At 38.3% G+C, this 144,179-nt stretch overlaps 2 protein-coding genes and 1 long non-coding RNA gene across 6 annotated transcripts in view; 1 reads left to right on the top strand and 2 right to left on the bottom strand.

Moving 5' to 3' along the window:
- The window catches only part of LOC114466762 (piezo-type mechanosensitive ion channel component 2), a 216,453-nt gene extending 214,761 nt beyond the window's left edge, over positions 1 to 1,692 (bottom strand). Inside the window, 2 exon segments of the mRNA XM_028452478.1 lie at positions 850 to 945; positions 1,456 to 1,692. Of these exon segments, the coding sequence (XP_028308279.1) occupies positions 850 to 945; positions 1,456 to 1,519 (160 nt within the window). The 5' untranslated portion in view covers positions 1,520 to 1,692.
- Positions 1,693 to 25,322: 23,630 nt separating this feature from the next.
- On the bottom strand, positions 25,323 to 40,814 carry LOC114466772 (uncharacterized). Of its 3 annotated transcripts, none has more exons than XR_003674470.1 (4): positions 40,556 to 40,814; positions 27,705 to 28,603; positions 27,521 to 27,619; positions 25,323 to 27,381 (listed from the first exon to the last, which is right to left on the bottom strand). It is a non-coding gene; the product is annotated as an uncharacterized LOC114466772 (long non-coding RNA). The 3 variants fall into 3 exon arrangements; XR_003674469.1 differs by having other exon boundaries at positions 27,521 to 27,846; positions 28,509 to 28,603; XR_003674468.1 differs by having other exon boundaries at positions 27,521 to 28,603.
- A 1,314-nt stretch (positions 40,815 to 42,128) lies between these two features.
- Positions 42,129 to 132,804, top strand: LOC114466766 (guanine nucleotide-binding protein G(s) subunit alpha). 2 transcript variants are annotated; one of them, XM_028452483.1, is made up of 12 exons: positions 42,129 to 42,367; positions 56,556 to 56,628; positions 96,261 to 96,315; positions 96,427 to 96,546; positions 104,426 to 104,523; positions 121,955 to 122,009; positions 124,124 to 124,197; positions 124,514 to 124,572; positions 124,692 to 124,812; positions 127,017 to 127,147; positions 130,081 to 130,148; positions 130,313 to 132,804. In XM_028452483.1, exons 1-12 carry the CDS (start codon positions 42,229 to 42,231, stop codon positions 130,457 to 130,459), a joined length of 1,140 nt encoding a protein of 379 aa, XP_028308284.1. In that variant the 5' UTR covers positions 42,129 to 42,228; the 3' UTR covers positions 130,460 to 132,804. The 2 variants fall into 2 exon arrangements, with proteins under 2 accessions (XP_028308284.1, XP_028308285.1); XM_028452484.1 differs by lacking the exons at positions 42,129 to 42,367; positions 56,556 to 56,628; positions 96,261 to 96,315; ... (1 more) ...; positions 104,426 to 104,523; positions 121,955 to 122,009 and adding an exon at positions 122,682 to 122,870.
- Positions 132,805 to 144,179: the final 11,375 nt, after the last annotated feature.

Here is a 144,179-nt window from a genome sequence, read left to right as displayed (position 1 = left end):
GAAACATTGGGACAACATGTTTTGTATTGAATGCATTGTATGTTAATGAACTTTAACCACATATTGCTGATGGACTTAAAGATTCATTCATGTAAGGCCACACATTTTTCAGAACAGGTTGGATGATTTTTTCTCTTAAGTTATCTTTAAAGAAATTAAAGGTACAAAAGCCCATGACAAATTAGGGCAGTGGTTCCCCTACTTTTTCTGTTGCGCCCAATGTCAACAAAATGTGTAAAAAAAATGACTTTTTATTAAAAAACTTAAAAATTGAAATCCTCCTTCTTCTTCAAAACTCATGAAATAACAAAATGTAGAAATACAATTTTTAGAACAGTAATAGTAAAGTTATTTGAGTGCAAAGAAAAAATTTTGTTCTGTTTTTCATGCTCAAAGTTCAGCAAGCACCCACCCCCTGTCATGACACTCCCCTTTAGTTTGGGAATCCTTGAATTATGGAATTATTACGTTATCAGTATTAATAAAGGTCTTTTTGAATTGATATTTCTTATACTGTGTATTTTAACTGTTAACTGTTACAACATTACGCCAACATGTCATTTCATAATAAGAATGTCCCACTTAAAAAGACCACAAAAAGCCCTACATATAAATTGATGATACAAATCATGGTTTAGCTTTTCATACTGAACAAACATAGTAAATTAAAATTGATGTGTGTGCTGTGCAAGAAGAAAGTGTTACATAGTGGAATCAATAATGTGTAAATGAAGCTATTCACAGCAATTCAATTCCATCACCATGTATATGCAAAGTATTTAATTGGAATTTTATTTACTGTTCTGAATTTAAATTTGCAATAAAGCTCATCTCTGGAGTTCCTCTCACCTTTCATAGTAACGTGACTTGGGTTCGGTAGCAGCGGCAAGGTGAGTAGAAAAAGGAAGTAAACCACTGAGAGCCCATTGTAGCGGAAGGCAGAAGCTTAGAAAAAAACAGATTGGATGGATCTTATTAATATTACCATTTGCTGTTTATTTCTGTAACCCCATCATTTGGCACATAATTATTAAATAATGCCCCTTTAAAGGCTTAAAGATGTGATTATATATATATATATATATATATATATATATATATATATATATATATATATATATATATATATATATATATATAGTATAAGGGGCACACAGATATGCAGGATCATACAATCAATCATTCAATTAATTAATTAATCTGCACCTGCTACAACAGTGCAACACAATAAATATATATAAACATATTGTGTGTTTGAGCATTATATTAAAAAAGAAAGAAAGAAATCCAAATCCAAACCCAGCCTTGATCACAGAAATTACCTCTTACAACGTAAAATGTTATATAGTTTATTAAAATATGTGTTTTTCAATAACAATTTAAATTATGTTTTTTTTTAATTCCTGGTATTCGACACCTATTTTAATAAAAAAAAAAGATTAGTTTTCCACTTACCAGCCAACAGGAGTAATGGTAGTAGTAGGTTATAGAGCATCCCAACAGCGAGATCCCCCGCCATGTCCCCTTCTGTGTGTCACAGACACCCACGCAGCTCCTTCAGATAATATCATCCACCAAGAGTGCACAAAAATGTGGAAGTGTCTCCAAAACAAGCAGGATAAGTCCGAGCCGCTCACAAATGTCTCAGGAGAAAATCTCTGCAGTCCCAGTCAAAGCATCTCTCAGCTAGAAAGCATCTGAGGGTCTGGACAGAGAACAGCAGCAGTGTGACGTAAAACTGGAGTGTGAAATACAGCAACTCCATGTGTTGTCACACCCTTACCTCCCTCCGTCAAATCCACAGCTTACCATCACCACACACACAATCAGAAAAATAAACTGTTTTGTGAGAGTAATTATGTTTTTAAAGAAATTTTTCATGTTTGCCTCTTTTCTGCTTTTGCCTTCACTCGGGCTTAATTACAACAAAAATGTTCTGTTTGCTAATATCTACACTCATAAAGCACTCTTACTTCTGCATTTCCTTAGAGCCTTGTCAGGCTGCCTCATCATACTTACACTGGGAAGTGTATGTAATATTCATGGCTCCATTAAAGAGCTGGTGTGACTACAAATGGGTGATCATTGCAATTGCATTTCCCCTGCTCTAATTCCAACGCTGGAAACTCCCCAGCCTCTGTGTGAGAATCATGTTTTATATATTTCACTATTATCCATTCATTTTCTTTGGTGTAACATTAAGTGAGGGCATTAGACTTCTATATAAAGGGTGGCCAAAGGGTGTACATGACTAAGTGCTTTAACTGAAACTTATTTTAAGCTGTGGAAGATGCTGTTCTTTATTCAAAGTCCCTAAACACACCTACTAACTATTAAGTGTGCTCACATAACCCAATTTAAGGTAGGTTAGGCGATTTTCAAAAGCTTGCATGATTTTGAATGTAGCTTCCCCGACGGCTACGTCTTTACCCCCCTCCCTGCTCCCCTCTGTGCTTCGTCTCACTCACATGCATGTGCACAGCTGTTGCGGAAGAGGAGCTCAGCTCATCGCTTGTATTGTATAGATACTTCTTTGTCTCATGTCTCATTCAGTAGTAAGTAGACAATAAACTTTACCATTATATATTTTTAAAAAATGTGACCAAAAACTCTGTTTTAACTCTGTCAGAGGTGACACGCGAAAGTGAGAACGAGCAGGGAGATGTTTGTTTTTTTCTATTGGTCAAAGTTATTACAGATTTTCAGCTACTACAGATGACAGATTTTCTTCGTTCCTTTTTCAGAGCACATAAGATCTTAATTTCTGTCAGGACATGAAGACAATTTCAACCAAAAAACTTAAAAAGTGTATCTGGAGAAAATCGCCTACCCTAGCTTTAATGTAGAGCTAGCTTAAGGCTTAAAGGGGACATATCATGCTAAATCCACTTTTTTAGCTCTTAAATGCATTTTGTTGTATATTTAGAATGTTTAGAAGTACAGAAAAGTTCAAATTAGTCTCTTCAGGTGCTCCGTTGATATCTTTATATTCTGTTTTGGTCATATTTTTCAATCTGTTTTGATTTTTCAATTCTCTATTACCTTTTTTTAAACAATAACGTCACAGTATTTGCAGCGGAACTGCCAAATTAGGAAATCGGCTCCAGGCCCAACACTTCGAGCAGTCCGCCTTTTTTATTTCTCGCTTTTATTTGGTAGTCCAAGCTCAAGGATGCTGAAGTTACGAGAGGCTAAATCAAAATGTTCGGTTGTTGGATGTAGTAACCCACACGCTTCATTACACCGTCTCCCAGCATCAGAACCTCTTCGAAGTGCCTGGTTGAATTTTATTTTTTGCGGAAATGTACCCACATCTGTGGGTAAGTTAACTTTTGTGTGCGAAGCACTTCAAGGATGACTGCTTCACCAGTATAAAGAAGGATTTGCTGAAAGACTTTGTCTGATTGAGGGTTCAATTCCTTCTATCTTTGGAGACGACGAACAGAGCACTTCGATAAGCTGTAAATAATGCTAAAAAGTGTGATGATAAGACGTCCCTGTCATTGTTTTGTTAGCATTAGCAGTTGCACCGTCTTCATATGTTAGCGCTGTGTGCTCATTTTAGATCCTTGATGATATGGCCTACATGATTTAATTTAAGTCTAAAGTTTTCATTAGTCATTTCATTTTGCCGTTTTTGTCTCCGAAAAGACTGTATTAAAATGCATTTCGTTACGTTAGCTTGGCGCTAGCGTTAGCTCGGTGCTTGTGTTAGCTCACTTGTTAGGGTTCTGCAGGTTCATCATCTTCATTTTCATCTCGCTCCGCCGGGTCAGACTCTGGCTCGAACATGTAAGGCTGGATGGACAAGTCTTCCGTTGTTGACATTTTGTAAATAACGTGTGAATAAAAAGTTATAGACAATTGTATCTCTTCTATCAAACTACAAAAATGGCCAAACAAGGTGGAGTTGAACCTAGTGTCACCTCTGCAACCTGGAGAGGGGGCGGGGTATGAAGTGTCTCATTTGCATTTAAAGAGACCGCACCAAAACGAGTTGCTCTCAGAAGCACATCAGAAAAGGGGTAGAAAAGCCTGTGGAGCTATAATAATGAGGAATTCAGACCCAAGCATTGCAGTTCCGCTTTATATAGACCACAACTGTATGATTTATATGTAAAAAGGAAGGATTTAAAAGCATCATACTGTATGTCTCCTTTAAGGCTTGTTTGCTTAGTCAAACCATAGCATTTGGAATAATGTAGGGTGACCATATGTCTGAATTTACCCTAACATGTCATCTTTTCACCTCTTGTCTAGGATGTCCGCGTTTCCCAGGGACCTTGAAACCAGTGTTACCAACTTGGCGAATTTCTCGCTATATCTGGTGACTTTCCACCTCCTCTTAGCAATTAATTTTCTACAAACCTACTAGTGAAAAATCTAGCGACTTTTTCTTGTATTATCGGAGAGTTTTCTGAGGTTTTAGTGACTCAGACTTGAAAGCACTCACAGGCGACCAGACAGATTCAGTAGTCAGCTGGCAGCAGCGCTCCCAGCTGTGTTTCAGAGAAGAGAGGAGACACACACTACTCCATGTCCAGACTGCATATTGAATATTTGCACATGAGGGAGAGATATTATTTGCACACTCACAAACACATGCATACACTTAGGATTACATATGGCTTTAAAACACTGCGTCTGTAAAGGTTGCACAAAATATAAAATATGCTGAACAAAAATATAAACGCAACACTTTTTTTTTCCTCCCATTTTTTATGAGCTGAAATCAAAGATCAAAAACTTTTTCTATATACACAAAACACCTATTTCTCTCAAATATTGTTCACAAATCTGTCTAAATGTGTGTTAGTGAGCACTTCTCCTTTGCGAGATAATCCATCCCACCTCACGTGTGCATATCAAAATTCTGATTAGACAGCATGATTATTGCACAGGTGTGGCATGGGCTGGCCACAAGATTTTGTTAAGCACAGGCTGATTTTCAACTTTTTCTTGATTTTTGTTTGCTTTCCGGCTACTTCTTCAGTTCTTCTTTTAGCTGCCGAGTTTCTTGTTTCTTGGGGATGAATTAGCCACAAAGGCTAAATCTGCACATTTTATTGTAAAAGAGGACAGTCCACAAAATAATAAACTAATGAAAGCGCTCGTGCAGTGCAGACTTTCGAAAACGGCCAAATTTTGTTCTTAGCTGTTTCCATCACTGACAAATTTTGTCATGGTCAACGACAGCGTATGCGTGACTTGGCCGCCAGGTTTTGCGGAGCCCATGGAAGTACATCACAAAGGATGACAGGCTTGGGGCGAGCGTGAACACATAGATATAAAGTTTATGAAGATTTGATTTAAAATGTGAAAGTTACAGGCCAAAATGCATTTGCACCTATTATAATGTCACCTACAGTAGTGGTGCACTTTTTGGTATGGGTAGTCTGTGTGCTCTATTATATATACCCTGTAAATTTCACAGCCCTCAACATAATATTTGAGCTAAAATAAATGTTTGTTGTTTATGTTGTAATGAGCTACGCCCACTTTGACCAATCGTGATTAACTTTGACATATGGCCTCAGGAGCAACCCAGGGTCATACCCACCAAATTTGGTAAAAATCTGTCTTGCCATTTAAGATAATTTTTCAGAATTGCAGTGCCCTTTAGAGATCTACATTATTTAATTTTGGCTCATACCCCGACAGTCACATGCCAACCAAGGATCTCAGGATTGGTGTTGTTAGCATTTATCTTGACCGAGATATGCATTTACGTTTATAGCTTACTAGAAAACTTTTATTGGTAATAATTTGCTCATATTTTGACGGAACAATTTAGGAAGATACAGGATGATGGTCTACCTGCTGGGCATTGCATTGCTTCCCGTGCATCTGTGTTAATCTGAACACCTCAGTACATTGCCTGGTGGCAGAGCGATGGCAAGGATCTCTCACTGCCACAGTCTGCTGATGCCTTAGGTGTTATCTGCCCCCCAACTCTTATGCTTCCTCCTCAGCCATAACCAAAATCTGCCCCTTTCCACATATTGCGCAGTAGGCGAACCATTGAGGACCCAATGAAGCCCCTGCCCCTGATGCAGCCTCTTGCCTGTAACCCAGGCCAATGGATCGCAATAACTAGATATATACTATAATAACTAGAACTGCAAGCAGTTATGAAAGGCAAGGCAAGGCAAATTTATTTATATAGCGCATTTCATACTCAAGGCAACTCAATGTGCTTTACATGATAAAACATTCAATTGTTTAAAATCAATAAGAACATTTAAATCAATAAGAACATTTAAAATCATCAGTAAAATCAATTAAAATCATCAGTAAAATCATCATTACATCAACAACATGACCAAAAATCTCTCTCTCAATCATATGCAGTAGAGAAAAAAAGTGCCTTTAACTTTGATTTAAAAATGTTCACATTGGATGCTGACTTCAGCTCCGCTGGCAGTTTGTTCCACTTCTTTGCAGCATAACAACTAAAAGCAGCATCACCATGTTTACTGTGAACTCTGGGCTCCACTATCTGATCTGTGTCCATAGATCTGAGAGACCTGCTGGGTTCATACCTGACTAACATGTCACTGATGTATTCTGGACCAAACCCATTCACAGATTTATACACCAGCAGCAGAACTTTAAAGTCTATTCTGAGGCTGACTGGGAGCCAGTGTAAAGACTTTAAAACTGGAGTAATGTGCTCTGACCTCTTTGTTCTGGTTAAGACCCGAGCTGCAGCGTTCTGAACCAGCTGTAGCTGTTTGATGCTCTTTTGGGGGATTCCTGTCAGAAGACCATTACAATAGTCCAGTCTGCTGGAGATAAAAGCATGGACCAGTTTCTCCTGATCTTTCTGAGCCATTAAACCTCTCACTCTGGAGATGTTCTTTAGGTGGTAGAAGGCTGTTTTTGTGATAGATTTGATCTGACTGCTGAATGTAAGATCTGAGTCAATCAGAACACCAAGGTTTTTGACTTGGTCTTTAGCTTTTAAAGATCGAGACTCAAGATAATTGCTGACAGCAGTCCTCTTTTCCTTGTTACCAAAGACAATCACCTCCGTCTTGTCATGGTTTAGTTGAAGGAAGTTTTCACTCATCCAGCAGTTTACTTTTTCTAAACAGTCACACAACACCTCAATGGGACCATGGTCATCTGGGTTCAGTGATAGATATAGTTGTGTGTCATCTGCATAGCTCTGATAATCAACCTTACAGTTCTGTAAAATTTGTCCTAAAGGAAGCATGTAAAGGTTAAACAGAAGGGGTCCAAGAACAGATCCCTGAGGAACCCCACAGGACATTGGTAATCTGTCAGATTCAAAGTTTCCAATGCTTACAAAATAGCTTCGCTCCTCCAAGTATGACTTAAACCAAGGCCAAGCCTTCCCGTGCGACTCGACCCCCAGGTTCCGCGGAGCCCATGGAAGTACGTCACAAAGGATGAGGCATAGACTTCATGATATCTCTAGAGCAGAAGTACCGCAACATAGACGGAACAATCCAACGATGAGTGGTGAGTCTGAGGCTTTTGTATTGCAGTGATGAGTAATTGGAGCCAGGTGTGCCTGCTCGGAGTCCACGCCCCACCAGGACCAAGCCTAAAAGAAAAACAAAGAGCCACAAAAGGGAGACAAAAACAGGCACATATGGCCAAAAACATAACATTACAACTAAATAGCTAAACATACACAGCTTTAGCCTACATTGAAACATGTTGGAAACGTTTATGTACTGTACATTGAACATCTCATTGCAATGTGGTGTTTACGAAACATGCAGTTAATTACTTTGTCATTTTGGTCAAGAAGTGTCTGCTAAATGCAATGTAATTACAACACACTAAAACACATATGTGAAGAAACTTACTTTTGCCAGAACAACGCTGTTTTCACCAGCTGGAGGCTTGTAGATGACCAAGTCCTGGACCAATCCGCAGCAGAAAGTCTCGTAACTTTCCAGAGACTTGTGGCTTTTGAACTCCTGCATTGTGTAGTAACTTACACCAAAAACTACGTAATTTACGATATCCATGTATGTGCACGGAGGTAAAAGGTCCAGGTCTCTGTGCCATTCCTCTGCAGATAGCTCGTACGTGTCGATGTTGTGAATGTCCACTAGCTTCTCCATATACCTCTTTTTTGCGCTTGGTATCAGTTTGTCCCTGTAAGGTCCCTTTTCTTTCGCCTTCTCTTTTTGCATTGCTTTTCTTCTTTTTCCTTGTCGTATTCCTCTATGCAAAAAGTAAAGCTCTGGCGAATGCGGGAAATTCTGGGGGCGTCTACCACCATCATGGCTGACGGGCTCAGACCCCCCCAAAACAACCCAACTCACCACGTGACTCCTCACTCTCAATTTAGATTTTGACCCCAGAGTGTGAGGGGACGCTAGCGCACCATTTGTTGAGAGACGACTTCCGGCATCCATTTTGATGACAGTTCAGATGACTTCCGGTATCCATTTTGACGGTGAAACAGATGAGCTGTGATCAACTGCTATTCATATATCTATTCATCTATCTGCATCGACGTTAATCAAACGGCAGTGAATATTGTACGTTTGTTATTGTCACTTTATGTCTATATATAATAACATATCATTCACTATTTATTAGTATTGTTAGAAGATGAACCAGCTCCACGTAACCAGCAATTGTATTGTGTCGGGAGCGGGACAAAGGATTTCTCAAAAAGTACACAGTAAAAGTACTTAATATTATTCATGCAAGTAGTCTATGAAGTACTAAGTTAATCAAAATATGAATCATAGACTACTTATGGAAAAAGTTATATATTTTACATTAAAGTTGGGTGAAATATTCTTAAATGTTTTTTTTTTTCTCTTCCAGCAGCTCCTCAGAGTGGTCTCAAGTGTTAGTTTATTCGCGCACAAGAAAACAACGTGCGGCTGGCTTGACCGCAGTGAAATGCCCGCAAAGACGTTTAAACATGCACATAGTTTATTGCAGCACAGGGAGAATCTCCGGAAATGCCTGCAAAGACCTTTCTTGAATTATGTCAGCATCGGCAGTTAAGAAAGCTAAGCCCAGGGAGAGAGATGAATGATGTGCTTACATATTAGTCTTTCTTATTATTGTTTTACTGTTACTGGTATTCTCATTGTGTTATTGCTATTACCTCATTATTTTATATTGGTTATTTTTATTATTGTATTATAGTTACTGGATTCTCACTATAGTATTTTGTTAGTGCTATTATTATTTTATAATTGTACTACAACTGTATTATTGTTATTGCTATTGTTATATTCTTAATTCATATTTTATCCTATAGTTACTGGTATTATCATGTAATATTCATTTATTAAGAAATTATGTGTAACAGGGAATTGTACAGTAATCACCACTTGGATAATTTATGTACACAAGGCTAACCTAATGTTAAATAACATAATAATAATACATTCTCATCAGTTGTATTTGTCTGTTTTAATGTGGTTGTGCTGACATTTGGTGTATTTTTGTACTCTCTACCTTTAGATGCCTCGTCGTAAGAGCTATCGACGCTCCCAGGCTGGCAAGAAGAGGATGGCTTCTCAAACTGTGGATGTGGAGCAGGTTTGTTATATTTTTTTTTATAATGACATCATTAATATTTAAGCAATTTCTTTCAGTGGAAGCATCCAGTATGTAACCTGTATGTTGCCCACACAGGTCACATATTTTTTTTTTTACAGTTTGAACTTTCACTTAAGAGTCTATAACAGACTATTGGGTTTGTATAACAGTAAACCTGACACATTTAAAATTTTTACATTGTTAATGTGTGTATCTATTGTTGTGGTGGGTTGTTTTGAATGTTGTACAGTTACTTTAATTGATGCTTAATTGTTTTTATGATTTATTCATCAGCAGGTGATGGCAGTGATCCCTGCACGGGCGACCGTGGCTCAGGTGGTAGTGGGTCGTCTTCTGATCGAGAGGTTGGGGGTTTGATCCCAGTACCTGACAATGTGTCGAAGTGTCCTTGGGCAAGACACTGAACCCTAAGTTGCTCCCAGTGGTCGACTAGCGCCTTGCATGGCAGTTCTGTCCCACTGGTGTGTGAATGTGAGAGTGATTGGGTGAATGCGCTGATATGTAAAGCGCTTTGAGACTGCTTCAGTGTGGGGATAAAGCGCTATATAAAATCAAGTCCATTTTTTTTTGTACCCAACGATGGTGCTGCTGCTTCGTCTACTGCTGCCAATGATGTCCAGGATCACGTGAGTCATGACCAAGTCATGTCTTTTATTCGTGGGTCCTTTAATCAGGGGGACGGTCGTTTTGGTATTAACAGACAAAAGCAGTGTGCAACAAACAGTATCACTGCAGTTATGACCAATGTGTTAAAGAGTGCTTGGACATGGATTACGACTGACCTGGACAATGTTTTGGTGAATGGTAACAATTTGTACACTTACATGATGAAAAACTACAGAATCAGTGACATACGTGGTAGTGGTTACATTTTTGTAAATGAGTTGCCTATGGATCATGTTTTGTTGAACAAAAAATTTAGTTTGAATTACATGGAGACACTCACAGGAGACATTGATGTAGAGGAATATGACCCTGCTATTCTAGATGTTGCCATGCCTCTAGATGTTGCTCTACAGAGGGCCATGTTTGAGGCAGATGCTTGTTTGTTGACCATTAAGAAGAACATGTGTGTGGTTTTTAAGCAAGGGTCCAGGTTTGCCGTGTTTGATTCACATGGTTTAGCTCCACGTGGATCCACGTGGTTTAGCTCTGAAACTCGCACACTCAAACAAACAACCCGTAAATTAGAGAGAATGTGGCGCTCCAATAAAACAGAGGAGTCACGAATAATCTGGCAAGAAAGACATAGTCGATCTACATACTACTCCTCACTAATTGAAGAAAATAAAAATAATCCGAGTTACCTTTTCAGCACTGTCGCCAGGCTAACACAAAGTCAGAGCTCTATTGAGCCCATGATTCCTCTAGCCCTCAGCTGTGAGGACTTTATGACATTTTTTAACGATAAAATTCACAAGATTAGAGATAAAATTAGCCACTCCCTGCCTTCACCTGGGCCTGCTGTACCATTAAATGTAAATAGGCCTAACCTAAACTGTTTCACACATATAGGACTTCAGGAACTTAACTCTATTATTTCATCCTCCAAACCATCGACCTGCCTTTCAGATCCGATCCCAACTAAGCTGTTCAAAGAAGTTGTTCCCCTGGTCTGCCCATCTTTGTTGGAGACAATAAATATATCCCTATCAATAGGCTACGTGCTACAGTCCTTTGAAGTAGCTGTAATCAAACCCCTTCTCAAAAAACCTACTCTTGATTCCAGCACTTTAGCAAACTACAGGCCTATATCTAATCTTCCTTTTATTTCAAAGATTCTTGAGAAAGTTGTGGCGGCTCAGCTCTGTGACTTCCTTCAAAACAACAGCCTGTTCGAGGACTTCCAGTCAGGTTTTAGAGCTCAACACAGCACAGAGACTGCTTTAGTTAAAGTAACTAATGATCTACTCTGGGCTTCAGATGAAGGACGACTCTCAGTGCTGGTTTTATTAGATCTTAGTGCAGCTTTTGACACTATAGATCACTATATTCTACTAGAGAGATTAGAGGAATTACTTGGAATCACAGGGACTGCCCTAAACTGGTTTAAGTCCTACCTATCTGATAGGTACCAGTTTGTACACGTGAATAATAGGTCTTCTGTGTACACTAAAGTAAGCTAAGGGGTTCCTCAGGGCTCTGTGCTAGGTCCAATCCTCTTCTGTATCTATATGCTCCCCCTTGGTAATGTTATGAGAAAATACTCTGTTAACTTTCACTGCTATGCTGATGATACCCAACTGTATGTATCAATGAAGCCAGGTGAGACAAATCAGCTATCTAAACTTGAGGCCTGTCTAAAGGACATTAGGGCCTGGATGGACCAAAATTTTCTTCTTCTTAACTCAGACAAGACTGAGGTCATTGTACTGGGCCCCCGACACCTTAGAGAAACCTATGCTAGCCTAACTGCCCTAGATGGCATTACTCTGGCACGAAGCACAACTGTTAGAAACCTTGGGGTTCTATTTGATCAGGACTTATCCTTCAACTCTCACATAAAACAAACTTCAAGAACTGCCTTCTTTCATCTCCGTAACATTGCTAAAATCAGATCTATCCTGCCTCAGAGCGACGCCAAAAAGCTAGTCCATGCTTTTGTTACTTCTCGACTGGATTATTGTAATTCTCTTTTAGCAGGCTGCCCAAGCAAGTCGCTTAAGACACTTCAGCTGGTTCAAAATGCTGCAGCACGTGTACTGACTAAAACTAGGAGAAGAGATCACATAACTGCTGTATTAGCCTCTCTGCATTGGCTTCCCATAAAATATAGAATAGAATTCAAGATTTTTCTTCTCACTTATAAAGCCCTAAATGGACAGGCACCAGTCTACCTCAAGGAGCTTGTAGTGCCATACAATCCCCCCAGAACACTACGCTCTCAAAATGCTGGACTACTCATTGTTCCATTTGTCTCTAAAAGTAGTATAGGAGGAAGAGCTTTCAGTAATCAGGCCCCACTTCTCTGGAACCATCTACCAACCACGGTTCGGGGGGCAGACACCCTCTCTACCTTTAAGGTTAGGCTCAAATCATTCCTCTTTGGTAAAGCTTTTAGTTAGGAACCAGCTCATAGCTCATCGTTAAGATGCAATAGGCATAGACTACCCGGGGGGTCTGGCATGCTCGGTTGGAGAGAGGTTGGAGAGGGCGTTAAGAGAGAGGTCATTTAGGTTAGAGAGGGACCGGAGAGGGTCCCATTCCTCTCTCTAACACTCCCTCTATGTCTGCTTTTTCCCTTGTGTGTTTGCTCCTGTACTCCTTCTGGCTTTTGTCTTGCAGGTCCGTGGGATCCTCAGTGTGGAGTTACAGAGTCTCAACAACTCTGTCTCCACCCTTTCCTCTGCACACACCCAACACAGCATAACGTGGATGGCTGTTCATCATAGGAATGGGATCCACACAAGGTTCCTGCTGCTTAACAGAAGGTTTTCCTTGCCGCCATGATGAATTCATGTTGAGTGTTGGATACATATGAATGTTTATATACGTATATATGCATATGTGTGTATCCATAAAGTGAAGAGTCCGTCCTTAAGACTGCTCTACTGTAAAGTGTCTTGAGATACCATTGGCTATGATTTGGCGTTATACAAATAAAAGATTGATTGATTGATTGATTGATTGATAACCCTCACACGACACATAATCCAAGGGTGTGCATCCATTATTTTTGACTCTTTTAGTGATCGTTTCAAAACGTATTATTTAGATTTCATTTTTAAATCAACACAGTTAGACCGAATGGGACATGAAATGGGGAAGGGGCGTCTGAGCTGCACGCACACTGATACTACGTACTATTACTACTACTAAGAACTAACCCACTAACAACTAATACGTCTAGACACGAGGAGCCCTAAAGGACTAAATGAAAAATAAAGGCGGTTGAAATCCACCTTCAAAACCCAAATAACAAAAACATGGATTAAAACAAAAAATAAAGGTGTATGAAAAGATATAGGCGATGCCCACACAGGCACAGGACTGGGAAGAACGAAGTCTGTTCAACCAACTCTACACCCTTCTCTGGAAAGTCGAGTCTCTTTTTTTTTTTTTTTGGTACAGCAAGTCTCTGAGTGCGTTAACAACTACACTAGAGCCCTATAAAATTCACGTTAATGGGATCACGAAAATAGAATAATGACAATGGAATCTGCTGTTGAACGCGGAAATGGACGGAATAGGGTTTATCGTTTTTTTATGCGGAAATGTCCTTCCCACTCCCATCTTGGCCGCTTCAAACACCATCTAAACTGGCAAAAAACTACCCAAATCATTACTGACTCTTAAATCAGAGCAGACTAATGCCCGCATAACTTTAACTTCTCTGTGAAGCTCTGTCCATTTCTCATGTAGTGCTGCATCGCGCCGTGAGAGCAGCTGCAGCTTTAATTTGTTTTACCTGCTCAGAGCGTTTAAACATCACATCAGAGCTACAGAAAATCTGTGGATAAAGTTGTTCTGTTGTTGTGGACTAGACCATCAATACCAGGGATTCTAGAGTCTGAAACATTGTAGATTATTGATAACTTCTGATACTTTAAAATATTCTAGCCCCTAGTGGTGAAAAAACACTTCTTAAACGTGATGTGTTGCACATTTATTTTTGTTTAATCATTACGGTCTGGAATTATGTCATCAGGATCATTTAAATTAGGTTATTTTAAATTAAGTTAATCAAAACTTAAGCAATAAACCTGATCAAATTCAGTAAACCAATGATTCCTGAGAGGAAATTGAGTGACATTAATGCTGCTCTCATACATCTTTGTATGACAAAAATAATTAAAAAGGAGCACTCAGAATAATCCATGTCAGTACAACTTATATCTTCCTTTTAATTGTATCTTACTTTATCTTTGACAATATGGGTTTTTTATCTAACTTTATCAATTTGTCATGCCCATGTCTCATAGAAATAAACCAGGGAAATCACACACGCTATTTTACTTTGCACCCGCAAATAAACCCCTTTATAACAGTACAGAGTACAGAAAATGTACACCTCTTTGTACATCCAACCTTTCAAACTCATACTTATTTTTCCGTAATTGACAACTCTACTGAAGCTCCCACATGAATTCATGCTTCCGACAGACACTGTACGAGTACAAATAATCCCTGATTTCTGTGGCTTTTGAATTTTTTTACATTTTTTATTTTATTTTAAATCCTTGCATTGTCATAATGCTTTGTTTAAATTGATGCTCTTTTATCGTTGCATATTTTTTGTAAACTATTATTGGTAGATTTAGCATTAGGATGTAACTTAATGCACATGTTTACAAGGAATAATTTTGTAATGCAAGGTGTTATTATAATTGGTCATTGTACCATACATATGACGTTTTTAAACTGCATGTTGGTACGAGTGGTGACAGACGTGTCCCTGACTGTTCCACAGTTAAGGATCTGTATGAGAATGTGTTTTCTGAGTTGTTTATGTGCAGGAATAGAACAAGCAGTTGGAGCACAGATGAGGATGCACACCAGCCTGGGGCGAAAAAAGGCCAAAGAAGAGTCAGAGTCAGTGAGAATAAAGCTGATGAGATGCAGAGGAAGTGACAATTGGTTCCCTGCCTTTAAAGGTTGGTAAAAGAATGTGACAAAACATCTGTGTGTGAAAGATCGAATGTAATCACTATCAGCCACTGAAAACTGCTTTATCCTAACAGGGCCAAAGACAGTGAGGTGAGGCACAATGGAGCAGACTAAGGAAGCTGAACTGAAAAATGATCCCCCGGGAGGAACAGCAAATATGTCACCCATACAGGAGCAGAAGGAACAAGTAGACTTTAAAGACTTAGCCTACCCTGATCAAGAACATTGATCACAAACTCACCATTTACAAAGGTTTGATGTAATGCTGGAGACATTTGACTCCTGTGAATGACTGATTGTACAGAAGATATGTTTTAATTAATTGATTGATTTGGTGGATTTGAACCTTTTCTTTTTATTCTTATAATGACCTTTTAAGCTTTTCCATGTGACGACATTCCTCATGCACTAAGTCAAGAAAATCCATTGTTGATCTCTCTCCTGACAATTTTGTCCCATTACAATAATATTCCTTTTTTTGTGTGTGTAATATGTATTTAGGTAAATCTTATAAGAGGTTATTTTCTAAGATGTCCAAGTGTTGTGGATGTAACATCCAAAAAACATATCAAAAATATCCTTCTGTTGTTCAGTTGTAAAAAAAAAAATTGTATGTTTTAAATGTACATATTAATTCTGCAATTGAAAAATAACTTCAACCATGACATTGTCTACATATGTCGCATAAAACTATCAACATCCTTTAAGCTCTTCATCCTTCATTTTTTAGATACTTTGTTTTTACAATGGATTTAATGCTGCAGTATTACAGAAGTGCTAGATTTGGAAAAAAAAAAGGCCACTCTAATGTAATTGAATGCTTGCATTTCTTTTGTATGTATTATTGGAAAAGGTAACATGCACATATATAAGCATTTTTGCTTCTGCCTGTTTCAGACTTGTTATATATATTTTTGAATTGTGATTTATTTTTTAATATTTTGTTAGACTGAAACAAAAAAAAACAGAAAACTGATAATGGCAAAGGATGGAACCTCAAATCGATAAACTTAATCATAAAATCTAATCTGTTAAAGACTAATTTTAAACATTTCAGATAAAAGAAATCTGTTAATTGAGTTGTTCTGATGCTGCTGCCCGCCTCAGCTGCAGCTGAGCTAAGCTGGTGAAAGTTAAATGTAGCTGAAGAAGGTTTGTCTCTCCGTTTATCATAATCCTGTGTAATATGGGTGGGGTTTACTGATGTAGGCTGTACAGTAGACTAGTGTCATAGGCATGTGTGTGGAAATGTGGGTGGAGTTTACTGGTGATGACTGCCAAAGTTAATGTACCATCTGTTATTGAGCCAATGTAAAATTTTAAGATAAGGTCATATTTGGCTATATTTTCAAGAAACTTTTTGTTTTACTAATTCCTACTGGATATTCAGTCACTTGGTCTATTGTTGAATTACTTTATTCTAACACTTATTTTCTGTGACTCATTTAGACCTACTTGGCCTGGCCTTTTAATTGGCCTAATTATGCATTGGCATGATTTCATATGCAAGCCTTCACTAAATATGTAATTTACAGTTTACACTTGTATTATTTAGAGGAACTGTTTTTGCATTTCTAATTTATAAATGTAGGCTACTTGCATGGATGAAACAATGTTATGTTTTTAGAGGGTAACTTTCTTTAGGGTGGTATGTAATTGTAGGCCTCATTGTGAGGTTATTGTGGTGCCAATGCAATTTCTTTTTAATGTGTAAGCCTTTATGAATAATTTCAAGTAGCATATTCATGTGTTGAGTCAGTGACTGGTCTTTCAGGCCGAAAGTGTAATTCAGCCCCGAGTTCTCACTTGAAAAATTTTTGGCCCCTGACCAATTTCACCCTGGCATCCCTTCACGAGGAGGAGTTCAAAAAAGTAGGTTTTTGATGTGTAGTGACATACAAAAAGAAATAGGGAGTGGGCGTGGCCTATGTCAAAAGATGCGACTATTTAGGGAATACATTGATAGAAATTTTATGAGATGTGATTTAAAATGTGAAAGTTACAGGCCAAAATGCTCCAAATTTCATGCAAATCTGTTCAACTTTCATGTTGCCTGATATTTCTGTTTATAGCGCCCCCTATTGGCCAATTAACGCCAAAGTTTGCACAGAGCTTTGACCTCTGACACAAGTGAATTGAGTTTGATGTTGATAGCTTTTACTTTCCTACTACAAAATAGAGCAACAATGTGTTTTTTAGCTAGCTAGAAAACACATTTGAAAGAACAAAAACATTTTCTCAACTTCTTATCAGGCAAGTCTGGATATTATATGTGCAAAGTTTAGTGCACATAGTGCTTAAACACTAGAAGGAGTTTGAAAAAGTAAATTTTTGATGTATAGTGACCTGCAAAGAGAAATAAGCCATGGGAGTGAGCGTGACCTATGTTAGAAGATTTTTTACTAAGGGAATACGTGAATAAGGTTTATGAAGATGTTATTTAAAATGTAAAAGTTACATGCCAAAATGCGCCAAATTTTGTGCAAATCTGACCATCTATCATATTGCTAGATGTTTCTGTTTATAGCGTCCCTTATTGGCCAATTTGCACCAAATTTGGCACAGAGCCTCTAGTTGACCTCTGACACAAGTGAAATTAGTTTGATATTGAGAGCTTTTACTTTGACAAAAATATGCAACAGTATGTGTTTTTAAGCTAGCTAGAAAATTTTACTAGTTAATAATTTGCGCATATTTTTACCGAGCAAAATTATTCACTGGACTTTTTATCAGGCAAGTCTGGAGATTGTATGTGCAAAGTTTGGTGCAGATGAAGCTTAAACTCTAGGAGAAGTTTGAAAAAGTATGTTTTTGATGTGTAGTGACTTACAAAGTGGGAGTGGGCGTGGCCTATAACAGAAGATGCGACTACGCATTTTTATAGCGAGCTAGAAAAATTTACTGAGTAATTATTCGCGCATATTTTGAGCCAACAAAATTGTTTTATCAACTTTAGATCAGGTCCAACTGAAGACTCTACGTGACAAGTTTCTTGGCAATTAGACAAAACCCCAAGGAGTAATTCAAAAAAGTAGGTTTTTGATATGTAATGACTTACAAAAAGCAATATGCCGTGGGAATGGGCGTGGCCTATGTCAGAAGATGCGACTCTATATAGGGAACATGTGGATATGAAGTTTATGAAGATGTGAATTAAATTGTGAAAGTTAAAGGCAAAAATGTTTTTGCAATTATAGCGCCACCTAGTGGCGCAATATTTGGTACAGATGGTCTGTGTCAGGGGTCTGCAACCTTTACTCTCAAAGGAGCCATTTTGCCTCATCTCACCTGGATTAAAGTCCTCCTGGAGCCGAAATAAAAACCTTCTCAATGAAGACAATACAGTGAATGAAATTCTATACAGTTAAAATGACATAGAATAATGTTTGATTTCATGATTTGATTTATATTGATCATGTAAATGGCAACTTATAAACAGATTAAAATAAAATGAAATAGATTAACATCAAGAAATAACAACTAAACAGTATCTTGCATCTTCAAATTCTTACACATCTCAGTTTACATGAACACAATGTTATATAAAGATTATTTTTAGTTAATGTATTTAAAGGGCCACAAAAAGTAACTTGAAGTTTGATAACACATGATCATGTGATCAACACATGCTAATTTCTCATTTCTTGCCACACATAAAACATGCATATTTAACCTGCACATTGGTGGTTAAATTAATCTGTCCCCACACAATTAAAATCTCAATTTTCTTCCAGAATAGTGTTTTTGTTGGTTTAGTTATTTACCAGGGATTTAAAACTTAAGGTTAGCCACAGGTGCAGGGAAAGTTGATGGTCTGTAGATGTTGCAGGAAGTGAAGTAGGAAGGTGCTGAGTCATTGCACAATGTGATTTATTTTTAGGTTAACAAATTGTTATATCTTGATTTTATTTGTCATTAATCAATAATAGCCTCTGTTGGAAAATAACAACTCTTTATTTCAATAGGTTTTTTTTAAAGCTATAGGGAGCCATTGCAAAAAAGTCAAAGAGCCACATGAGGCTCCAGAGCCACAGGTTGCAGACCCCTGGTCTGTGTGGTCTTCTATATCTACCCTGTAAATTTCACTGCCCTCAACATAATAATTTGGCAGGAATAAATGTTTGTTTATTTATGTGTTATGATGCAATAAGCCACGCCACTTTGTTTTTTTTTTCCCCCAAAAAAATAAAGGAATATTTTTCAGTCATTTAAGTACAGTCCCATTTTGTAAAATGAATTGTGAGAGAATCGTATCGTGAACCCAGTATTGTGAATCGAATCGTATCGGGAGTTGAGTGAATTGTTACATCCCTACTTGATTCTGTAAAGCGCTTTGAGTGTCTATAATTAAAGCACTATATAAAATCCAATGCATTATTAGTACTATTATTAACAAAAGACAACAGAAGGCAACACACAAAAAAACCCGAAAGACAAAAAATAAATGTATTGAATCTTTGAATTTGCCTACCGTTACAAAGGAACAAAATAAAACATTAGCAGCAGAAATATCTGACAATGAGGTGAAGGCCGCAATATCGAGGGTAAAACCACATTGTTTGGATTTTTGGTTTCAGCCCTCTGAAAAGGCTAGGCCAGGAATCACACAAATTTCACAACTCATGTTTTACTTTGTTGGTTCTTACATGAACTTTATTGGCCATGGTAGACACAGTGGTAGACCACAGGTTATAAACCTGAAACAGGATAAATGCTTCATCACATAACACTCATTACACTTATTATTCATTTAACAGTTCCTACGTTACCAATGGATCGTGTGCTCCTGGCTGGATGGTCTTGTGTTGGCCTTCTTCGTCCAGTCATCACTGAGGTGACGTCACTGCCCTTGAGTTACCCGTCAACATCAGTTCTTCACATTTTCACTTATTTATTAATTATTAACTTTCTTGGGCCTGTTTATTCTGTGCTGGGACATCAAGTCGAACACATAAAAGTCCTGGTTTTTAAGGCTTTTAAGCAGAGTGGTATAAATGTTTTAGGAATCAGTTAATCCCAAAATTGTAATTGGGCACTTAAAAAGGGAGAGAGCTTTGTGAGCCACAATTAGAGCAAGATGGAAAGAAATTGAAGAGGTAGAAACCACAGGACCCCCCACTACAGGCTGTAATGGCTGATGGTTCATTATCTTTTATGATAAAGACAATCCTTGGATGAAAGTAACTCTGAAAAAATGGTGGAAATGATTTTCAAGCATAGCCTGCAAGATGCAGAGAAGTATTACAGTGGTGTGCATATATTACACAGATTTTATACCAAACAAAACAGATTCCTCTTTTAAAATATGGAGAAAGACAGGGGTAACAGTTTACTGTTGTTTAATGGAGAAGGGAGTTGTTAAGTTTCAATATGTGCAACAGAGAATATAAAGGGGAGAACAAAGATTTATTTAGATATTTACAGATAAAACATTGGTTGAATAAGATCATGGCAGGAGGATCAGGTAAATTAGACAGTGTTTTGTGACGGCCTATGTGTCTGGGAGTGGAGATGGAATAATATCCAGAATATAAAAAGCTTACAGAGCTCCACAAACCTAAATACTCTGCATATTAAAAATAAATGGGAAATGGAAGGAGGACTACTGATATCTGATGAAGAATGGAAGAATATTTTTAAATTGCAATAGAAAACTACTCATTCACACAGCTGGAGGGAATTTGGGTGGAAAAATATCAAGATGTTTTTTTTGTATTAAGAGTTCTTGAGAGATTTGGATTCCACAAAACATTTATTAATGTAATAAGTTCTCTGTATAGTAACCCCAATGCCAGGATTAAAATTAACTGACATCTATCACAAACCATCAAATTAGAACGGGGTACAAGACAAGGTTGTGGGTTGTCAACACTCCTTTTTGTGCTTTTTATTGAGCCTTTGGCCCAATGGATCAGGCAAAAATACAGCATTAAAGGAATAAGCATAAATAATGATACCCACAAGGTGGCACTGTACACAGATGTTTCAGTTTATTTAACCAAACCTTTTAAATCGCTTCCTGAATCTCTTCCTGAACTGTAACTAACAAATTGCAACAGTTTGGAAATTACTCTGTTATAAATTAAATGTTCAACTACACTCCATCAAAAAACCTTAAAGATAAATATAATTAAAAGTGGGACGATAAAGGGACAGTAAAATATCTTGGGATATTATTGCCAAAATAATTATCAACAATTAAAAATATGAACTTTGATCCTCTCTTAAAAGATCTAAAAACTGATATATCAAGGTTGAACTCTAATCCTTTTATAAGTTTTACTGAAAGAATAGAATCGATCAAAATGAATATTCGCTCTAGGATTCTGTTTTAGTTTTAGGCCCTTCAAGAGTCAAGATTAGAGCGAAGCAGTTTGATGAGTGGGGTAGGATTCTCTCTAGGTTTGTTTGGCAAGGGAAAAAACCGAGTGCGATATAAGACTGTCGCTCTCAAAGCTAAAAGATTATTATTATTCAACTCAAATTAGGTCCTTACTAATGGAAGGACATAGAAAACAATCTAGCAGCTGATCTTCCAATACAGGCATGTGTGGGAAATAAGGAGACAATCCAAATGACAAGCAAAGTGTCGAATCCATGGGTATATTTCAATTAAAAATTTGCAATTTCATTAAAATAGAGTATAAATTATGAGATACAGTTTGGATTGTCAGATGTGTTGCACACGATTCAGATTTCAGTGCCTCAGGTAAGTCACGCGAGATGTTCTGAGAGTCAAGTGACATTCTGTGAAAATTCAACAAAGGTGGCCTGCTGTCTTGACTAGTTAAGCAACTCTGTTTACTTGCACATATTAACGCTTCTTACTGTTAAATCCACGCCACCAACAAGAGCCGACCACGCACCTTCTGACCAGCCAGAGTGGAGGACCTCGAAGAGTTCACCGACCGATATTACTCCGAGTACGTGATAGAAACCGGACCTATAGCCAGCGTGAGCACATCAGGTAAGGCTGCGAAACACCGAAAAAACGTTTCCACACAGTACCACACAGAGATCCTAAAATCCATCAATAAGAGGCTGAATGTAGTCGATTTACTGCACCAAGACTTTCAGGAAATGAAGGCCAACCCAGAATTTGCCTACCAACAAATTTAGGACTAATAAAAAGACAATCATGATATCCATTCGGGCAGTGCCGGCCCTAGCCTTTTTGACGCCCTAGGCGAGATTTTCTTTTGACGAGCCCTTATACAGCATTTTTATAGGCCAAGTAAGTGATATTCAGAAGCAGAATCAACTTTATTGACCAAGTAATGTATTATACACACAAGGAATTTGACTTGGTGAACTGTGCTCTCTCTAATTGTGTAAACATTAAATAATAACGATCAACTAGAAAAAAAAAATATAAACATAAATATAAACAGTAGTTAGACTAATATGTGCAAAACTAAAAAAAATAACAAGATAACAATAACAAGATAATAATAATAATAAAATATACTAGAACTGCAAGCAGTTATGAAAGGGGGCCAAGCCTTCCCGCGCGACTCGGCCCCCGGGTTTCGCGGATCCCTTGGAAGTACGTCATGAAGGATGACGGGCTCGTGGCGAGCGTCAGGACACAGGCCAACTTGCCATTTGCTGTGAACAGGTGGATATGAAGTTTTGGAAGATGTGATTTAAAGTGTGAAAGTTACAGGCCAAAATGTCTGTGCAACCCATTATAGCGCCACCTAGTGGTACACTTTTTGGTATGGGTGATCTGTGTGCTCTCATATAGTTACCCTGTAAATTTCACAGCCCTCAACATAATACTTAAGCTGAAATATGGGTTTGTTTATTTATATGTTACGTAGTAATAAGCCACACCCACTTTGACCAATCGCTATAAACTTTGAGATACGGTCCCAGGAGCGAACCAAGGTCATACCCACCAAATTTGGTAAAAATCGGTTGTGCCATTTAGGAGATATAAATTTCTCATAATTGCAGTGCAATTATGAGAAATTGCGCTGCAACTAAATTTATGAGCCAAATTTAGTTTTTTTAAATTTGGCTCATAACCCCACAGTCTCATGGCAACCAAGGATCTAAGAATTGGTGGTGTTAGCAATTATTTTGACCAAGATATGCAACAGTTTGTGTTTTTATAACTAGCTAGAAAACTTTACTCATTAATATTTTGCTCATATTTTGCCCGAACAAATTTTTTTTGCTAAACTGTAGATCAGGTCCAAATGAAGACTCCACGTGCCAAGTTTCACGCCAATTGGACAAAACCCCAAGGAATAATTTGAAAAAGTAGGTTTTTGATATGTCATGACTTACAAAGAGCAATGTGCTGTGGGAGTGGGCGTGACCTATGTCAGAAAATGCGACTCTATGTAAGGAACATGTGGATATGAATTTCATGAAGATGTGAATTAAATTGTGAAAGTTAAAGGCCAAAATGTTTTTGCAATTATAGCGCCACCTAGTGGCGCAATTTTTGGTATGGGTGGTCTGTGTGGTCTTCTATATCTACCCTGTAAATTTCACTGCCCTCAACATAATAATTCAACAGAAATAAATGTTTGTTTATTTATGTGTTATGATGTCATTAGCCACGCCCACTTTGACCAATCGCAAATAACTTTGAGATATCACCTCAGGAGGGACCCAAGATCATACCCTCCAAATTTGGTAAAAATTGGTCGTGCCATTTAAGAGATATAAATATTCGTTATTTGTAGCGCCCCCTAGTGGTCTACATCATTCAAAATTGGCGCATTTCCTCAGTCACATGTCAACTGTGGATCTCAGATTTGGTGGTGTTAGCATTTAATTGACCGAGATATGCGCCAGTTTGCATATTTATTGCTCGCTAGAAAAATTTACTCGTTAATAATTTGCGCATAATTTACCCAAAAAACTCATTTAGTTAACTGTATATTACGTTCAACTGAAGATTCTACGTGCCAAGTTTCACGCTGATTGGACAAAACCCCAAGGAGGATTTTGAAAAAGAAGGTTTTTCAGTTTTTGCGATTTTGCTCCGAGAAAAGTTCAGGCGGAAATGGGCGAGGTCTCGCCCAGGTGATTCAGTGCTATTCAACGAATCTGTGGATGTGAAGGTTTTAAATTTGCAACAAACGGTGTGGGAGTTATTGGCCAAGACGCGTTGACCTTTGTTATAGCGCCACCTGCTGGCGGATATTAGTGAATTTTTGCGTCCAAGGTCCCCTGGGGGTTTTGGACCCAACCACCAAAGGGCATCGCCCTACCTTGCACGGTTTATTCTGCAGCACCACTGTTACCCAAGGAAAAATAAAATGTAACAATTATAATAATAATTGGAGCGATTACAATAGGGTTCCTAGCACCGCTGGTCCTAGGAACCGCGTATGCTTACATACGCGGTTCCCTGGCCCCGCGGGCTTGGCCCCCTAAATATAATAATAAGATAATAGTGCAGTAGTGCAGTGATGAGTAGTGCAGGTGAAAATTTAAATTAAATAGTATGTACATGAACATTCTCAGTGACAGGTTGATCCAGGGTTATTACATGTTTAGTTCCAGGGTTATTTCACAGAAACAGGTCTGACACTCTGACTGTTTAGTGTTGATCAGAATGACAGCCTGGGGGTAGAAACTGTTTTTATGGCGGGTTGTTTTGGCGTACAGTGATCTGTAGCGTCTGCTGGAGGGGAGGAGTTTAAACAGATTGTGTGCAGGGTGTGAGGGGTCTGCAGTGATGCTACCTGCCAGTTTCCTTGGAGTCTTGAATAGAGGGCAGATCGACACCAATGATCTTTCCTGCAGTCCTAATTATCCTTTGTAGCCTGTGTTTGTCTAGTTTGGTTTCAGATCCAAACCAGACAGTGATGGAGGTGCACTGAACAGACTGAATAATGGAGGTGTAGAACATCATTGTTATATTAATATTATCAGAATCATTTCTAACACTACAGTACATAGTGGTTTCTACCATATCCACTGACACTTTACATAATCAGAAAACATGAGCAAAATTACTTTGACATTTTATTTAATTTTGATAAAAGGGTTTCACAAACACATATAAAAGAACACAAACAAGTAAATAAAAGCCAATTTAAATATCTTAGTAACACATTCAAAATACAAATTGGGCATTGCACAAAAACAAAATACAGATAAAAAAAATAGATAGTGGTGGGTTGGCTCATCAAATATTCTTCTTAATTTAAATACTTAGGACTAAAATGTTTTACTATTGACATTCACATTTTATGAAAAGATGCAAAACTTCCTGATTTAACATAACAATACAATACTGGAATTGCAGTAATGAACACACATCAATTTAAACAATTGCAGTTCGCAGAGGTATTGCACAAAGAAACTATTTAGTAAAAATTGCATCATTTGCATCATTACCATTCATCCTTCAGTCCAGCCTTGCAAGTTAATTCTCCTGGTTTTTCTGCCAGCAAAATCATTGATGACATCATCACATTTCCTCAGTGAATCTGAAGGGGGGAAAAAATAATGTGATCCCACTGGCTCGCCTAGCATTTGCCTATGCTGCCTATGCCACGGGCTTGCCCTGCATTTCGCTTTATCTGCGGTGACCTCGGAAGTAAAATAGCTAAAACAAGCTTCTTAAAGAGACAGTCCTGGATATCCAATCTCACAGTATGCGAGACAACGAGATCTTCTCAGGTATTCCATAAACCCCCAACGATGACCCAGAGGCTCTGCTGAAAAACGTCATGTCGTCTGCGCTTAAAATTCCGGCAGAAACCGTGAAAAACATCACCTTTCAGTGTCCATCGTCTCGGACCACATAGAGGTAATCCGATGCAGTTTTATCTCTTCTCTGTTGGCTGTTGCTAAAAAATGTGGTTTTGACAAATCCAGAGAGTCTTCTTATACTCCTTCGTTAGGAACACTGACCTGTTTATTGTTGTGTTTATAACACATTTAACTGCGTTCTCGCACAATTATATAAATATTGTGAGAACTGCTCTGTCTCGTGACGTGATGGTTGTCCAACCGGAGTGCACCGTGGCACACTCAAAATGCAACCTGTGGGCATTCCAGGACGGTGCACAGCAGGGAAAAACCATATTGGTGCCATGGTGCAGTGGAGACATATCCAGTGGAAACCCCCAGTTAGAACTCTAAAAACAAAGTATTTGAGGTGTATTTTCTCAAAATCGCCTGTTTTAGCCCTCTGAAAAGTCACTTTCTGTGCAACTCTACACAGGCTAATTTGCGGGATACTTATGCATATTCATGAGTGGGCGTGTCTATAGACGGGACACTGACTTCCTCCTCACAGTACGGTGACGTAGGGTCCGCCCTCCTCCCACCCACTCCGTAGCCGAGCTCATGCTGCTTTATAAACACAAGACAGAGCATGGGCGCTAGGCGTTTGCCCGTACATACATAGACTGTAGAAAATACATACACTGTGCGAAGGATGCTGAGATGCTCATCTTCGTGGGCGTGTCTGTTTACATATCAATCACGGCAGAGAGCGTCCTGGATGCGCGGCTTCTCCAGCTCAGTGCCTCGTCAAATTCGTCATCAAAGTGAGAACACGTCATCAAATTTGAGCGAGGTGTTTGGGCTCGCCCTGCAGTGAGAAAGGAGCAAATCACCCTCTAACTAATGATTAAGGGAATCAATCAAAAAAACACTTTGGGCATGTGGGGAGGAGCAAGAAAAGCCTGGAGGCCCGCCAGGCCTATAAAGCACTGGGGAAAATCCTGCTCTAGCTACCGCCCTATCTCACTTATTAACTCATTCAGTGCCAGCCATTTTCAGAATTTCTACCCCCCTCAGTGCCAGCCAGTTTAAAGCATTTTAACTGGTTTTTAAAGGGGTAGCCATTGCTCAGGGGCATCGCTTGCGTCCTGTGTTGCTCCGCCGGCTCGTCTGGGCACTTGGCTTTGTCCCCTGGGTTGTACCTTCGCCGGGGATGTTGCTGGCGTGGTGGGCCGAGTCGGGAGGATTCGTGGACTGGTGTGTGGGGTACGCAGTGTCGGGGGGGCGGTGCTGTGGGGCCTCGCCGGTGCCGGAGCCTCCCCTAGGGTTACGCTCGGTGGGCCTGTGGGGTCGTGGCCTGTGGCCTCTGGTCTGGTTGATCCGCGTCGGGAGTGGCTGGCCTGCTGGCTGGGTGCGTTGGGCCCCGTGGACGCTGTGCTGTAGCTGGGGTGTTTTGCAGTTGGGTCCTCGGGTTGGGCTTCTTGGGGTGCGCTCCCCCGCTGTCTGCTCGGGGAAAGAAAAGTAACAAAACTGCTCAAAACAAAAAGTAAAGCTCAAAACTACATGAGTGAGTAAGTAAATGAAAGTATAATCTACAATTCGGCTGTCGTTTTTTTTTTTTTAAACAAAAATCATTGTTTACCTTAGAACCGAGTGGTCAGAGCTTAGTTTCCATGAGCAGCACCACAGGTTCTCTGCAGTTTTCCAGATGGAGTATTGAACGGGTTGAGTTCAATACAGACTGTAGTGAAACAGCGTGTTAGTGAGCAATTACATGGACAGTTATATGACTTAAACAATGGGAAACTTGTCGACAAAAGACTCACCAGCGGCTGACATTTCAAATGATCTATTCAGAGAGCTCCCGTGAAAGTTTTGTGATGCTGACGGTAGCATGGCACAGTCATGGAGATGGAGGAGGAAGTGGACTCCGTGACCCGTGAAAGGAAGTTTGGGATCATGGGGATACTTTTAAATAACCATGAAATATTAACTTAAATACCTTTTAGCAGTGCAAAAATGTTTTCAATATTCATTTTTAATATTGGCCTTCTTTTTTAAACCCAAACAAACTGCGACACAGTGACGTCATGAACCGATGAACTGTAACCAGAAATACCTCGCTCAATACTGAGAGGGAGCCGTAATCTTAAAATTAAAATGAACATTTTGCAACATCAAATTACTCCAAACTAATGGATGCACACACTTGGGGTATGTGGAAGCCGTTGACAAAGTTTCAGGTCGAACAGACACCGCGTCGGGGAAATATTTTCTCCACAAACACACACACGCATACAGAACTTTCTTGCTTTTATAGATAGATGTTTTCTGACTACTTAGGAATATGTGGTTTTATTTCTAAATCTGTGGAAGCAAAAGTAGACATACATAATTAAGGTCATTAGTACTTCATTATAGAACGTTTTGCTGTAACATTAAAAGGAGCATTATGAGATTGTCTTAATTAAGATTCCATGCACACACATGCACTTGAAGTTTTTGTCACGTGAGATGATAAATGTAAGAAAATAAGGGAAATCAAGGGAAAAAACATCACACAAAGATTTCCGATTTTTTAAAAGACAGTTATCATTGTGGCTGACCTAGAAACATTTAATCTGACTCACCACTGTACTCATGGCTTGGACCATCTGAGAATACCTTCTTCTCCAACACTGGCTGTGGGTGAGCTCTTCATTACTTGGAGCTCATTTTCAGCAGCCTATTTGACATAATTAAGCAATAACACATTGTAATAATAATGCATCAATTTTATATAGCGCTTTATCATAGACACTTAAAGACGCTTTACAGAATTAAGGCATTATCCTTTCACTCCACACTTAGTGGTGGCAAACTACTGTTGTAGCCACAGACTGACGGAAGCGAGGCTGCCATAGTGCGCCATCGGACCCTCCGACCACCACCAACACTCACTCACACACTACGTTCATACTAGGCAATGTAGGTGAAGTGCCTTGCCCAAGGACACAATGACAGATACCACTGCAGCGACTGCCACCCCACTGTGGCACCTGGAATTCTCAGTGGTCTCCCATCCAACTACTAACCAGGCCCAGACATGCTTAGCTTCCAAGATCTAACAGGATTGGGCAATGACAGGCTGGTATGGTATAATAATATACAATATATCTTTTTGTGGTTTATGTGTTGCAAAAATGTCATTTTTTTATATGAAAGCTGCACAAGTTATCTTACAGAGCACACAAAAAGTGTTCACAGTTGTCAAAACCTTCCTGTTTCTATTGATTAGGGAATGATACATTCCATGAGGCCACTTCTCCCTGCTTCCTGTAAACATGTCTTTAAATAATAAAAATATATATGAAATATTAGTTATCAGGTACAAGTCAAAATGTGTGCTATTAATACAGAACATTTGAAAAAATATAATATGAAAATGAATCCTGATGCCTTGCTTCAACTGTATGCCTTACAGTACAACTGTACCATAATGTACAGCAATGTTATAACGGGATATTCAGCTAGTTGTTCAAACCTGAGATTGTTAAAAAAAGACAGAGTCAGAGGTTTGCTTCTTGAACCAATCAATCGTTTAATAACAGACTTCAAACCACCAGAATAAGAATTATTTATTCAGGAAAAACAAGCACTCACCATTTCACAGCTGTGGTCTGGAGATGTCAAACACACAAGTCCATTGTTCACAAAACAGGACCCAGGGTCAGCCACCTCCAGCCCCGATAGTAGATATTCTCAATCTTTCATCCTGTATCTGTTATCTTCATCCCCCCTCCTTTGCCAAGAAGGAAGACATTTTCAAAGACATTTTGGACACTCTGGGACAATATAGGACAATTTAGGACACTCTAGGACAATTTGGAACACTCTGGGACAATTTGGTACACTCTGGGACAATATGGGACAATGTAGGGGAATTTGGGAAACTCTGGGACAATGTAGGACAATTTGAGACACCCTGGGACAATGTGGGACAATTTTGGAAATGCTGGGACAATGATGGATACTCTGGAACAATGTAGGTCAATTTGGGACACTCTGGGAATATGTAGGACAATATGGGACACTCTGGGACAATTTGAGACACTCTGGGACAATGTGAGACACTGGGACAATGTAGGACAATTTTGGACACTCTGGGACAATGTGGGACAATTTTAGAAACGCTGGGACAATGTTGGATACTCTGGAACAATGTAGGACAATTTGGGACACTCTGGAAATATGTAGGACAATATGGGACAATGTGAGACACTCTGAGACAATGTAGAACATTTGGGGACAATTTAGGACACTGTGACAATGTAGGACAATGTTGGACACTCTGAGACAATAAAGGGCAATTTTTGACACTCTGGAAATATGTAGGGCAATTTGGGACACTCTGGGACAATGTAGAACAATTTTGGACAATGTGGGACAATTACTGTAAGGACACTAGGATAATGTAGGACCATTTTGGATACTTTGTGACAATGTGGAACACTTTGGGACAATGTAGGACAATTTTGAACACTCTGGGACAATGTGGGACAATTTTGGAAATGCTGGGACAATGTTGGATACTCTCGAACAATGTAGTACAATTTGGGACACTGGGACAATGTGGGACCATTTTGGACATTCTGGGACAATGTTGGACAATATGATACAATGTAGGATAGATTAGGATACTCTGGGACAATGTGGGACATTCTGGGACAATGTAGGACAATTTGGGACACTGGTATAATGTAGGACAAGTTAAGACAATTTCAGGAATTGAGTCACTGGTTTTTGCACATGATGTAGTCCTGTTGGCACCATCAGACCATGACCTACAACTCTCACTGGATCAATTCGCACCCGAGTTTGAAGCGGCCGGGATGAGAGTCAACACCTCCAAATCCAAGTCCATGGTTCTCAATCAGAAAAGGTGGAGTGCCTTCTTTGGGTTGGGGATGTGGTCCTGCCTCAAGTGGAGGAGTTATTGTATGAATTTACTTCCAGACCATTAATCAGTTTTCTGGGTATTTTCTTAAAGTCCAAAAGCAGAGAGCTTGTCCACCATGTCCACTGTCTTTTGCTTTAAATAAGATGGAACACGTAGCTCTGATTGGGATAGATTGCTGGAATAAAATAGATAGCCAATGCCCTGTTATAGAGGTTAAATGTTTAAGTGGCAAAGCCAGCAGATATTGTCAAGGTTAAATTGTGCCTCATATCCAGCACACATAAAAATGAAATTAGGCTGCTGACTGGCTCAGAAAATAAAAGTGTTGGTGGTTTCCAAGCTTTTGTTGTCATGTCACACATACCCTATCATCATAACAGAAGTACTGACTGACATGCTATTTATGTGTTTTACTCTTCAACATTATTAACCAAGGAATAAGGCTTTTATTCAAGTATTCATATATTTTCAACGGACATTTGGGGTATCATTCCAGGTTTTTTTTTAATCTTGAGTAAAGCCCGGTTTAAGGTACAGCGTCAGGACCTATGTTGGGGTCATGCCGTCAACGTGACGCAGAGGTTGGCCCTTTTACTTCTACTATGCGATTGGCCGCCCTGCCGCTAGGGGGTTGTGGCTGTGTGTTGTTGTTACAAATGAGCATTAAAAAGCCCTTGTTTATCTTCTGGTCACAGAAAAATATGTTTTATGTTTTTTAAGCATCTTGCTTCAGCATCATGTAATTTATTTCTGGATTATTACTTACCTACTGTACCAAACCATGTGTGTGTTGTTGGACACAAACATTAAAACAACGGTTTCAAAACGTGCCCTTTATTATTCAATATAAACATGGACAAAGTATAAAAGTGTATCGAGCGGACTGTCGACTGCTCCAGTCAACAGTCACGCCGGGGGTGAGGAGATCCCGACTCTGCCATAGAGCGGAGAGTGAGCAGCGAGGTAACCTGGTCCACTGCCCCGGGAAGCACGGAAGAATACGCAGCTAACCCATCTGAACCTCCAAAATACAAAACTTAATCTGGATATCATCTTATCTAAAAAAAATTTATTTTATTTTGCAACAATTACGATACAAAAACTTTGACTACGATAATAAATCAGGCAAATACTTAGCAAATCAGCTTAAACACAACAAAGAAAATTCCTTTATAGTGGCAATTTCTGATAACTCAGGTCAAACTTTAAACTCATGATTATTATCAAAACCTATACTCATCAAACTTAAACCCTGACCCTGAAGATATTAAAACCTCCCTCAATAACAAACCTACCACAGCTTACCATAGATCATAAAACCACCTTAGACTCATCATTTACCTTACAAGAACTACAAAATGCTTTGGATAGCATGTCAACAGGCAAAGCACCCGGTCCAGATGGTTTCCCTGCCAAATTCTTAAAACATTTCTGGTCAATGCTGGCTCCACTTTTTTTCAGAGTAATAACAAAGATTAAATAAAGGTTACGGAGAAGGCCACAAGAATACAGCAAACATTAAATTACTACTTAAACCAGACAAAAACCCCATGTTACCCTCAAGCTACCGTCCCATCTCACTTATTAACACAGACTTAAAAATGATTTCCAAAGCACTCACTTCCAGGTTAGAGAAAGTAGTACAGTCAATTAAATACCAAGACCAGACAGGATTTATTAAAAATGGACACTCCACAGACAATGTGAGAAGACTGTTTAATTTGATCAACATGGCACAGAATTCTAGAAAGAAAACAATAATCTTGTCACTCGACGCAGACAAAGCATTCGATAGAGTCGACTGGTCATTCCTCCTTGCTGTCCTTGACAAATTTGGCTTTGAACAATCATTCATACAATGGATCTCCACCTTATACACTAAACCTAAGGCCTCAGTAACCACAAAAAAAATAACATCCCAAAGCTGCACACTGCAGAGGGGAACCAGACAAGGCTGCCCACTCTCACCTTTGCTCTTTGCGACATTCATTGAACCTCTCTCAGCCGCTGTTCGTCAGAATTCTGTTATTAAAGGAATCTACTCATCCATCTCAGAACACAAAATTAATCATTATGCGGATGATATTTTACTCTATTTGGAAGAACCCCAATCCTCATTAGAAGAAGTATTTAAATTAATAAACCGCTTCTCTAAATTATCAGACTATTCCATTAACTGGTCAAAATCACAGATCCTCCCTTTAACAAAAAAAATCATGGAATCCGGCAAACCGAGACCCACAATACCCCTCCCCCACAAATACAATTAAATATATAGGCTTAAGTATATCACCAAACTTAAATTTATTAATCAAAATAAACCTGGATCCGATGTTGGATAAAGTCACAGAAGATCTGAGGAGATGGAACAATCTCCCCATCTCACTCCTTGGCAGAATAGCTTCAGTTAAAATGAAAATCTTACCCAAAATAAACTATCTGTTCTCTATGATCCCACTGAAACCACCAACGCAATAGTTCCAAAGATTAGATTCTGCAATTAGAAAATTCTATGCCAGGAATGAAAAACTCAAAATAAGCCTTTCAACCCTTCAAAAAAAAAATAAAAGCGAGGGTGGTTTAGAATCCCCTAATTTCATGCATTATTACCAAATATTATTTTTAACAGAATGGCTAAAACCAAAAAAATACTACAACACCTGGCTAGAAATAGAACAACTAGACTGCATACAGTATATATTAAACTCGTTGATCTTAATTTAACACTGCGACCCTCAAAATCATAACTGCTTTAAAAACCCACTGATTGCCTCCACCCTGACTGCGTGGTGGAAAGCCCTGGACATTATGAATGTTCAATTAAAAACTAGCATTCTGTCTCCAATCTGGCACAACCCCGACTTTAGAAATAGGAAAACACTGCTCTACAGTATCTAAAAACATGGGAAGAGAGCAGAATTATTCATCTCCAAGACCTCTTTGAAAATGACAAGCTCAGGACATATAACAATCTAACCCAAACATTCAATATAAATAAAAGTAATTTTCTACAGTACTTACAAGTAACAGAGACAATCAAGAAAAATACTCCAGTAGATCCAATTACCTTACAACCTCCAGAGCTGGCTATATATGAAAAAAAATCCCAACAAAATAAAAAAAACTCTCAATACAGAGCACTCTCGAACACTAACTCTAATCACTTACCAATCGCGAGATGGGAAGCTGAACTCTCAATCACCACAAACACTGATCTCTGGACAGAAATTTGTTGTAATACTTTTAAGATGACTAAAAACACAAATCTTCAGCTAATTCAATACAAGGTCCTCCACAGATCCCACATTACCCAACAGAAAATGTATAAAATGGGCTTCTCCCCAACAGACATCTGCTCCCTGTGCACCCAGAGAACAGCTGATTCCTATTTACATGCCTTATGGGTTTGTTCCCCAGTTGAACAGTTTTGGTTTCTAATTACCGAAAAACTGTCCATTTTGGGACTGCAGGATTCCTTTATCTTCAAATCTATGTCTGATAGGAGACCTGACAATACCTGATCTTCCTGCAAACCAATCGCAATCCATCCTTGCTGCACTCGCCATTGCAAAGAAAAACAATATTAGTGAATTGGAAAGCTAAAAAATCCTCACACATAAACCAATGGCAAAATCTCCTCATAGAATTTATTTCCATGGAAATTATGTCTGATCTCAAAAAAAAATTAAATAACCTGCCAAATTTGAGGAGCGTTTGGACTCCTTTTTTAATTGCATTAAATCTCAATGCTGTCGGCATTGGTGTGGGGTGGCGGTGCTTGGGTTTGCCTCCGGCTGTGCTGCTCGGAGGTGCCGTGTGCCCATCTGCGCCATCTACCCTCTCCGGTGGCCCGCCATGCGGACAGGCCGGGCTCACACCAGACAGGCCCCCTACATGGACACTTCACTTCACTCCTAGCTGGTCTGGCTCACTCACTCACTTGGTGCACCACACACCCATACCCAACCCTTGGTGGCTGGATGATGGGGCTGGGGGTGGAGGGGGCCGCCGCCTGTGCTACTAAGTAGTGGCACGGGGGCAGCACTCCCACCTAAATTTGCCCTACCAATCCCTCCAATTTCAATCACACCTCAACATATCACCCCCCAGAGCAGAGGTGGGCAACTTCTATCACAACGGGGGCCACAATAATCTGTTTGTTTGATCGAAGGGCCACTTTATCAACCTTAATGTCAGCATTTAGAATAATGACCAATCTGAGCATTACCACAGGAAAGAACAGAGTTTTTATAGGAATTTTGTGTGTTTTTCTGTTATTCTGTGTATGTTTGTTGTTGTCTTGCTTGTTACGAGCCATTTTGTGCATTTCTGTTGTCCTTTTGTGCATTTTTCCTCTATAATGTATGTTTTTTGGAGTCATATTGTGCATTTCGGTTGTCATCTTACGTTTTTGGAGTGATTTTTGTGTATTTTTGTTGTTGTTTTGCTTGTTTGTTAGTACTGTGAGTTTGCGGAGTCATTTTTGTGTTTTTCTTGTTTTTCTGTGTCGCCGCATGTGGCCCCCGGGCCGTCAGTTGCCCATGTCTACCCCAGAGGGTACGACCACCACCTCCACCCTCCGGAGCTATTGAACCACATACACATACAGTATATACGCAAAAGTTAGATGGGGAGCACCGATCCCCTCCATCTCCTTTCTTTAAATTGCACCTCATACATTCACACAGGGGATAGGAAGTGCCTCTCCATTGGGGAATGGAGAGGCACCATAACAGGGTGGTGGGTAGGTGCACACATTTGGGCCTGTCAGGTAGGAGCCCGGCCCCTCTGTTGATGGCTGGGCCACCGTGTAGAGTACAACTACATCAGGATGGTCGGGCATGGCGGTGGGTCCTCAGCGCCTTGGGGCTTTTTCGGCTGCGTATATGAGGGGCGGTGGCTGCTTTTCGGCTTGGGATCTTGGGGGCGTCTGGGGGGTTGCTCGGCCGTGGGGTGGCGGCTCGGGGCTCCTTGGCCTCCGCTCTTTCTGCTGGCCTGGCTGCATCTTCAGTTATGGGGCAGCGCTTGGGTTTGCAGTAGCTGTTTTTGCACATACATTGGTCTACGACGCACTGGCATGCCTTGGGCTGTGGGATAAAACTTGTACTGGGCTTAATCTTAGAGACGTTGATCCCAAATACCTGTTTTAGGTATTGCCACTCACTCCTTCCCTCTGTCCACAGCCACCACCATTACACCTAAGCTTCACACTTGTCACCAGACTGGCTTGAGAACACAACACATTAAGCACAATATACACAACTACAACTTCACATCTCACTCTCACTTTAAAATAATCAACTCTTCCCCATCCTCTCCATTTCCCACCTCTAGCCTCTCCTCCCTGTTCCCTTCCCCCCCATTTTGTAAATGTATTTTCCCTTTTCTTCTTCACTTATTATTTTTCAATAATGATCACCATTGATTTCATAAATGTAATTATCCACTTTATCCTTCTACTATTAATAGCCAAGTTTTTTTTATTTTATTATTACTACTATTTTGTATGTTTTTCCTTTTCCCTTTATCTATTATTATTATTATCTATGTGGTAAATGGCAGCCATACCTGTCTGACCCATTGTTAATGAGTCTTTATATTTGTTTGGACAAATTGCCTGTATTGCCTATTGCCTGGTTGCTTCTTAGGATTTTTGTCACAGGTGTTTTTGGCCATCCAATTAGCCATGACCAGATTACCTGTTTATAAGGACTGTCAATATATTAAACAAAACACACACATGTTCATTGTGTTTCAATTTTTGTTCATTTTTTGAAATTTATTTATCACCAAATGTTTTTTAATGGTTTACAAAATAATTAATATTTACAACAATGACATCTACTTTATTATTTTCTTTAATTTTTACAGTGGAGCGCACATACGCCACACTGTTACACACAACAATGTCAGGAGGTTTGCTTTGTCCCAAAACGACGATTATGCGAAGTTCGTTCTCCAAGTTTGCTCACACAACTCCGAACCCAGGAGTTCACAAGTATGGAGTATGCATACTAAGAATTGAGAAATAGCCATGGAGACAGACATTAAAAAAAAAAAAAAAAAAAAAAAAAACAGAAGAAGAAGACCGATATAATAGATATTGCGCTGACATATCTGATAGATTGTACATATTTCACTTTTTACCAGGTAAAATATTTATTTTTTACATTCCCTGCCAATATACCCCCTTTTAAAGTGAGCACCACAGTGTCCCTTTTTTTTCAGCTCTTTTTCTATCATCACGAAAGTCCTCCACTTCACTGTAATACTGTATTAGAAAACATCACTGCATGGTTGACAGTAATACTGGTGGTAACATGTGAAAATGGTACATTCACTAACACTGGGACTCCTATATTAAAGGTATCAAATACTTGTATTTGTAATTAGTTTAAAAACAATGATGGTGGCTGATGCTGGTATGGGGGATGGTGGAAACTGGTGCAGGATGCTTCTTGTTACAGAGCTGCCAAGCCTCACGCTATGATTTAACCCATTCTCACACCACACGCCACACTTGACGTTTCTCACGCTTATGTTTCCCCATTCAGTAGAATGTTTATTTCTTTCATGATAATAAACTTTGGTCCTCATGGCTTACCGTAGCTTGAGTAACTCTGATTGACTGACCGAGATAACCAATCCCAGTCATAGCCATGTCTCCTTGTGTCTAAATCTAACCAACCACGGCAGGCATCACGCAACAATAAACCAATCAGAAGCAACGTAAGGTGAGTCTTGACAAGCTGTCTCTAACTTGTGTTTTTCTCACAACACGTGCCGAGTTGTTGACATTCTTTCTGAAACTAGAGGACAGACAACATCTGAGACGGTATGTAACTACCCAATTTTGTTCACTGTTTATATTGCTGTTACTCTGTGAGATTCCAAGTTAATATGTACCATTTTAAGGATGCTATAAATCTATCATAGTGTGTGCGTGTGTTATAGTGTTAGTTTACTCGTCTAAAAAACTAACATTGCATGTGTTTTCTTCTCTAACAAACTTTCTCTGTAGCAGAGCTGCTGCTGAGACATTCTTAAAGAGACAGTGTCCTGAATGTAATTTACTTTGAAAACTACTTTCAACAATTCAGAGCTTCCCTGAAAGAAGCAACACTATATAATCTAATCACATTTCAGCCTTAATGAAGGAAAAAGTGAAAAAGTGACATGTTATTATTGTGCTGCTTGTGATTAATAATAGGGTCTTTGTGGCTCCACTGAATTTGATCCATTATTGTTTGTCTTGTAAAACTATTGAAAAAAATAAATGGTTTATATCGCCTATTGCCATTTTGAGGAAAAATATAGAGATATGAGTATTGGTCCATATCATCCAGGCCTAATGTAACCAAAGCAGTAACATTGACCGTGGCTCAGGTGGTAGAGGGTCGTCTTCTGATCGAGAGGTTGGGGGTCGATCCCAGTACCTGACTATGTGTCGAAGTGTCCTTGGGCAAGACACTGAACCCTAAGTTGCTCCCAGTGGTCGACTAGCGCCTTGCATGGCAGTCCTGTCCCACAGGTGTGTGAATGTGAGAGTGATTGGGTGAATGAGCTGTTATGTAAAGCGCTTTGAGACTGCTTCAGTGTGGTGATAAAGCGCTATATAAAATCAAGTCCATTTACCAATTAATCTAATGTTCATTTGAACTGTTCTTATTTGATTATTTTTGTATGTAATAGTGTATTTCTATGGACCTTGAGTTTGCTGCTAAGACATTAATTCAATCAAAAATCACTTGATGTTTAAATGTTTTTTACATAATTTGCTTTTTAATGACCTCCTTTCTGTTGCAGACAAGGAGAGCTGAGGTAAAGGTAGCACTGCCTTGGGCCACAGTGTTTTAGAGCCCTCTGCCTCTGTCATCAAGACATCAAAATCTGTGACAAACACCTACAATATGAGACATGTCCCCAGCTAAATGATAAAGAGTTGGTTGAAATGAAATATTGACAAATAAATGTATTTAGTCAAAATCCTTGTTAGTTTTCAATTGTAATTTCTGGTTGATTAAAACTAGCATTAGGCCACAGTGCAGGGAGAGCTGCTGGCATGGAGGTGAGGACATCAGTCTTAAAGGGGACACATCATGCTAAATCCACTCTTTTAGCCCTTAAATGCATTTTGTTGTATATTTAGAGTGTTTAGAAGTACAGAAAAGTTCAAATTAGTCTCTTCAGGTGCTCCGTTGATATCTTTATATTCTGTTTTGGTCATATTTTTTCAATCTGTTTCGATTTTTCGATTCTCTATTACGTTTTTTGAACAATAACGTCACAGTATTTGCAGCGGAACTGCCAAATTAGGACATCGACTCCAGGCCCAACACTTCGAGCAATCCGCCATTTTTATTTCTCGCTTTTATTTGGTAGTCCAAGCTCAAGGATGCTGAAGTTACGAGAGGCTAAATCAAAATGTTCTGTTGTTGGATGTAGTAACCCACATGCTTCATTACACCATCTCCCAGCATCAGAACCTTTTCGAAGTGCCTGGTTGAATTTTATTTTTTACGGAAATGTACCCACATCTGTGGGTAAGGTCATTTTTGTGTGCGAAGCACTTCAAGGATGACTGCTTCACCAGTATAAAGAAGGATTTGCCGAAAGACTTTGTCTGATTGAGGGTTCAATTCCTTCTATCTTTGGAGACGACGAACAGAGCACTTCGGTAAGCTGTAAATAACGCTAAAAAGTGTGATGATAAGAAGTCCCTGTCATTGTTTTGTTAGCATTAGCAGTTGCACCGTCTTCATATGTTAGCGCTGTGTGCTCGTTTTAGATCCTTGATGATATGGCCTACGTGATTTAATTTAAATCTAAACTTTTCATTAGTCATTTCATTTTGCCGTTTTTGTCTCCGAAAAGACTGTATTAAAATGCATTTCGTTACGTTAGCTTGGAGCTAGCGTTAGCTCGGCGCTTGTGTTAGCTCACTTGTTAGGGTTCTGCAGGTTCATCATCTTCATTTTCATCTCGCTCCGCCGGGTCAGACTCTGGCTCAAACATGTAAGGCTGGATGGACAAGTCTTCTGTTGTTGACATTTTGTAAATAACGTGTGAATAAACATTTTCTGCGCCGCTAGACAATCGTATCTCTTCTATCAAACTACAAAAATGGCCGAACAGGGTGGAGTTGAACCGAGTGTCACCTTTGCAACCTGGAGAGGGGGCGGGGTATGAAGTGTCTCATTTGCATTTAAAGAGACTGCACCAAAACGAGTTGCTCTCAGAAGCACATCAGAAAAGGGGTAGAAAAGCCTGTGGAGCTATAATAATGAGGAATTCAGACCCAAGCATTGCAGTTCTGCTTTATATAGACCACAACTGTATGATTTATATGTAAAAAAGGAAGGATTTAAAAGCATGATATGTCTCCTTTAAGCTATAAATCAACATTAAAACAGGCCAAAGCCATATTAAAAAAGGACACTTGTTTTTCTGCTGGAACGCATCATGTCACTAAAGTCTCACACTTGTCATTTTCTTAAACTTGGTAGCCCTGTTGTTACACAAAGACAAGTGTTTAACAAAAAATTGTTTGCGTATCAAGGTTGACTGGCAATAAATGCAGTAATAATGATATCTCGATCTGCAATTTAATCCACACCTGTGAATCGAATTACCAAAAATGTTGGAATGATGCCCGCTATCAATTTATTAGTTTTACATTATGACAGAAATAAACCTTGTTCATAAGCTAATAAAACGATTCACACCGTCAGTACTCACCGTCATCGTCCTCCATCATGGTGGCCAATGGCAATGGAATCGTCTGTGCCACTGCATGTAAGCTTTTGGCTTTTGTGTTGACCTGTTGCAGTGAGTGGCGCTGTTCATGATAAGTGCTGTACACGTGCGGCCGTAGAAGAAGAGTGTAGCCCTGTAGCTGCAGCCCTGTACGTGCGGTCTCTGGCTCTGCAGACTATACCCTTCTCCTTTCCTCCGCACTGACCGGCTGCTGACGCCTGGCCCACGTGACGGGGCGAAGCGGCCTCTCCTCCGCTCTCGGTCCTTCCTTCCTTCCGAGGGTTCAATGAGCACCGTGTGGCCCCACCCAGTCTCTCCTCACTGCTGTCTGTCTGTTCGCCGTAGCTTTCTATTCTCGGTGAGTTAGAGAGCGGCGAAAGGAAGAAAATAATAACCTCCAAGAATCTGCAGATCCCGTCTTTCAGCTTCCTCTACCAGCGGCTGAGAGGGGAGCGGCCTCCTCAGTGAGAATGTGCTGCCACAGCCGCCCATCGTCCGGGATTTTGTCAATGTGGACGCACATGTAGTGTCAAGTCTGCAGCCTGTTTACCCAGCTTGGATTCAGGAGGACCATCCTTATATAAATTAGCCTGACAGCGTGTATATGTGTGTACACATTTACAGGCCGTAATGTAGGCTGACAGCGTGGGTTGGTAAGAAATCTGGATACATTTCTCGGATTTTCACATCTCACATTTTGGTGTGTTTTTACTGATTGTTCTTCGTTTTCTCTATGTAGGTTTTGGTAAACGGTGGATTACAAAGTGTCCTGGTGCGCAGTTCGTGCACCCTCGGTGGTGATGTGAGGGGCTGATAACACGTTTAAGCAACAAAGCGAGTGGCTGTCAAAGGGAGAAGGCCCCGTGGAGAAAACACAACCCGTGTTTAGGGGATCAGCACATAAAGACCACCGCAGCCACTTTGGGGCCGATTCGGTTTGATGCAGAGAGCAAGAAGAAGCCGGACGACGACCGAAGCACTGCGAGGATCACACATGTAGCTGTAGTGGTATTTTCCGTCCTGCTGCCCTGGCTGCACGAACAGAGAAGACACAGAAACACGAATTGAATTAGAGTTTGTGGACACGGTTGTCATGAAAGCAGAGGTGAAAACGAGCCTCGCCGCTGCCCGGCACAGCTTTGCGGACACGCCGAGCTCGGTTCCTTTTCACGGGCAGCAGTGAGACGCAAGACCCGGGCTTTTGGAGATGCACTTGGGTTGTTTGTTCTGCCTCTGTTTGAGGTGAAATCCTGCTTTTTGCTGTCATAGTGCAGAGTGTAGATTACTGTGCGCGACTGTGAGGCGGGGAATAGTTGGAAAAAGAAAAGAGAAAGTATTTGCATGGTGTGATTGAGGAAAAGGGCCTCCGTGTCGTCAGCAGCAGCAGTATCCTGCCCTTCTCTGTGACAGTATAAACCACCTTCACTGCGGGCTGTTCGGCGGAGCAGGCCGAGACCTTCGCAGTGTCAATGCGGTCTACATTGTTCCCAAAACCGCGGGTCAAAGTTGCGATTTAGACTGAGTGACTTCATTTAATTACCCTTCCACCGACCACCGTCACCCTCCTTCACCTCCACTACTGTTACTTCAACTACACCTTACCTTCCCCCACCTCCTCTTCTGGACCCTTTCATTTACCTGTTTTTTGAGGGAAGATGGGTTGTTTGGGCAACAGTAAGACAGAAGACCAGAGGAATGAGGAGAAGGCACAACGAGAAGCAAACAAGAAAATAGAAAAGCAGCTCCAGAAGGACAAACAGATATACAGAGCAACACACAGACTACTACTTCTAGGTGAGTAATGTAGCTCTTCTCTGCTGTCTGATGGCCTTCAATAGGTATCAAGCCTTGTCAGTACAGAGGCCACCAACATCCCAGATTGACCCGTTGTAGACAGATCATACCTATACTTATTGTTTTAAGCTAAACAGAACTTTTTTTTTAACCACATTTTCTACAACGTTTAATATTTTTGCATGTGGTCTTTGCAAAACACACAATCCCATATTTCTAAATTAATTAACCAAAACATACGATTTACCCAAGTTGTCAGGCTACAACTTCCTGATTATGGGCACAGCCTCCTGTGCGGTTAATAGGTTAAACACTTAAAAAATATAGGTTATTCAAGGTTGAACACATGCTATCTCTTTATTATCGTACACATAATTAAGTAAATAACATACAAAATATAAGCTTCAACTTAGAGTTTTTCACAACATGAGCAATATATTTAGTCTTTGTACTTGTAAACAACAGATAATCTCAATGTTTGGTTACCGTTTTACCACTGTAAAATAGTTCACATTCTTTGGTTTTTTCAAATGAACACAAAGTGTATGTGAGTGAGTGACATGGGGCTGGGTCACTCTCTCATTACATAAGAGTGTCTCACTTTCCCTGCTATGCCTTGTTCTGTAGCCTCTTTACTGGTCCCTTTGCAGAGATATTATAAATTGTGGTTTTGGTTCTTATCATATGTCATTAGTTTGATTTTTTTTTGCAAAACCTTTTTACAAAACATGTTATTTTTCACTTCTGCATTTTTCTGTAAATGAAACAAACCAAATGAGACTAAAGAAGTAATGCTGTTTTTTTCGGTTAAAAAAAAAAAAAAGTTTACATTACCTTCATACTGGGAGCTCAATATGACAACATTTAAATTTGTCCCATGTTGTACTTACCCCAATTTCCACTGATATGTTTCCATTCTAGTCAATATGTCACTTCCACCACCTGTGGATGCGCTGCGTCACGGCTCCGGAGCAAGTCCGGCGCCCTCCGAAACACATACGCCGAGGTTCTATTTTTGCTGTTGTCTGAGCATGGGGGATACATTCAGCAAAGATAAGCTTATGGGGCTCAGGAAGTCGTGCACTGACACAAAATCTGGTTTATTTTAAAAATTAAATACTCTTGGTTAGGAGCAGATCTTATTTCCATCCATTTTCTCACCCTTTTTGGGGTCCCAGGGGTTTGTTGGTTCCCTGCCCTTCATCACGACTGTACTTGATCCATGTTATAATGATCAGTACTTGAATGTGGTTGTAAGGTAATAAAGCAGCATGCACAAGAAATTATATACACTGCAATGGTTGTGCCACCGTGGCCCAGGTGGTAGTGGGTCGTCTTCTGATCGAGAGGTTGGGGGTTCGATCCCAGTACCTGACTATGTGTCGAAGTGTCCTTGGGCAAGACACTGAACCCTAAATTGCTCCTAGTGGTCGACTAGCGCCTTGCATGGCAGTCCTGTCCCACTGGTGTGTGAATGTGAGAGTGATTGGGTGAATGAGCTGATATGTAAAGTGCTTTGAGACTGCTTCAGTGTGGTGATAAAGCGCTATATAAAATCAAGTCCATTTACCATTTACCCCACTTGGAGACACGCAAACCGCAGGAGATCAGAGCACTAACGGAGAGAGACCGTCAGGAACAGATTTCACTGTAATAAAGCAGAGAAGCTGCTCTTCAACAACTTAAATGCACTTTTTGTTTTGATAAGATAAAATATTTAATTTCACTCAGCAGCCAAGTCAGTTGTAGGCCTGTAAGTTATTGTTTATTGTACACATCAATGAGGTCAAAATAAACATTTTTATTTTGTATTTTATTTTCATACATCCTAATCAGTCGCTTTTCAGCGAAATTTGTTGTTTTAAACTCAAAATAGGCTATTTACGTGAATTGTATAGATCCGATTATTTTTTCCAGAGAGGGGGGAGGGGCCGTTGTCGTCAAAGGCTGTTTCCAACTCCTTTCATGTTTGAAGCTAGAGCCATTTCACACAAATCCACCATCCACACACAGATGTAATTTCTACATACAGTGGGGCAAAAAGTATTTAGTCAGCCACCAATTGTGCAAGTACTCTCACTTAGAAGATGAGAGAGGCCTGTAATTTTCATCATAGGTGTACCTCAGCTATGACAGACAAAATGAGACCTGGAAGCCAGTACATGTACGGGCCCGTCTGAAGTTTGCTAGAGAATATTTGAGTGATCCCAGGGCTCTACACTAACTATTCCAGTGGTAGCACTGGTGCGACCAACTTTTTCAGTTGGTCGCACCAGCACAGAATTTGGTCGCACCCTTTTTTTTTTCCATCAGCATAGCCACGCATGCTGATGAATAGTTGACTTAACTGGCGTACCATAGTTTTGTGTGAAGTAAAGATTGACAATGACTTGACATATTTGCTAAATGTTTTAGTGTTATAATTAAGTTTTTCTGCAGCAAGCAGTGGCTGAAATAACTTTTATATAATTTTAAAAGAAGACGTAACATTTAAAAAAATAAAAATAACAGCAAAGCATAACAACAGGTTGCATGTATTCTTTTTTTATTTTGCAGAAAGGCTGTACTTGAATTAACTTAACAGTAGCATAACCAATTTACCATCTGCATTGCTTCACCCCATGGAATTAAATTCAGAGGGTCCAGCTCTTATAGTGGGGTCTCCTCACCCTCTTCCCCTGGTCAGGGGTCTGCAACCTTTACTTTCAAAGGAACCATTTTGCCTCATCTCACCTGGATTAAAGTCCTTCTGGAGCCGAAAAATAACTTCTCATTGAAGACAATACAGTGTATTAAATTCTATACAGTTAAAATTATATAGAATAATGTTTGATTTAATTGAATTTATATTGATTATGTACATGGGAACTTAAAAACAGTTTGAAATAAAAATTTAAAAAATTGACATCAATAAATAAAACAATATCTTTCATCTTCAAAATGTTTAACATCTCAGTTTACATGAACACAATGTTATATAAAGAAGATTTTTTTTTTTTTTTTAGTTAATGTATTTGAAAGGCTACAAAAGTAACTTGAATTTGATAATGCATGATCATGTGGTCAACACATGCTAATTGCTCATTTCTTGCCACACATAAAGGATGCATGTTTAACCGGCGCATTGGTGGTTAAATTAATCTGTTCCCACACAATTAAAATCTCTATTTTCTTCCAGAATAGTGTTTTTGTTGGTTTAGTTATCTTACCAGGGATTTGAACTTAAGGTTAGCCACAGGTGCAGGGAAAGTTGATGGTCTGCAGATGTTGCAGGAGGTGAAGTAGGAAGGTGCTGAGTCTTTGCAGAACGTGATTTATTTTAGGTTAACAGATTGTTAACACTGACACTGACTCTTAAATCAGAGCCACCAGTGCCCACTTAACTTTAACCTGTATATAAGGATGGGTGATATAGACTAATGAAATTATACTGATAATTTCTTGTATTTATCATGGTAACGATAAAAATCACAATGAATAAAAACTATAGATAAAAAAAACAATTCCCAACTTAAAGTATAAACAGGTCCCTTACACAAATACATTTGAATACATCAACATTAGACACATTAAAATGGGTACAATAGCTGCTGACTCATGGGCTAATATTTTATGGAATGTGTTTGTGCATGTGGATCACTATTAGTGTTGTTGTATATAATTTATTTGTTTCCTCACTTAAATTTAAATAATTTCTTTAAAAAAGCATAACAGGTCATTTCTTTCATAACAGGTTACATGTATTCTGTTTTATTTTTCAGAAATGCTGTACTTAAATTAACATAACAGTAGCATAACTTAGCCTCTGCATTGCTTCACCCCATGGAAAAAAAACCCTCTCAATGAAGACAATACAGTGTATTAAATTATATACAGTTAAAATTATATATAATTCAATTTGAGTTGATTCATATTGATCATGTAAATGGCAACTTAAAAACAGTTTAAAATAAAATAAAATAGTTACATCAAGAAATAAAACAGTATCTTTAATTTTCAAGTTCTCACGCTTCTCAGTTTACATGAACACAATGTTATATAAAGAAGATTTTTTTAGTTAATGTATTTGAAAGGCTACAAAAAGTAACTTGAATTAGATAACACATGATCATGTGGTCTACCCATGCTAATTGTCGGGATGCACCGAATATATTCGGCCAAATATTGCAAAAAAAAAAAGCCACATTCGACCATCGGTGGAGTGAGTTAAAAGCGAGACCGAACAGTAGCGTGTGACGCAATGTTGCAATCACACAACGTGCAGTGATTTTGAGTCGGAAAAGTGTGTGCGCGTTTCTGCAGAACCAGAGCAGCAGTAGCTCCTTTCCACACACAAGCACAGCCAGATTCTTTCCGTCATCCATCACCGCTTTAAAGCTGGAAGCCGTCCAATTCCACAATCGAGTTTGTTGTTAGCGCTGTGAGCCACAAATCCGTAAACATCCCCATTGTTTCCTCCTCAGTTCACAAACGATGGCGGGTCTTGCTGCATAGGCTGGTGTAGCATTAGCACAGAGTGCTAACAGCTGATGTGTGTGAACAATGGCTGTGGCTTCCAAGCAGTGACTCCCAACATGATCAGCAGCAGAAAAAATAGTGCAGTTTGGGCATCCAGTAGTGCAGTTTGGGCGTCCAGTAGTGCAGTTTGCATTTACATATATGGCCTTAAAGTATAACATATATTCTATAATAAACCGCAGTGTTTGTTTTAGCTGTTAGGTATTTGGAGAGGGAGGAGCTCATATTCTAGGAGGCGTGTTACGTAGGGCTGCCAACTTTGCTGTTGTGGTCGACCAAGATTTTCATTGGTCGACCAGCAACGGTATCGGATTCAATACCGTTAAAAAAAAAAATTCAATGCACTTATATAGGTGATAAGGAATAAATATCAATGTAATGTATTTAATGCCTAAACATGATTCTATGTCCAGCAACAGGTCTGTGTGAGTGCTGCGCTACAAAAAAAAAAAAAAAGTGTTGCGCTTCAGCTGACAGGCTTGAAACAAGCATCCACTGTTAAATCAATCCTGTTTCTGCACAAGAACATGAATTATCCTTATATTTGATATGTGGATTATGTAAATAGATCCACTGCTGTCTCTGGCACAGCGGGGCGCATTGTACACCTGTGTTTGACGTGCATTTGTTTCCCTGTGTGCTGATCTGATGTTGACATTAACAGTTTATTAATAAAATCAGGCTTACCACTAAAACAAACGTAAATATGTTATTTGTATGAGGAAGAAAATAGGTTTTAATTGTCGGTTTCAGGTCGGGCTCTGATATAAATACCTGTCAGACCTGGAGGTTTCACTTTTGCTTTGTCGAGTTCTGGTCAAAGCTTGAACAAGGTTCATGTCATAAATGGTCAATGTTTAAAAAGCAAATCAGCACCACAAAAAGCCAAGACAAAATATTTTTCTCTCTTTTTCTTTCTCCTCCTCTGCAGCTGCTCATTCATTCTGTTTTTTTTTTTTATTTTTTATTTTTTTGGTCGACTAATCGCTACATGTGCCATAGTCTTGATTGACCAAACATTTCCTTAGTTGACTACAGCCCTAGTGTTAGGTGACGTCACCTGCCAACGTGGGCAAAATTAGATCTGACTTTTTACAAAATGTTGAATAACAAGGAAGGGAGGAAACAGAACTTTTTCAACTTTGGCTCTCTGAATGAGGCTAAAGTGATGTATATCACTGTAGCAAAACCATTATAAAGTGATTTTTTTTCATCATACCTCCCCTTTAAAGGTGCACTCTGCAACTCTTATAAAAGTGCCTTTTTGTTATATTTTCTAAAGCTGTCACTAGGGATGTAACGATTAATCGTAAGGCAGTTAAAAATCGATTCATAGGTACCACGGTTCACATCGATGCTCTGAAAATTGAATCGCAGTACTTTTTTTAACCAGCAGAGGGCGCTATATATTAATCCTTCCAGAAGCGGACGTGACGGGCGGAATCTGCTACTATTTTCTTTCTGGCCGCCATTTACTGTTAAACATGCTCATAAATGATTCTTTACTCCTTTAGCACCGAAAGAATATCTGTAATATTACATGAATATCTGTAAAAGTCAGGTTTTTCTATTAACTCTGTCTGCTAGCATAGCTTCTCTTCTTCACTGGTGGAATAACTGCATGCCAACCGACCACTGGGTTACCAGCGCCCTCTGCTGGTCTAAACAAATATCTGACGTAAATACAGTAAAATGACTGGTTTTTTTTTTTTGTTTTTTTTTTTAAAAGTCCAATTGTTAAGGCACAAAATACATTTTCAGTTGCACTTTTAAAAAGAAAAAGAACTATTACGCAGTTTTGAATTGTTTATTATAGAACCAGAATTTAAATTAATAGGCTTCTTCATTTGTATTATTCCTTTATTTATTTCATTCAAGATTTATTTTTAGTTAAATTGCATCATTTTGAATAGTTTATCAAGGGATTATTTTGACAATGAAAAATAAAAGGAAAATAGTGCAGTATTTTCCCCAAAAAAATAAAGGAATATTTTTCAGTCATTTGTCAACATTCCCATTTTGTAAAATAAATCGTGAGAAAATCGTATCGTGAACCCAGTATCGTGAATCGAATCGTATCGGGAGTTGAGTAAATCGTTACATCCCTAGCTGTCACTACCGATATGGGTTTTTTAGGGCAGATGCTGATTTTTTTTTTTCTATCAGCCTAAGCCGATGACCGATAAGGACTGCCGATTTTCTTGAGCCGATATTTGGAGCCGATACTACTTTTGCTCCCTCAATTTACGTTATAAAAATGACACAAAGATGATAACAAATAGTACAAGTGTCAATTAAAAAAAAAGGAACATTTATTGAAATTAACAAAGATGAGATAGAACGACACAAAGTAAAAAATATTTAACAAATAATTAAAACAGGTGATGTAGAACAAGTAAAAATAGAGTGAGACATCTCATGAAATATTATGAAAGTATGAAAATAGCTTTGACAAATAAGTTGGCCTGACTGCAGATATATTTTATTAACAGGATTATTGAGTATAAAGATATATAATTATAGTAATAAACACAAAAAGAAGCCATGAATAATAGTCCATTCCAACACAACCCAGAACATAAATTAAGAGAGGAAAAAAAAAGTGACGTCAAGTTTCTGTTAAGTTGCATCAACATTAACAGGACTAAATAGTCAAACAAGTAGTAAACTGCTTCTCAAAGTTAAAAACTTCTCAGCGCTGAGCGAGAAACAGAGAGAGAGAGGAAAAGAAACACACGCCAAACCTCCAGCAGCTTCTCGTTAACTAGAAGTGCGACACAACGCGTGGACCCACGGAACCGCTAAGTTAAACAGTTGAAAAATGTTTTGAAAGTTTAAAATCTGCCTCAATTGAAGAGCTTGATTCATGCTCTGCTAGTGGGGGGAGGGGCTCTGCACTCTGTCTGCAGCAACATGGAGCCCTGTAGCAGCCGCTCTGTTTATAAAGTGGATCGGCGAACGCAGCAGCGCGCATCGGCCGATGCTGATACATGTAAAACATACAAAAATTGGCCAATTAAATCGGCCAATCACTAGTCACTATGTAAGGACAGCTTTACATCAAACTAGTAGTTTGTGCGAGTGAAAAAAAAAAAAAGGCTGATTGTGGGTCAGCTGCTGCTCCTGCAGCCAAAATGCACCGCGACCGAGCAAAAAAAAAAAAATCAGAACCAAGATTGTGTTTGATGGGCTGTCTGACAGCTTTTGCTCACAGGCCCTGCCCCTTTCCCGGGACTGTAGCGCCGTCTTTTTTACAGTGTATGGTCTGGAGGAGTAGAAGATGGAATTGGTGACTTTTCTGCTTGAAAGGTAATTACTGCTTATTGATTTACATTGTTTGATTTGTAATTGTTACACTTGAACTCTTTAGTACATGTGTTGTTTGTGTGTGCGCAGCAGCCTCCGTTTGAGCTGCTGTAAATGACACTGTGTTGTTGCTGCTGCTAGGTTGGTGTACTGTGTGCACAATGAGAGAGAGAAGTATTGCAGTAATATGCTTTTAACATTGCATGTTCTATTACTGTGAGGTTGCTGTCGGACTAACGTTAGCTTGTTCGCGCCCTTGAGGGAGGGACTTTGGAAAGTTTAGAGGCAGGGCAAGAGTCGTTTAAAAAGGCGTTTATATTTTGTCCAGCTTCGGCCACAAATTTTCATTTAGGTGCATCCCTAGCTAATTGCTAATTTCTTGCCACACATAAAGCATGCATATTTAACCATCACATTGGTGGTTAAATTAATCTGTCCCCACACAATTAAAATCTCTATTTTTTTTAAGTCTAGCGCCATAGACCACTCGGCTATCCTAACACGGTGTTAACACAGGCACAGTACACTTAAGTAGAAAAGTGACGGAACTGCGCATGTCCACAGGCAGTGCCGGAACAATAGACATTTCGTATAAATTATTAAAAAGGAGCAGACAGAATAATCTGTCGGTACAATTATAACATATGACATTTTAATTGTCGCTTGCACATTGTTTTAAATTACATTTTTTTATTTTGACCTACATTGTACATGTTTAATTATGGTTCTTTCACAGGAATATTTTCTGAAAAAAATGAATGGAACTTGGAAAAAATGCTGTTTCACCCTACAATAAAATGCTAAAGTCAGCCATCCACCAGCGCAGCTTAGAACAAAGCAAAAGCAGTGGAGAAAGATAGGGTGGCTGGTAGGGATCTAACAATATCTAAACCTCACAGTTCGGTATAAGCACGGTAGTAACCTCACGGTAAGACAATTATTGCACTATTTTAGGAAAGCTCATGGTTTTAGAGGAAGGCACACAGTTTGTAGCACTGCTAACAATAACAAGAATGATGGCCATTTAGAAATTGTCTGTTTAGCATTTTGACAGTATTTATTGTCATACTTTTAGATTAATGACGTTAGAAACTGAATACTGCCAACTAACAGAAAGAGATTCTTTAGCTCAAGTGCAAAAATTCAAATTGAGTCAGCAACACTCTTACTGATTTACTGTCATTCATATATATATATACTGTGTTCACTGAGAAAGTGTTCTCTCCATTTAACCCATCCCAGAAGAACAGTTGACTGCCACAGTGTAGCACCCAGGGAACTGTTTCACTTTTAGTAGCCGTTAAACCACTTCGTAACGCCTTTGACATGATCTGATGTGTTTGTGACCCAATGCGATGAAGGGGTTGGACAAACAAATGATTATCACCTTAGATGCACTATTCCTGTAGTTAGGAGAGGTGAGGAGGAAAAGAAAGTGGCCAAAATAAAAAACAATTTCAAGAAGTATAATAACCCTGACACACATTCACTCACTCTATTGTATATACCAGAGGGGTACTAGGAGTATACATTGGCACTTCAGGGGCTACTTGAGAGAGAGAGAAGAAGGAAAAATAACAAATGAAAGCGTTAAAAATATGGGATTTTATAATGTTTGTTCTTATTTCAAAATGATAATAATACTAAATATTACCAGCAATTGACAAAACGACAAAAACACCAAATAAAAGAAAAATATACTGAATAATAAAAAGAACAGACAACCAACATCAAAATACGCAAAATGACACCAAAAACACACTAAAGGAGAAAAATACTTAATATTACTGACAACACACAAAATTACACAAACATAACAAAGAAACAACCGAATGCCACCGAAAACACACTGAGAGAATAATTTGAATAATACCAACCACACACAAAAACAAAATACACAAAATGACACTAGAAACACACAAATTGACACAGAAAACACACAAAATGATGATGATAGAAATTATCTTGATTAGAACATGAACTGAAAAAACAAGGATCATTCTCCTGGTCCCACATCGGGAGGTTGATGACCATAAATGATAAAAACTATAGAAATAAATATATCCAGGAAGCACTAAATAATGTTTCTTTCTACTTATTTACAAAATGAGGTTCTTTAAAATGTGTTATTACTCATTCATTCCATCATTATGCTCTATAGTTGTTTTTCCACAGTATTTTGAGCAAACTGGTAGTTGGACATAAGGGGGTACTGGAGCCAAAACAGTCTGAGAACCACTGGTATATACTACATTTGTTCTTGCTTGTTCTGTGGCAATAAATGTGGTTAGTTTGAAAGCAGTTCTGTAACTGCAATTTTCCTTACTTATTTGTTCAAAGCTACACTAACCCTGTTTTTGGTGTACAGTATGTCTATTTTGGAGTTGTAGCCCCCTCTGGAGGAAAATGCACCACCAACTGCTTTTCAGAGGGCTAAAACTCCAGAAAGCAGGCAAGATTGGGAAAATAAACCTCAAATACTATTTTGTTGGGGTTCTTTGAACAAATAGAGATGGGCGCTAAAATAGTATAATACTGGACCTTTAAACAAACTGTGGAGCGTACACTCACTTGTTGCACGTCTGTCGCCACAAATTCAAACCAATTCCAGACAACTGATGATGAGAGAAGGATCGTCTGCATCAAAAATCTTTAATTAATCTAAAAAATTGATATATCTCCCAGGCTTACTGAAAATACTATTCCTTTTTTGAGGACAAATGTCTCGCTCTTGTTAGCACTAGCCATGTTGTTACGGTGTGTGCATTTCTTTGAGAGGAATAAGGGGGAAGGAGGAGTCACAAAAGTTTGTGGAGGTATAATTGTTACTGTTCTAAGACAATTTTTTATTATTTTTTTTAAATTTTTTACAGTAAGATTTTTAGTGACATTGTCTTTTGAGCCCTAACTGACGACCCAATAATAACACAATCTGGCTTTTCATAGTCATGATGAGACGGGTTCATTAAACCCTATGGTTTGTGGGCTATGGTGATACTGCTCAGTTTGGTGGGTGGGTTTATTACGATCAAAATGGTCTTCATCTATCTCGATAACTAAACTCAATCAGGACTTATTTAATCCAAATTATATTTTTTGGAGGTAGGGGAAAGTTAAGGTTAAAGGTTGGACATGAAACTAAATTGGGTAATCAAAATCGATTTTAATTTTGGTATATTCCTATTGAGTTGAAAAGGTCGTACCCAGAGTAAGGGTATGCGATCTGACAATATTAGATCTTGAAGGATTAAAACATGACGATCTGCCAAATCACGAAGATCGGAAAACCGTCTGTAGCACACATTTGATTGCTCGTGGTGCCTTGTCTGTGTCATATGTCTGTGGCCCATACATACAGTACATAGGACATCCAAAGATTTTTTTTTTCTGCCAAAGTACACTTGCTAGTCAGGCCCATTCCAGCAGTACAGACACACCGAAGAATTAATCAGAGCTCAATATGCGCAGAAGTATGCTCTGCAACCACTCCCTCTCTCCCCCTCCCTCCCAGTGTACGGACATATACAATTTGTTCTGTTTTCTCTGTGTTAGCGGCTGCCTGTCGGATTCTCAGAGTCCGTCTGTCCTCTGTAAAACTCCATCAGCTCTGAGCTCTGAATGTTGGAAGCACTGAGACGTTTGAGCAAACAACGCATGTATTTCTCTTTTTAACAATTTTAACTTGCTGCACGGCAGTTCAGCTGATTTTCTTGAAGGGACCACGTCCTGACTGTGGTTAAAATATACTTTCAGCAACTCCGAGCTGCCCTGAAAGAAGCATCAGCCTTAATTAGGGAAAAAGTCAAAAGTGGAAAAAATTTTGATATTGTGCTGCTAGTGATTAATAAAAAAAAAAAAGGACTTTGCGGTGTTTTATCCACTGACTTTGACCGATTATATTTATTCTTGTAAAGCTATATTGGAAAAAAATAAATAAATCGAGTTTAAATCGCCTATTGCCATGTTGAGGAAAACTATTGAGATATAAATATTGGTCCATATCACCCAGGCCTAATGTAACCGAAGCAGTAACATTTTATCTTGTCAAGGATATTATTGTCCAAACTGTGTGAAATGAGGGGTTCACAAGACTGCTTAAAGTAGGATTTTATTAACATTAGTTTAGTTTGTTACCTCAAAAATAAAAGGAAATCACTAAACTGATATGCTACCTTGTTACGTAGCAAGTGTTGTTAATGCTACACCACTTTAGTTAAACAAAGTAAAAAAGACTGTGACTAAAAGAAAGTTTTGCATGATAACCTTTTTGTTTTACGTTAATTGTACTTGGAACCTGTTTGATAAATTGCTTGTATACATTTTTTTTTAATTTTGAGAAGTACCCCGACTTAAATGATCTTTTTTCCCTTTTAGGAAGAAGGAATTGGTTTATTTACTGATGAATAACTTGAAAATAGTGTAAATCATCTGAATGAAAAAATCATGATTGTGATTTTACAAAGAAAAAATAGTGATAATTTTTTTTTCCATATCGCTCACCCTTAACCCAGAGTAAGTATGTATATCCAGAGTTAAAGTAAAATTAAAGCATTGTTGTTCTTCCAACTGCACTTAATTTAGTCTCTTTTCCTTTCCCAATAAGTTGTATAGTTATCGCAAGCTCACTAGTGTCCATCTAAGCATATCTTCCTACCCCTAAAAGTTAAACACCAAGTTTGGTTGTTCTTTTTTTACATAAAAGTTCTCCATCTATATTTTATCTTAGTTTAAGCAGGTTAGCCTCATCCTCTCCGTTTCCCCAGCATGTTATAGATCTGTATGCTCTAGCATATATTGCCGCTACAGAAAGTCGAGTAGTTTCACAGAGATTAGTGCTGCTGCTTGCGTTCTACTTATAAGTAACCACCCCTTTGTATTAACATCAGAATCTAATTGTGTTGTTTGTATAGCTTTCATCATCCAACATTTTCAAAGGGAATTGTTGCTGTATTTGCTTCCAGCTGTCTTTTGTTTTGCTTCAACAAACCACAGTGAGGTTATTGTCACAGACAATTAAATGGTCAATAGCTTAGTTGTGATTGAGGTCAGTTATCTTTTTTTAGTACTTTCCATGTGATAAGATATACTTTATTGGTCCCCAAGGGAGAAAATCAAAAGTTACAGGTTCAATGGTAATAAATAAATAAAAAAGATTTAGAAATATTAATACATCAATTAATGAAGGTTAAACTGTAGTAGATGAAGTGACCATGGTCTGAATAAATAAAATCAGTGCAATAGATATGTTTAACAGCAGTATGTAATTAACCAGCTTTCTCCTTTACTGTGTAACAACAAAAACAATGGATGTAGGCTATTTACCTTGTCATCATTACTAACGTGTTTATAACATACATATGCCTTTGCGCCTATGTTACGAAGCGAGATTACCTCTTATTGCGCTAACTTTCAGGATTTAATCAGACCACAAGCCTGGTCTGGTGCAGGTTTTGCTCTGGCTAGGATCTAAGCAAGTGCTAAAGTCCCACCTTCTGACCAATCAATTCTCTTAGAAAGCGAGCTGTCCAAGAAAAGGTGATGTGTGAACACGTCGCTGTGTGGATTTAATCTGACAGCTGACAGGAGAGAGAATATTTAGACATCAGTGCAATCCTTTCATTTACCGATGACATCATTTAGGAAAGGTATAGTTTTATAGTCAGCTGATGTGGCTTTGTATGCGCAGATGCGTGAAGTCATTAATTAATAAATTCCTTCATTTATACGCTATAGTGAGGCTGAGCGCATCAGCTGGAACATACTACAGACTGTGGATTAATATCATAAATAAACACCAGCTTCCTGCCTGGGTTTTTTCATTCCTGCCTTTTCTGTAACAACTGTGTTGTTTTTGGTCTGAATTATGGATTTTAATTATTCATAATTTTAAACTTAAGCAACACCTTACCTGGTCGGGACTAAGTTATGAAGTGGATCAGATCTGAGCGAGTATAAAAGCTCTGTCTCTTGGTGCACGCTGCACTAACACTGTTGCTCTTTGCTGTCATCATGGATTTAAATTCATTATATTTATTTAAGATCATAAGCTGTTCCTCCATTGTAAAGACGGTCGCTCTGCCAGGTTCTCCATTGATTGGTCAGACGCTGCAATCCTTTTATGTGAACACGCACTTATCGAGGCTGAAAACACTTGGCTTAAATTAGCGTGTTGTGATTGACCGTTGTAAGACAGCCTCACTCTGACAGGGAATGTTTGGTTAGTTGAAGCCCGCTAATGGAGATTAATCCAGGATATAATTATCTAGATTTGTAGTATAGGCCCTTTATGTCCCAGAAGTGTGTGTGTGTTTGTATGTGTGTATCTGAAAATTGCTCTTTTTTATTCTTTCCTTCTTCCTCTCAGGAGCTGGAGAGTCAGGAAAGAGCACCATCGTGAAACAGATGAGGATCCTCCACGTGAATGGCTTCAATGCAGAGTGAGTATGCAAGGATGTGGCTGAACATTTTGAAGTTGGTCCATGTTGCCCTCTGCTACATTATGCTGAGTTTTTAAGTCTCAGTGAGACTGACCAGTGGGAGAATCCCACTGATCAGTCTCCCTGAGAGTGACAGTGCTCACTTAGCTTTAAGCTGCCTGATAAGTTTGATTAATGTTAGACACAAGGGCAGGTTTTATTGCTCTTGAGTTGACAGCAAGATCAACAACATTCCAATCCAGCTTTTGCAAACAACCCTTGTTGTAAGACTGGTGTTTATGATTCTAGTTTCAAATCAAATCAATAACATGAACATGAACAACTGTAACTAAATATATTGGACATTTTATCAACAATATGGCTAAATATGACATTTGTCATGTTTTGTCATTCTCACACCAGACAGGCCTCCTACGTGGACCAGGTCTTAAACATTGTTAGGCAGGTGTACAAAGCTATAACGGTGCACTTGGGACCCCAATATATAAAGATGCCAACAACAGAGTGACATCCATTCACTTGTGGATAGCACATTTATGCGGTTTTGTGTGGATTAATTTTTTTTTAAAAAACAATGATGTGTAGACATAACTTTTTTTTAAATGGAGGAGGGTGGATATATGTTCATAAAAATACCTAGCTATGTGTGGAAAAGGCCCAAGACTGTAGCAAGAAGTTTCGCTTTGTACAGTAGTTCCTCACTATAACCTTTCGCGGCCTCGGTGTTTCACGGATTTTTTTTACAGTGCAACTTTGGATGCATTTATTTTTACAGTGTATGAACGCACATTGTGTTCTGCATCCTGATTCGCTAATGCTGCGTTCACCCACTAGCGATACATCCAACTCGGTGAGTTTCACTGCCTTTTCTCCTCTCACAAACATAAACCACCAGTGAAAAAAGCCGGTGTGATTAGCGGCTAATGCTAACCTAGCTCAGTGCTATAGACTTTATAGAACTTTTATTTGCTACTACCACCTCTTTGCTGATTCTCCTCCACACCAAATCTTTCCTCGTCCAGTCCCGGTTATAAAGGCCTTGTCATACAGCTCCAGGTGGTCACACACAGCTTCTACTCCATGGTTGAATGAGTGAACAGACGTCCTGACGTCATCGTCAACAAAGACTCTGAATGCATTAGGCATAAATGTCCGATTGCTAGCAGTGTGACTCTGAAGTGCTGTATGTTTGAAAACATGTTTATGTTTTAAAATCTACGAAGCTTTGAACTTTGAGAGTGTTTAAACAAGAGAGAAATGTTAATTCCTGTCTGAGAAAAGTGTGTGGTGAGGGGTTTTACAGCCTTAAAACATGTATAATAATATTAAAAAATAATGCTGACTACTTTGCGGATTTTGCCTGTTGCAGGTTATTTTTAGAACGTAACCCCCGTGATAAACGAGGGACTACTGTACCTCGAAAAACGTCTCGAAGTTCTAAGCGTTTTTTTTGTGGGTTTTTTTATGCTATCAAGTTTATTTGGGCCAACATTCAATTCTTGTATTTTGGTTTCTAGGTCACATCTCTAACTTTAACTTGTGCTTTGTAATGTGTGACGGTTAGTGGTTTTGTCCAATATTGGCGGAGAAGGAAACATCTTTGCAAGGTTGGATTAAAAAATCAGCACCTAAGGCAGACTAGAGCATCTGACCCAGCGCATGACTCCACAACACTAAGCTGTGTGTGTCTGGGCGTGCTTGTGACATTCTTCATTACTTGCACATTAATTCACTTACTTCACCATGAGTTATTATTATTAGTATGAAACAAGTATGTTAGCTTAATTTCATCATATGTATTTAACAACGTATTTGTGTGTAGCTTATGTTATTATTAATCATTCACACATTAAAAAAAAAGTAGTTTTTTAGTGTTTTGAAGCTATGTGTCGTGATGATGGGATCACATGGTAATTATTGAGTAGTTAAAAACAAAATTATACAAGAGTATGACTGAAATGATTCGGTAACCCTCCTGATAGAAAATGTGTGATAAAATGTAGTTGTTGTCTTGTGATCAGGAAACTGCTGTTCTTAGCTGCTGGACTGTTGAAAACAAAGAAATGAAAGACTGAACTCTCTTGTTTTTTCAACAGTCATTATGAACTGTTCTTGGACCATGCAGAAACTATCAAGCTATACCAATCAAGTGATAGTCGTCAAATTTGTCTGTTTTGTTCTGGTATTTTGTTGGGATGGTCTGATCTGTCTTAGAGCTGAATCTAAGCAGATTTTACCTAAAGAGTATACAGACTGCATGAGACCTTGGTGGATCAGTATTTTTTGTTGTTTCTTCTGCACTAACATTCAATTAAAAGAAGAATTGTAATATAATACTCAATGAAATATCCTGCCTGAAAAGGATTATAATTTAATATTAATTTAATTCAGATTAAAATATTGTTCTAACAAAAAAAATAATGGTGGTAATACGTTGTGTGTCGCATGAATGGTTACACAAACACAGGGTTCGACATCATTTCTTGCCACTGGTAAATAAGTGATACGTTATTGTTATCCTTAGTTTGGCCTACCTGGCAAGACCAAAGAAAATTATCTGATTTATTATGAAGTGCTTTCAGCCATGTTCTAGAGGTCTCCCATTTTTTTTTTCTTTTTTCTATCACTTTGTTTATTAGGCAATATAACAATATAACATTTTAATCAACAGTTTACCATGGTATTCTAGGGCCCTATAAAATCTGTTTTAGTTTTTTTCCAAATTCCGTATAATCTTTTCACAAATTCCGTTTTTTTCCACTTTAATTTTTTAAATTTTGTGTTTTTAGAAATATTTTTAATTTTTAAAGAAAATATTAGTATTTAACTCCTGTGAGGAAACAAAATCAATACTAATAAATAAAAAAAACTCTATAACTCTATAATTAAACAAATGTATGTCAAAAAGTAATATACAATTAAAAGGTAGATATACAGTAAGTTGTAGTGATGTGAATTATTCTGACTTCTCCTTTTTAATTATTTATGTCATATAAAGATGTATGATAACTCCATTAATGTCACCCAATTGCCTCTCAGGAATCAATGGTTTACTCAATCTGAGCAAGTTTTATTCAACTTAATTTAAATTAACCTAATTTAAATGATCCTATCATCTGTAGCTCTGATGCGATGTTAGAATGTAACATTCTAGGGATTGACCGATAAGGGTTTTTTAGGGCCCATACCGTTTTTTTTTTTTTTCCTATCAGCCTTAAACGATAAAAGTACTGCTGATTTTCATGAGCCGATATTTGGAGCCGATACTACTTTTGCTCCCTCAATTTACATCATAAAAATTACACAAAGAAGATAACAAATTAAAAAAGAAACATTTATTGAAATGAACAAAGGTGAGGTAGAACTACACCAAGTAGAAAATATTTAACAAATAATAAAAACAGGTAATGTAGAATAAGAACAAGTAGAAAATAGATTGAGACATTTCATGAAATATTATGAAAGAGAACTATGAAAGCTTTGACAAAAGTTGGCCTGACTGAAGATATTTTTTATTAACAGGATTATTGAGTATAAAGAGAGAGTTGCGACTTTGGTGTTGCAAAACTTTTCTTTTTCGTGATTTTTTTTTATCTCTCAACGATTTGTGACAGATTATGTGCATGCGCGTGTGTGAGATAACCCACAGAGAAGATGGAGGTACACACACACACACACACACACACACACACACACACACACACACACACAGACAGTATTTATATAAAAAAAATACTAAAAGAGTAAAATAAAACAGAAAACTAAACAATAATTATACAAAAAGTACACAAAACGACCACAGCAACACACAAAACGACTCCAAAAAACATACGCAACAGAATATACCAAACAACAAAAATATGAAAATGACTCAAAATACATAAAACTAAATATTTATACAAAAAATACACAAAATGACAACAGAAATGCACATAACTACACTAAAAAAGATACAAAAATACACACACTGACTTCAGAATCACACTACAATGGCAACAAAAAACAATAATTATACAAAAAATGCACAAAAACACAGCAGAAAGATACAAAAATACACATGACTCCAAAAAACATACATTACAGAAAAATACACCAAACGCAAAAAATATAAAAATGAGTACCAAAAACAAACACGTTTATCATACGCATGTCCCATAGAATTAAACAAGGGAAATCACACACACTATTTTACTTTACACCCACAAATATAGCACTTTATTAATTTATTTATTAGCACAACTCTACTTAAGCCCCCACTATATGAATACATACTTCCAACGGGCACTGTACTAGTTTCTAATTGAAGGAGTGCATCCAATTGTTTAGCCATTACAGGATCAACAGTAGGTGTGGCAAGATCTTTAAGAAAAGGTTAAATTCCAAGAGACCAGTTGTGGAGTCAGACTTGTGTAAAGATGAGTAATGATTTTTAAAAACATCATTAGCTACCCGTCAGAAACCAATTTGACTGTTTGTCAGTCTAGATGCTGCTTGACATTTTAGCTGGTGAGCAAGAAGCCTACCAGGCTTATCACTAGGCTTAACACCAATCTGATCGGCTATGTCAGATCGGCCGATATTTTTCAACGGATCAATTACATTATTGTCGTGATGAAACTTTCTGTAGATGCTCCCATTGCATTGTTTTATCCATATTACTTACACTGAAGAGTTGTTGCTTTACGTGACACGGCTTTATTTCACTCACATTTGTGCACAAAGATGAAAACCTATGTGGGAACGGCAAAAAGTAGGTAGTTAGGCTGCTCCAAAAGAGAAGTCACAATTATTGCAGTGTGAGGATCGGCCTAATTTTTCTACCTGAGCCACAGTTAAACATATCTCTCTTTTCCCCCCTCATACGAACGACAGATTGTTTGTGTGGAAAGCCTGATTTTATTAATTTCTTACATTTCTACATTCAGAAATGATCAACGCACATCAGTCATCATCATCTTCATAATTATCAATGTTACACAGCCCGTGACGCTGTTCCCACGACGCTCGCAGGTAAAGAAGTGGATGGCACATGTAAAATGTAACATATTTTGTCCGATCTAAAACTGGTAAATATTAGAAATGCTGATGGTCAATCTTTTGACGTGCATGTGGGTTGGATCCGTCTCATCTGAAAAAATGTACGTAGCCCCTTGACTGGCTTCATTACCTCGATAAGTTTATTCAACATCCCATCCAGGGTCTGTTGATCTGCTGCCGGGTGTCTTGCTTGTTCTAGCTTTATGTCCGGATCATTACGGACAAGATGAGCTGTAATGTTCGTTGTGTTACACCATTTGTTCGTAGAAGAGTTTGCACACAGCTTTGGTAATGTCTAAATCTGTTCGCCATTGAATCAGGTGCAGGTTTAATAATGGTTGTTGGTTTGTCCGCCAAAGGGAAATTCCACTTCCTCGAGTTTGCAATCACTTGTTGGTGCATTACTGCCACGCAGTGGTTGCCCACAATAATGTGAGAAATCCATTTATAAGTCAAGGAATGTCTGTCTGTGTGCGTGCATGTGTGTGTGTAGCGTATAGCTCCCTGACGCGGTGTCAGATCAAGCGGAAACTTTTAACTTTATTTTGGGGAGGGGCGTACTGTGAACACATGCCCACAAAGTTAGTGTAAACATGCACATTTATCCGTGAACACAGCATTATAAACGCTGATATTTTCACCACATGTTTATAACCTAATGCGCACCTTGGATGTACATGCCACACTCACACAGAGCCGTTGCGACAACGGAAGTTTGAAATACACTCAAATAGTTCCCAGAAGTTATTGGCGGGCAATGGCAGCGGCTGCGCCCAAAGCGAACAGCGAAACATGACATGGATGCACATGACATGTTTGTGTGTAATTAATTATCCCGCTGGTTTTTCGAGTTTTTCCTTGCTGAAGGAGGGTCAGAGGATGGGGAATGACATTTATTACCCATTTGCCTAAGTCCACCGAACATTGGTGCAAACTTTATTCATCAATTCATCATTTTCATGTCACATAGAATTACACCAGGGAAATCGCACACGCTATTTTACTTTGCACCCGCAAATATACCCCTTTATAACACTACACAGGGCTCGAGACTGCTACCAAATTGGTCGCATATGTGACTATTTTTTCAGTGTATGCGAGTGAAAATGTAATCTGGTTGCATTCGTGTGAGTGCATATGGGTAACCTTATTTTGGACGGAGCGGCTGAGCGCCACGTCCCACAGAGTGCACTTCTCTTGCTCTCTCTCGCTCCACGCTGCAGGTGAGGAGACGGTGCATGCACTTGGCCGCGGGTAATGCAACGGTGAATGCACCGAGTGTAAACGTCAATGCGCTCCTTTGGAGTGTGCGTGGTCTGCAAACAGAGCCAGGCATAACGAACCCTGAAGGGTTCATTTCGAAAAGTTTATTTTCATGTTTGTTTGACCTAGCGCTATTTAGACCTGACGGACCTCACCCGGAAGTTGTATAACGGACCACCATTTAGTCCGGTTACAGTCTGTGTCACGACACAGGTCCGTAGCATGGGAGTGCGCTCCCGTGGACTTCTCTTTTGAGGAAACATACTTTTTACTGTTCCTTATTTGGTGATAATGTTTCAAAACGTTTATTTACACGTTAGTTTTACCTTTCGCTATTTAGACCGGACAGAGCTCACCCGGAAGTTATTGACGGCAATGGCTGCTGTGTTGAAAGCTGCACATTTTTTCGCGGTGCGTGTGTGAGAACCAAGAGTCTCCGGTAGAGTCTCTCACACACATCGATCAGATGGGCTTCACTATCGATCACCGTCTACATGACATGCGTGCAGGTATGTGAGTGTTGAGTGAATAACGAACCACCATTTAGTCCGGTTACAGTCTGTGTCACGACACCCGTCCATATGGTGGTATTGACTGTAGTGTTACGCTCTGAGTCAGATCTAAGTGTTTACATGTTACATAGTGAAGGTCACCTGATGATTACTGCAGCTTCTCTTACGACACACCTGCCACTAGACCTAACTACTCACAATAGAGAAGTTTGGTGAAAGTTAGGCAGGTACACGTGGATGGACTGGTGCGCATGAATTTAGAATGGATTCTCCCCCCAAACACACACTAAACAACAAAAATATGAAAATGACTCAATATACACAAAACTAAATATTTATACAAAAAATACACTAAAATGACAACAGAAATGCACAAAACTACATTAAAAAAATACACAAAATGACTCCAGAATAACACTACAATGGCAACAACAAACAATAATTAAAAAAAATATAAAAATGAGTAAAAAAACCAACACATTCATCATGCGCATGTCTCATAGAATTAAACCAGGGAAATTGCACACGTTATTTTACTTTGCACCTGCAAATATACCCCTTAATAATGCTACAGAGTATGTTGTTATTATGTCTGTGATTGACAACTCTCCTTAAGCGCCCACTATATGAATGCATACTTCCGACAGGCACTGTACTAGTCTATACCATAATGACAGAAAGGTCTGTGTGTGTGTGGAGCAAATATTTCCCTGACGCGGTGTGAGTTCAACCTGAAACTTAGTCAACAGCTTTCAAATCCCCCAAGTGTGTGTATCTGTTATTTTGGAGTAATTTGGTGAAGCAAAACATTTAAAACGTTAATTTTGAGATTATGGCTCCCTCGATAAGAGCGCAGTATTGAGCGTGCTACTTCCGGTTCCGGGTTCATGACGTCACCGTGTTGCAGTTTGTTTGTGTTTTAAAAAAAAAAAAAAAGGTCAATATTAAAAATGTTTTTGTAAAAGTCATTTAAGTTAATATTTAATATTATTCCCGTGATTCCAAACTTCCTTTAAATCTCGGGTCACTGACTTAACTTCCTCCTTCGTCTCATGACTGTGGGCGGTGGCTGTGCTGACGGTCATTAGCCGATCATATCACAAACATTCTGCTTCTTCAGACAGAGGAATGTAACGTTTTTGTGAGCGGATGGGTCCACAATACGGCTCTACTATAATTATTGTTTGTGTTGCGCTTGTTTCTTCTTATATTATTCTATGTGCTAAGAAAGATGCTAGCAGCTACAATGTAAACACACACACACGGCTGATGCACGTAACGCACGGAGGAGATGAATACACACACACACTATAATAAAATATACTAAATGAGTTTATACAAAAAGTACACAAAATGACAACAGAAATTCATAAAATATACAAAACAGTGCCAAAAACACACAAAATTACTCCAAAAAACATACATTACAGAAAAATACACCAAACAACAACAAACATGAAAATGACACAAAATACACTAAATATTTCTACAAAAAGACTCCAGAATCGCACTACAATGGCAACAAAAACAATAATTATACAAAAAATTTACAAAAAGACAACAGAAAGATACAAAAATACACATACTGACTCCAAAAACATGCATTACAGAAAAACACATCAAACAAAAAAAATATATAAATGAGTATAAAAAAAACACACAAAAACACATTTATTATGCACATGTCCCATAAAATTAAACCAGGTAAATCGCACATGCTATTTTACTTTGCACCCGCAAATAAACCCCTTTAAAACACTACAGAGTACATAGTATGTACACTTTTTTGTACATCCAACCTTATAACATATTCTCATTTGGCCGTATTTGACAACTCTACTTATGCTCCCACATGAATGCATACTACCGACAGGCACTGCACTAGTCTATTTAATACAGGCAATTTGCTCCGATGCGCCTGTCTTTACCCAAGGACCCCTGCCGCCAGTGACGTGCAGTGAGGGTCATGGCTGGTGAGCCACTGCATTTTTCGGAGTCAAATTTACAAATATTTGAACCCATTTATAGAGTAGCTTAAATTCACCATTCAATTGGCAGCTTGCACATTGACAACTAGTTGTGTTTTATATCTCATATCAACATTATAACACACACAGAGACATATTTGGCCATGAAAGAATGTTATATTCACAGCGCCTCAGAGAAAGAACGCATTTGTGCTGCGCCCTCATTGTTTTCTTAATTTGCCATTGCAATTTCACAATTCATACTCAATAAAAATAAAACTGCGGTGTATTCTTGGTCTTACCTTTACTCAGACTTAGTGTCTTAAACACTGATAAAACTCAATTATGTTCTCAGTTTAGTCAAACTACAGCTTGCAGAATTAACCTTATTTTTTACCCCTCCAGCAAAGGTGATTCAACTCGTGTAACTGTTACAAAAGTTGGCAACACATTTAATTCTACAGTGGCACTTCCACTGATGAGATTGCTAAAAGCGGAAACCCTAACCTCAAATATGAATGAGTCCACAGACACAATCAGCACTACACTATTAGAGAGCAGAAACGAGCAATTTTGCTTAGATTTTACCTTGACTTGTAAATGAAGTCCATTCGCCTATCCGTCTGAACAAAAGTATTCGTGACTTTGGAGTAAAAGTCCCTCTCATCTTCTTTTAGTTTTAAAAGTCTCTCCGTTTCAATAGAGATTACCGCAAGGGGTGAAAGTCTGCCTTGGTCAGTCCGATTCCGACTGCATGTTTTGAGCCTTTTTAAAGCAGTGAATGACCTTTCCACGGATGCTGTTGTAGCTGGTATAGCGAGCACCAGTTGGAGTAACTTTGTCGCCTCAGGGACAGTCTGCATTAGATCCTTCCTGGCCAAAAAGCTCATTGATGTCTATGAAAAAGCTGACCATTTATGCCAAATCAACAAGAGAAAATATGTAATAAACATACGTGAAATACATTACCAAATCTATGGGAAGTGAAGATGTATAATAAGTGTCTACAAAAGGCATACGCTCAACCCATTTTGTTAGGGATTGCGCAATCTGAGATGAGTCTTAACCTCTTGCTGCCTCCCCTGACTGCACGTCTCTGCCTGCCACCACTTAGCTGCCCCACGATGTTGCCTGTCTGCATCCCACCCTTGGAAATTGTAGTTACCGTCCAATATAGACAGTGCTTCAACCTGCATGTAATGTTTATAACTTGGCGTACGCACGGATGTGAATACCGTCGGTTTGAAACATGTTCAAGCTTAACAAGACTTTGGCTTAATTTGGGTCGGCCACATTCGGGCCGTGTTCTCTCATGCTAAGGCTGGTAAGGCTGGAAAGCTCCATGCAACCCCCCTATGCTTTGAAAAATTCCTGATACAAGTTTAAAATCTTAACATAAGTAAATGGGTGGCCCTTTGTGGTTTGATTACGGTAATATGTATACTTTTTTACTTGGTCTCTTCTTTTTGTGAGATCTTTAGCGTTAGCTCTTTGCCCAGTCTTAGGTTTTGGTGGGTTTGCTCAGCATGCTTTAGTCAAGTTATCCGGTCATAATCATTGCTGGCAGCGTACATCTCTGTCAACGTGTTTGCGGGAACTTTGGGCTGGATCTGGCGGAGGAACTTAAACTGGTTTACTTTTTGGTGTGTGTCTGGTAGGGATGTAACGATTCACTCAACTCCCGATACGATTCACGATACTGGGTTCACGATACAAAATGGGACTGTAGACAATTTTTTTTTTGGGAAAAAAAACTAGAAAATACTTTATTATTTTCCTTTTATTTTTCATTGTCAAAAGAATTCTTTGATAAACTATTCAAAACAATGCAATTTAAAAATAAATCTTGAATGAAATAAATAAAGGAATAATACAAATGAAAATGAAGCCTATTAATTTAAATTCTGGTTCTATAATAAACAATGCAAAACTGCATAATAGTTCTTTTTCTTTTAAAAGTGCAGCTGAAAATGTATTTTGTGCCTTAACAATTGGACTTTAAAAAAAAAACCCTGATTACACTGATTTACGTCATATTTGTTTGGACCAGCAGAGGGCGCTGGTAACACAGTGGTCGGTTGGCATGCAGATATCTTGCAGTGAAGAAGAGAAGCTATGCTAGCAGACAGAGCTAATAGAAAAACGTGACTTTTACAGATATTCAGGTAATATTACAGATATTCTTTCGGTGCTGAAGGGGCAATGAATCATTTATTAACATATTTAAGAGTAGAAGGCGGCCAGAAAGAAAGTATTAGCAGACTCCGCCCGCCGCCTACACTTGTGGATAGCGCCCTCTGCTGGTTAAAAAAATACTGCGATTCAATTTTCAGAAAATCAATATCAACCGTGATACCTATGAATCGATTTTTAACTGCCTTACGATTAATCGTTACATCCCTAGTGTCTGGTCTTAACCAAGTAGAGGTCCATTAAGTATCGCAGCATTGCATCTTCAGGTAGGCTATGAATCCAGAGAGGGGAGGCTACCCAACAATGTGTTGGTGAAACTTGGGTTTTCAAAATTGGGAGCATACACATGAACTAATAACACAGGTTTATTACACATGGTACCAGCAACAATTAAATATGTCTTCTGTTTGTCAGATATTATCTTTGATGATTTGAACTGAACCCTCTTATTAAGTAGGATCATCACCCCTCTGGTTTTGGAATTGAATGGAGAGTGAAACCCATGGACTAGACACGTGAGCCTATATGATCCCTGTCCCGTAAATTAGTCTCCTGGAGAAAAATGACGTCACTCTTAAGGGGTTTCAAATGTAGAAATATTTTAGAATGTTTAATATGGCCATTTAATCCTTTTACATTCCAAGTCAAGAATCAAATTCCACCAATAGGTTCTGACTTGGAGAACTAGTTATTGGCATTGAACTTAACACATTCATTCACACACACATAATCAAATGAAAGCAAAACGACTGGCCAAAAATTATCACAAAGTTTTAGGAGACACGCCCTCCCCCCACCCTCCCTCACAGCAGACGTATCCATCTCCAAATGACAGAAACGGCAGTGCAAACTCCTAAATGGAGCCATCAAAAACAAAAAGGCTCCCGACTATAACACAAACTCTGATTGAACAAAGAAGAGCTTGCAGAATATGTTTGCTGAAAATGTTTGAAAAAAAAAATGGTCTCTTCACCAACAATAATTCAAGTGTCAATATGCTAATATCAGAATAGTGGTATTTAAAACACGTAAATAAAATAATTAAATTAAACAAATACATTTAAAATTAAAAAGTCAATAAATTAATCAAAAATTAGCAGAGAAGTCCAAAGACAGATGTGCATGGGCCACTAACATCTCATCAGAGCTACAGACGATAGGATCATTTAAATTAGGTTAATTTAAACTAAGTTGATCAAAACTTAATCAATAAACCTGATCAGATTCAGAAAACCATTGATCCCTGAGAGGAAATTGGGTGACATTAATGTTGTTCTCATACATCTTTATATGACATATAAATAAGTAAAAAGGAGCAGTCAGAATAATCCATGTCACTACAATTTATCTTTACCTTTTAATTGTATCTTACTATATTTTTGACATACATTTTTGTTTATGAGTTTATTTTTTTTTATTTTTTTTCGTATTTATTGTGTTTCCTCTCAGGAGTTAAAAACTAAAATTTTCTTTAAAAAAACGATAAATATTTTTTAAAAAAACGGAATTTAAAAAAATAAAGTAGAAAACACGGAATTTGAGAAAAAATATAAAGTAATTTGTAAAAAAATAAAATAAAACGGATTTTAGCACCAAACCCCCAACACTGCGCTCCCTTCATTGTAAAAGCAGCCCCACTCTGACTTCTCTCCATTAATGCATGTCCACAGGTTCTGTTTGTGCATGTGTGTGATTTGGGCCTATATGTGTGAGAAGCATGTCCCTAAAAATAACAGTGTAATGTAATTTCCCTTCAGGGAATAATAAAGTAATTCAAATAGTTCAAAAATAGGGCCCTAAGTTAAAGATACAAACTTCTTAGTAGTAAGCAGTGATGTTGCTAGGTACGATACATTGTAAACATCAACTTATGTTTAAAATCACAGTAACTAGCAAAAGAAACGTAGCCATCAGTGCACCCCTTTACACATTAACTCAGTGCAGACATGATCCCCTTGAGTACATGCTAGTTTAGCCGCTACAACAACTAGCCAGTTAACGAGCTGCTTATAATACACCACAAACATATCTGCATCATTTTATTTTTCTCAACAGACTTTGCACTTGTGTTAGTTAAGTTAAATTTTTGTGCTAAAAGTTTCATAGTGATTGACTCAGTTCGTTTGATTTAGTTGATGTTCAGACAAGAAGATTCTGGTCTTATTTTGGTGACAATTTCTTTTTTGACTCTGTCATGGTGATGAGAATGTTTTGTTTGTGTTAAAATCTGCGCTTTTATTGATATTTAATTTTTTTCAACAGACATTTTGTTTTCATTTGAATTTTAGTCATTTATTTTGTGCTCTTTTATGTTGCTACAAAAGTGCAATATAACCTGCCACTGTGCAATAAACTTTTCAGATTTAGAATTGTATTTGTTTAATTTCAGATACATTTTGAACATACATGAATATATCTGCTAATTATAGCCAAATCATACCACTATTAAGAGAGTTTGACACTACAATTTAAGAAATAAAAAGAAATAAAAATTTTTTTATTGGGGACCCATTGAATTTCCCAGAGACCCACTCAAATCACCACCTGTGGGTCCCGGGACTCACTACATTGAAAACCTATCAACATCACTGCCTTCTGTTCTGGTGATGTGGTGTCATGGGGGTGGTGAGGAGGTGGTGATGGAATGCTGTGCTACCATGCTGCTGCTGCTGCTGCTGCTGCTGCTGCTGCTGCTGCTGCATGAAGGTGTCATCATGTCCTACTCTTCTTCTTCAAGACCCCCCTCATGATCTGAGGTTGATATTGCTCGAAAGAAAATAGTATGAGAAGCAATTGTTTAAGACCAATATTAAATCAGATAGCTTCCATGATATATTTTAAACTTTAAAATTTATTTTAAAAGGTTAAACTAAATAAGCTCCTACTTTCATGTAGAGAGGTCTGCTGTTGCTGCTGCTGCTGATGTTGGTGTTGTGGTGGTGGTGGTCCAAATAACTTCAACAAAGCACTTTGAGGAAGAAAAAAGAAAAGAGCACAATGTATTTGGTTGGCTTGCATAAAGTAAAGTAAAGAAATGTGCATGCTACACAAACACACAATAATTAATGAACATTAATTTGCAGTAACAACTTTAATGCTTTATGTTAACATTTTATTTAATGTTACATTTAGGCTATAGCAGAACATTTATGGATGTATTGGTTTACCATTTGACAACAAACTGGGAGAAAATATTATTGGCAGCAAAGGACTAACTTATTGTGTGGCTATAAATGTACAGTATGTAAACAGCCATTAGCAACAAGACTCAGGTGTAAGCAAAGCTGGACTACTGCTTAACATAAAGCTGTTAAAATTGGTGTAAAGTAAGAATAAATATGTGCTCTAAGTTTGTCATACCACAGAAGTGTGTTGTTAACCACACTGTCAAATTTGAATGATTAATATATCTAACTAAAAAGCAAGGGACGTCTGTGTGGATGTGTGTGGAGCAAATATCTCCCTGACGCGGTGCGAGTTGGACCTGAAACTCGGTCGACGGGTTCCAAATACCCCGAGTGTGTGTATCTGTTATTTTGGAGTAATTTGGTCATTTCAAAATGTTTATTTTAATTTTATTTCACTTCTGTAAGGCCCTGAAATGAAACCTATTCAACTTTTGACCTCAGGGTGTGAGGGGGCGCTAGCGCACCATCTTCACTGCACAGTTCAGGAGTGTTTTTAAAAAAAAGACAGCCGAATTGTAGATAATACTTTAATTTACTTACTCACTCATGTAGTTTGGAGCTTTACGTTTTGTTTTGGGCAGTTTTGTTACTTTTCTGATTGGCTACATTGTCTATGGAGTTTGGTTATCAGCGTCTCAAACATTCACGGGAACACACAAGGTATTTATTTATTTAATGCGCGTTCACGGAGTCGGATGTAGACACACACATATGGCTGATGCGCGTCCACGGAGTAGATGGATCTAGACACACACGGAGGAGATGGACGTAGACACACACAGTATTTATAATAAAAATATACTAAATGAGTAAAATGAAACAAAAACTAAACAATATTTATACAAAAAATACACAAAATGATTCTAGAATCACTACAATGGCAACAAAAACAATAATTATACAAATAATGCACAAAAACACAACAGAAAGATACAAAAATACACATAACGACTACAAAAAACATACATTACAGAAAAATACACCAAACAAAAAAATATAAAAGTGAGTAAAAAAAAAAACCAACAACAAACACAAATATCATGCTCATATCCCATAGAATTAAACCAGGGAAATTGCACCCACATTTTGCACCTGCAAATATACCCCTTATGCTCCCACATAAATGCATACTTCCGACGGGCACTGTACTAGTACATATAAAGACACTATATGAATGTGTTTAGAAGTAAATTGGTAAATTCACTTTACACAGACTCAAATTTGCAATTAAGATTTCTGGTGCTGGGTGGATGACTGGGAGTTTGGGACAAAGTGCCTGGGACAAACTGGGACAAAGTTTTTTACAATTAACACACAGCTTACACATTCTCACTTACCATTATCATGTTTTTTCTTTTCATCCTCTTGTTTTTTTCTTCTTTTCATGAGCCCTGTGGAATATGTCTGCTTAATTTTTGTGTGTGTTTGATAACAACAACTGCACGTTGATGCACTGGTTGTCACTGATATCTGCCGGCTCTCAGGGTTCCCTACTAGCAACTAGCCAGTGACTACTCAGAAATGGCCCCGTTCGGGGGATTTTCAATACGCTGTCGCTGCAGCGTCTCAAACCAGTTACATTATTTTGTCATTGAAATTGACTGTCAGCCATCCGTCGGGGACCACCTTCAGCTCTGGGCCCTAGGAAATTGGCTGTGTTGCCTACCCTGTTGCAACGCCTCTGACAATAATACATACATAAACGACAGTTGATCTACTACTCTGCAGTGACATATTTTTGTAACACTGAATATTGAATATATTCTTCTTAAATGCATGAATGGACTTGGGAGTTTTAATTTTACAATTTATAGTGTTCCACAGACTGACTCCTTTGATTGAAATACGTCTTTCCTTTGCAACTGATTGAAATCTGGGTTTTGTAAAAACCTCAGTTCCTTTTAGTTCATATCTGCTTTTTTTTCTTGCTAAATCTGTTTTGCAAATTGTCCGGTAAACTTCCCAGATGAGCTTTATACATGGTTTTTAGAAGGTTGTATTCTAATAATTCATTACATTTAAGTGTTTTTAATTGTATAAATAAAGGGTTTGTGGGGTCTCTGTATCCAATTCCACTGACGACTCTGATCACTCTTTTCTGTAAAAGGAAAATTGAATCAATGTAGGTTTTGCAGGCACTTCCACACACTTCAATACAATAGGTCAGATATGGAACAACAGAAACAATGTGCTCTTATTTAGAGAATCTTTGACTTTATGCAACACAGCTATTTTTTGGGATACCTTTACTTTGACATTATCAATATGTGATTTCCATGTCAAGTGTTAGTCCATCATAATACCGAGGAACTTAAAGCTGATATCTGGAGTTTCTGAGAAATCTATGTTTATGTATGATTCTTTTGAAAAGTTAAAAAATACCTTACTAGTTTTTTACTATGGTCTACTGCTGGTGGTCATTCTTATGCATTAATGTATATAAGTCCCTCCTTCGTCCTGTAGACCCCTATACAAATGGAAAATAGCATCAAGTGCGCCCAGCCAATAGGCTTTGACTTCCAGATTTTGAGGCTGTCAATCAATGTGAATGTGGAACTGTGAATGAAAACAAGGCCGTGCAATCTTGTTATGCTCCTCGATGCGCGTGCAGAAAAGTAGAGGCCTGGGTTTCGGTATATCTCATGTGCCCTTTCAATCTCTGATCCATTAATAAATAATGACCCTTCAATGTATTTCTTTTTACAACAAAAACTCGTAAATTCAGTTTTACTGATATTTAAGGACAATCTATTGACATTAAACCACTCCATAATTTTCTGAAATTAATTCTCTACGATTTTTAGAACTTCTTTCATATTTTCTCCTGAATAAAATAAGGTGGTGTAATCCGCTAATAGTATGCACTGAGACACAGATGCTATATCATTTACGTAAAGAAGAAAGAGTATAGGTCCTAGGACTGATCCTTGAGATACCCGGCAAGCTGTATTATGATTTTTGGACTTTGTTATATTAATTTCAATGAACTGATTTCTGTCTTTTAAATAGCTGGGTACCCACTGGTGTGCCACACCTCTGATACCATATTTATAGGGATGTAACGTTTCACTCAACTCCCGATACGATTCGATTCACGATACTGTGTTCACAATGCAATTCTCTCACGATTTATTTTACAAAATGAAAATGAAAATACTGTATTTTCCTTTTATTTTTCATTGTCAAAAGAATCCCTTGATAAACTATTCAAAACAAAGCCTATTAATTTAAATTCTGGTTCTATAGTAAACAATGCAAAACTGCATAATAGTTTTTTTTTTCTTTTTAAAAGTGCAACTGAAAATGTATTTTGTGCCTTGACTGTCTTTTTTTTTTTTTTTTTTTTTTTTTTTTAGTCCGTCATTGCACTAATTTACGTCAAATATTTGTTTGGACCAGCAGAGGGCGCTGGTAACCCAGTGGTCTGTTGGTATGCAGATATTATTGCAGTGAAGAAGAGATGCTATGCTAGCAGACGGAGCTAATAGAAAAACTTGACTTTCACAGACATTCACGTAATATTACAGATATTCTTTCAGTGCTAAAGGGGTAATGAATCATCTATGAACATGTTTAAGAGTATAAGGCGGCCAGAAAGAAAGTAGTAGCAGATTCCGCCCACCGGGTACACTGCTGGACAAGAGAAGGGATAAATATATAAAGTACTGCGATTCAATTTTCAAAGTATCGATGTCAATCGTGATACCTATGAATCGATTTTTAACTGCCTTACGATTAATCGTTACATCACTACATATTTATATACAGTAATTTCCAAACTATAACCCTCTACTTTTTTCTCACGCTGTGAACCCTTCAGCTTAAACAATGGCGCGGCTAAATTGTGGTTTTTCCCCAGTTTTACAAGCTTCATGTCGCCACAAAATTGAGCTCCGTCCCATTGGACCAGGTGGAACAATGAAATTGTTAACATTTAATTGTTTTTGCTCGCACATAATCATTCTGATCACTCATTTTGTCATGATGCACACTGCCTCATCATAACAACGACGCAAAGAAATGTTGTCAGAGAGAGAGAGAGCCCACTGCAACAGTAGCAGCAGTGTGGATGCAGTAAAAGTCAGCCAGTTTGTAATTGAAAGGTCAACAGCATAAAGTTGTTAAATCACCGCGTTAGGTTTGTTCAGGATTGATCGGTGCTTTGGACTCTGAGGCTGATGGAGACGTTTCCGCAAGAAGGACGGACAGACGGAGCGGAGATCAGAACAGCTCTTCTGATCTCCGCTCCGTCTACAGTAAAAGTCAGCCAGTTTGTAACAGAAGGAAAAACAGCATAAAGTTGCCAACTCACCACGTTAGATTTGTTCGCATTCCTATCCTGACTCAGAGTCCAACTCGCTCCGCGGTAGTTCACGGTAAGAAGAGTGGACGATGCGGTGTATCAGTCTGGTTCCAGTAAAAAGTGACCATAAAAAGCTCTAAATGGACTGATATGTAGACGTGGGGCAGTGAGGAGGTGACTTCATGTAGTAAAGGAAACTTATCAGTTGAAACACGGACACTTCCGTGAAACCTAACTTGAGTATAGCAGCCCTCCTACCTGCCCGTTCTAATTGGCTGAGTAGTCTGAAGGACACCCTCATCAGCCAATAAGGTGCGGCCTATGTTAGGCTGCGGCATTCGTGTGGATTATTCTTAAAAATTTGCTAAATTATTGTTTTGCAGCCAGTAAAACAGTGTGCTTTATAGCCCGGGAATAACGGTGGTTTATTATTTAATATTTTGTGGTCCAGTGTATCGAACGCTTTTTGAAGGTCTTCTGGTATCATGACAAAATGAGTGATCAGAATGATTCAGTGCGAGCAAGAATGATTTAATGTTCACAATTTCATTGTTACACCTGGTCTAATTTGACAGAGCTCATTTTTGTTTGCGGCATGAAGCTTATAAAACCGGGAAAAATCCGCAATTTAGCCGTGCCATTGTTTAAGCTGCAGGGTTCAAAGCGTGAGTGATAGTCCGAAAATTACGGTAATCACAAATAATTTCTCCAGAATTTTAGAGAACTGTGGAAGTAATGATATTAGTTTATAATTAGAAAATTCATGTTTATTTCTTTTTAAAATAGTGGAATTATTTGTCTATTTTCATGCGGTCTGGAAGTATTCCTGAAGTAAATGTCAAATTACAGATATATGCAAAAGACTCAATAATTAAGTCCATGATCTGCTTTATCAATGCCATATTCATATGAGTATAATCATTTGATTTTGTTATTTACACACTTCTGGACAATTGTCAATATTTAATTTGCTTGTACGCTTTCAAGAAAAATACTGCTTACATTATCTGGTACTGTTCCTTCATTGATGTTCCCATCTTGAATTTGTTGTGACAAGGTAGAACCAATATTTACAAAATAATTATTTAATGCATTTACAATTTCAGTTTTATTGTGAATATCAACATTATTTTTTGTAAAATAATTTGGAAATTTAGATTTTACCTTGCCTTTTTGCATGACTGTATTTATAACACAAACTTATTTTTGTCTAACAATTTGGGGTAGTAATCACTTTTTGCCATCTTATGATTCCAACTAATTTGTTTTTATATTTTTTTATATCTAACTTCAGCATCTTCAGTTGTTGATTTGAGAAACAGTCTATACAATTCTTTTTTTTTTCTTGAGGCATTTATCAGTCCATTTGTCATCCATGGATTGTTAATAGTATTTTTCTTGATATGAGCGTTAATTCTGGTTACTTTACAATTTTAACATATAGATTAATTAGTGAAGTCATGAAAGCCTCGTAGGCAGTATTAACATTATCTGTGTATACTCAGATAGTGTCCCAGCTCTGTTCAAATCTTCTCTGAAGCCCTCTAAAGCCTTGCCAGATTTATCGCTAATAAATGTTGTAATTTCATCATGTACAATATAACATTTTTTCTCATAAATTATAAATATAGGGAGATGATCACTCAAATCTTTCATAAAGACACCACTGATTAATTTACAATGTATATTTGTAAATATATTGTCAATGATAGTTGCACTATGTGTAGTCACCCTTGTTGGTTTAGTTATCATAGGGTATAGATCTGTGCTTTTCATGTCATTTTAGAATTCACTTGATGCGGTAGGGTTTCCCAGATCTATATTGAAATCACCACACAAAATTAATGATTTGTTATTAATTTTGTCAAACATTTTTTGTAATTAATTCAACGACCCTGGTGCTCTATACACACAACTGACCAAAACATTTTTACCCATTTCATTAGTTATTTCTACAGTACGCATTTCCATCAAGTTTTTCACAGCAGTTGTTTTTTGTTCAACAACTTAACATTTTAAATGAGTATCTTTGTAGATGGCTACATCCCCTCCCTTTTTCCATAATCTGATGACATAAAACACGTTGTATCCTTCAATCTGGACATCATTAATATCAGAGTCTTTCAACCAGCTTTCAGTTATAGCAATCACTAACTAGCAAAGTAGATTTTTTTATTTTTACTAAATTACACTTCAAACTTTGACTATTAAAGTGTATGATGGTTAATGCTTCATCAAGTATCTTAACTATTTCAGCATAATACTATTTTATAGTATAATAATTGCGGTCAGTCCGTCCCAGCTTGCGACTTCATCACTCCTGCTGTTAATGTCCAGTCTTATACTTCTTAAGTTCCTTCATGTCCTTAATCACATTTGCTGAACCATCGTGATCCAAACGTTTCCATTTTGTGTCCATGTCCCAGGGGGCGCTAGCGCACCATCTTTATCTATTTCACTGCACAGCTCCTCACCCAAGCTAGAGTCACGTGTGCAGCCAGAGCCAATCGCTGAGCACACAGCCAAGCAGACACGGACTGTAAACACACGAGTGAGAGAGAGGAAGATAGTTTAGACCGGAGAGGGAGGAGGGGCGTCTGAGCAGCCGTGCTCACACTGATATACTAACAAGCTCTCAAGTCTCACTGATTGGGCCTGATGTGAGTTACCGATGTACGTTATGTGCATGGCTAAAACGCGTGCGTGTGTGAGCCACAGAGTAGTGAGTCACACACACACCAAATGACAACAAAAATATTAATATATTGTTTTATTGGACTAACTACCTTTAATCCACTATCTCCCACCATAAATGGTGTGCTTAACTGGTGAAAAGTGTGTCACTCAAGCTCAGACATTGGATTGCTGTCTTTTAACAATTATATTTCCATGCAACGCTAGCTATTATTAGCAAAGTAACCGTGTCGTTTGCCAGCCAGCCAACCGACACGACATAAAACAAACACACCCACAACATTAAGAACACGGACATAATATCGACTGTATAAACTGCACGCGTGAAAATTTAAGCTAGTTAACACAGGTTTAATATCTGCACATGAACTCACCAGCTCAGCTTCACCAGTCAAAACAGCGACATCCGTACAAATGAAATCCGGCAGGTAAACACATTCGTGGGTAACACATCATGCCCTATATTTTCATAGATTAATCTACCCCAAATAAAATACAGAAAAATGCAGTAATTCCTCAACATAAATACAGGGGGTTTGGTTGGCGATAAATCAAAACAAATTTAAATTATACACCAACATATAAAAAATAGGAGAACTCCACACAATTAAAATGACTCAAAATACACAAAACAAAATGTATTTATTTTTTTAAATTTATACAAAATGACAACAGAAATGCACAAAACTACACTAAAAAAGATACAAAAATACACATAATAATGTAAAACAAAAAACTTGTTACTTTTCTGATTGGCGCTACAATGGCTATGGAGTTTGGTTAGTATTGAACTCGTTCAAGACTCCATCTGGAAAACTGCAGATTGCCTGTGGTGCCATGCAAGAAAGCTAAACTCTGACCACTTGGTTCAAAGGTAAACAATGATGTTTAAATAAAGACAGTGAAATTGTAGATAATACTTTAATTTACTTACTCACTCATGTAGTTTGGATCTTTACATTTTGTTTTGCGCTGTTTTGTTGTTTTTCTGATTGGTGCTACAATGGCTATGGAGTTTGGTTATCAGCATCTCAAACATTTCACGGGAACACACACACACGCCCTCACCACACATACGGTATTTATAATGAAAATATGCTAAATCAGTAAAATAAAACAAAACTAAACAATATTTATACAAAAAGTACACAAAATGACAACAGAATAAAAATATGAAAATGAACACCAAAAAAGTGTGTTGGAAGAGGGAAACATCTAAAACATGCTGGATAGGGGCCCTTGAGGACCAGGATTGGACACCCCTGATTTAAGGTAAGTGAGGTGAAGGGGTTCAGATCATCTTGATAAATTATGGTTAGTTTGTAATCCCCAATCACTGCTTGTATTGGGATCCCCTTGCATTCACACTCCAGGTACTGTATTTAGGGGGCCAAGCCCGCGGGGCTAGGGAACCGCGTATGTAAGCATACGCGGCTCCTTGGACCAGCGGTGCTAGGAACCCTATTGTAATCGTAAGGATTTTTATTATTATTATTATTATTAGGGGGCCAAGCCCGCGGGGCCAGGCTTACATACTCGGTTCCTAGGACCAGCAGTGCTAGGAACCCTATTGTAATCGTTCCGATTAGGGGGCCAAGCCCGCGGGGCCAGGGAACGCGGTTCCTAGGACCAGCGGGTCTGGGAACCCTATTGTAATTGTAAGGATTTTTATTATTATTATATATATTATGTTTCTTTGGATAGAAGTGGTGCTGCAAAATAAACTGTGCAAGGTAGGGCGGTGCCCTTTGGTGGTTGGGTCCAAAACCCCCAGGGGACCTTGGAAGCAAAAATTCACATATGTCCGCCAACAGGTGGCGCTATAACAAAGGTCAACGCGTTTTGGTCAATAACTCCCTCACCGTTTGTTGCAAATTTAAAACCTTCATATCCACAGATTCCTTGAATAACACTGAATCACCTGGGCTAGGCCAAGCCCATTTCCGCCTGAACTTTTCTTGACGCAAAAACTGGAAAACATACTTTTTCGGACTCCTCCTTGGGGTTTTGTCCAATCAGCGTGAAACTTGGCACGTAGAGTCTTCAGTTGAATGTGATATACAGTTATCAAAATGAGTTTGTTCGGGTAAATTATGCGCAAATTATTAACGAGTAAAGTTTTCTAGCGAGCAATAAAAATGCGAACTGGCGCATATCTCAGTCAAAATAAATGCTAACAACACCAAATCTGAGATCCTTTGTTGGCATGTGACTGTGAGGGTATGCGCCAAATTTGAATGATGTAGACCACTAGGGGGCGCTACAAATAATGAATATTTATATCTCTTAATTGGCATGACCAATTGTTACCAAATTTGGAGGGTATGATCTTGGGTCCCTCCTGAGGCGATATCTCAAAGTTATTCATGATTGGTCAAAGTGGGCGTGGCATAATAACACATGAATAAAAAAACATTTATTTCTGCTGAATTATTATGTTGAGGGCAGTGAAATTTACAGGGTAGATATAGAAGACCACACAGACCACCCATACCAAAAATTGTGCCACTAGGTGGCGCTAAAATTGCAAAAACATTTTGGCCTTTAACTTTCACAATTTAATTCACATCTTTAAAAACTTCATATCCACATGTTCCCTACATAAAGTCGTATCTTCTGACATAGGCCACGCCCACTCCCACAGCACATTGCTCTTTGTAAGTCATGACATATCAAAAACCTACTTTTTCAAATTCCTCCTTGGGGTTTTGTCCAATCGGCATGAAACTTGGCACGTAGAGTCTTCATTTGGACCTGTTCTACAGTTCAGCAAAAAATTTTGTTCGGGCAAAATATGCGCAAAATATTAACGAGTAAAATTTTCTAGCGAGCTATAAAAACGCAAACTGTTGCATATCTCGGTCAAAATATTTGCTAACAACACCAAATCTGAGATCTTTGGTTTGCATGTGACTGTGGGGAGTATGAGCCAAATTTGAATAAATTAGGCCTCTAGGGGGCACTGCAATTATGAGAAATGTATATCTCCTAAATGGCACGACCGATTTCTACCAAATTTGGTGGGTATGACCTTGGGTCGCTCCTGGGACCGTATCTTGAAGTTAATCGCGATTGGTCAAAGTGGGCATGGTTTATTACTACATAACATATAAATAAACAAACCTTTATTTCAGCTGAAGTAATATGTTGAGGGCTGTGAAATTTACAGGGTAACTATAGAAAAGCACACAGATCACCCATGCCAAAAAGTGCACCACTAGGTGGCCCTATAATGGGTTCAAATGCATTTTAGTTGTAACTTTCACACTTTAAATCACATCTTTCAAATCTTCATATCCACCTGTTCACAGCAAATGGCACATTGGACTGTGTCCTGACGCTCGTCACGAGCCCGTCATCCTTCGTGACGTACTTCCAAGGGCTCCACGAAACGTGGGGGCAGAATTATTATTATTATATAATTGTACTCCTACTGTATTAATGTTATTGGCATTATTATAATGACATTAAATTTTTAAACTCCTTTTTAATTGTTAATATTTTATATTATAGTTACTGGTATTCTCATTGTATTATTAGCATAGCGATATCATTGTATTATTAGCATTGCTATAGTATCATATTTATTCTCATTGTATTATTAGCATTGCTATATATCATCATATTACCATATCATTATTTAATTGTATTTTAATAGTTTTTTTTATCATATTACTGTTACTATATTATTATTATATGACTTTGTTGTTATTGCTATTATTATTATTATTATTATAACATTACTATTATTACTATTACTATTTTACTATTATATTTGTATCATCTTTATTATTATCAGGGCTCTACACAAACTTATCCAGTAGTGGCACTGGACTTTCTCTATTGGTCAAAGGGTTGTACAGTATAGACATACATGCTGATGAATGGTTGACTTAACTGGCGTACTGTAGTTTTGTATGAAGTAAAGATTGACAGTGACTCAAGATATATTTGCGAAATGTTTCAGCATCAATGTTAACTTTTTCTGTAACAAGCAGTGGCTGAAGTAATTATAATAATAATAATAATAATGGGTCCACAACACGGCTCTACTATGATTGTTTGTTTTGCGCAAGGGTGAGTCGTTCTTCTATTATTCTATGTGCTAAGAAAGATGTTAGCAGCTACAATGTAAACACACACACACGGCTGATGCACGTTCGTACACTACACTGGTATGAAAATACTGAACTCACACAGAGCCATTTAGAGAGTTGCGACTTTGGTGTTGCAAAACGTTTATTTTTCGTGGTACTTCTGTGTCTCTCTTAACAACCTGCGACGGATTTATTTTCAAGACGCGCGCGAGAGGTAATGCACGGAGGAAATGGATGGAGACACACACACACACAGTCTTTATAATAAAAAATATACTAAATGAGTAAAATAAAACAAAAAATAAACTATTTATACAAAAAATGCACAAAAAGATTCCAGAATCACACTTAATCACAATTATACCCCTTATGCTCCCACATGCATACTTCCAACGGGCGCTGTACTAGTGTTTGAAATGCAGCATCAATCTCATCCGAGTTATTGTATGTGTCCTGTTTTGCTGTCTAGTATTTCATGTATTTTGGTCCTACCTCATGAGTTTTTTAAACTTGTATTTTTTTCTAGTTTCTCTTTATACATAACTAGGATTTGATTTCTGATTCATTTAATTTTGGTCATAACTTGGGTGTTTCTTGCTGTGTTTCGTTTCCAGGTCTTTTAAATTATTCTCAAGTTTTTTAAGTTTACTTTCTTTTACTCTTTTAATTGCTGTGCTAAGGGATATCAATTTATTTCTGATAACTGCTTTTAATGTGTCCCAGAGTATATTTGGGTTTACTTCTCTAGTATCATTTATCTCAAGGAGGGTCTTAGTTTCAGTTTTTATTTGTTGTATAACTGTTTTGTTGTTAAGTAAGCTTGTGTTGAGTCTCAAGATTGTTTTCTTCGGTCTGCTGTCTAAATGCAGAACCAGATGAATTGGTGAATGGTCAGAAATAGCCCTAGTTTCTATCTCACATTTTGTAATTTTATGTCTTTCATTCTGAAACATAAAAAAAAATCTATCATTGAGTATACTTCATGGGGAGCTGAGTAAAAAGTATACTGTTTGTCTGCTGGATGCATGTCTCTTCAGACATCCAGAAGAGTTGGGGGATGCGTTTTTGTTATTATTAGATGTGTCCCACTTGTTATTTATGATTGTATTAAAGTCCCCAGCACAAATCAGTATACCTTCTGATTCAGTGGTTATCAGCTCCAGAACTTTATAAATTATGTTTTGGTCACTTTGTGGGGGTAGGTATACACAAAGAAAAGTGATTGGTTTATTCTCTTTTTTTTCTCCTTGTACTAGAATATATCTGCCCTCATTATTCCATGTCTCCCTAATCAATTCATGGATGGAATCATGAATTAATATTGTCACTCCTCTTTTATGACCTCCTTTATGAGTGCTATAAAAAGTATTCTGAGAGATGTGTTTCTTGTAAAAAAAAATTATTTGCTTTTTTTCACTGAGTTATTTAGGCCATTCAGATTCTGAAATTGCTGTACCCCATCATAATAGTTGACTTTTCATTTGACCTGTTCCTGCATCATTACCATATCAACTGTGACAGTAACAAAAATATTAACAAGAACCTTACCATGAACAATAAAAAACAATAAAATGTTGATTTCCAACCTCATGGACTTACACTGCCCTCCCCTCTGCCAGTGGAGAATCAGTTTCTTTTTCCTTGAGCTGAACCATACCTGTCAAGTTTTGGATTTGAAAATAAGGGAAATTTTCTAGCGCCCACTACGATCCGTCCTACCCGCTCAACCAAGCTCCAGTATCACTTATATTTTAAGATAGGTGTAGAAGAAATCTAAAATAGCCACTTGTCAACCACTTACTAAATACAATTATGTGATTAGAATCTGGTAGGTCGACCTTTATTAACATTGAAATGCTGTGAACAATCCTACTAGGGCTGAGCAATATGGACCAAAACTCATATCATAATATATTTTTTGAAAATGGTGATATATGATATAAATCTAGATAATTTTATCAAATAAAGTTTGACCAGAAAAACAATTCTGGGTTAAATTTGCTGATGCAAAATGCCACACAGGGACATTTATTAACAAACAGCTGCATATATATATATATATACATATATATATATATATATATATGAAATATTATAGTTTTCTGTGTCGTAAAAATAAAAAAATAAAAAACTCGATTTATCTTGAATCTCGATATATCGCCCAGCTCTAATTCCTAAATTATAAAACAGCCTAAATAAAAACAAATGGGTTTATCCTTACAGTTTATATACAATTTAACACGCTGCATATTTACTGGTAATTTCACATTGCTTGTCTTTAAGTTAGACATTAACATTTTATTTTATTACATATTTTCTTATAATTTATCATGCTCACTCATGTGGTTCTCTGGAATTCACGAATGACTTATTAAACACATTTGTTGCTGACTTTACACTACTCTTCAACACTTTTTAAAGCAGTGTATATTTGTGGCGCTTGTGATTGGCTGATTTTTCATGGTGACTTACGTCCTTCCTTCCGCTGTGGGAGACGTTAAAATCTCAGTTATTAATCTTAGTCCCATCCTGCTGCTCTTTAGGAAGGTAAAGTCTCTGTCACATTTTACAACGTATTCACACGAGTTCTTTGTTTTTTTTTTTCTCGCCGGAACGTCTTCATTCATCATCTCCATTGAGTTGTTGCTGGGTTTGTTGCCGCTGCCAGCACTAATCTCGCGAGAACTGCCACACAGGCCATTTCAGGTGGAAGTTCTCGCAAGGCTCGTGACAGCGTTCAGTTTAGTAAGACATCTTTTAATTATTATTACATTAAAATACGGGATATTTATGGAAAAATACTAATACAGGAAGATGGTGGGAAAGAGGGGTAAAATACAGGAGTTTCTTGGCCAAAACGGGACACTTGACAGGTATGAGCTGAACAGTCACATTCTTTCTTCCTGGTCATATTTTGTTAGAGATGTCCTGAGCTCAATGAGGAAAAATAATAATAATAATTAATTAAGGGGGGGATTCTGTGTAGAATTCAAATTGTACCTTGTAACACTGTTAAATGTTCACATTTATTGTCTCTGAAAGTCTCTTCCGGACTCGTTCCGTGCAATCTCCATCTCTCTTGCTCCAGTGTGCACCGCAGGTGAGCCTCTGCTCCCAGCTGGCGTCTGTCGTCCACTGTTGATCCATCGGATATCCTCTTTTTATCATGTCCTCGGTCAAATCTGGGGCTGTTTTTCCAGTAGATCCTCATTTTGGCAGGGTATGGTGTCTGGAAACGTATTTGTTTGTTCTTGAGAATTGCTTTTATTTTTTGTATGCTCAGAGTTTGCTGTTCACCTTGGTGAGTAAGTCATGTGCAAACGACACCATTTTCCCCTCACGTCATCTTCTTTGCCCAGGCTGTTTTAAGTATTTTGTCTTTGATTACGTACCTTTGAGAGTTGACCAGAATGGATCTTGAGAGTGCTTCGTTTTGTGGTTTAGGGCCAATTGACCGGTGCGCTCGTTGGATTTGCAGATCCGTGTCCTTATCAAGTGTCCGCTCCGTCTTTAAAAAGTTGTCGATAAAGGTAAGCATTGAGGTCCCCTTCGAGGTCCGTAACTTTTGCTTGTAAGAGTCTCTGTTGTTTAAGAGGGTAAAGCAGAGCCTCTTTTAGCTCAGTGTTAGCCTTTCATTTTCATCCAAACACTACTCTGTTTCGATTAGCCTCGTACCGTGGTTACGGACATCTCCTGCGATACTCTGCAGCTTTTGATTGATCTCTGTCTTAAAACTGTTGAATTCCTGTTTAATATCTTTTCAGAAGTCGTTCTTGAAGTCGTTGTCATTGTCATCTGTTGTTTAAGTTCTGTTTTGAGTTCTTGTATGCTTTTGGCTAAGTTTTGGATTGCTTTACCAGTGGTAAAGTCCCGCTCCTCGTCGCCGGCCTCCGTTTCTTCCACGTTGGTTTTGTTAGCTTTCGCTGTTACATTTCCTTTCCTCTCATCGTGATTTTTGTTTTTCCCCAGAGCCTTCTTGCTTCGAACCCACTCATTTTAGGTCATGTTGGCTTTATGTAGAAGCAATTTTCAAGTTTTAGTGGGGGTTTTTTTCTTGAAATTGACCAAGAGAGTTTTCTAAGCTGCCATCTTCAATCGCTCACCAGAAGTCTCCCAAAACGTCTACTTTAATATTATTTCGCCCGGACGGCACATTCATGTTCACCCAAAAGTGAAACCTATTCAGCTTTTGACCTCAGTGTGTGAGGGGGTGCTAGTGCACCATCTACAGTATATCTATTTCACTGCACAGCTCCACTCCGGTGTGTGCCACAGCCAATCGCTTGCTGAAGACCTGGAGTAGCACCAGACCTTCACGCAGGCAAACGAACGAGAGAGAGGAAGATAGTCTAAGGCTCTTTCACAAGTTTTGAGCTCCTGTGGACTTCTCTTTAGAGGAAACATACTTTTTGACTGTTCCTTATTAGGTGATTATGTTTCATAACATTTATTTTCATGTTTGTATGACCGTTTGCTCTATTATAAGTTATGACGGGACCTGGAAGTTATTGACGGGCAACCGCCAAAGCTGTGTTGAAAGCGAAAAATTTAAATTTCTCTTCAATTACCGCATTATGAATGCTGATATTTTCACCACTTGCTATATAACCAAATGCACACCTTGGATGTACATGCTGAATGCATACTGAGCTGTTTAGAGAGAGAGTTGCGACTTATTTAGTGTTGCCAAATGTTTATTTTTTGTGGTACTTCCGGGTCCATTTTTTTCTTTCTCAACAACCTGTGATGGATTATGTGCATGCACACGGCTGATGCGCGTGCATGTGTGTGAGAGAACTCACTGAAGAGATGGAGAGAGTCCCACACGGTAACCAGTATGACAGTTAGCGAGTCTCACACACACACACATGCACCTCAAAACATGCCCTCACCACACATAAGGTATTTATAATAAAAATATACTAAATGAGTAAAATAACACAAAAAACTAAACATTTTTTATACACAAAGTACACAAAACGACAACAGAAATTCAGGAAAATATACAAAAAGGCTCCAAAAACACACAATGACTCCAAAAAACATACATTACGGAAAAATACACCAAACAACAAAAGTATGAAAATGACTCAAAATACACAAAACTAAATGTTTATACACTAAATGACAACAGAAATGCACACAGCTACACTAAAAAAGGTACAAAAATACACACAATGACTCCAGAATCACACTATAATGGCAACAAAAAACAATAATTATGCAAAAAATGCACAAAAAGACAACATAAAGATACAAAAATACACATAATGACTTCAAAAAACATACATTACAGAAAAATACACCAAACTAAAAAAATAAAAATGAATTTAAAAAAAAAGACATTTATCATGCGCATATCCCATAGAATTAAACCAAGGAAATTGCACGGGTGATATTATTTTGCACCTGCAAATATAGCACTTTATCACACTACAGAGTACTCAGTATGTACACCTCTTTGTACATCCAACCTTCAAACACATACTTATTTGGCCATACTTGACAACTCTACTTAAGCTCTCACTATATGAATGCATACTTACGACGGGCACTGTACTCGTAAAGTTTAATGATCAACACTGCCCAACTGTCAACCTCGCATCAACACCTCACTGAGCCTGAGGATGAATGTCTGAAGGTTCTCAGTCATGCAGGTCATATTCAACAAATGCATTATTAGGGTAGTGTGAAAGCACTATAAACATCTCATCAACTATGTTTGTTTTCTGGGTCGCATTTAAGCACATTTGTTAAGTTGTAAGGTGAAATGCAGGATATAGATGTTTGCGGAAAAGTCCAAAATAAATGCCAGTGAAACATTCCAGACAAAACATTCCCAAGACCTGACCAATGGTCGGTGTGGTGACACAGTCAACAACACTACTCATTTCAATAATGATGCAATGTCTGATTTTCACAGCTTTTTATATCGCCATGTAGAATATTCCACATTTTGACCCCAACAACAGAAATGCACATTTGCTTTAAGATTGTTTGTACATATTGATGTTTGAAATTAAATATTTGTTTCTGTTTTTAGTTCAGAGGGTGAGAAGCAAACAACTTTTGTAAATGTTCTTGTAATGCTCTATTTTTTAGCTCTGAGCATCACTGTGAGTGTCGTCAGCTCAATCAATTCTTTAAGTTTTCAGAATCCTGATTTAATAAACAGACTGCTTGTGTGCTCTGTGACCTGCCTTATGAATTCATTTTCACTGCTTTTTTCTGTTTTAAAAGTAATGGTTTTATATTGTTTTGCACATATTTCCCCAGATTTCCTCACAATTTTCCATCAACCTTTTATAACAAAATACTTTCTTGGCTTGTCTCATAATTACTGTCAGTTTATTTTTTGTAAACCTTGTATTTCTTATTTCTGATGTTTTTGTTCCAAATTTGATAAAATCCTATCCAACTTGTTTTTCTTCGAGCAAGATTTGCAAAACCTTTTTTAACCCAAGGTTTTTTTTTTGTTATATCTGTTATTTTGTTTATCAGTTGACAGTGTTTATTGTAGTGATAACTATTCAAAAATGAATCATTCATCTCTCCTACATAAACCCCTTTCTATTGCTCTTTAAGAAGATTCCTTTCAAAAGTTATCTGTTTGCTTCCGCAGTTGTTAATCTTGTAAGTCTGTACTCAATATTGTGCACCTTTTTCTTCATTTGGAAATCATATATTGAAAACACAGGTATGTTATCACTTATATCATTGATCAAAAGGCCACCTCTGATTGTATTCTGCATCACATTTACAAAAATATTATCGATTAATGTTGCACCTGCTGAAGTTATCCTACTTGGCTTAGTAAACAATGGGTATAACCTCTACTATATAATCCATCCAGAAAATCTGATGTGGCTTTATGTTTAGAAGTGTTAAGGAGATCAATATTAAAATCTCCTCTCATGAAAGAATGTTTTCTTTGCATTTAAACTACCCATCATCTCTTCAAACTCATCCTAAATATGTCTTTATGAGGAAGATGTTCTGTAAACACAGGTCACAACAATATTCTTTTCATTTTCCATTTTAATTCCACCGTTATACATTCCATTAAATCCTCTATGGCTGCCGTCATCAGTTTAACTGGTTTGGCATTTCCAGTCACTGTCTAAAAAGGGTGTGGCCCTCTTCCTTCTTATTACCTCTGTTCATATGATGCAACTCATAACTTTCAATATGCATCTCGGCACCTTTTTCATTATTTAACCATGTTTCGGACAAAGCTATTAACTTATATTTACTTTTAATGGAACTCGGAGACTCATTTATTTTATTGACATCTGCTTAAAGACTTCTACAATTCAAATAAATTAACAAAAATATATTGTTTAACTTAACTTTATCATTAAACTCAACAAAAAAAACATGTTGATTAAACATGTATGTTTCTTTTTATAGTCCACAGATTCCACTTTCCATTGTTTTAGTCATTTGTTCGTTTACGCTGTCTGCCAGCCTACTGCCCACAGCGTAGTCTCAAGGTCTGGCTCCATAGGAGGTGTATCCATAGTAATGTTATACTCACAGAGACCCTCCGCAGCTACTTTGGGATTGTCAAACACCTTAAACTTCCTGTCGCTGTGAAACATTTTCAGTTTTGCTGGCATGATTTGATTTTTCTTTCCTGTAGTTATTTCCTCACTTGTTTGTATTTGGATTGCTCCTCAAACACCCAAGCGGTGAAGTCTTCATCTACCTATGAAAGCAAGGGAAGTGTGTGCGTGTGTGCGTGTGGAGCAAATATCTCCCCGACGCCGTTCGAGTTCGACCTGAAACTCGGTCAACGGGTTCCAAATACCCCAAGTGTGTGTATCTGTTATTTTGGAGTAATAAAAGCAAGGGAGGTCTGGGTGTGTGTGTGCATGCGCGTGTGTGTGTGGAGCAAATATCTCACCGACGCGGTACGAGTTCAACCTGAAACTCGGTCAACGGGTTCCAAATACCCTGAGTTTGTGTATCTGTTATTTTGGAGTAATTTGGTCATTTCAAAATGTTTATTTTAATTTTATTTCACTTCTGGACGGCCCCGAAATGAAACCTATTCAGCTTTTGACCTCAGGGTGTGAGGGGGCGCTAGCGCACCATCTATATCTATTTCACTCGCACACAGCCAAGCAGACACAGACTGTGAACACAAGAGTGATAGAGAAGATAGTTTTATACCGGAGAGGGGAGAGGAGCGTCTAAGCAGCCGTCCTTGAACTGATTAGCTAGCAAAGCTCTTAAGTCTCACTCATTGGGCCTGATGTTAGTCTCTGATGTTTGTGTGTGTGCCGACTCCACTTCCTCCTGTGCCATGCTATCGTTAGCTTCTGAAACACGGAGCTCTCTGAATAGATGATTTGAAACCACCTGCCACTGGTGAGTCTTTTGCAGACACGTTTCCCATTGTTTAAACCATATAACTGTTGTTCAATAACGCGCTGTTTCACTAGAGTCGGTTTTGACCTCAACCTGTTCAATACTCCATCTGGAAAACTGCAGATTCTGTGTCATGCCGTGCATGGAAGCTAAGCTCTGGCCACTCAGTTCAAAGGTATAAAAATGATTTTTTTTTAAAAAAGACAGCTGAATTGTAGGTAATACTTTAATTTACTTACTCACTCATGTAGTTTGGAGCTTTACGTTTGTTTTGCGCAGTTTTGTTACTTTTCTGATTGGCGCTACAATCACTATGGAGTTTGGTTATCAGCGTCTCAAACATTTCACAGATGGTATTTATTTATTTATTTATTTATTTGAATATACTAAATGAGTAAAATAAAACACAAAAATGCACAAAAAGACAACTGAAAGAATAAAAAATACACATGACTCCAAAAAACATACATTACAGAAAAATACAACAAAAATATGAAAATGACTCAAATACTGAAAACTAAATATTTATACACAAAATGACAACAAAAAGATACACAAATACACATATTGACTCCAAAAAACATACATTACAGAAAAATACACCAAACAAAAAAATATAAAAGCGAGTTTAAAAAAAACCCAAAAAAAACCAACAAACACATTTATCATGTTCATGTCCCATAGAATTAAACCGGGGAAATCGCACACGCCGTTTTATTTTGCACCCGCAAATAAACCCCTTTATAACAGTACAGAGTACAGAGTATGTACAACTCTTTGTACATCCAACCTTCAAACACATACTCATTTGGCCATAATGAACTCTACTTAAGCTCCCACATGAATGCATACTTCAGACGGGCACTGTATCTATTTCACTGCACAGCTCTCTTCCGGTGCGTGTCAGCTGAGTTTGGCCCTAATCACGCTCCTGTGGACTTCTCTTTTGAGGAAAAATATTATTTTACTGTTCCTTATTTGGCGATGATGTCGTTTCAAAACGTTAGTTTGACTGTACGCTATTTAGACCGGACAGACCTCACCCGGAAGTGATGGCTGCTGTGTTGAAAGCAACAAATTTCTCTGCAGCGCGTGTGTGAGAGAGAAAAAACATATATTACAGAAAAATACACCAAACGACAGCAAAAATATGAAAATGACTCAAAATACACTAAACTTCTCTAGAATCACACTACAATGGCAACAAAAAACAATAATTATACAAAAAACTCACAAAAAGACAACAGAAAGATAAAAAAAATACACATAATCATGACTTAAAAAAACATACATTACAGAAAAATACAACAAAAATATGAAAATGACTCAAATACTGAAAACTAAATATTTATACACAAAATGACAACAAAAAGATACACAAATACACATATTGACTCCAAAAAACATACATTACAGAAAAATACACCAAACAAAAAAATATAAAAGCGAGTTTAAAAAAAACCCAAAAAAAACCAACAAACACATTTATCATGTTCATGTCCCATAGAATTAAACCGGGGAAATCGCACACGCCGTTTTATTTTGCACCCGCAAATAAACCCCTTTATAACAGTACAGAGTACAGAGTATGTACAACTCTTTGTACATCCAACCTTCAAACACATACTCATTTGGCCATAATGAACTCTACTTAAGCTCCCACATGAATGCATACTTCAGACGGGCACTGTATCTATTTCACTGCACAGCTCTCTTCCGGTGCGTGTCAGCTGAGTTTGGCCCTAATCACGCTCCTGTGGACTTCTCTTTTGAGGAAAAATATTATTTTACTGTTCCTTATTTGGCGATGATGTCGTTTCAAAACGTTAGTTTGACTGTACGCTATTTAGACCGGACAGACCTCACCCGGAAGTGATGGCTGCTGTGTTGAAAGCAACAAATTTCTCTGCAGCGCGTGTGTGAGAGAGAAAAAACATATATTACAGAAAAATACACCAAACGACAGCAAAAATATGAAAATGACTCAAAATACACTAAACTTCTCTAGAATCACACTACAATGGCAACAAAAAACAATAATTATACAAAAAACTCACAAAAAGACAACAGAAAGATAAAAAAAATACACATAATCATGACTTAAAAAAACATACATTACAGAAAAATATAACAAAAATATGAAAATTGCTCAAAATACACAAAAATAAATATTTATACAAAAAATACACAAAATGACTCCTGAATCATACACATGACCCCAAAAAACATACATTACAAAAAAATATTTAAATAAAAAAAACAGCAAACATTTATGCACAAAAAGACAACCGAAAGATACATAAATACACATGACTCCAAAAAACATATGTTACAAGAAAATACACCCAACAAAAAAATATAAAAGTGATGATGAAGTCATGCACATGTCCCATAGAATTAAACCAGGAAAATTGGACCCACAAATATACCCCTTATGCTCCCACATGAATGCATACTTCCGACGGGCACTGTACTAGTCAAAGTAAATCCTGCGTTCATTCACCCGTAGATCCTTTTTTACCCAGGAGACCCTGTAGTACTTTCTGTCTTTCACTGAAGTTTTGAAAGTGGACTATCATTGACTGGGGACGTTCATCATTCCTGGTGTATTGTCCAACTCGGTGCTCTCTTTCTATATTTATTTCATTGTTGATATCCAGTTTTCACAAATTCCACAGACTGTGGATAAGCACATGGGTCACCACAGTTCGCTGCTCCTCATTTTCTGCGATTCTTTCTTCGTTAGCACCCATTCCTAATTTCAGTTGTCCAGTGCGTTTCCTCAGTTCATTATTATTTTTTTTAGCGTATCAAAGTTCCTAGCAGTTTCCATATTTATTTTAGTTCATGAAGTATTTCTGAGATCCCAGAAACCCCATCTATGCCTGAAGCAAGTGGTGCGTAATCAGGTCGATTGACTGATAGCTCTGCTTGCCGTTGTCTTTCTTTCTGGCTCAGGTGCGTTGTCATCTTTATTCTATGCTTTCAGAAAGTTTTCTGAAACTGCTAAACAATAGCTCATCCAACTTCACTGAACAAGTCTATTGTTTTAACAATTCAAATGGAACAATGTCAGATTTCTCCCAAAAATCTGGATTGTTACTGGAGCATTAAATCTCAGCAGAAGCACTGGCAGCCATCTCAGTGTTAACTGTAATTAGTAACACTGTCAGGTTGTCAACATTAGGACTGTAAACACACTGATATATAAGAAGAACAAGCAAACTGTAAACAATGAACTGGTGCTCTGCATTTTCCCTCTGTCTTCTTAGTTAATAAATACATTGATTGGAACATTTTTAAAATTATTCTAATGAAGACATCAACTTGTGAATTTATGAGCCTGGTAAATCCTGCATGGCAGTATGAAGTGAAGCGTGATCCTGTGCAGTCGTGTTATATTAATGGTGGACGTGAGATTTAATAGCTGTGATGTGCCATGACTGGGGATGCTTTGTGTAATTCTTAGGCCCCGTTTACACAACAACGATTTGCTTCTTTTTCCGCTTTTGTTTCTAAAATGTTCCGCATTCACACGGCAAAATTTTCAAAACAATCTCTGTTTACATGAGACATTAGGAAGCACCAAAAATGATGTAGTGTACATGCCAGTCCAATAGATGTTTATTTTGCAATGAACCAAAATTTGCACGCGGACAACTTCCTCTGAATACAAGTAGGAGTTCTAACTCTCAAATCAAGGAAACCTAAAGAGAAAATCCTGCAGGGACTGTTACTGTCACTTAATGCTTGCATGTTGTAGGTCGAGCTGTAATCGGGCCTGCAAAATTATCCCTGACCCGAGGTCGACAGAATCTCTTAACTCAAATCTGTTACACATTTCTATAGTGTGTGTCCTGTCTAGAGCTGGGCGATATGGCTGGAAAACTAATCTTGATATACGTATTTAATATCAGTCGATATTGATAATTATTGATTAGTTAATTAAGCTATTCAAAATAAGATCAAAAAAGGGCTGAATTTCAATACATTAGTTTTAAATATAATTAATTAAAATATGCTTGATCACACAAAATGTGCAAAGTATTATGTACATATTAAATTAGTGCACATCTGAGGTCGAACTTACATCTCTGACACAAAGAGTAATATGTCTAGTGTTGTGTTCAAGACTACACTATTTGAGACCAAGACTTGCCCGAGACCAGAATGCGCCAAGGCAAGACCAAGACTTCCGGGAGCCGAGACCGAGTCAAGACCTAGACCATAAACATTTTTTTTTTTTAATTTCAAAAATATATATAAATAAATAAAATTATGACAAGGTTTGACGGTTAAAATAACATAGTCTCTTTAATTTTAGTTTCGTTTAAATAAATTTGACAGAGAAAAAAGGTGCCTGCAAAAAATTAACTAAAATATTAAAACTACTACTGCTACTGATAAATTCACAATTATTGTACACATTTGAAAACAAGATTTTTATGTCAGCTGAATGTACAGCAAGTGTTTAAAAGCATTTCTGCTAAGAAATAACATTGTGAAACTAAATAAAACAAACTCAAACCCTGGAGCAGTCATGTGACAAATCAATCAACAGCTCTTGTTGAGAGATTATTATTATTCTGGATACAGTGGAAACAGAAACTATAAAAAATAGTTATATTGTAGGGAAGATATTATATACATAAATGTAATTGGAGTCTAAAGCCACTAAAAACACCACTTTAAAAAGAAAATAGACTAATATAAGACCTCTTTACAGTTATTTGAGTCATTCTGCGCTTGAGCGACTTGCAGCAATGACGTGCTGGTGATGACATAATCCAAGATGGCGGCGGCCCAGACTACAACCGACACTATGTAATAAAAGCCTTAAAAGACATGTATATAATGAAAAGAGTGGATGAACGGAGGCATAAACATGCAGACTTTCACACGGACACTCACAGACTTATTAAACACACACGGACCTCGGCAAACGGAACAGACTTCTCTGAACGGCAGGCACTAGGACCCAGAGGCGGAGTAAATGCGTCCCCGTACTGCATTCACAGGCTGTAATATCACCAGTTTATCATTTTACCAGTTGTTAGAGCGACTATCTTTACCAGGGAGATAATATTTATTCATGGTGTTTTCTGGAGTTTCACTGGGCTTTATACCGGTGATTAGTTTTTATCTTCCTTCCGCTCCGTGGTCCAAACTGAAACCGTAGCCAGACACACACACGTCACTCAGTCACATTAAGGAAGGTCGCGGTCATTATACAGTGTGGATTAAAGAATGAATAAAGGATTGTTTTATCCCGTTGTTCTTCGTGTTATCACATTATAAAAAAGTTTAAAAATAGCAGGAATTTGTGCTGGTCTTGAACGGTCTTGAGAGAAAAATCCCGAGTCCGGGCAGCCGGAGTCCGAGACAAGACAGAGTCAAAATGCATCCGAGGCCGGTCTCAACTACTACAACACTAAATATGTCAAAATCAAACCAGCATAAAAGTGGAAAAGAAAAGAAAAAAAAAACAATTCAACATAGTTTCACTGCAAAGAAAACTGTTTCACCTATTTTACAATATACAAATGGACTTGAGGGCTGAACATCTGTGACTAAAAACTAAAAGCTGTTACCCAGTCCAGTGATATACATATATATCAAACCAGCCTATGTAAAAAATTACTCAAGCAAGCACTATTCACTCATGACTTTACTGCATGTTTTGAGTATGGAAAACAAGCTGGTTCACCATCTCAGGTTTTAAGGCTTCCCTTGTGAATGTAACAATATTGGCCGTGTACTAAAAATCATTTCAGGTGGAGCTTCCGACATCTCCTAGAATTTCTTGCGGTTGTAGGTCGGGTTTTTTTAATGGTTGTCAGTGAAATTATTTAGTATTTTATTGCACATATTTTTTATTGATATTGATAAAATGTCTATTGCAATATATATTGTTGTTTTAGTTCCCAGCGTTAGTCCTGTCCAATCTTATAAATCTTTTTTGTTACTGCAATAATGAGCCCTAACATAATTTGTTTCTATTTTAGAGAGAAAAAGCAAAAAATTCAGGACATTAAGAATAATATCAAAGAAGCTATTGAGGTAAGTATGTGTTTTAACCTCTGTGCTATACAGGTGGATTGATAATTTGTCCTTTTCAATGTTTAAAAATGATTTAACCGGCTGTGTTTGGATTTTTGTGTGTCACCACAGACCATAGTAAGTGCAATGAGCACCCTGACTCCACCAGTGCAGTTGGCGTGTCCAAAGAACCAGTTCCGGATCAAATACATCCTCAACCTGGTCAACCAGAAGGACTTTGAGTTTCCAACGGTGAGTAGAGCAGGGTTGCAGAAAATGCGCAAACCTGTTGTTTGGAATGTCATTTCACAGGACACTTCCTCAACAGATGGTCAACAAAATACTTCACATTTCCAAATACTGTGATTCCAAAATTTTTATCTAACTAATGTTTTCATTCACTTAATTATCGCTATGTCTGCAGTTTCCTTTTGGTGTGTAGCACTAGTCCGGTTGTATATAAGATTAGGATTAGAATTCATTTATTAATACCAGGGGGAAATTGCTTATGTTACAGCCCCAGAAAAAAATCACAAATAAAAGAATTAAATGTTTAACAATGACGAAAGAAAGAATAAAAGAAAAAGAAAAGGATAGATAATAATAATAATAATAATAATAATAATAATAATAATAATAATAATAATAGTAATTAGGGATGTAACGATTAATCGTAAGGCAGTTAAAAATCGATTCATAGGTATCACGATTGATAGCGATTTTCTGAAAATTGAATCGCAGTACTTTTTTTAAACAGCAGAGGGCACTATTCAGAAGTGTTGACGACGGGCGAAATCTGCGACTACTTTCTTTCTGGCCGCCTTCTACTCTTAAATATGTTCATAAATGATTCCTTACCCCTTTAGCACAGAAAGAATATCTGTAATATTACGTGAATATTTGTAAAAGTCACGTTTTTCTATTAGCTCTGTCTGCTAGCATAGCATCTCTTCTTCACTGCACAGAATGTCTGCATGGCAACCGACCACTGGGTTACCAGCGCCCTCTGCTGGTCCAAACAAATATCTGTCGTAAATACAGGGCAATGACTGTTTTTTTTTTTTTTTTTTTTTTTTTAAAAGTCCAATTGTTAAGGCACAAAATACATTTTCAGTTGCACTTTTAAAAAGAAAAAGAACTATTATGCAGTTTTGCATTGTTTACTATAGAACCAGTATTTAAATTAATAGGCTTCTTCATTTGTATTATTCCTTTATTTATTTCATTCAAGATTTATTTTTAGTTAAATTGCATTGTTTTGAATAGTTTATCAAGGGATTCTTTTGACAATGAAAAATAAAAGGAAAATAGTACAGTATTTTCTATTTTTTTTTTCCAAAAAAATATAGGAATATTTTTTAATCATTTGTCTAATCGTTACATCCCTAATAGTAATACAAATATATAAATTATATACAAATATGATACAGATATTTACAAAAATAATACAAATATGATTTAGTTACAACAATCAAGCTGTGAGGTTACATTGATGAATTATACAGTTTGATCGCCACAGGCAGGACTGATTTCCTGTCGCGTTCTGTGGAGCAGCCGTGGTTGGATCAGCCTGGTGCTGAAGGTGCTTCTGTGACTGACCAGCACATCATGGAGTGGGTGGTCGGGTTAATCTTTTAAGAGCCATCAAGCTCACCTTTAGGTAAAGTTATTTTTTTAATTCGTAATAAAATGATTGTTTATAAAGAGAGATTCACAGACATTAACATGTTTTCTTCTGGAGTCAATTTAGAAACTCCACTGAAATCATCATATATGTTTTAAACTGTGAGAGGTGATGGAAGACACTGGATGATGGGGAACATAAAAACACCACAGAGAAAGATTATATAGCAAGCCTAAAAAGTTCTCCATCGCTCTTCTCTGAGAACCTCCTCTATGACAGGCTTTTTAAATAAAGCCCCAGTAATAAGTGGTTTTGTCACATGAATATAAAGGCAAAAATGTAAACGTGGGAGTTCGTAGAATATTTCGGTGAAAATCTACAAGATTAATTCTCTATTCTAAACACATGGCAAACCGCATTAAAATTTGTCATCAAGGACTTGAACATGAATGGTTTATAGTTGAGATTTTATAAATTAAAGATAGAGTTTTTATTGTAAACACGATAGTGTTGCAAAATAAACACTGAGGGGGTCATTTTCTAAAGAAAGGACACATTTTTGCTTATCCATTTTGCATATTTTTTGTCTGTACAATAATGTTTAAAATATCCCAAATTGCGATAAGTGTCCCAATTTGGCAACCCATGACCCTGTATGCCTGTCGCAAGCCTAATATCAAAACATAGATTAATCCCTTTTTTTGAATCATTTCAAATTCTTGGTGCAAATAAACCCTCTAAACTTTCTACTCAGTTTCCGTTCAGTCAAAACATTCTGATCTATCAATCAGCAAGAATACGAAATTACTGCCAATGTGCAACTACTTCCACTTTGTCCCGATATAACGTTTAAAAATGACCCAAAGCAGGTTTATGGATAATTTCTTGGTAAGTTTTAGGTTTTAAAAAATGTATGCATAGATTTATCGGCAAGGGTTTTTCTGAGAGAAAAGGGAGTCCATATGCCATCACATTAGAGCTGAAAAGCTGGACGTGTAAAAACAAGAACCAGATAAAGTGCATACTAGTAGTCAGTGCTATACATTAACACCTGTCTGACTTCTGCCTGTCCTGGGAAATCTCATTTATGAGCTTCACTGACAGTGGGATAAAAGAATGCTTGTATTGATTGTGTTTACAGAGAGGAACTCTGTACCTCCTACCTGAGTTAAGTAAAACATAATCTGAGAGCAGTACATGAGAACCATCTGCTAAAACATTGTTTGCTAGTCTGAGGACTAATTGTTCAAACAACACTTGTGGGGTAACAGGTACTGCCCTGTCAATAATCTTGCCTGCAGTTTTATACAGGTTTAGTATTTGAGTTTTCAGTTTAACAATGAAGTTGCCAAACCAGCTGGTGATGCCATACCGTAGGACAGATTAAATGGCTGCCCTGTAGAAAATCATCATAATGTTCTGGCATACACCAAACATTCGGAGTCTGCGGAGAAGTGCATCACCTGGCGGATACGGGCACAAACGCTTTCTACTTGCGTGTGCCATCTTAAATTGCTGTCAATGTGAACCCCTAGATATTTGTAGGAGTTCACCTGTTCAGTGTTATAGCCATGTGTAGTTACTGGAAATTCTTAATTGCAAATGAAATTCTTAACTTTTATTTGGCGAACAAAGACATCTGGTGGAGCCGTGCCCCACTGGCCCGAATGTAGAAACGTCATTGTTTTTATTTCATTTTGACTATATTTTTTAATTCAGTTAGTTTTTATTCGTTTTTAGAGCAGACTTGCTTTTTTTTTTATTAGTTTTTTTATTTTTTGCAAATGCTTAGTTTTAGTTTAGTTTTTATTAGTTTTAGATTTAGTTTTTATTAGTTTTAGATTTAGTTTTAATTAGTTTTAGATTTAGTTTTTATTAGTTTTAGATTTAGTTTTTATTAGTTTTAGATTTAGTTTTTATTAGTTTTAGATTTAGTTTTTATTAGTTTTAGATTTAGTTTTTATTAGTTTTAGATTTAGTTTTTGTAAATCGCGGTATTAGTTAAATGCAATTCTCAAAATCGTCAGAACACATAGAAAAGAAAAGAACATTTTTAAAAACATATTCCCACAAATCAAATACAACAGTCCACAAGGTAGCAGCTTTATCATACAAAATGTGTGCGATACTGCACTGAGGTTAGTAAATTGTGCAGGTTAGAAATCACCTGCTTTCACAAGTCATGCACTATTCCATCCCTATATTTTCAGACCTGCTTGCTCCATTTCAGGGTGGCGTAGCTTACATGAGTTTGCACGGGCATTATGTCAACACTTGGCATCGCAGACAATGAGGTTCCATTCATCTGCCGCCTGCCGTAAAACCACAGCTGCTGAGCCTATAAAAATTGATCATCCTAACAAGCTTATGAATAAAATACACTAGTTTTGGTTTTTACTTTTGTTTTAGTTAACTATAATAACTCTGGTCAGAAATTGTGTCAAAAACACATCTAAGCATTAAGAGAAAATGCAAACTCGACTTTTCATGGTCCCAGGTTTCCAGCCTTGTAGTTGAGCCCAAGGATTTTTTGTCTAAGGACAGATGTGGTAACCGATATACTTTACTGAAAATGCTTAGTTGCCAAAAATGAGTCTGACTCGTAGAATTGTAGTCTCATTGAGGCACACCTTGGTAAATGTAGCTTTTCAATGTAACTGTTAAGATTGTAATGAAACTGACGTAGAATTCCTGGGAGTGACATGTACAGTCAGCCGGCAGGCAGTGAGTGAGCCTCTTACCAGTGGGTAATTTATGTATATACATCAGCTGTTACTGAAATCAGATGTGAAAAGTCACATCTGATTTGGCCTCTTCAGACACTAAATCAACCTGAAGCTCTATCAATTCCTGCCATGATTTATAACTATTTAAACGTTATATGTTAGAGGGCTTTTTTTGTTTGTGAAGCAATGCCAAGCTTGTCATTAGCAAATCAAACAAGTTTTAAAATTAGTAACTGTAACTTATGTCATATAACTTATTAATAAAACACACGTTTATAAGACACATTGTTTGCCAACCAAACCACCTCCAACAATGCAGAAGAAGAGGAAGAGGTAACTACCGCTAAAAAAAATCAGAAGAGGAACTGGGTAAATGGATACTCATGCACCAATACCCCTTTAGTTGTCTTAAAGGGACAGTATTATGAAAAATTAACTTCATAATGTTTTTGCTACAGTGTTATACATTCCTTTAACGTCATTTAGAGGGACAAAGTTGAAAAAGTTCTGTTTCCTCCCTCCCTTGCTATTCCACATTTTGTGAAAAGTTTGTCTCTCTTGTCTGTCATGGTGTTCCGGAGGTAAGTTTTCAAGTGACGCAAACAGCTGAATGAACGCTCGGCACTGGCAGCGGACACGAGCATTGTTATGAGAACCTTCACAACAGTATGCATATTGGGATAAAGGTCTGCGGTTCGTCTCAGAACTTGGAGAACGTCACTGATGACAGGTTTGTCATCCTTCAGCCTCTTGTGCTGCCTCGATAGATGGGCATCAATGCACTATACTCCTCCTCTATTTCCATACACGAATTGCCTGTCAAAAGTGGCAATTTGTCGGGGGGAGAACTGTGCTTTAAGATGTTGTAGTGCAAGGCACACTCTGTCTCTCACTTCTGAGTGCTGATGAGGCAGACGATGAACTCAAATATATCCATGGCCCTAGTGAGCAAGGATGCTGTGGAGCTGCACTTGGCATCAGAATCCATTTTCAGCTCAGCCAGCGTGGTTAACACATCCTCGTAGTTTTCTCTTTCTGTAGACGGGTACATAACTTGCTGAGACCAGCGTGTGTCTGAAAACTTCTGAAGCTGTTTTTTTACTGTTACTGTTGCTCAGAAAACAATGCAAGCACTTTAGGGAGGCTGTAATGAAGCTAACTAACCCCTGAGTTGTATTCAAAGTGTTGCGAATAACAGGGAATTTTGTAGAGTGCACAATGGCTAAGTTTAGCGCATGATTTCTGCAGTGCGCATACACTGCCGCGGGATATTGTTCTCTGATGTGCACCTGGGCACCTTGCACTTTTTTGCTGACATTCCCAGCCCCGTCATACTCCTCTTGTTCAACAATATGAACGGGGTCCAGGTCCAATTTTCTTAAATGGTCCAGCAGGAGTTGCGTTAAGGTCTTGCCTGTAGTGTCAGCAGTAGAAAAAAAATCCCCAAAAGTCCTTGTGCACAGAGTAGCTGCAGTGAACACAGTCCACATATCTCACTATAAGAGATACTTGCTCAACTTTACTTGTGTCAGAAGTCTCATCAGCCAAAAAAGAGAACCACTCCGCATCCCAGCATTTTGTCAGAATTTTGTCTTGAATTTTTTTCCCCACACAGCTCAATCAACTCGTTCTGGATCTGATGACCTAAGTATTTAACATTGCTTGGTGCATTTTTGAGATACTCTTTAAGGTTCTCATCTCCTATAGCACGGTAGTTCAGAAGCACCTGGAAATTACTGCGCTCATCAGTGTGGCTACGAATGGGTAGATTTTGGTGTCTACAAACAGCGATTAGATCAATGGCTGCTTTCAGCCCATGTTCAGGAAGGAATTAAAGGAAAGGCTTCTGGGGTGGGAGGTGTTCTCCATCAGGGATGATAGTTTTTCATCATCCTCCTGTCTCCCACCACCTCAACAGGGTCTAGGGGGCAGCCCAGGACAGAAGTGGCCTTCTTCACCAGTTTTAGTCTGTTCCTGTCTACAGTTGTGGTGCTGCTGCTGCTCCAGCAGACCACACCATAAAAGATAGCTGATGACACCACTGAGTCATAAAAGGTCCTCAGGAGTGCTCCCTGCACTCCGGAGGACCTGAGTCTCCTCAGCAGGTGAAGTCTGCTCTGGCCTTTCTTGTGGAGTGTGTGTTATCACTCCAGTCCAGCTTATTTTTCAGGTGAACACCCAGATGCTTATATTGATCTGTAGGCAGTTCTGCTAGCACCAGTCCACAAAGTTCAGCTTGAGTACTCTGTACTCCCCCTCGTCTCCATTGGTGTCGAGGCCGACAATGGCAGATTCATCAGAGACAGTTAGTTGTGTTGTGGGAGAAGTCTGCAGTGTACAGTGTGAAAAGGAAGGGAGCCAAGAAGGTCCCCTGTTTGGCCCCTGTACTATAGATAACCAGGTCAGAAACACAGTCATGTGTCCTCACAAACTGTGGCCTGTTGGTCAGGTAATCCAGAAGCCACGATGTGAGGTGCAGGTTAACTCCTTTGTGTTGCAGCTTGTCCCTCAGAAACATGAGATGTATGGTGTTGAAAGCAATGGAGAAATCATAGAACATGATCCTTACAGTGCTCCCAGCCCTCTCCACGTGAGAAAGAGATTACTGTGTGAGGTAGATGACAGCATCCTCCACCCTGATGCCTGACTGATAGGCAAACTGCAGCTGGTCAATTGATAAGATCACCATGGGGCGCAGATGGTGAAGGACCAACCTCTCCAGGGTCTTCATTAGGTGTAATGTCAGAGCCACCGGCCTGTAGTGGTGGAAGTCCTTGGGGGTGGAAGATCTTTGGCACCAGTAACACACAGGATGTCTTCCAGAGCTGTGGTACTCGCCCCAGTTCAAGGCTCAGGTTGAAAATGTGCTCCATAACCCCAGAGATCTGGTCTGCACAGGTTTTAAGGAGCCTAGAGCTGATGTCGTCCGGATCAACTGCCTTCCTGACCTTTAGCCTCCTCAGTTCTCTGTTTACCTGGGCTGCATTAGCAGAAGGGGGAACGTATGCAGTTATCACAATAAAGTGCGAGAATTTCCGTGGCAGATAGTATGGCCTCATGCTAACAGCTACTAGTTCAATGTCCTTACAGCAGAGTTGTTCTTTAATAGTGATGTGTCCTGGATTACACCATCTATCATTTACAAACACTGCCAGCCCTCCTCCTTTCCTCTTGCCACTCTCCTTTGTCCTGTCTGCCCGCATCAGTTGAAAGCCATCCAGCGTAACGTTTGAGTCCGGTGTTGGCTCCATTAGCCAGGTCTCCGTGAACAGCATCAGGCTACATTCCCGATATTCCCTCTGATGCCGGGTTAGCGCCGTGAGCTCATCCAACTTATTGGGAAGAGATATTACGTTCCCGTGACGACAGATGGTAGGTTTACACACATGGATTGAAACACACACGAATCAAGGTACAGATATACAGATTGGAGCATTCACGGACAAATGTATGTACAAATCCTAATTCTATGCACGCAGATCAAGGTACGCACACAGAAATAGTTTTGTTACAATAATGCTGCATAATGTTACAATACGTGGTGTCAACAAAAATACTGTGCACATAGGCCTCTATCTTTCCACTGTCTTCTTTGGTGTACATTGATTTGTCAGTATCTGTTTTGTTTGTCCAACCATTTGAATGCGCTTGAAATTTTATTTTCATCAGGTCAAAGTATTTCTAAATTTCTCTGTCAGTGTTGACTAATTTTATCATAGACAACTTTCCACTTTATGACGCTCCTTATTTAAAGTATGTTGGTGTCTTTGTGTCTCCGCAGGAGTTTTACGATCATGCAAAGACATTGTGGCAGGATGAGGGGGTCCGAGCGTGCTACGAGAGATCCAACGAGTATCAGCTAATCGACTGTGCACAATAGTAGGTTTTCCCTTGGGTAAATCATTCTTATGGTGACTCAGACTCTGATTAACATCGGATTTCTAACTAATTTTATAATTAAATGAAGTTAAACTCTGTAGAAGATGCTGTTGTTTTTGTCTATCCTATTACTTACTTCAAGGTTACCCACATTATTTGACTTGTAGCGATGGTGGCGTAACGGTTAGAGAGTAACTAAAGCCCTGTTTACTCCTGGCCTGCCACTAGAGAGGAAAAATCAAAAAATGCCTTGATTATTGGCATCACTCCTGGAGCAGTAAGACACCCCTAGCCAGGCAGTGAGTTCACAGCTGAGATGTGTCACCACAAGCACAGGCACAATCACAACGTGAAACTCACACACAGTCCTACAGACGATTGATCGGCACAGATTTCCCTTTTTGTGGGATAGGTGATGGGCCGATTCTTGAATATGAAACCGATCTTTTCCACCTATCTTTTCTACCTCCACAAAGGTTTTAAAGTCAGTCTTAAAGCCAGCCACTGTCCCCTTCTGCTGAGTGATGACTGATGGGTTCGCCAACTAGGTCATGTGTGCATGTGCGTGCATGTGTCTGCTACACAGGATAACAACAACACGCAGAGCACGGTTAGCCTTGCATTTCCACAGTTCAGCAGTATTACACAAAAAAGAGCAAAGTGACAATGAAGAAGTTCACTGCTTTGGATATTAGGAAAAACATGCAACTAATGTACAAGTGACTGTAATAAGTCTGTGAGAACAGCTTAAGTTTTGTTTGTTTGTCCTGTAGAATATCTTCCCCAAACCTGATTTTCTTTATATGTACAACCAAAATACGGCTGTGCACTTTATTTTTGGCAAAAAGCTCAAAACTGGTCTGCAGTGTAACTTGAGTTTTGTTGTTTTTTAAAATGTGAAAAATGAAAGACTAAAGGAACTGATATAATTTTGTATTTTGGACAGCAAGAACAAAAAAAAGTTTGTATTGTTTCATGGATATTGTTCAATGTTTTACAATAAAATAACAAAATCTGTGATCGGCCAGAAAATTGCAATCGGTGCACCCCTAATTTAAAATAATTTTGCAAGAAATTTTCAAGTTGGACTTGGGTCATTCAACAGCACTACTTAATACCCAAATACATATGTATTTTAGCGTTTAGTTACTTTTTAAGGACGCAGGTTTGTAATCAGAGGGTTACCGGTTTGAATCTAACCTGGGTCATTAATGTTGGATGTTGAGCAAGTCCCTTAACCCTAATTGCTTTTGTTGTTCGTGGATAAAAGCGTCCTCTAAATGAAACTGTAATTTACTACTTTTACAAATGCTCGGTCATTTGGATGCATCATTGCAGTATTGGTAAACAAAAATAGATGAACGGGATTGTTTATGTATCAATGAAAAATAAGTTAATTTCATAATTAATCCGTTTAACACTTCAATACATATTAGTGAAATATTAACGAAAACAGAAAAATAATACACAAACACCACAACATGACTTTTGTAATATTATATCACAGTTGGTAGATAACTGCAACTTGGCATTATGTCAAAACAGATGTCTCAGTCTGAATGTAAGATATAATTTTTTCTATTTTCATTATTACCTCCTGCCTTTATTATTTTCAATCAATCTAAACAATCCCTTTCTGTCATCTTTGACACAAAGTCATATCCTGGTTTGTAACTGACAGATCTTTAGCTCTCGTTTGTCATGTTTTGTTAGTGGAGCATGTAAACCTGTCTGTTATTCCTGTTCTGGGCTGCAGCCCAGTTTTTGGAAACCTGTAGGGTTTGATCAGAGCTCAGCAGCTGTTAACTCTTCCTGGTCTAACCGGTGGCTGCAGGGATGAGCTGAATATATTTGGGGTGACTCACTCTCCCTTCAGCAGTTTGTACTGGTAATTGTGATTCATTTTATAAATCTTGGTGAATCTGAGTCATCAAATTTATCTGGTTCATTTGAGCTGAACTTTTTCTATTGTCGTTTACACAGCTACGTGCCTCATACATAGAATATCAATTTCTAATTCTAGCTTTTTCACTAGTCTTTGATTTAGGCTACACACTCATAACTCTCATACCATCCTGTCATTACCAATTTCAGTAATTATTAAAATGACTATTTTTCAGGGCTAATAAGGATTTTTACATAAGGATATCACAAGAACACAATTATTGTTACTACTAAATCGTTAACTCAGTTTTGCTTTAAAAACCAGTGGCCTTTGTTTACAAAAAGTGAGACCAGAGGAAAACTTGAGGGTTCACGGTAACAAAAAGAATTAACAACCAAAGTTGTTACTGGTTAGCCACACTCAAACTTCTGCACACAAATTCCAACTTAGTTTAAAGTTTTATGTTAACTTCAGAGTTTTTTAGAAATTGTCTACTGTCTTGGTCTAGATGTCTAAGATTTCCTGTAATTTTTTCATGTAAGAACATGCAATATGATGATCTTAGACCTTGAAGGGTTAAGATGTGACTGTGATCTGCCAAAGCACAGAAAATGTAGAACCGGCTGTAGTGTGCATTTTAGCCCTCATTGCTGTGTCTGTGTCATGTGTCCCCCCATTCAAAGCCGCATCTAAAGTTTATTTTATCTGCCGAATCACACAATTTGCTTGTCCGCTTCAATTCGGCATTACGGACATAATGATGTTTCATACCAATCAGAGCGAGCTGTATGCAGTGTTTTAATTTGTTTGCACTCTCTCCCCTTTTGACCCTTAACTACAAACCTGCTAATGAAAGTCTACCTTGGTAATATGGTCGAATATGGATATCTGACAGGACCCGACGGTATCGAGGGGCTTGGGCAGATATTTTGCGATTATGTTCAGGCTCGGTCACATCGGGGCGACCGTGGCTCAGGTGGTAGTGGGTCGTCTTCTGATCGAGAGGTTGGGGGTTCGATCCCAGTACCTGACTATGTGTCGAAGTGTCCTTGGGCAAGACACTGAACCCTAAGTTGCTTCCAGTGGTCGACTAGCACCTTGCATGGCAGTCCTGTCCCACTGGTGTGTGAATGTGAGAGTGATTGGGTGAATGAGCTGATATGTAAAGCGCTTTGAGACTGCTTCAGTGTGGTGATAAAGCGCTATATAAAATCAAGTCCATTTACCATTTACCATCAACGCCAATGTTCAGGTGCCCAGTGTGCACTAATGTGCTCATCTGCAAACATCTTCGAATGCCTTCCAAGCAGGAAGGATTTCTGTGTCAGGCTTAGGTTACTGCTCTGGGCCACACCCTCATCCACACAGGCAGAACAAACAACTTTTACACAGACATCTGATAAGGGCATTCAGTTCGCATGATGAAAACAAGTAAGCGATGGAAAGATGTAACCAAAGCAGTACTGAAATATATTGCAAAGCATATAATCAAAATCCCACCTGTGGAAAACAAGGGATTCAAAAGACTGCTTACCATGAGTGTGTTACCTCAAAAACAAATTGAATTAACTCGAGTGATATGCTGCCTTGTCATGTAGCATGTGTGTACCTTACCTTAATGCATACCTGTCAAATTTTGGATTTGAAAATAAGGGAAATTTTCAGGTGCCCACCATGATCCGTCCCACCCGCTCAACCAAGCTCCAGTATCCCTTATATTTTAGGATAGATGTACAAGAAGTCTAAAATACCCACTTATCAACCACTTACTGAATACAATTATGTGATTAGAATCTGGTAGGTCGACCTTTAATAACAATCCTACTAGGACTGGGCAATATGGACCAAAACTTATATCTCAATATATAGTATTTTCTCAAAATGGTGATATATGATATAAATCTCAATAATTTTATCAAATAAAGTCTGACCAGAAAGACAATTCTGGGTTAAATTTGCTGATGCAAAATGCCACACAGGGACATTTATTATCAAACAGCTGCACAATATGTGCACTCAGAAATCATCTAACTGAGCTTTACATGTTCTGAGAAGTAAAAGCAGTGACTCCTAAAACTAGTATTTTGTTTTATATGATTAATGAATTATTATAGTTTTCTATATCGCCAAAATAGAAAACTCGATACATCTTGAATCTCGATACATCGCCCAGCCCTAATTTTTAAATTATAAAACAGCCTAAATAAAAATATAAATGTGTATATGAAGCACATGTGTTTATTGAATATACTTATAATTTATATACAAGTCAACACATTGCATATTTACTGTTAATTTCACATTGCTTGTCTTTAAGTTAGACATTAACATTTTATTTTCATTATATATTTTTCTTTTAATTTCTCATGTTCACTCATGTGGTTCTCTGGTATTCACTAATGACTTATTAAACACATTTATTGCAGACTTTACATCATTTAAACACTTTTTAAAGCAGTGTATATTTGTGGTGCTTGCGATTGGCTGATTTTTCATGGTGACTTACGTTGTTCCTTCCGCTGTGGGAGACGTTAAAATCTCAGTTATTAACTGTGTGTGTTATGTGTAACTGTGGCCCGTCCTGCTGGTCTTTATGAAGATAAACTTTCTGTCACATTTCACCAGTTCTTTGTTTTTTTTCGCCGGTACTTCTTCATCCATCTCTTTTCTCAGGCCATTTCAGGTGGTAGTTCTCGCGCGCCTAGCGAGAGCGTTCAGTTTAGTAAGGCATCTTTTAATAATTATTATATTAAAATACGGGATATTTACGGGACAATACTAATAAGGGTAAATGGCGGGAAAGAGGGGTTAAATACGGGAGTTTCTTCGCCAAAACGGGATACTTGACAGTTGTTTTTCATTTTGAGTTTAGCAAAATAAAAAGCCTGCGTGTGACAAAAACATCCTAAAGTTTTGAAGTTTTCATGGCAACATTTTTGCTTGATGTCAATTGTACTTGGAACAAGTTTGATAACTGCTTACCTAAGTTTTTTTAAACTTTAAAATTAGTTTGAAAAGTACCTTGTCTTAAATTACCTTTTATCATTTTTTTTCCTATTTAGGGCTATGATTTTAATCCGGTAAGTTGTTTTACTTTACAAATTAGAAAGAATATTATTGCATCGGGGGCAGTGCCTCTGGATTGGCAGACAGGTGTGGTGGTCCCCCTTTTTAAGAAGGGGGACCGGAGGGTGTGTTCCAATTATAGAGGGATCACACTTCTCAGCCTCCCCGGTAAGGTCTATTCAGGGGTACTGGAGAGGAGGGTCCGCCGGATAGTTGAACCTCGGATTCAGGAGGAGCAATGTGGTTTTCGTCCTGGCCGTGGAACTGTGGACCAGCTCTACACCCTCAGCAGGGTCCTTGAGGGGTCATGGGAATTCGCCCAACCAGTCCACATGTGTTTTGTGGACCTGGAAAAGGCATTTGACCGTGTCCCTCGGGGATTCCTGTGGGGGGTCCTCCGGGAGTATGGGGTATCGAACCTCCTGATAGGAGCTGTTCGTTCCCTGTATGACCGGAGTCAGAGTCTGGTCCGCATTGCCGGCAGTAAGTCGAAATTGTTTCCGGTGAGGGTTGGACTCCGCCAGGGCTGCCCTTTGTCACCGATTCTGTTCATAACTTTTATGGACAGAATTTCTAGGCGCAGTCAGGGCGTTGAGGGGGTCCGGTTCGGGGGCCTCAGTATTGCATCATTGCTTTTTGCAGATGATGTGGTCCTGTTGGCTCCAACATACCGTGACCTTCAACTCTCACTGGATCGGTTCGCAGCCGAGTGTGAAGCGGCCGGAATGAGAATCAGCACCTCCAAATCCGAGTCCATGGTTCTCGACCGGAAAAAGGTGGAGTGCCTTCTCCGGGTTGGAGATGAGGTTCTGCCCCAGGTGGAGGAGTTTAAGTACCTCGGGGTCTTGTTCACGAGTGAGGGAAGGATGGAGCGAGAGATCGACAGGCGGATTGGTGCGGCGTCTGCAGTGATGCGGAGTCTGCACTGGTCCGTCATTGTAAAGAGGGAGCTGAGCCAAAAAGCGAAGCTCTCTATTTACAGGTCGGTCTACGTTCCAACCCTCACCTATGGTCATGAACTTTGGGTCATGACCGAAAGAACAAGATCACGGGTACAAGCGGCCGAAATGAGTTTTCCTCCGTAGGGTGGCTGGGCTCTCCCTTAGAGATAGGGTGAGAAGCTCAGTCATTCGGGAGGGGCTCAAAGTAGAGTCTCTGCTCCTCCGCATCGAGAAGAGCCAGATGAGGTGGCTCGGGTACCTAATTAGGATGCCCCCTGAACGCCTCCCGAGTGAGGCGTTCAGGGCACGTCCCTCCGGAAGGAGGCCCCGGGGAAGACCCAGGACACGCTGGAGAGACTATGTCTCTCGGCTGGCCTGGGAACGTCTCGGGGTCCCCCCGGAAGAGCTGGAGGAAGTGGCAGGGGAGAGGGAAGTCTGGGCCTCCCTACTGAGGATGCTGCCCCCGCGACCCGGAAACGGCTAAGCGGGAGAAGATGGATGGATTATTGCATTATAGGTAAAATTTTTGAATAATCAAAAATCTGTGTTTTTGCAGTTGCAAATCTGTGGCACATATGGTTTATTTATTGTTTATTTTCCAAATTTTAAACTTTACATCCACCTTTAAGACAAGTAGCCTCGTTATGCAGCTGAGACCTGTACTTACTTTATTTACTGGACCATTGTGCAAAATTTGATGATTGATTGTGCATGGGAAGTAGGATTTCTTCAAAAGAAGAAAGAATGAAAAAAAGAACATGCAGGATAACAAAAGGTTTCCCCTAAAAATTGTGATAATGATTCTGCAAAAAATAAATTGACATGAATGTTATAACCCTTAGTTTTAGTATCTATGAGCCTGATTGGCTAGCATATTGGTAAACATGGTTCATTGTTAGAATAAGGTAAAATTACAATGATTTGACATTGATTCAAAAGTTAGCTGAATCTTATAGTGCAAAGATTCACAACAATTTACATTAGAAAAGAGCTTTAAAGTAATTAAATAAAACATGTGCAGTAGGTGGCGATATGCACCTATTCAAGTTGGTTACAACAGCCAATAACCAAGAAAGAATAAGAACAATTAACATTCAAGATGAGAGCCATCATCCGTGAGGAACCCAGTGAGTACGTGTTCAGATACTGCTTCTGACAGTTTAAAACTAAGATAGTGTAAGAGTAGAGTGAAGTTACTCTTGTGTTCAAAACTTGAGAAGGATTCAAAGAGACAGAGTCAGAAGTTTTGCTTTGTTGAATTAATCAGTCAATAGAAAAACAGGCGCTCATCTAATACACAGCTGTGGATTGGAATGTGTGGGGATAAAAAAAATAGGCTGTCTGGAAATGTAATTTGCTGTTCTTGTTTTGTATAGGCCTCTGACATCAAATTATGTATTTTTTGATCATCTTACTGATATCCCTAAAAAATGTGATGAAAAAGAAATACTTCTCATGGGTGATTTTAAAATAAATTGGTTCGATAAACATGGTAGGAAAAAACTAAAGGAGATTACTTAAAAATGTAATTTCACACAAATGATTGAAAAAGCAACTTAGATTACTAAGACCTCTCAAACGCTCATAGACTTAGTCTTTACAAACAAAGCTGACTGTGTCAGTAAAGTTTAGAATTTAATAACAGGCCTTTCTGATCATAATTTCAAATTAGTTGCAAGGAAACGTTCAAAAGCACACTACCAAAATTTAAATAAGGTTGATTCTAATGATTCTATATTCTATATCCCCTGGAAAGATATCGAGCTGTTTCATAATGAAATAAGAAAGGTAAATTGGTTTGAAATGGTGAATGATAAAGACAGCAATGCAGCTTCTAGTGACTTGATAAAGATGTTTCAACAGCTTTTTTTTAAAAAACATTCTAAAGTGAAAAAGGTAAAGCCTAAAGGCGAAATCCATCTACCTTGGTTAAGTGATAATATTTGGAAGTTGATGAGAACTCGAGATTCAGCATTAAAAAAGTCCCATAAAATGGGACCTACAACTGATCGCCATTGGACTTTGAAATAAAGTTGTTCAACAGCTTTATTCCTTATTCTGATCCGCATTAGCTTCCACAAGGTGGTTGCTAGTCTTCCTGGGATCTATAAAATCTTAAATTTACATTTCAGTACAATTCAAAAAAAAAAGTAAAAAATACAATTCATATGTCAAAAATATTTACATTTGTAATGAATTACCAGTTAGTCTAAATATATAATGCATACGGTAATATACACATTACAAGCAATACAAATATTAAATGTGCACTTTATCTTGATGAGAATTCACTTAAAGAAAAACTGTTTTGTTTTCTTCTTAAAAGACACTTTGTTTTTTGTTGTAATAATGGCAGTTGAACATGAATTCCAAGCAGCAGCTCCTCTATAAATAACAGTTCTTTTCATAGATTAACTTGGGACAACTAGCTTTCCTAATGTTACTTGACGAGTCTCATGCATGTGGCAAAACCCACTGTATAAAAGTTTATCATAAAAAAATTTTGATTCTTTTTCCATTATTATTTGATGCATAAACATAAAAAACTTGCTTGCAGTTTGTCCTCTACCATTAACCAAGACAGTTTAGAATGCATGTCTTTCACATGAGTTCAATAAGAAGAGTGCAACACCACTCAAGCCGCTCTGTTCTGAGCAATCTGTAGTTTGTTCAGATGTTTCTGAGCAGAGTTTGACCATACGACTGGACTGTAGTGTAGATAACTTTGGATAACTCTTTTCAATACAGCAGGAGGACAGTAATCAGAGCATTTGTTTGCCATAGCAATGCCTTTTCTCATCATACTGACAGTGTTTAATGGACTTGGTCCACTAGTGCTCCCTCTAGTGTCAGATGTAGTACAGTAATACCAGATAGAGCCTTTTTGTTGGTAAATGCAATGCATTTGGTTTTGTAAATGTTCAGCATCAATTTGTTCATTTTTACCCATTTCTCAGCCATGTGTTTAGTTCATTCTGTAGAGTGTTGTTTAGTTCAGATATTAACAGGGTGGAAAAATATAATGTGACATCATCAGCATGCATTACAGATTTGGAATTTCTAATAAATAGCAGGTAAACATTTATGAAAATAGAAAATAGGAGTGGGACCATACAGCTTCCTTGTGGCAGTCTGCATGATAATGTTGCTATATTGGATAAGCTTCCATTGAAGAAAACTTGCTGGTGAAGCATTTATAGTCTTAAGACATTAACTAACTACAAAAACACATGATCACCCTTTAATATATGCTGTCTTACAATGAAACTTTTGTTGAAGAAAAAATCAATTGAAGCACAGTGAGATCTTTTACAAACTTATAATTATGTTAATCTATATTAGTTGCTGTTAATTTATCAGTGATCAGGTTCCAAATTGGAATAAAAAGAGTTTTAATTGGCCTATTTTATTTCCTAACTGAGCAGGTGCTTTGTTTCAGATTATTTCAATTTATATTTAAATGGATTTATTTGGACCATTGCCCTCTTTCTTAACTTATTATATGTATAGAAATAAAAAATAAAGAAAGTCATATTTAAGTTAAACATATTGATCTCCTAAACTTAATCGAATACTTATCCAGTCTATTAACACAGACATAACAGAAATTCCAGAATGACAGAGACCAGTAGGAGAAAATAACAGAAAGAACTGGGAAATAAATCAAGTCATGAGTATAAACAGAATTGGAACAAATCAGTAATGTAACCAGATGTTTTGTTCATTTATGCCTTTACTAATACAGAGTTCCCCCCCAGAAAACTTGCTTAGCCTGGTGATAAAGATAACACAATGACTATTGTGTTATTATAAGCCATTTATTAATGATACTTAAACGCAGAGTATTACAAAAAGGCACATTCTTGAAATACGGTTTTAACAAACACAAGAAAAATACTATTAAAATAAATAATATCAGTTGTTTCTCCTGGTAAGAGAGGTGAGATCGTGGTCCCAGACCTATTAAGCACTGGGGGAAACCTTGCAATATTTATATAGATTATTATTATCTCTTTAAAAAGCCCTGGTGAAATCAATAGACCATGTATCATGTATACAGTTCAGCCCTCCCGCCTTTAATTAGATGATTTAGGAGGGAAGGTTGTTTATAAAACATCAGGAGCCTCATGTATGTACAAAAGGTACTTGCGTCATATTTTGCAATTATTATTATCCTTATCATTATTATTAGTAGTACATAGCATTTTCCGTCTGTTTAATCCGCTTCCCACTTCTTAACACACCCACAGTCAAGCATGCAGTGAACTGTGTGTGTATATTCATTAAAGTTGCTTCACTCTTGAATTATCGCCGTCATGCATGTTACTGTCGATCTAAAAAAAATCTTTTTTTTTTCCGTGGCATTGGTTTTAAGAGCGCAGCCTTTTCTGATGACACTGAGGGGAATCCCCGGCATACCTGTCAAGTTTCCCGTTTTGGTCAGGAAACTCCCCTATTTTACCCCTTTTTCCCGCCATTGTCCCGTATTAGTATTTTCCCGTAAATATCCCGTATTTTAATGTAATAATAATTAAAATATGCCTTACTAAACTGAACACAGTCAGAACTACCACCTGAAATGGCCTGGGTGGCAGTTCTCACGAGATTAGTGCTGACAGCTGCAACAAACCCAGAAACAACTCAGAAAAGAGATGATGAATGAAGACGTTCTGGCGAAAAAACGAAGAACTCGTGAAAATACCTTAGAAAATGGGACAGAAAATTTACCTTCCTAAACAGTTACACGTTTTGTTAGATTAGTAACAAAGATTTTAGCGTCTACCACAGCGGAAGGAACAACGTAAATCACCATGAAAAATCCACCAATCACAAGCGCCACAAATATACACTGCTTTCAAAAAGTGTTATAGCAATATTTTTACCGCACAATCAATATGCTCGTGCTAAGTATCGATTTTTTTTTTTTGTCCAAACCTTTTCTGCTTTTTCACTAAAATGTGTAGGTAGGTCTTCGCAGAAATTTTGTCACTGTTTGTTGAAGGAACAATATGTGGTTTACTGGAATATTGGAATATTGTTTACTGGACCCAATATATTGTTTACTGGAATATTGCACTATAATGGTGTCACTGGTAAGAAATACCCGATTTTTTGTTTACTTGTTCGTTTACATTAGTATGTTGACATTTATTTACAGAAATGTTGCACTAAAATAGTGTCACTGTTCATAGGACACTTTTTCAATTTGTCTTTCAGATATAAAAATAAAATAACTTTTTTCTTTTTTTACTTAATCTTTTTTTTCTTATGTCATAGATTATCATAGATTGATTTATGACCAATATATCGATAATTGCAGTATCGTCATATCGTGAGATAATCATTATTGTGAGCTTTGTATCGCGTATCGTGAGGTACCCAGAGGTTCCCACCCCTCGTCTATATGATTCCTTAACTGATGAATTTAATGTAACCTAAACCTATTAAGATAATTTGTTTTAAATTAAAAAAAACATTTCTTAGTGGCATCTTATTAAAGGCGACCGTAGCTCAGGTGGTAGAGGGTCGTCTTCTGATCGAGAGGTTGGGGGTTCGATCCCAGTACCTGACTATGTGTCGAAGTGTCCTTGGGCAAGACACTGAAACCTAAGTTGCTCCCAGTGGTCGACTAGCGCCTTGCATGGCAGTCCTGTCCCACTGGTGTGTGAATGTGAGAGTGATTGGGTGAATGAGCTGATATGTAAAGCGCTTTGAGACTGCTTCAGTGTGGTGATAAAGCGCTATATAAATCAATTTAGTCCATTCCATTTAAAGTATCAGGGAGCACTGTTAAGTTACTATAAATAAAGTCAATCCACTCTGCTCATCAGTACAACAAATCCTATAATCTATCAAAGAACATACATGACATACTGTATGTATGATATCCAAAAATTATTCTAATTGTAATTTCAAAAACATCAAGGTATGACCTACAAGAAAAAGTATTTAGTCTGTAATTACAGTTGAAGAAAAATCCAAACCTCTTAATTTAAAAATATTTTAAAGAATAAAACAAAATTGGTATGTGTGTAAGCATGTATGTATAGTATATGTATGTTATTTTGTATATTATCTTATGTTCTTTCTCACAGTTTACTACAGTACAACCACACACACAGACACTTTCTTAATCACTTATTTCATTCATGTCAAGTAATTAGTGTTAGTGGTTAGTGGTTTATTCTTTTTCGTATGTTGGTTTGGACATACTGTATCTCTTCCCTCTTTTTTCTGATGAAAGATCATAAAACATTTGTTTAATGGGTGTTTATGTGTGTGTGTGTATATATATATATATATATATATATATATATATATAGTATATGGTAAATGGACTTGATTTATATGGTGCTCTATCCCCACACTGAAGTAGTCTCAAAGCGCTTCACAATATTATCACAGTATTTCAATTTGAATTACAAACTTTTGTCACAATTACCTATGACTGAGCAGCACATGGGTCAAGGATTGTAAATGGTATATTGACTTAATTTGTATAGTGCTTTATAACCACCGAGGTAGTCCTTAAGCGCTTCACAACATCAGCTCATTCACACACAAATGACACCAACTGCCATGCTAGGTGCTAGTTGACCACTGGGAGCAACTTAGGGTTCAGTATCTTGCTGCCCAAGGACACTTTGATACATAGACAGGTGTAGACTGGGATCGAGCCCTCAACTTCTGGATCAGAAGACGACAACCTCTGCCACGGTCAACCACATATATGTGAATTACATTGAGGTTTTCATAGATACAAAGATACAAAGTCATAACTACATTTTATCTATCTAGAAGTATTAGGCATAAGCATCTAGTAAAATTACATTAAAGAGAAGTAGTGAGAGGTTAGCAAATTACACTTTTGTGATGATGTACATATCAATATCTTCTGTTTATTTTTAATTTTCCTTTTTTATAGTTTGTTTTTTGAAATAATCACATTATACAGTCAATCAAACAACATTGGTACATTTTTGAGTAAATAATTTGTTTACTTATAATCCCCTAGAAAATAATCCATTCTTTTTTTCAATTGAATAATAAATATTTTTATTTTTTTATTTAGGGATGCACCGAAATGAAAATTTGTGGCCGAAACCAAATAAAATATAAATGCTTGGCCGAATACCGAATATCGAATGCGGTTAAGTTTTTCACGATTTTTTTTAATAGTGCATAAATAGCCTAGAATACATTTTTAGACATGTTTTTTTTCAAAGGAAACCCTTCAAATAAAACAAAACATGCATTTAAAAAAAAAAAAAACTTAAGTGCATTAAAGGGGAAGTATGATGAAATAAATCACTTTCTAATGGTTTTGTACAGTGATAAACATCCCATTAGCCTGATTCAGAGGGTCAAAGTTGAAAAAGTTGTTTCCTCTCTTCCTTGTTATTCCACATTTTGTAAAAAGTCAGCTTTAAGCGGGCGAGTTGGAATTTGCCCACGTTGGCAGGTGACGTCACCTAACACACCTCCTAGAATGTGAGCTCCTCCCTCTCAAACTATTTACCAGCTGAAACAACACTGCGGTTTAATATAGAATATATTATACTATATTGCCATATATGTAAATGTAAACTGCACTACTTTTTCTGCTGCCGATCGTGTTGGGAGTCACTGCTTGGAGCCAGGGACCCATTGTTTACACACATCAGCTGTTAGCACTCCGTGCTAATGCTACACCAGTTTATGCAGCGAGACCCCAGTGTAGTGTAAGGGGATGTTTACGGATTTGTGGCTCACAGCGCTAACAAACAACTCGGTTGTGGAATTGGACAGCTTCCAACTTTTACGCAGTCACGGACGACAGAGAGCGTTAAGCGGAAAGGAGAGAGTGCCTGTGTTTGTGTGGAAAGGAGGAGCTGCTGCTGGTGGTTCTGCAGCAACGTGCACACACTTTTCCGACTTAAAATCACTGCACGTTGTTTGATTGCGACATTGTATCACACGCTACTATTCGGTCTTGCTTTTAACTCACAAAACCGAAGGCCGAATGTTGCTTTTTTTGCAATATTTGGCCAAATATATTCGGCCACGAATATTTGGTGCATCCCTATTTTTATTTGTCGTAATTTGCCCCAAGCCAAATTTAAAAGATTGTAGTTACATAGAGCAAATAATTGTACAATATGTCATCCAATTAGTCGCTGAATTGTTTCAATAATCGATGACTAGTCAACTATTAAATTAGTCGTTAGTTGCAGCCCGAGACTCTACACATCGCACTAGCATTGAGATGGCATCAAGCAAAAGTAACCAATAAATAATGTAAATACAGTGACTAAAATGAAATGTCTATTATGAAAATAACCAATATCTTTCACGTTTTTCATGTTGTATGCTTGTCAATCACTGAATCCTCTGAGTTCCCTGGTTTTATCCCTTGGCCATGTTATTTATGTTAATTTATTTTACTTCTAAATGTGACTTGTTTTAAGATACATCAGAATTTAACTTAAGTGAAAACAATTGATATTATTTATTTTAATTGTATTTTTTTTGTTTGTTAAAACCGTATTTCAAGATTGTGTCTTTTTGTAAGACTCTACGATTAAGTATCGTTAATAAATTGCTTATAATAACACAATTTCAAAATTCCTTTTAACTTTTTTTTTACAAAAACATGGTGGGCCACCGGTGTGCTTTGGTTCAACTGTATTTTAGTGATACTCTAACATCTAATTTGTCCCATTGCTTACATACAGCCTGTGTTGTTGTTAGATTTAGATTAAGTTAAAAGAAGTTTTGAAAATGTTCCAGAAAATTGGTCTCAAAAAAGTTGACCTGTCAGTTATTTTTGTTATGGGTAAATGAGGGCTGTTGGATACAAGGATATTTAGTATATGATATATAATTATTCACTTCAACAGGAGCTAAAGAACCACTTCTTTCTAAACTGTTTATTAGCAGCTCCTTTTAGTAACATCTAGTGGCAATCTTGTGCTGTGAAACTAGAAATATTTGAAAATATTGTAATTTTTTTAAAATGATATTGTACCATAGAATGTGTACCAGTAGAGACCACGTTTTTGTGTGTGTTTAGGTATTAACTCAAATCAGTTTGGTAATAACTAGCTGATTGGTAATTTCCTTTAATTATGACATTTGATGCGTATCTCAGTGTGTGGGGCTAAAACTAACACCTCAGTAAGTTACAGCAATCCTAAATCTTTGTTGTTTTTTTGCTCACAGGCTCTGTAGCAGTTTGCAGTATTTTGGAGCAAACATGGCCGAGGTTGAGTTATCTCTATAGATCAGAGGAGGTTTGGTTTGAAGGAAGGAGTGTTTCAGCTCTGCTCTGGTGTCAGCTTTAGAAAGCTAAAATCCCCACCCCTTTACCTTTGGTTCATTTAGTATTTTTTGTATTTGCACCAGTTTGATGCAACGATCGTTAAAAAAAGACACCCCTGCCTTCTCTATCTCGCGTAGCTCAAATAGTATGATCCATTCTGGAGGACCCTCCCTTTTTTTCAGCACGCATTCACAAACTCATCCTGCTTCCTTTCTCTTTTCTAACTGTGTCCATTTTTGTCTGTGTGTGGGGATGGGCACATCTGTCTGTTTGCGTGTCTGTCTGTGTGTCTACTCTCTGAAGCTACTCCAGCTGCACAAGATCAGGAGCTGATAGACTATTAATAGTGTCTGTGGTCGAGTTCCTATGGTAACCATGCTGCAGGCCAGGGAGCTGTCGGGCTATTTATGAAATGTTCTTTGTAATGATTCACACAAACACGGAGAAAAAATCTTTCTGAAATAAGTTTATATAATAGCCTACAATAATATATAATAAAGATTTTACATAAAATGTTGAAGAAATAAATGTATATGTAAAGTTCATCAACCATTGATCCCGCAGGTCGGTGTGTGTGGGTGGGTCGGTGTGTGTGTGTTGACTCGGTCCAAAATGGGGCGTAGGGCAAGTCATAATTTTATCACCTTAGTTTGAGTTCAGAGCTCAACTTCTGATCTGCTCCAAACAGCCTCTGGTGCAGTTGCATGATCAAACCACTTGCGGGTGCCCTTACTTGAGTAGAGACATCACTAGGCAGAAAAACAGAAACCCGAAGAAGAGGCTCTCAACAATGGCTCAAAGCGAGTGAGTGCGCAGAGACTTCTGGCTTCTCTGTTTGTTCTTTCACAACATTCAACAATGGAGCAGCAACAAGTTGATGTGCTCTTGGTGAAGCACTGTTTTTCTTTCCCATCATCCTTTGGGCTCTACGTCATTGCCAATACTTTCTGGTTTGATCCACTCTGTGGTTGTGTTCACTGCTCTCCTAATTGCTCTAGACTTCGATTTGAAACGCTCTGAGACGACAAAAACAATCGCTCTATAATTCGCCTGTTTGATCCGCTCTAGACTGTTCACCCTGCCCACAAAAGGCAGAGTATCCGAGCAAATGAATCCTGCATTTTAACTGCTCTAGGATTCATCGGTGTGAATGCACACTAAGTTCACAATACAGTAAAGCAGTGGTTCTCAAGCAGAGTTCGATCGAACCTCAGAGGTTCACTGCCAAAACCTCAGGGTTTTGGCAGGGACAGGTCCGGAGTTTCTAATTAGGACTGGGAAAATTCTTGGTGGGCCAGTCTGATGTTTGGAACGCGGGATTTACCGTAATTTCCGGGCTATAAAGCACACTGTTTTATCGGCCGTATTACAATAATTTTGCAATTTTTTAAGAAAAATCCACACAAATGCCGCAACCTAACATAGGTTGCCCTTCAGACAACTCGGCCAATCAGAATGGGCGGGTAGGTAGGCTGCTGTACTCAAGTTAGGTTTCACGGAAGCGTCCGTGTTTCAACTAAGTTTCCTTTACTACATGAAGTCACCTCCTCACTGCCCCACATCTACATATCAGTCCATTTACAGCTTTTTATGGTCACTTTTTACTGGAACCAGACTGATACACCGCATCGTCCACTCTTCTTACCGTGAACTACCGCGGAGCGATCACAGCAAGGTGGACTCTGAGTCAGGATACGGACGCAATCGCTTCTGAACAAATCCAACGTGGTGATTTGGCAACTTTATGCTGTTATGCTACTATTACAAACTGGCTGAATTTTACTGCATTCACACTGCTGCTGCTGCAACACCTAGTATGTGTTGCATTAGCTAGTTTAGATTTTTGCAGGTATTTTTAGGGCGACCGTGGCTCAGGTGGTAGTGGGTCGTCTTCTGATCGAGAGGTTGGGGGTTCGATCCCAGTACCTGACTATGTGTCAAAGTGTCCTTGGGCAAGACACTGAACCCTAAGTTGCTCCCAGTGGTCGACTAGCGCCTTGCATGGCAGTCCTGTCCCACTGGTGTGTGAATGTGAGAGTGATTGGGTGAATGAGCTGTTATGTAAAGTGCTTTGAGACTGTTTCAGTGTGGTGATAAAGCGCTATATAAAATCAAGTCCATTTACCATTTACCATTTTTGGTTCTCTGTTGCTCAAAGTTGTTATCTGAACACATAATCAAGAATGAAAGTGTATTCCTATTGGCATGTTATAAATGATCATTTTTTTCTCTCCACAGCTTTCTAGATAAGATCGACATTGTGAAACTGAATGATTACACGCCAACAGATCAGGTGGGTAAACCCCTACATAATACACTCAAAGTTCACTGTACTGGCACATTTGTGTGCTTGTCTTGTGTATATGCAGTTTTGTGTTGTGTGAACTACTGTACACTTTACACTTTAAAAGTATTTGAAGTGGTGATGTGGAATCCACAGAGCCATTCATAAACCTCAGATCAGAAAGGTTTTTATTTCGCCAAGTACATTTTAAAAACAATACAAGGAATTTTATTTGGTAATTAGTGCGAAGAACAGAAAAAAAACCTAAAACAACAATAATATTAACAATGATAAATATATACAAACACTTCATATAAGTGCTAGAGGTAATATTTTCTTTATGGAGGCAGTGATAGGAGGAAGGGAGGGGGGTGAGGGGTTGTTGTCAGTGGGCGACCAGGGCTGTGTTCATGAGGCTGGTGGCAGAAGGAAAGAAACAGTTTTTGTGTCTGGAAGTTCTGGTCCTGATGAACCTCCATCCAGAGGGGAGAGTTTCAAACGGTTTGTGTCTGGGGTGGGAGGGGGCGGCCACAATCTTCCCTGCATGCCTCAGAGTCCTAGAGGTGTACAGGTCATCAAGGAAGGGCAGATTGCAACCTTCTCTGCAGAGTGGATGACACGCTGCTGTCTGACCATGTCCTTGTCCGTAGCTGCAGTGTACCAGATGGTGATGGAGGAGCGGAGGATGGACTGGATGATGGAGCTGTAGAAGTTCACCATCATCTTTGTTGGCAGGAAGTACATCCTCTGCTGAGCCTTTTTGATGAGGGAGCTGATGTTCAGCTCCCACTTGAGGTCCTGGGTGATGATAGTCCCAGGAAGCAGAACGACTCCACAAAGCTCACTGTAGAGTCTCCCAGTGCAATAGGGGTGAGGGGGGCTGGGTTCTTCCTGAAGTCTGCTATCAAATCAGATAGGTTAGGTTTATCAGGAGTGATCACACACAGGACTCTGAGGCTGACAGCTGACGTGACACACACAGACGGCCAGGGAGAGAGAAAGAGAGCTGAAACACTGCAGATTAAGTAGAAATCAATAAACGGCACAAGGTTGCCAAATAACCATGTTATGTTTGTTTAGAAGCGAACGTGTCCAGACTCTGAGTGAATGTGATCGCTGCTGAGTCGATGGTGCACGGGAGCGGAGGGAGCAGTATATCAGTCTGGATCCAGTAAAAAGTGACCATAAAAAACTGTAAATGAACTGACATGTAGACGCTGGGCAGTGAGGAGCAGAACTTCATGTTGAGATGGAAACTTGTACGTTGAAACTAAAAATACTTCACGGAAACCTCCGCGGAAGTACAGCAACCCGCCTACCTGCCCTTTATGATTAACCGAGTCGTTTGAAGGGCACCCTCATCAGCCAGTTGGGTGCAGCCTATGTCACGGAGCTGCCTTTATACTAATTTTTCTTAGAAAATTGCTAAATTATTGGAATGCGGCCAATAGCGGTATGTTCAACAGCCTGGAAAATATAGTACTTTTGGGTCCTCCTGACCAACCAGTTGACAGCAATGCTCTAAACAGCTACTGAATGTTGAACATTTTTGAATGCTACAGATTTGAATCTATTTGTTAAGATTGCATTAAAAAAGGATCTATTTTTTTCATACATAGAAGTTCAAAAGATGTTGGGAATTCTTTAAACCAATTTTTTAGAAGGAGTGGGCATATTTAAATTGTCATCCATGGTGAAAGAGCTGAGAAACGCCTTGAGTAGAATGCAATCCAAGCAAATGATTTGTTAAAGACTTAAAAGATCAGGTGTCTCTGAAACCCAGTTTTAAAAAAGTGCTCATTATTCTTGCAGTCTTGAAAATAATTAACTTATTCAGCAGCTGACATTGAGTATTGTCAACTAACTACGTACTGTTTAAACATATAGAGAAATTGTGATGCATTCAATGCATTAGACAAACCTCAAGTAGAGAGTGAAATAAAAATTATACTGTATATTCTGTTGACCTACGGTGCCATAACTACCAAAAATGACTCTGTGATAAACCACCTCTGTGTGATCTACATATAAAGAGCTACAGAAATCGGGTTAAGATTGCTATCAATGTTTATATGCAAGTTGTTTGCAGAATGAAATGTGAACATGTTTATTTATATTACCAGGATTTGCTGCGTTGCAGAGTGTTGACTTCAGGGATCTTTGAGACAAGATTCCAAGTGGACAAAGTCAATTTCCAGTAAGTAAAAGCACAAAATATCTATTCACATTTAGGTCAGGTGGAAACAGAAGAGGATAGTGACATGACATGGCATTGGTTAAGGTATCATCAGCTGGCTGGTTCAGGAACCTCAGATCTGGCATTGTCAGCAAAGGCAGAGACATTATTATTATATAGCTTACAGCATGAATGCAAGGGGAGTAGCAATGGAAGAAAGAAGGAAATGGGAAGTGAAGTTATGATCAGATTTATGGATCCAGTCTCTGATTGCAATGTACCATTTCTCCACACAATAATAGTGGATCACTTTATTTTCACTCTGTCTCCTTTACAGCATGTTTGATGTTGGCGGTCAAAGGGACGAACGCCGGAAATGGATTCAGTGCTTTAATGGTAACCATGTTCATTTCCTGTCACTGTCCTTCCACTCAGTCCTAACTGTATCATTCATCACACCTTCTTTCTCTCTCTCTCTCTCTCTCTCTCTCTCTCTCTCTCTCTCTCTCTCACAGATGTAACTGCCATCATCTTTGTGGTGGCCAGTAGCAGTTACAACATGGTGATCCGAGAGGACAATCAGACCAACCGTTTACAAGAGGCCCTCAACCTATTCAAAAACATTTGGAACAACAGGTGACATGAGATTCTCGCAATCTATGTTTATGTAAATCAAACCAATGTCATGAAATCCCTGTTTAAAAAGAATTCTCAAAGTCTTTACACCAGGGGTGTCCAAACTAAGACCCACCATCTATTTTTAATTGGCCTATGGAGGAGATTACAATATATAACATTTATGGCCCCAAACATAAAACGTGTTGGTACGACATTTCCTGGTTCTAACACTAGACGAGCTGCTATGACCAAGGAAGGTTATCCAATTAAGAAAATTAAATAAAAAAATAAGCCTCTTATGTCCTTATAGGATAATGCCATGATTTGCACCCAATTTCATGGATCTCAGGATCAGGAAAAGTCAGCCAAACCATCTAATCCTTTTTGTATCATTTGTCAAACTGAACAGGTCTGAGACAAGCTGTAAGTGATATGGTACAGAACTCTCTCTCCTGGTCAGTTCTGTTCAGACTGCTCTAAGCAGGCTAGATACCACAGCACACTGATAGCACACACCAAAGTATCTGCCTGAGGAGACTCTTTAATGTTTTCAACCAATGGGAAGCAATGCGCGAAGCCAGTTAGATCTGGCCATTACGTGTGAGGTGCCCATGCATCAAGGTGTGCTTGGGAGATGTTTTTTTAGGCGCGGTTTCTATGAGGCTGAAACCTGGAGGAGGGGCAGTGAAATGTGCAGTTCAGGATGTTTGGCTTTATAGTGGTCTGTTGTGTGCGTGCGTTTGTGTGTGTTTCAATATGCGTCTAGGTGTAGGTTATGGTGTTCGTTTCAATATTTCTACATTATAGCAGCTTGAGTCATCTGTGGCTCTTATTTTATACCTTCTTAGCTGTAAAAATACAAAAGTTCCCTTTTTTTTGCTGATGATATGGTACTTTCCGTGGAGTCCAAGAGTATGACTGTACGCCCAACCATTCAAAAGTTATTGCTGTTTTAGTGTCCGTGGTGCCACATTTGGGAATGCCTGGACACTGCCAGCTAAAACAAGCTGTGGAATTTGCATGTAGGTGGCACCTTATATACTCTGCTCTGATCTTGTTTTCAAGCCAATGCGCATTACAAAATTTTAACTGTTTATGATAAGCCAGGCAAGGATGGAAATGTTTGTACTCATGTTCTACAATAACAATACTACAATAACAGTGTTCAAAATTATTTGATCCCCATTCCATCCCCATGCATGTGCACCAATGGGTTTAAACAGTTATCGTTCCAATTTGGCAATGTCTTGGACAAATCGAAGGGTGTACCTTAGAGGTAGGGTAGGCGATTTTTAAAAGCACGCATGATTTCGAATGTAGCCTCCCCTCCCCCAATTTCCACTGCATGTGGCTCCACTGCGTTACGTCACCGCCGCGTCACCGGAGCTGATAGGTTTCCACTTTAGTCTATCTGTTAATTTCCACCGGGTCCGCTGCAGTGCATCTGCTCCTTCCCAGATGCGGTAGTCCGGTGCCCTCCGCCAGATATACGCAGGGCTTCTATTTCTGGCGGACACTGGAGCACAACGCATCAATCAGCACAGAGCAAATGAAGCTAAACAGGAAATTAAGCACGTACTCCGCAATAAAATATCGGGTTACTTTTCAAAATAAAACACTTCAGATTATATTTCAAGTAAATACATCACCAAAACGTCATAATGTGTAAAAACAAATTCACATCCACTATATTGATTCCTCTCATACTGTAATTCACACGTAATCACGTGATATAACGAGTTGTAGTCTCTATGAAGAGAACCACAAGACCATATAAACAGTTTGTTGTGTCCTTCGAGAGGAGCAGAAGTAAGTGTGTGCGCGTGTGCGCATTATGTACACACAGACAGCTAATGCAACACAAATGGGACACACCTAAAATGATAAGTGGACATATTGGTTAGATATAAGTATAACATATAACAGATTCTTGAAAGTTGAGGATGGGGGACCAAACAGAGAGAGGTTCTGCTCCGTAGTGTTGAGTGGTGATGGCTATGTTTTTCAGAGAGAGTTCTGTGAGTAAATTCTTCCAGTGTGTGGCGGTGTTAATATTTTTTTTAGATTGCCAGTTAATGAGTATTGTTTTCTTGTTGATGAGTATCCAAGTTTTGAAGGAACCTCCACCTGGCTTCACTTTTGCCTGAAGACTATTTTACTGACCACAATGTCTATAATCCTCAATGTTGTTGTTGTAACAGAGAGTATTTGGATCTTTTCAGGTGGCTGAGGACCATTTCTGTCATCTTGTTCCTAAATAAACAGGACCTGCTTGCAGAGAAGGTGCTGGCAGGGAAATCCAAAATTGAGGAATATTTTCCTGAATTTGCTCGCTACACCACACCTGATGATGGTGAGGACCAGTTTGACCTCATTTTTTTTAATTATTCTTGTTTTTAATGAGAAGTAAAAGAGAATTGGGTTGGTCATGTTTTCCAAATTTTCTAAAAAGCTTTTCAATTAATATCACATGGGCCAATATTTAATGACACATCTTGATATTTAAGATTATAAACAAGCAACAACAAAACAAAAATAGAACTAGATTAAAAACAAGCAACATCATCTTACTTTTGATCTGAAATACTGTAGATTAATAAGTTTGCAGTGTGATGTTCTGTCTTTACCTTTTGAGCTGTTGTACAGATGCACACCTTGCAATATACATGTCTGAAATGCTGCAAATTTACTTGAGCTTGCACTGTAATGTATTAGCACTTGGCTGTCTTTAACACAGGAAGGTGGCAGGGCATTAAATTATGTGATTTAAATGGCTTTAAATCACTTAACCAGTGGTGACTAAAGTCTTCACTAGTTAAGGGTCACATTAATGCTGGGCGATATATCGATATTTTAATTTACATCGATTAGGAATGTGCAATATTTTATGTTATGATTTATCGTCAAAAACATTCTCATTGGTAAGAATATGTCATCCCACAATATAAATGATAAATTCTCATGTCAAAATTAGCGAGGACCACAGGAATGCCCAAAAAAATCATGTTCCAAGGGCCAAAGTTGCTTGTTTGTTGTCAACAACTTATTATTCTCTGGAGCGGAGCGCTGTTTACAGAAGCTCTGCCGTGCACTGCCACCGCCCCCCTCACAAACCGCCGTCTCTATGTGTGGGGCGCTCGTCTCATCTACCTGAAGCTGCCGTTCAGCGATACATCATGGATCGCTACTTGGTTAAAACCAGATAACCATCCAACAAAGTGAACCGATTCAAATTCCTTCGTCAGATCCACCCAAAGTCCCACAAACACGGGGACAGAGATGAACCTGTAGCATCGATTATGAACTGGAAACTCAACTAAAGCTAACTAAGCTAAGCTAACCCACCGACACACAGACTGGGCTAAGAGCTAACGCTAACTACTCCATATAATGAACAAATCAAGTAAAAAGAACACATCTTACTGTCATAAAACCACAGAGAGCCATCGATTTGTTTATGACCAGATTTAACACTTGTATGGAAGGATAAAAGCTAAACATGTCACACGTTGTGAAATAAATGTTAGCATAAATAATAATGTCACTATTAATCCGTCCCAATTTGTGAAACGCAATATTTTTAATTATATTTCACGTGTTCACAGACAAAGCTGGTCCCATTAGACTAATGTAACTATTGAAATTATCACACCTAAATATACTGAATGATTAAATCATCAGCTTGATCTGGTTTAATTATAGGAAATCAGAGAAATATTTATCAATCATAACTTTATGTAACTCATTATCAAATATGAAATAAACAAGATGCATCAGCAGTAAAAACACTATTGGAGTTATTTGTGCTTTTTTTTTTTTTTTTTTTTTTAAACGATTTTATTTCAAGTGAGGAAATAAATGAATTACATATAATAACACTAATAGTAATCCACATACACTAATATATTCCATGAAATATCAGCTCACGAACCCTTTGAGTCAGCAGCTTTTTAATGTGTCTATTGTTGATGTGTTGTATTTAAGATTTATTTGTGTTTGTAAAGGACCTGTTTACACTAAGTTCTGATTTTTTTTATTTATTTATTGTCATTTTCATTGTTATCGTGATAAATACCAGAAATTATCGGGATAATTTTTTTTGTCAATATCACCCATTGATACATTTTTGCGTTAAAATAGCAATGCATTTATTTTCATTGGCCGTAAGTCTGCACCTATTTCTCCTCTTCCTATCCCATGTCCATGTCTCGCATACACAGCCACTATGCTCCGCCTCCCTTGCGCTGACGAACCACCCCTTCTCCTCCACTCACTCACCTCTGCAGCGACAACATGTAGAAAGAGTCCGCCACCGAAGAGTCTTTTAGTAAAAAAAAAAAAAAAAGAATTGTTCAATAATTTGGAAATGGCTTGGCTTCAAAATGTCAGTTTAACGGCAGCAAAGTGTGCTTTGTAAGGAATGTCGAAAAACTGTTTCAACTAAGGGTTCGAGCACAACAAACCTACCATAGAGTGCAGCACGAGGAGTGTGTCAGACTACGTGCAACACCTGTGACCCAGACCACAAAGCCTCCCCAGCCTGCTTGGCCGTAAACAAATCCTGCTGCAAGCTTCACGGCCCACGGTGTACCCTACGAAAAACGAGTGAAAAGTAGCATAATATTACCAAAGCTGTGGCTTACCATATCGCTAAAGACATGGTCCCCATAATAAAGTCTAAGACATGCTCAGTAAAACACTGTGCAGGAGTGAGTGTGCGCGTGCTGTAGAGATCCAGAGGTCTCCGAGGGTTGATAACGTTGTAAACAGGACTTAAAACAATTTGTTACTGTCACACTGCATGTTTATTTTATGCAGGGGAAGCTCAAACAGTGGTTGTCGTTTCAGATGGGACGGTAACTTCATCCATGCCCTCAGTACAAATCAGGAAGTAGGCAGGTCTAAACTCTGACCTTACATTATCATGGCCCTGAAAGGGTCAGTCCTCAGAAAGCGATTATTACAGCACGTGTGTTAGTAGGGGTAACTGTTTATATTTTCTCTATGCCACTTTGGTTAATAGTATCTGGAAAATTCACAATTGTCAGTAATAATAAATAAATCCCAATTACATCAAAGAGAAAACATCAATATAGAGTATTGCCATTCTGGTTTGATTGTATGCATCAAAGCATATATCAAGATATATATTGTGTATTGTGATATCGCTTGAAAATATCAAGATACTTTTTAAAGCCATATTGCCCAGCCCAAGGTCACATACTGTATGTCTGAAGAGTGCTTTAGCATTAGTCTGATTTCATTATTCTCTTTCTGTCTTAACAGCAACACCAGAGCCTGGAGAGGATCCACGTGTTACAAGAGCAAAGTACTTCATTAGAGATGAATTCCTGGTAGGTGCGCAAGCACTGAAGTAGTTATCAAATCAATGAAATTAACCCGAGATTTTGCTTATTTTTACCACTATGATAAGATGCTGTTCGACCTTAGTTCCTGTGGTTCCATTTGCATTGATGGTCAATCAATAGAACATTTTTCTTATTTTCTTCTTGTACAGAGGATCAGCACAGCAAGTGGAGATGGTAGGCACTACTGCTATCCTCACTTCACCTGTGCTGTGGACACAGAAAACATCAGCCGCGTCTTTAACGATTGTCGAGACATCATCCAGCGGATGCACCTGCGGCAGTACGAGCTGTTGTGATGGGAGAGGAAACCATTCGGGCCAAAAACCTGGAAAAAAGCAGATTCCACTTTAGAAAACTTCAGAGTTTCCGAACTTCCCTCTTCCACAAATATGTTTCAGCTTTTGTAACTGATCGGAGGGGGGAGGTCAGGGCAGAAACACAAACATTTAGAGTTAAAATCGCCATGATGCAAACTTCTTACTGGATGTAGAAAAAGAGCTGTTTTAATGAAGGGTTTGGAGGGGGTAAAGGCACACAGACTCTGATTTTCACCTTCAGCCATACACCTCAGCATCTCATGTGTCTACTCCATCATGTAACGTATGTTCCACAAAATGCTCTTTAAAACCCTTCAATGGTTTAAACTGGGTTTCCTGCACTAAGAGAGCTTCTCTTCCAATGCAACTGGAAATGAAGTATTTGTTGGATTACTGCAAGAAAAGAAAAAAAATGTTTCACAGAGGTGTATAAAATCAGAAAAACAAAAACGAAACACAAGCACTGTGCTCAGGACTCCAACTGAATACACCAAACCTTGCTGTCACTTCAGTCTTCAACCACAACCTCTGCTTGCACACAGAAACGTATCAAAGCTGCTTTTGCTGGACTTAACAAACTGAGGAGAATAATCAGAAAGCATCCTTTTGTGGAGTTGAGTGCCAAGCTTGTTGAAATGCCGATGAATCATCCTGAACATCATTTTGGTGTCAAAAGAACAGTCTGGAGGAAGGACGACTGCACAAAATGTGGGTGTTTCTCAATTGTTTGATTCAGGACAGAGCCAACCGAGTTCTCTGAAGTTTAACAAGGATGACGACGACTTCTCTACGACACACCTGACTTTGCCTTGTTGTCAGTGGAGCAAAAACAGCAAGAAGGATATATTGAGTTAAAAAAAAGATACAAAAATGCCAACTTTTCTGGAACTGAAATAGAGGAAAAAAGCTTTTCCTTCTGCAGTAGGAAAAAAAAGTTAAAGCAAATTCATCATGTTTTGTCTTCACCACAGCATTTTGTCTGTGTAGACCTCTGTGCCCTGTGCACCCACACTCATTACTATTTTATCTTGCCTTGTTTTCAGCTTGTTTCACTTTTTTGCCCTTATTTTCTTCTCCCGTTTCTTGCAACACCTTTCCCTTTTCTGCACTTTTAAATCCCCTCTTTTGTTTTAAGAGTAAATAAAATATAATCACAGAATATAAGAAAAGAAGGCTATATTTTCCCTTTTTTTTTTTAAACCCATGGTCAAGCTCATCTTGCCATTCCTCCCTCCAAACCTGCTCCTTCCTCCCTGATCTATCGCTTTTTTGTATGTCTGTCTTTACTTTAATGCTGAGCTATTATTCTTGTACAGACTGTAAAATGTATTATTTTGTACAACTTTATTGAAAAAAAAAACTTTTAGAAGATCCCTGTGCCTTGATCACGACTGTACATGTGTAATGAGCTGAAGTGGGCGTCATACTGCGCTGTGTAGCTTGGCCAATCCCCCTCCTTATCCCCTGCCCTCCTACACATCCTCCCTCTCACTTTCTCTTTCTGTCCTGATAACTTACGACCATTTGTAGCTCTTGATTTCTATTCCTCTTTCCATACTCTTTTTATGATTTAAATGTCTATTTTTGAATCCATATACCCTGAAAAGATAATTATATATAATGTATATGGATGTTGAAAAGTATTTTAATAGATTCAAAGACTCCATGACAAATTGTGCACTCTGCAGTGTGTATATTGCTATAACTTCAAACATTTGAACTAAAGTTGAGTTTAGGTTTTCTTCTGACAACTGCAAAGAACATTTTTGAAAGGTTGAAAAAAAAAACACGACGGATGCAAAACGTCACTTGTTTCTATACAAACTGTTTTGGGTTTTTTGCTACAAAAGGACAGAAATCCATAAAAAAAGTTTATTTGGGTTTCTTTTCTGATCAGGGGGAGGGGTCCTCCTGCCGAGCTTTGCACAGTAGAGGCGGCCTGTACAGTATTAGCATCTTTTTAATTTCAGTGCCCTAGTCTTCATTTAATGTGTTCCTCAAATATGGGTCTGAACTTTATGAACAGGAGCTCTAAGAAATAAAGGTTTTTTTGGGTTTTTTTTTTTTTGTGCAAACACTCACCGGTCTGTCTTTCCACCTAAATGCACATCACTGCTACTCAACACTTTCTGTGTATGAGCTGCAGAATTTTTATACTTCAACCGACATTTTCATCATCTCGAATTGTCACTGTCAATTCATGGCTAGAGGAAGTGAGACTTCCTGCTCATTTTCCAGTCATTTCCTGTGTTCGCTCTGACCACTGGGAAGGTGGGTAACTGATTTTTAGAAAATCAAAGATGAATAAAATCTATTCAACAAAAGTTTGCCTTCAATGAAAGGTTTCATAGCAAAATATTTTCAAGGATTTTAGGGACATTTCTTTTACCTGATGGTTTCTTTATTTTTCAGATTATAGACAATGACAGAAAAAAAACAAATCATTTATGAACTCAAACATCACCTTAAATCTTTATAGTCCATTATGTGCCTGCGTCATAAAAAAAATCAACACCCATTTTTGAAGGAATGTTTAAAAGTCTTTCAGGGTTTCCTGTTTTTCCTAAACCTATCAGCATTTGTAGTAGTTTTTTTTAGGAGAGACAGAACAGAGAGCATTGTTACAGTTAAAATAAAAATAGCAACCAGTGCCATGTCCATGGGCCATCTAGCCAAAGGCTAATTTGTAGACCCGGTCCCCAACATAAAACAGACATGATCTCCCTTATCAGAGAAAAAGCACAAAGTGGCACAATTTGTGCAGCACTTTGTTAAATGTGCCTGTGTGGCATTTTGCATCTGCAAATTTAACCCAGAATTGTCATTTTGGTAAGACTTTAAAAGTATCAAGATTTACAGTGTGAATCACCATTTTGAGAAAATATTGATATGAATTTTGGCAGTAGCGGAAACAAATCAGAGCAGGGGCAGGGCAAATGACCGGGCCCTTTAAACCCAAACAATAAAGCTCATAACATCATTTTACAACATACACATGCCCGCAATAGCGGGGCTTTCAAGCTTTGGCACCACGGAGAGTGACTGTCATTTTGTAGTACATCAAATGAACATGAAGTATAACAAAAACATTAGGATGGTCACTAACACAAATTCAAAGCATCTTAGCACCACAAATAGTAACCGCTTTTTAACCATTTCAACTCAGAGCCTGTATCAGTAGCTATGAAGTTCAGTAAAACTGGAACAGCGACCCACATGTTCACAAACACTATTTCAATATGAAATACTATAAACCTACTCACCACTATTTGAAGGGCATATGGCGAGCCTTGCCTTACGTGAACTTTGTATGTCAATTTCCTTTGCTCTCTCGTTCTCTATGGACAACATGGCAAGTTTCAATCTCTCCTGTCCCACTGTGCTCCTCAACTGGGTTTAATGACTTTTAACTTGAAGAATGAGCGAAACACGTGACTGATGTACGCGCACATACTCTGCAGGTGTAGAATCCATGTTGTTTATATACTGTATGTGATGCTTGAAAAATGGCAATGAATGAACCGCTGTAAAGGTTCGTAAATAGTTCGGAGAATGTAAAAAGCTTGTCATTTGAGGACGCGGCTGCTTATTTGAGGAAACTCATTTTAAGGTGAACGATTGAGGGACCCATGCAGCATTCCTGACAACGAAGATGATCCGATGTTCACTGGCCAGACATTTATACATTTCTAATAGAAAAACCCAGTGTATAAACGAAAGAAAACCTAAAAGTATTAGGTCGCTAGATGTTTATAACTCTTCTGAACGGGCAGGTAGGCGGTCTGCTGTACTCCTGTTACCTAAAGTTTCCGCGTATTTTGATCAGTTTCAACGAATGAGTTTCCATCTCTACATTAAGCAATTTCCCCCTGGGATTAATAAAGGAATTCTGATTCTGATTAAGTCTCCTCCTCACTGTTCCATGTCTGTATATCAGTCCATTTACAGCTTTTCATGGTCACTTTTTACTGGATCCAGACTGAGATAGCGCTCCGTCCGCACCATCACCTCAGCAGCCGTGGTAGAGGCTCCTAAATAGGGTCGTACCGCCGTCCCAGCCCCCCCTGAATTTTGGTCCATAATGTCCAGCCCTACTTGATTATATTATTATTTGACATTGATAAAATACAAATACATTTATTGATCTTACTGTGAGCTTTTAAATCCTGCGTTGTTACCAAGCGTATATAATATCAGCATAGAGTGAACTGTACTTTCACAGCCACCAATTTTTGGTTTTAGTCACTGACTACAAACCTCAGATTTACTGATCTAAGGACAGTGTGCCAGCAAATGTGCAAATTCAAGAAAAAAAGATGATTACTGTCTGTAGCGTTTAATTCCCAAAATGTGCATTACTCCCTCCAATTGTAAACCCACCTCATCACCACCACCCCAGGGGGACGGCCTCTGCCCCCCCCCCCCTTTGTCTGGGGGCCGATGGGTGGGTCCAGCAGAGAGGATGGCCTGTAAAGCCTCTGCAGCCTATGCTCTGAATCCTCGGAGGTAATGATCATGTCTGGCTGAACAGATGTTTTAACAATGTGTTGAGGGAACTTCAGCTATTTTCCAAGGTCAACCTGGAGTTTCCAGTCGAAGACTGAATACCAGATGAAATGACCTGCTGGCCAAATTCACTCAACAACAAGAGCAACGCTAGACTCTGATGTGGAGGAAGACAAGTGTAGCATCTCAAGTATTCAGCTGGACTATTGTTTGCTGTGCTATCGCCCGGAGCACTCAGCATAGGGAGAACATTGTGATCAAAGCACAGAGACGACAGGTGGTCACAGCTCTACCACAGCAGCGTGTAAACACTTGCTTGGGACAAGTCACAGCCTGGCTCCCTTAAAGGGACAGTCCTCAGAAGGCCATCATTACAGCGCGTGTGTGTTAGTAGTGGTAAGTGTTATATCATAATACTTCTTTTGATAACAGTATCTGATAAAGTCACAATTGTCAGTAATAATAAATCATAATAATAATTGATAGTTAATTATGCATCAAAGCATCATCTCAAGGCAAGGGCAAAATATCAAGATATATATTGTATATCATGATGTACTTGATAGCTTAAGATGATTTTTAAAAAGGCCATATCGCCCAGCCCTAATTGGTGGATGTCGCTAGTCGGGGTGGGGGCTCCTCCGCAATGGTTTTGCTCCCCAGCCCAGTGTTGTTTCTTGTGGTGTGGATGCGATGACAAAAAGGTGTTGTGGAAAAAGTCTTCGGATGAATGACTTGTAAATAATATGCAGTTTATTAAATAGAATAAATGTCCTGAACAAGTAACAAAAATGAAACCTGCTGAGAGCCAAATCATTGCAAAACTCTGAGGCTGGTAAGTAAAATCCCTCGTATATATCTTTGGGGTATGTCTTCCAATCTCTAACATTAGCTCATCACCATTAAGGGAACAGCCCAGTTCTGGGTTGTGGATGTACAGAGAAACAGTTCATCATCATGTGGAAACATAGAAAAAGGACATTTGAGCCTGGTGCCTCATCAGCTCAGTATCACAGATTTGGGAACAACAAGTCTTACATCTGGAATCATTAGGTTCCCATATCCCTGAATAACGACTAACACCTGTGTCAACGTTCTTATCGCTGTAAAAGAGGTACACCTCCATAATGTCAAAATAGGGTGCCTCTCAATTTATCACTTAGGGGGGCTCTTCAGACACAAAGTCTGAAGGCCTGTTTTTTACCTTAACACCCCCAGATTCCTGTGAGATTATTCATGGAAGTTTAGGGTCTCTTGTTTAACCATAGTTTCACATATGCATCTTTCTGGAATCAATTCTTTATTGAAAAGGACTATAAACCTTTAATATCACATGTTAAATGCGATATTAATATTGCACAGGTGTGCCTCAGCGTGGCCAAAATATAAGGCCAGTCTGAAATGTTCAGTTTTGCTTTATTGTCATGGGGGGTCTATATGCACAAATGTCTCTCAAATATTGTTCACAAAACTCTCTAAATGTGTTCTTTTTGGGGGGGTGTCAGAAAAACAGTCAGTATCTGGTGTGACCACCATTTGCCTCATGCAGTGCAACACATCTCCTTCACATAGAGTTCTTCAGGTTGTTGGCTTGTGGAATGTTGGTCCACTCCTCTTCAAAGGCTGTGCCAAGTTGCTGGATATTGGCAGGAACTGGAACACGCTGTCATATACGTTGATCCAGAGCATACCAAACATGCTCAATGGGTGACATGAGTATGCTGGCCATTCAACTGTGTTGGTTGTCCATAACATACCCCTGCCCATACCATAACCCCATCGTGGTCTGCAGTTGTGAGGCCGGTTGGATGTACTGCCCAATTCTCTGAAACGCCTTTGGAGACGGCTTATGGTAGAGAAATGAACATTCAATTCACCAGAGCGGTGGACATTCCTGCATGCTTCCTCAGAACTTGTGACATCTGTGGCATTGTGATTAAACTGAACATTTTTAGAGTGGCCTTTTATTGTGGCCACCCTGAGGCACAGTTGTGCATTAATAATCTGTCTAATCAGCATCTTAATATGCCACACCTGTGATGTAGGATGGATTATCTCTGTAAATGAGAAGTGCTCACTAACACACATTTAGACACATTTGTGAACAACATTTGTGAGAAATGGGTCTTTTGTGTATACTGTACAGAACATGTTTTAGATCTTTGAGTTCAGCTCATGAAGAATAGGAGCAAAATCAAAAGTGTTGCATTTATATTGTTGTTCAATTTATATATTTTTATTGTTTTTCACAAACCACAACTTAAGTGGCGTGATTACATATTTTTTTTGCTTGATAAAAATTGTGTATTTTGCCTTATCGCACTCTTCAGAGTGTTCAATATTGCTTTATGTATGTGTTAAAATTAAAAAAAAAAATTAAAAAAAAAAACTTCTGGAGGAGGATCCCCAGACCCCCCTACGATTGATTTTTTGTCACCTTTCGCATGCCTTTGGTGTTTGCATGTCTGAGCTGAACAGTACACATTGTCGTCTACTTTTCTTTACACACAAATCAAACATCTGTAGCCATTAGATGGTAGGCTTTTAAAGCATATTTTAGAGGGCAAATGTTTAGTTTCACTGGTTCCAAATCTAACAAATTGAAACATAGAATGAACAATTTAGACTCCAAAATTAGTAAATTAGAGATGGATTCTGGATCATTCGAATCGAACAAAACAAGAGCTACTCACTTTTAGAGCAGAATATGTAGAGCTTTCCACACTAAAAGCTGAAGACGGTCGAATAAGACTGAAGCAAGCTTTTTATGATCAGGGTGAAAAGCCAAGTAAACAGGCCTGGCAAATTAAGAGGCTTGATTCAGAAAGAGTCATAGTTATAATTAGGAATGAACAGGGAAATTAACTACAGATCCCAATTAAATTAGTCATATTTTTGTGTCATACTATAATACCCTTTACAATACAAGTGTCCCACTAAATCTGGAAAACCAAACAATTTTCTAGGCAGACTAAACATTCCCTGTATTTCTGAGGATAAAATAGCTGAATTAGGGAACTAGATTTGGTTGATGTTTCTAATGCTATTACTGACTTGAAAGGTGGTACGGCATCAGGACATGACAGCCTACCAAAAAATGAATAAGCCCACTGTTAGATGTATATGTAGAGTCATTTAAAACTGGTTTTCTCCCCACTTTTTTACAAAGTTCCCTTATCACTCTTATCTTGAAGCCAGGTAAATTGCCAACTGAACGTGATTCTTGCAGACCCATATAACTCTTGAATTAGGATGCAAAGATTTTGGCTAAACTCTATCTTTGAGACTTAAGAGGGTCCTACCAGCCATTATACATTTGGACCAAAATGGCTTTGTTCAAAATTGTCAGGGATTCTACAATGTGATAAGAGTTCTCAATATAGTACATGCTTGTAAAGTTTCTCCTGACACTTCCATCCTTTCACTCTATGCAGAGAAGGCTTTTGATCTTGTTGATTGGCCCTATCTGCACAAGGTACTAAAACATTTTGACTTTGATGGTTATTTTTGTAGATCGATTGAGTTAATGTTCGCTGGTTCCTCTTCTGTGGTAGCTACAAATAACAGTGTGTCAACCATTCGTGCTAACGCAAGGTACAATACAAGGCTCACCAATTTCACTTTGACTTTTTGTAATAGCATTGGAACCATTGGGAAAAGCAAATAAATCACATCCTTCAATTAATGGTGACCTGGATCATTATACGGCAATGTCTGCAGATGATACTTTTGGTTTTTTTAATCACATCTTGTAGAGTTGATACCTTCCTCTTAGAGTTGATTAACCAATTTTGTAACTTTTCTGGTTTTTTTGGTACTACTTGCAGCCCAACAGACTGAATGATGGAGCCACTATGTTTTTATTTTCTGATATCTTCTTGCCCTGGTTAGCGCTGGAAAAGTTATAATAATGAATTGGATTTTATTTAGCGCTTTATCATAGACACTCAAAGCACTTTACAGCATTAAGGCATTGTTATTTTACTCCACACTTAGTGGTGGTAAACTACTATTATAACCACAGCTGCCCTGGAGCAGACTGACAGATGCAAGACTGCCATAGTGTGCCATCGACCCCTCCGACCACCACCAACACTCACTCACACACACACTACGTTCATACTAGGCCACTTGAGTGACTGCCCCCCACTGTGGCACCTGGAATTCTCAGTGGTCTCCCATCCAACTATTAACCAGGCCCAGACATGCTTAGCTTCCGAGATCTCAAGCGATCGGGCAATGACGGGCTGGTATGGCCACAAATGGGTTGGCACTGAATAGCTTTTTATGCTCTGCACCTTTTAAGAAATTAAGAAAAAAATAGATAATCCTTTTGTAAAAAAAAAAAAAAAAAAAAAAACCATTGTTGTTTTGCATGAAGTACAGTACATACATATCTGGGTGATCTCCCAACATTGTCTTGTTTCTCCCCAATTTGGGGTAATGAACACTTCTTCCTGGCAAAACTGGGGCATAGCTCTACAGTACCTATATAAAGACTGTAATTTAATGTAATTTGATGAATAAAGGCCAAGTTTGATGTGCCACAAAACACTTCTTCTAAATATTTACAACTTAGAAGTTTTGTTCAGGCACACTTAAAGAATTCTGTGCAGCAACCAAGCTAGAAACTTTTGTCACAAAAAATGGTTTCAGCAAAGGGATGGGCACAAGTTACATAACTTATTGGTTGAACATCATAAAGATAACCCCAAAATTAAAAGGCAGGAGTGGATTAGAGTTTCACTGATTGGCATATAATTTGTTTAACGGCACACACTCAAACTATCAATACCCAACTGTGATGTGAGGTCAGAATCAGAATCAGAATCAACTTTATTGACCAAGAGTGTATGAATACACAAGAGGAATTTGTCTTGGTGACCTGTGCTCGCTCAGATAGTGTAACATTAAATAATAACAATCAACTAGAATAAATAAAAATAAATAAAAAAAGAAGTATAAATATAAATATAAGAGTAGTTAAACTAATCAATGCAAACTAAATAAAATAACAAGATAATAATAATAATAATAATAATAATAATAATAATAATAATAATAATAATAATAATAATAATGAAATGAAATAAAAATACAATAATAATAATAAGATAATAGTGCAGTAGTGCATTGATGAGTAGTGCAGGTGAACATTTAAATGAAAATATTATGTCCATGAACATTCTCAGTGACAGGTTGATCCAGGGTTGTTATGTTTAGTTCCAGGTTATTTCACAGTAACAGAAACAGGTCTGACACTCTATGACTGTTTAGTGTTGATCACAGTGACAGCCTGAGGGAAGAAACTGTTTTTATGGCGTGTAGTTTTTGCGTACAGTGATCTGTAGCGTCTGCCGGAGGAGAGGAGTTTAAACAGATTGTGTGCAGGGTGTGAGGGGTCTGCAGTGATGCTACCTGCCCGTTTCCTGACCCTGGACAGGTATAAGTCTTGGATGTAAGGCAGATCAACACCAATGATCTTTTCTGCAGTCCTGATTGATCCAAACCAGACAGTGATGGAGGTGCACAGAACAGACTGAATGATGGAGGTGTAGAACATGATCAGCAGCTCCTGGGGCAGGTTGAACTTCCTCAGCTGACGCAGGAAGTACATCCTCTGCTGTGCCTTTTTCCTGGTTGTGTCTATGTGGGAGGTCCACTTCAGGTCCTGTGAGATTGTGGATCCCAGGAACCTGAAGGAGTCCACGGTAGCCACTTTGCTATTCAGAATGGTAAGGGGGGTGAGTGGGGGGGATTTCTCCTGAAGTCCACTGTCATCTCCACAGTCTTGAGCGGGTTCAGTTCCTAGATGGTTCTGACTGCACCAAAGAGCCAGCTGTTCCACCTCCCGTCTGAAGGCAGACTCGTCCCCATCCCTGATGAGACCGATGACGGTGGTGTCGTCTGAAAACTTCAGGAGTTTCACAGAGGGGTCCCCTGAGGTGCAGTCATTGGTGTAGAGGGAGAATAGAAGTGGGGAGAGAACACACCCCTGAGGGGCGCCAGTGCTGAGTGACCGGGTGCTAGATGTGATGCTTCCCAGCCTTACTTGCTGCTTCCTGTCAGACAGGAAGTTGGTGATCCACTGACAGGTGGAGGCCGGCACTGTGAGCTGGGTGAGTATGGGTGATTATGAAGGTACCACATTTATTATGAGGAATGTATTTTGAACTCAATAACTCAATCGGTCGCTCAATTATTATGTTTATCTACCATTTATTTTTATTTATTTGTTTATTTTTATATATTTGTTTATTTTTATTTATTTGTTTATTTTTATTTATTTCTTCATTATTTTTAATTTATAGTGCTATTCTTTTCATGGGATGTTTTTGAATTACTATTCCTCATTCAATATTTTTGTTTATTTTTTATTCTTTATTTGATTATTAGTTTTGATACTGCCATGAGTTCATGTTGGGGGACTTAAATTGTGTCTGCATATTGTAATGTGTGTTCAATGTATAAATGGATCAAGCAATAAATACATGTTTAATAACAAAATAAAAAAACAAGTATTTAAATAAAAAGGGGGTGACAAAGAAAGTGGTGATGAGACATATATACTTCAAGACCTGACAAAATATGGACATGTTCAACATTTGAAATCATCAAATTTAGTTTGTTCCTAGTTTGTTCATGTTTCTTTGCCTTTTCTGAACAGTGCTTTAAGTCAGTTATACCTGTCTTTATCCATGCTGGGTCTGATCCTGACATTTAAAAAAGGAGGCAGGGAAAGCAGAATAACGCATTACCTTTGCTACATGCAGTTAGCCAGGCCTTAAAGCTGCAGTTTGTAGAATCCTCTCTCTGTTCCGTTTTGAAACAGAAACCGAAACTCAACCTCCCTTACTGGTATCTTTTGTGAATGCTCTTAGCACCTTTTTTTCTCAATAGAGACTAGTGACAAATGTAGGGATGTTATTTTGCTTTATTGGAGATTTTCTGGTGTCTGCCTTATCGTTAAAAGACAACAGAGAACTACATTTACCTGATAACAACAGTACCAGCAAAACACACCATGAACAGTGGGGTATTTCAACAAACCCAGCTCAAGGGTTAGTCCAGGTTTAACCTAGGAGTCCGGCTCTGTTAAGCTGGGTTCTAACTGGAATGACTGTTTCATCAATGAGAAAACATCTAAGTTACCATAGTAACACAGCTCGTGGCTCAAACTTGCTCTTGACCAGGTTTAAGCAGCATTCATCAACATTGAGCTTGTTTAGCCAAGAGCCTGATGACGCCAGTGTTAAATTAACTGGCTATTGTTATCATTGTCTGTTAAGACTGAACATTAAATTCAAATATTATCAAAATGATATAAGTAATACAGTTAGAGTGGTTTCCTTATAAAAAACAGTGTGTGTCACAGCACTTGGCATCATTTAACATGTGGTTTCAAATTGGTTATTTATAAGATACTTTCCTGTGTGTGACAGAAAGTGTATCTTTCTATCAATGTTTAGGAATGTCTTCTTTGCTGATGTCCTCAATGGAAAGCTGGAGAGTAGCAAGAAGGTGACAGTCTGCTTCACAGAGTTTGAGGCTTGTATGGAAACAATCACTAATAAGGTGAAAGAAGCCCCCGGAGAGCAAGAGACTTATTCTGACAGATATTTAAGGGAATCAAATAATTGTGTCTGAAGGAACGAGAGATAAGTATAATCATGTTATTATTTTGTTATATTATTACTATTGTGTTATTAGTAAATGTGAGGCTGTTCAAACGGTTCACACACAATAACTGAATGAGGTGTACACACACCCATGTGTTAAACTCTCATTCCCTGACTGGGGGAAGTTTGCATGTCTGTCTATAAATTAAATGTTTTACAGTCAAAGAGAAGATACTGGCCTTCAAGAGGTTGCAGCAGACATCTGAGATGCTGTCGAGGCAGCCCAAGGACTTAAAGATGTGTCACAGACTATCAAAGATTTGAGTGGATTTGGACATTCCACACTGACAAAAACCATGTGTCTGTCAGAGGCTGAAGTAGGCTTTTTCAGAGAGGTCTTTAAATGTCTTGTCTGTAAAGGTTGGTACTTTTATACTATTGATTAACATGAAGAGGGAATGTGACATCAGAGGAATTAAATGCTACACTCCTCAGTGTATTTGGGTTCTTATACATCCCAAAATGCTTTGAATTGTTAGCTGGATTACATATTTCTGGATCATTCATTTACTTAACACAATGAAAACAAGTTGTTCTGTTTTTAATTTAGTTCTTTTAATTCTACCAATCTTCTAAACAATGTGGCAGTTTTGTCAACTGCCACATTTGCACTTTACTATGACAGTTCTTTGTTTTCCATGGTTTTGTACTTGTTGTATTATTGACAATAAAATAAACATGCAGTTCAAAACAAACTTGATATTTATTTAAAATTTTGCTCATTACATAATTTGAGCAATTTTTCATGAAGGTTGAGTACATATCTCTACCTAACAATCAGCATGGCATTCAGTCACATTGATCAAGTAGAACAGTGCTTCGGGACACAAACTATGGTCATTGTTAACCACAAGGTCAAAAAGTAGAGGAATGTCAGGAATCCTCTCTCCACACAGCTGCTCTGCACGACATCGGCTTTCCTCTGAAGAAAATCAGAGCCAAAGGCAGAGACACAAGTCACGAGGACCCCAACTCCTGTTCATACATTTGTGCTGCCTCAGCAGCATTGGACAGCCTCTCTGGGGGAATTCTTGCTGCACAACCACCTCTGCCTGAAATATGTTATACATTTAAGTTTGGGACAAAATTGTTTAAAGGATCTACACATACAACTATTATAATAACTTACCAGGGATTCTGTGGTCATTCCACGACTGGAAAAACTCTGCCAAGTCCATTCTGACTCACTGAATAGTTAGTTTGGAGATGCAACATTTGGTGACATTATCCTGCATATCAAGTAACTCTTGATCCATCAGGTGAACCAGAGCCTGATGGATCAAGCAGCTGAAATGAGCCTAATTCAAAGACTTTCGATCTGATACAGAGCGGGATATTAGAAAAATAATGCAACAAACGATGGATCTACGACAGGACGTGGATAAAGTTAAATACAAAATCTCTGAATTGCAAACGAGAGTGAGCGATTTAGAGGATGAAAAATACCAACAAAATAAAACAAAAGATCTCTGCGATTGCATTTCTGAAATGAGTGAACAGATCAACTATTTGGA

Source organism: Gouania willdenowi, chromosome 7 (genome assembly GCF_900634775.1).
Source record: "Gouania willdenowi chromosome 7, fGouWil2.1, whole genome shotgun sequence".
NCBI lineage: Eukaryota > Metazoa > Chordata > Actinopteri > Blenniiformes > Gobiesocidae > Gouania > Gouania willdenowi.
This window is presented reverse-complemented; position numbering and strand designations above follow the sequence as displayed.

Bases quoted from the DNA above. Each gene is read 5' to 3' on its own strand.
- LOC114466766 (XM_028452483.1), top strand. From the start codon at position 42,229: ATGGGTTGTTTGGGCAACAGTAAGACAGAAGACCAGAGGAATGAGGAG. The intron at 124,813-127,016 runs GTGACATGAGAT...GGATCTTTTCAG, and splicing joins AAAAACATTTGGAACAACAG to GTGGCTGAGGACCATTTCTG. The intron at 127,148-130,080 runs GTGAGGACCAGT...CTGTCTTAACAG, and splicing joins CTACACCACACCTGATGATG to CAACACCAGAGCCTGGAGAG.